The 124,534-nt window shown below is 36.7% G+C and overlaps 12 protein-coding genes, 2 long non-coding RNA genes and 13 other non-coding genes across 39 annotated transcripts; 2 read left to right on the forward strand and 25 right to left on the reverse strand.

Moving 5' to 3' along the window:
* Positions 1–15,121: 15,121 nt before the first annotated feature.
* LOC149988258 (U6 spliceosomal RNA) lies at positions 15,122–15,224 on the reverse strand. Its single transcript, XR_016505320.1, has one exon. It is a non-coding gene; the product is annotated as a U6 spliceosomal RNA (small nuclear RNA).
* LOC112287437 (uncharacterized) lies at positions 15,136–15,788 on the reverse strand. Of its 2 annotated transcripts, none has more exons than XM_024530403.3 (2): positions 15,608–15,788; positions 15,136–15,475 (listed from the first exon to the last, which is right to left on the reverse strand). In XM_024530403.3, the coding sequence occupies exons 1-2, from the start codon at positions 15,786–15,788 to the stop codon at positions 15,408–15,410; spliced, it is 249 nt and encodes an 82-aa protein (XP_024386171.1). In that variant the 3' UTR covers positions 15,136–15,407. The 2 variants fall into 2 exon arrangements, with proteins under 2 accessions (XP_024386171.1, XP_024386170.1); XM_024530402.3 differs by having other exon boundaries at positions 15,136–15,491.
* A 4,683-nt stretch (positions 15,789–20,471) lies between these two features.
* On the reverse strand, positions 20,472–20,574 carry LOC112278566 (U6 spliceosomal RNA). The gene has a single exon (XR_002968733.1). It is a non-coding gene; the product is annotated as a U6 spliceosomal RNA (small nuclear RNA).
* On the reverse strand, positions 20,477–21,709 carry LOC112278564 (uncharacterized). The gene is made up of 2 exons (XM_073532120.2): positions 21,529–21,709; positions 20,477–21,412 (listed from the first exon to the last, which is right to left on the reverse strand). Exons 1-2 carry the CDS (start codon positions 21,707–21,709, stop codon positions 21,249–21,251), a joined length of 345 nt encoding a protein of 114 aa, XP_073388221.2. The 3' UTR covers positions 20,477–21,248.
* Positions 21,043–21,145, reverse strand: LOC112278565 (U6 spliceosomal RNA). Its single transcript, XR_002968732.1, has one exon. It is a non-coding gene; the product is annotated as a U6 spliceosomal RNA (small nuclear RNA).
* A 4,684-nt stretch (positions 21,710–26,393) lies between the features above and the next one.
* Positions 26,394–26,496, reverse strand: LOC149988259 (U6 spliceosomal RNA). The gene has a single exon (XR_016505316.1). It is a non-coding gene; the product is annotated as a U6 spliceosomal RNA (small nuclear RNA).
* Positions 26,399–28,190, reverse strand: LOC149988260 (uncharacterized). Of its 2 annotated transcripts, none has more exons than XM_090253723.1 (2): positions 27,451–28,190; positions 26,399–27,318 (listed from the first exon to the last, which is right to left on the reverse strand). In XM_090253723.1, exons 1-2 carry the CDS (start codon positions 27,629–27,631, stop codon positions 27,251–27,253), a joined length of 249 nt encoding a protein of 82 aa, XP_090109849.1. In that variant the 5' UTR covers positions 27,632–28,190; the 3' UTR covers positions 26,399–27,250. The 2 variants fall into 2 exon arrangements, with proteins under 2 accessions (XP_090109849.1, XP_090109848.1); XM_090253722.1 differs by having other exon boundaries at positions 26,399–27,334; positions 27,451–27,631.
* Positions 26,965–27,067, reverse strand: LOC149988261 (U6 spliceosomal RNA). Its single transcript, XR_016505321.1, has one exon. It is a non-coding gene; the product is annotated as a U6 spliceosomal RNA (small nuclear RNA).
* Positions 28,191–32,314: 4,124 nt separating the features above from the next.
* Positions 32,315–32,417, reverse strand: LOC112278647 (U6 spliceosomal RNA). Its single transcript, XR_002968771.1, has one exon. It is a non-coding gene; the product is annotated as a U6 spliceosomal RNA (small nuclear RNA).
* On the reverse strand, positions 32,320–34,111 carry LOC112278645 (uncharacterized). 2 transcript variants are annotated; one of them, XM_024512254.3, is made up of 2 exons: positions 33,372–34,111; positions 32,320–33,239 (listed from the first exon to the last, which is right to left on the reverse strand). In XM_024512254.3, the coding sequence occupies exons 1-2, from the start codon at positions 33,550–33,552 to the stop codon at positions 33,172–33,174; spliced, it is 249 nt and encodes an 82-aa protein (XP_024368022.1). In that variant the 5' UTR covers positions 33,553–34,111; the 3' UTR covers positions 32,320–33,171. The 2 variants fall into 2 exon arrangements, with proteins under 2 accessions (XP_024368022.1, XP_024368021.1); XM_024512253.3 differs by having other exon boundaries at positions 32,320–33,255; positions 33,372–33,552.
* Positions 32,886–32,988, reverse strand: LOC112278646 (U6 spliceosomal RNA). Its single transcript, XR_002968770.1, has one exon. It is a non-coding gene; the product is annotated as a U6 spliceosomal RNA (small nuclear RNA).
* A 4,124-nt stretch (positions 34,112–38,235) lies between the features above and the next one.
* LOC149988262 (U6 spliceosomal RNA) lies at positions 38,236–38,338 on the reverse strand. Its single transcript, XR_016505317.1, has one exon. It is a non-coding gene; the product is annotated as a U6 spliceosomal RNA (small nuclear RNA).
* Positions 38,241–39,683, reverse strand: LOC149988263 (uncharacterized). Of its 2 annotated transcripts, none has more exons than XR_016505146.1 (2): positions 39,292–39,683; positions 38,241–39,159 (listed from the first exon to the last, which is right to left on the reverse strand). It is a non-coding gene; the product is annotated as an uncharacterized LOC149988263 (long non-coding RNA). The 2 variants fall into 2 exon arrangements; XR_016505145.1 differs by having other exon boundaries at positions 38,241–39,175.
* LOC149988264 (U6 spliceosomal RNA) lies at positions 38,806–38,908 on the reverse strand. The gene has a single exon (XR_016505314.1). It is a non-coding gene; the product is annotated as a U6 spliceosomal RNA (small nuclear RNA).
* A 4,469-nt stretch (positions 39,684–44,152) lies between the features above and the next one.
* Positions 44,153–44,255, reverse strand: LOC149988265 (U6 spliceosomal RNA). Its single transcript, XR_016505318.1, has one exon. It is a non-coding gene; the product is annotated as a U6 spliceosomal RNA (small nuclear RNA).
* LOC149988266 (uncharacterized) lies at positions 44,158–45,390 on the reverse strand. Of its 2 annotated transcripts, none has more exons than XM_090253727.1 (2): positions 45,210–45,390; positions 44,158–45,077 (listed from the first exon to the last, which is right to left on the reverse strand). In XM_090253727.1, the coding sequence occupies exons 1-2, from the start codon at positions 45,388–45,390 to the stop codon at positions 45,010–45,012; spliced, it is 249 nt and encodes an 82-aa protein (XP_090109853.1). In that variant the 3' UTR covers positions 44,158–45,009. The 2 variants fall into 2 exon arrangements, with proteins under 2 accessions (XP_090109853.1, XP_090109852.1); XM_090253726.1 differs by having other exon boundaries at positions 44,158–45,093.
* On the reverse strand, positions 44,724–44,826 carry LOC149988267 (U6 spliceosomal RNA). The gene has a single exon (XR_016505315.1). It is a non-coding gene; the product is annotated as a U6 spliceosomal RNA (small nuclear RNA).
* A 4,683-nt stretch (positions 45,391–50,073) lies between the features above and the next one.
* Positions 50,074–50,176, reverse strand: LOC149988268 (U6 spliceosomal RNA). The gene has a single exon (XR_016505319.1). It is a non-coding gene; the product is annotated as a U6 spliceosomal RNA (small nuclear RNA).
* On the reverse strand, positions 50,079–51,870 carry LOC149988269 (uncharacterized). Of its 2 annotated transcripts, none has more exons than XM_090253725.1 (2): positions 51,131–51,870; positions 50,079–50,998 (listed from the first exon to the last, which is right to left on the reverse strand). In XM_090253725.1, the coding sequence occupies exons 1-2, from the start codon at positions 51,309–51,311 to the stop codon at positions 50,931–50,933; spliced, it is 249 nt and encodes an 82-aa protein (XP_090109851.1). In that variant the 5' UTR covers positions 51,312–51,870; the 3' UTR covers positions 50,079–50,930. The 2 variants fall into 2 exon arrangements, with proteins under 2 accessions (XP_090109851.1, XP_090109850.1); XM_090253724.1 differs by having other exon boundaries at positions 50,079–51,014; positions 51,131–51,311.
* LOC112288106 (U6 spliceosomal RNA) lies at positions 50,645–50,747 on the reverse strand. The gene has a single exon (XR_002971472.1). It is a non-coding gene; the product is annotated as a U6 spliceosomal RNA (small nuclear RNA).
* A 3,676-nt stretch (positions 51,871–55,546) lies between the features above and the next one.
* Positions 55,547–58,429, forward strand: LOC112287600 (glycosyltransferase family 92 protein RCOM_0530710). The gene is made up of 2 exons (XM_024530753.3): positions 55,547–56,274; positions 56,465–58,429. The coding sequence occupies exons 1-2, from the start codon at positions 56,115–56,117 to the stop codon at positions 58,204–58,206; spliced, it is 1,902 nt and encodes a 633-aa protein (XP_024386521.1). The 5' UTR covers positions 55,547–56,114; the 3' UTR covers positions 58,207–58,429.
* Positions 58,430–58,693: 264 nt separating this feature from the next.
* Positions 58,694–61,734, reverse strand: LOC112287601 (protein DJ-1 homolog D). 2 transcript variants are annotated; one of them, XM_024530755.3, is made up of 6 exons: positions 61,465–61,734; positions 60,720–60,836; positions 60,273–60,549; positions 59,843–60,006; positions 59,149–59,511; positions 58,694–58,955 (listed from the first exon to the last, which is right to left on the reverse strand). In XM_024530755.3, the coding sequence occupies exons 1-6, from the start codon at positions 61,519–61,521 to the stop codon at positions 58,767–58,769; spliced, it is 1,167 nt and encodes a 388-aa protein (XP_024386523.1). In that variant the 5' UTR covers positions 61,522–61,734; the 3' UTR covers positions 58,694–58,766. The 2 variants fall into 2 exon arrangements, with proteins under 2 accessions (XP_024386523.1, XP_024386522.1); XM_024530754.3 differs by having other exon boundaries at positions 61,394–61,734.
* Positions 61,735–62,690: 956 nt separating this feature from the next.
* LOC112287604 (elongation factor 1-delta 2) lies at positions 62,691–64,331 on the reverse strand. The gene is made up of 6 exons (XM_024530760.3): positions 64,173–64,331; positions 63,899–64,012; positions 63,471–63,706; positions 63,247–63,360; positions 62,949–63,110; positions 62,691–62,827 (listed from the first exon to the last, which is right to left on the reverse strand). Coding segments are annotated over exons 1-6 (711 nt in total). The 5' UTR covers positions 64,256–64,331; the 3' UTR covers positions 62,691–62,825.
* A 669-nt stretch (positions 64,332–65,000) lies between these two features.
* On the reverse strand, positions 65,001–68,760 carry LOC112287602 (putative sugar phosphate/phosphate translocator At3g14410). 2 transcript variants are annotated; one of them, XM_024530756.3, is made up of 8 exons: positions 68,439–68,760; positions 67,609–67,716; positions 67,329–67,363; positions 66,818–66,930; positions 66,455–66,716; positions 66,016–66,284; positions 65,705–65,832; positions 65,001–65,495 (listed from the first exon to the last, which is right to left on the reverse strand). In XM_024530756.3, exons 1-8 carry the CDS (start codon positions 68,529–68,531, stop codon positions 65,421–65,423), a joined length of 1,083 nt encoding a protein of 360 aa, XP_024386524.1. In that variant the 5' UTR covers positions 68,532–68,760; the 3' UTR covers positions 65,001–65,420. The 2 variants fall into 2 exon arrangements, with proteins under 2 accessions (XP_024386524.1, XP_024386525.1); XM_024530757.3 differs by having other exon boundaries at positions 65,001–65,576; positions 68,439–68,733.
* A 3,043-nt stretch (positions 68,761–71,803) lies between these two features.
* On the reverse strand, positions 71,804–73,522 carry LOC112287605 (uncharacterized). The gene is made up of 3 exons (XM_024530763.3): positions 73,291–73,522; positions 72,374–72,616; positions 71,804–72,193 (listed from the first exon to the last, which is right to left on the reverse strand). The coding sequence occupies exons 1-3, from the start codon at positions 73,316–73,318 to the stop codon at positions 71,847–71,849; spliced, it is 618 nt and encodes a 205-aa protein (XP_024386531.1). The 5' UTR covers positions 73,319–73,522; the 3' UTR covers positions 71,804–71,846.
* Positions 73,523–76,905: 3,383 nt separating this feature from the next.
* On the forward strand, positions 76,906–79,002 carry LOC141045862 (uncharacterized). Its single transcript, XR_012218390.2, has 3 exons — positions 76,906–77,075; positions 78,464–78,579; positions 78,791–79,002. It is a non-coding gene; the product is annotated as an uncharacterized LOC141045862 (long non-coding RNA).
* A 586-nt stretch (positions 79,003–79,588) lies between these two features.
* LOC112287817 (uncharacterized) lies at positions 79,589–82,390 on the reverse strand. Of its 5 annotated transcripts, none has more exons than XM_024531277.3 (3): positions 81,888–82,390; positions 80,382–80,549; positions 79,589–80,009 (listed from the first exon to the last, which is right to left on the reverse strand). In XM_024531277.3, exons 1-3 carry the CDS (start codon positions 81,963–81,965, stop codon positions 79,815–79,817), a joined length of 441 nt encoding a protein of 146 aa, XP_024387045.1. In that variant the 5' UTR covers positions 81,966–82,390; the 3' UTR covers positions 79,589–79,814. The 5 variants fall into 5 exon arrangements, with proteins under 5 accessions (XP_024387045.1, XP_073392929.1, XP_024387047.1 ...); XM_073536828.2 differs by having other exon boundaries at positions 82,215–82,389; XM_024531279.3 differs by having other exon boundaries at positions 81,884–82,240.
* Between the last annotated feature and the right edge of the window lie 42,144 nt (positions 82,391–124,534).

Raw genomic sequence — 124,534 nt, forward strand, 5'->3', positions numbered from 1 at the left:
AAAATAAAATAATAAATTCTACTATGCAACAAATATCTCTTTTTACTAATTATGATTATCATCCATAATTTGATATTTTTGAATTTCTAATATTTAATAATCCTATGATAAAAGATTTGATAAATCATTTATTTGAATTACATACAATAATTAAGGTACAATGTTGTAGTAGAGAGAATTTGCTTAAAGAAAGCATTGGACTTCTAACTCTTATTCATTGCTCAACTAAGCCTTAAGAAAAAAAATATCATCTATATATAAAAAAATTCCTATATAGAAAATTACATCAATATATAAGCTTTAAATATCAAAGGTCACCAAAAATGTAATAAAAATATTATAAAACCTTGTATATCCTTAAGGTGAATTTTTTCCAAAATTCAACAGCTCATATCTCATGATTGGATCTTTTAAAAAAACCAAAATTTTACATGAAGTACTAATATACTTTTAAAAACTACTACAACAAATTTCAATTGTAAGTTCGTTATAAAACTTGAGATATCACCAAAATCCTAACAGTAACTTCAAACCCTTACTTACATACATGTATGCACATTTTTTCTTCATATCTCACAAATTAAGTATTTAAATATCATAAAAATTTTATATTTAACTTTTTAATCTAATAACACAAACTTTTGAAAATTTTGAGCCAAAAATTCATCTATAAACTCAAGATATGGCTCTAACCATAACTATCAATAAAACGAATCACTTATTACCTTTGAATTACATGTACTATTTTCAATGCTCTATAACTTCTTTATACAAACTTTAAATATATAAGTTCTTTCAAAAGAGATATAGATCTTGAAATAATCTTTATGGCCGTATCTTTTGATTTCCAAAATCTATCTTAAAACTCCTTGTATCTTTAAAATAGCAATAATATGTTTTAAAAAAATATCTTAACTTCAAAAAACTATAACTTCATCATCTTAATTCAAATCTTCTAAAATTTGTATATAAATTCTAGTCCAAATCCTAAACCTTATAATTCTTAATTTTGATTCTCAAATGTTCTTTTCAAAGTCACCAAAATCTTAGTTATGATTGTAGATAACTTATTGAATGCCTATTAGTGTCAAGGATATGAATTAAAAAAGATAAATAAGCTTAAAAAATCTATGTCAAAAAAAAATTGACAAAATAAAAATAAAGTAATATGCATATTGAAAGCAAATTGGAATGGCTATTGCTAAAAGACAAGAAAACTAGAGACTCTTGAATCTAGACTAGAAGAAAGAAAAGAATTGACAAGAATGAAGAAGGCTTCACTCGTCCCTTTATATATACTATCTAACGCAGAGCTACATGGTGATGTTCTATAGGACCTGTAATATATGTTGACTTTACAGAACACATGCCTTAGCTTAGAAGACAAGTTTTTTATACATAGACCACATAGTTAGCTTGTTCTTCAAGCTATCAACATGTGTGGCACATAGCTAACTTGTTGACCATATTTCTAATCTAAAAAGTCAATTATAGACTTCTATAAAATCAAAGTAGTATCTAAGAAGCTTCTAGAAAGTTTTTATAGAAGCTATTATGGAATTAATCTATTTTTATCTACTTTTATTTCATCATATAGGTAATTACTAGTTTATATGTATATGTCCGTGACATTATTCTTCCTTCCAGGGATAAATTCTATGAAGAGTCGTCATCATATATTGAAAAAATCCAAGTTATAACAAATTATATTTGCCACATACTTTGATCTTTGTTCTCTTTGAAGATGGTTGATAAGACCTCTCAACCATTGATAGTGTCTCATATCAGGGTCGAAAGATCACCCAGTTATTTGATCATTGTTGAGACCTTCATAACTTTTTTAAAATAAAATATTTGAAATACCATTAGAAGTTGTTTCTACTTCTAGTAAAATCACTAAACATTGAGAGTCTTTTCTAAATTTGTGATATCAATTATATTATATCTTACCATCTATTTAAAGAAGAATATATTATTTTTGAAGATCTTCATCTCAATTGCATCATCTTGAAGGTTATGACAATCATAATATCTTATCTCATAGATCAGCAAACAAAGGCTTTTGAATCAAATCCGCTAATTATTGATTTTCTATCTTCTTAATATCACAAATACAAAGTAGCTACAACAAAGATAGAAAGTAGAATGTTATCTTACTTAGATCTTGTTTCTTTTATAGAAAAGATCTTCATCTTAATTTTTATGGATGTTGTTGATGAAAAGCCTCTACTTTCTTCACTACATTTGTAAGATTCTTTGCTGGCTTCCATGTGCATTCACTAATATCATATCCGTATTAATGGACAAGATATTCCAATTTATTTTGGCACTGCCTTGAGTCTAGAATTTTTTCTACTTCTATAGGAAGATGTGGAGCTTGTCTTTTTCTTGATATGTTCACAATCTTGTACAGCTTAAAAAGAAATGCATAAAAGATGGAATGAATTTTCATTGACTCTGATACATGTAATTGCTAAGCAATAGGATTGATTTTTCTACAAATAAAAAAAAGTACAAGCCTGTGGTAGTCTAATTTATCACAAAGATGAGTAGTCTTAATAATATAATTAAATAATCATACATTATTACCTACATTGAACTATAGTTATTCCTTTTGATAGGCATCTATATTGATCTTTTTTTGTTCTTAAGCTTCTTTTAATTATTCTTTTATTGTTGTATGTAGTTCAGACAAATAATTTGAAAAATCCTTTATTTTTAGGATTATCAACTTTTAAAAAGTCAAAAATATCAAGTCGTAGATGATAATCATAATTGGCAAAGAAAATTATTTGTTACATAGAAGAATGCTTTGTATTATCATAAGCAAACTCTGCCAATGGCAAGAAGGTTCTCCAATTATTTTATTGATAATTGATGGTACACCTTAAGTATTGCTCCAAAACTTGATTTACACACTTAACTTATCTATCAGTTTGAGGATGAAATACCAAAGATAGTTTTATATCTATCTTTAGAATCTTAAAAAAGAATTTTTTTAAATTATGATATAAATTTAATTTTTCTATCTGATATAATATCCTTAGAAAATCCATGATATTTATAGATATTGTTAAAAAAAAAAGCTTAGAAATTTCTTTATCTATAATAGATTTTATATATGGTATAAAATAAGCCATCTTTAAGAAATTTTCTACTATCACAAATATAGAATCATACAAACTTGAGACTAAAAGATCCATAATAAAATTCATAGAAACAATTCATAGAAACAAAGACCATAGTTGTTTTAAAATAAATAATGGCTAAAAAAGTCTATAAGGTTGATGACAAGGAATTTTTGATCTTAAATAAATATTATGTTATCAGTGTAGAAAAAGTTTGCCTCAAGAAAGCACTAGGCACTTAGTTGCGACTAATTCCTCAATCAAGTCTTGAGATAAGAAAGACCAAGTTTATATATATATATATATATATATAATATTTTTAGGTGCTATTACACTGTGATTGCTCCCCGGCAATGGCGCCAAAATGTAGTTGCTCGTTTTACTTATTCCAAATTAATCTAATGGGAATAAACCCGTATAGAGAAATTTGAACACGAGGAATGACTAGTTGCTTAAGCGTTCACGTTAGGGTCACACAATCAATTACCTCCTGAATGTATCATCTCTATTTCCAATATCTGAACACACAAGGAAACTATAATCTCCTCCTTCATCTTATCGGTCTCTTCCTTACAGTAATTCAATCATACCAATAACTGCTATTTCCACCAATATATTCACCCTCATAATCTCCAACTATAATACTGCACCCTCACAACTTTCAACACACAATTATCCTCATTCCAATCACTGGAATTCTTCACACAGAACTGCCATTCACATTACGTTGTTTCATACAAACACAGACTCATTCTCTCTACTGAACTACAATCACATTTGAGCATTCAATCTTTCTTCTTCTCAAATATTACCAATCACATTTCCATTCCATAATTCACTTCACAATATTTAAAAACTCTCAATCTTCTTATTCAAAGAAAATAACAAACAAAAGAAAAGAGGTAGCACCAAGCTTATCCCTGTTCACAACTATCATAGCGATGGCACCTTAATTAACTTTTACAACTCATATATATTTTCTCTTGATTCTCCAGATTCTAATCGTAATTCTATAATTAACCACTTTTAAGAACTAAATCACTCATCTGTCCTCTTGAATTTTCTATTATATGAACTATTAATATATTTTATCAATATCTTTCAAAAATGAATTAATATCTATTCTACATACATCAAATATATAAGTCTTAAGTTTCCAAATACACCCAAAATATGATAAAAAAAAACTCTAAATTCTTATATATCCTTATCAGGTATTATTTTTGAATTTCAATACCTCATATCTTCTAATCTGACTATCCAAATTTACTCAAATTTTATATGTATAGTTTTTTAACACAATTATCTACCTTTTTTAAAAGATTTGAGCCAAAAATTCTTCTAGAAATTCAAGATATGGCTCCAACCATTACTATGAACAAAATCACTTACTTATTGCCTTTGATTTAGATGTGCTGACTTCAACCCTCTATAACTTTTTCATCCAAACTCTAAATTCATCAAACAGTATATAAAAAGTGTAGTCAAAAAATTGCTCTTTCCAAATCTAGTTGTCGATCTTTTGTTTCACTTTGTAAATATAAGTTATGCCTTAAAGAGTGACAATAGGTACAAAATTGATACTTTAACTTTGAGTGCCAATAATTCCATAAAAACTCCAAATCACACAAAATTTGTACCTAATTTATATCCAAAAATCTAAACTTAATGATTCTAGCTTTCAAAGCTCAAATGACTTCAAAAAAAAAACCTTAATTCCTATTAAGGCCTTGAACAACCTCCTTGAAGTCCATTACGTATGGCCTTTGACCAATAGTAATGAAGATTCCCATTCCTTGCCTTCATCCAACCATGCTTTGCTTTCATCCCTCTCAATAAGCCTCCTACTAGTTAAAGTTTTCTTTTCTAGGCTCTAATCTCCTCTCAAGGCTTTTTACTAAATATTTAGGTCCTATAATTTTTTTAAATGCTATAATCAAAAAAGATAAAATTTAAAATAAAGTTTCTTAAATCTACTCTCTTTAAATTAATCTATTAATCATTTTAACATACACTAAGATTTATGAACATATTATATGTTCTAATTAATTTTTACATATTATAAGCAATTACAGTATGACAATGTCATTGAACAAAATCTTTGACCACCTTCTATATTTGTAGCCACCAAAAATCTCAAAATACCAACTCTAAAGTCTTGTATCCAAAATGTCCACCTCCTAAAAAATCATAGCATGCTTAAAGAATACATAGACGTACTTTTTTTTTTGAAACATATAGACATCTTTTGAAATAGAATAGGTTGTTTTTGAATTTGAATTTAGAAGCATCATGAGACTTAGAAAAAATATTATTAGTATCATAAATAAGAGGATCAGAAGACATACTTGATTGAATTTTTTTGATAAAGATTGAATTAATAATTAAGGTTGATTTTATTATTCAAAGATAAAAATGCTTGGGCTTCAAGAGAATCATTCTTTATTGATTAAAAGATGTATCTCCTTCTTTTGGTGCAAGATAAGAATGTCTAGAGAGGATGTCTGACAAATCTTATTTTTTAAGACAATATATGATCTTGAAATCAAATCTTAATAAAGACATGCTCTAACAGGCTTGGTGATAATTCAATACATGTGCTAATATAAAATATTTGAGGTTCTTGTGAATTGTATATATGGCAACCGGACTAGAAGTACTTTCTAAATAATAATGCCATTCTTCAAAAGAATTAACAATTTCAAGAAATTTTTTGTTGTGGATTTCATATTTAATCTTGATTACATAAAATTTATTTCTGTTAATGATAATATGGCATCTAAAGCAAAGTTTGATACATTTATTTCCATAAAGAATATCTTAGAGAAGTCAATTTGATACAAGATTGATATAAAAACAAAGGTTGTATTTAAAGCTTCAAATGTTGCTTTTGCTTCTTAATTTTAGTGAAGTTTGTCTTTACAAGTTAAATGTGTAAGTAAAGCTGCAACTTGAGAGGAGTCCTTGATAGAAATCTGATAATAGTTAGCAAATTCCAAAAAACATAGAACATCTTATATCATTTTTGGGATCTTTTAATCCTTAATAGTTTGAATTTTCTTTAAATCAATCATAAATCCATCATTTGAAATGATGTAATCTAAGAAGTCAACTTGAGTAGTATAGAATATACACTTTTTTTTGTCTTGGCATAGAATCCTCTATCTCTTAATTTTTGTAATACATGACAAATATAAAGTTCATATTCTTCTGTGTTCTTAGAATAGATAACAGAAAATAAAATTGTCTAAAGACTCTCAAAAAATATTATTTATAAGACATTAAAAAACTATTGGTACATTTATAAGTCCAAAAGATATGATATTATATTCAAAATATCCATACCAAGTTTGAAATATGGTCTTCCATTCATCTCTTTCTTTAATGCATATCAAATTGTATGCTCTTTTTAGATCAATTTTTATAAAGATCTTAACTTGATTCAATTGATGAAGAAGTCCAAAAATTAAAGGTAATAAATACTTATTTTTGATAGTGATCTTGTTGAGTCCTTGATAATTAATACTCATCTACAATGATTCATTTTTTTCTTCATAAATAGAATTAAGATTCTTGTTGGAGATTTGAAATTACATACAAAGTTCTTAGCTAGATTCTCTTCAAATATATTTCTTAAGTTTATTCGACTCATTTTGTGATAAATTATAGATTGGTCCAAATGGTGGTTGTGCTCCTTCTTAAAGATCAATTAAATAGTCATAGGAACGATGTTCTACAAGATTAAATATATTTTTTTTCTTAAATATATCCTGAAGTTCTTAATATTGGCTTAAAATGCCACTTGAAGTCTTTACACCATTAAAAATGAGTATGGCATAAATGACATAAGATAATCATTTTTTTGTAGTATGAAAGAATTTTCTTATACCTATAAATATAGGTTTAATTGTACTAGACTTATAATTTTTTAATTCATTAACTATACTCTTAATTATACTTTTAGAAAAATCAAGAGTATAAGAAATCCAATCTACTGAAAGATTGTATTCTTTTAACTATGATAAGCCTAAAATGATTGGATTAAAAAAAGATCTAATGATATTAAATACTACAAAGCTATTATGACCATTGATTATTACTTCTATAGGAAGGATTTTGTGAGTAACATCTCCAAAGACAATAGACGACTATCTATGATTTCTACATAAACAGATTTAGTTTTCCTCACTAAAGATTTGTTAAGTCTTTTAGCTAATTCTTCATCTAAGAAATACGTTGAGGCTCTTGAATCTAATAAGGTAGAGGCTTTGTAAAATTTAGGTCCTAAAATACTATTTAATATAAAATAATGAGAGGATTCTGTGGAAAAAACTGGACCTTCATTAGGTATTGTACAAGGTTCTAGCCGCACTGTCTCTATTATAATTATATTGAAGAATAAGCACTTTGAAGTCACAACACTTAGCATCAGCAAGATTAATTACAAAAGAGAGTATGAAGTAAGATAACTCTTACTTCCAATACTTATTATTTATAGGTGGTGATTATGAATCAATGAGGAAACTTCCATAGACATTACATCTATTTCTACTTCATCCAACTAAATCTTAGGTTCTTTTTTTAATCTAGCTACCACCTATAAATCCTAGCCCCCACCTACAAATCCTACAAGCCACCATAATAACTTTTTTATATTCTTTTATTATCTTTTGAATACTACTAACTTACCTAAGGTAATATTTTTTACTAAATGACTTACTTCAATACTTCCACTTTGCTATTGGTCAAAGGGCTTTCAATTCTAAAGCCTTTGTCAATATGTCATGTCTATCTTTTACTAATGTCTTAGCCAACAAATCAACAAGCATGTCTTTCATTGCATAATACTTCATATCTATCACTTCCATTTAAATCATCTCTCTTATGAAGTAATATTGAATGTCAATGTTTTTGTCCTTAAATAATACTTGGAATTCTTTGCAAAAACAAGACATCTTTGATTGTCACATTTCATTGAAGTTGCTTCCATTTGCACATCTCCAATGTCCTCCAAAAGTTGTCTTAGCCATATTACCTCCATTGCACCATGGCTTGCTATTATATATTCTGCCTCCATTGTTAATCTTATAATTATTGGTTGTCTATTGTAATTCCATGATATAGCTCTTATTCCAACAAAGAATACATATTCCATTATTGATCTTCTATCATTTGCATCTCTAGTCCAATTTGTATTTTTAATAACCATACAAAGTAATGTTATCACCTCCAAGGCACAATTTGAAGTTCAAAGTGTCTTTTAAGTACCTTATGATCTTTTTGATGGTTTCCCAATGGATTGGTCCAGCCTTTGATATGTGTTGGCTCACAATGCTCACCGCATATGTAAGATCTACCCTTCTACCAACCATTGCATATATTAATGAGCTCATTGCTATTTTGTATGAAATTCCTTACATTTGACCTTCAACTTTAGCAAATTCTTCATCCGTGAACTTTATCAACTTCAAATTGGCCTCCAAAGGTATTCTAAAAGGCTTACACTCCTCCATATTGAATCATTTCAATACCTCTTCAATATACCTGCTTTTGTTTATTATAATGGTCTTTTTAGCACAATCTCTTACAAACTCTATTTCTAAATAATAGTGAAGCTCTTCCAAATCACTCATCTCATACTCTCTTTCTAACTTTGACTTCAATCAATCTATCATCTTTATAGTATTGGTTAAGATAATTAGATCATCAACATATAAGATGACAATCAATGTGAATTCATTTGATTGCATCACATACAATAAATGATCAGCCTCACTCCTTACAAATCCTTCATTCACAAAGAAAGTATCAATGTGTTGATACCATGCCCTTGGAGATTGCTTTAGTCCATACAAAGATTTCTTCAACTTACAAACAAGATGTTGATTGCCTTCTTCGACAAATCCTTAAGGTTGATCCATGGAGATGTCTTCTTTTAAGCTTCCATTTAAGAATGCCATCTTTACATCTATTTGATGCATCTCCAAGTCCATTGCTGCCCCAATTGACAAAATGATTTTAATGATAGTGAATTTTTCCACAAGAACAAATGTCTCATTAAAATCAACACCAGCAACTTATGAGTAGCCTTTGGCAACCAATCTAGACTTATATCTCACAATATTATCCATTGCATCCTTTTTTGTTCTAAACACCCAATTACAATCAATTGAAGATCAATTTAATGGAAGTTGAGTCAATTCCCATGTTTAATTATCCATGAGTGATTTGTATTCTTCTTCTATAGCATTCTCTCACTTCATAGCATCCGTGGACTTCATTGTATCACACAAATTTAATGGATCAGCAAGAAGAGCAACATTGGCATGTTCTTCACTTACTTGAGGAAAAATGTGGTCCTTCCACTATTCATCTCGTGATTTTCTTTCTTTCAAAGAATATCTTCTTTCATTTAGAGAGGCTTCATCTTCTTACACTTTATCCTCTCTTCCAAGCTTCTTCTTCCTTAAAGCTTATCTTTTCTCACTTAAAAATTGATACTCTTCATCATCATTATTATCATCAATAGCTTCATTATATTCATTGTTGGTTCTAATAATTGAAGGCATACTATGATCTACCTTCTTTGGCACTTTAACTTGATTTGTATTTCTTCCATCCTCATTGTCACCATCATCTTCTTTTTCTTTCTTTGCTGAAATTGATGAGGTGTCTACAAACACACCATTACTCCCACTTGGATACATCTCTAAGTGCTCAAAAGTACTCTTATACTCCAAAAATTCAACATCACGACTTTTGATGATTTTTTTGGTTTCTAAAAATATTAGCATGTATGCCTTTGTACCTTCACAATATCCAACAAATATACATTTTGTACTCTTTGCATGAAGTTTGGACCTCATACAATCTAGTACCTTTGCATAAGTAATGCATCAAAAGATCCTCATGTGTAAAACACAAGGTTTTTTGCCACTCCAAGCTTCTTGTAGAGTCATTGATGTGAGTATACTTATAGGGCACCTATTCCTTGTATATACTGAAGTAACCATGGCTTCAGCCTAATACTCATGCCCAAGGTGTTGTACATGAAGCATACTCCTTGCTATCTCTACAATGGTGTGATTTTCTCTTTCAACAATTCCATTTTGTTGTGGAGTGTAAGGAATAGAGGTTTGTCTTGCAATACCTTGAATCTTCAAGAATTCATCAGAATATTTTGATATATATTCACTTCCATCATTTTCATAAAATATTTTGATCTTGCACTCACATTGTTCTTCTACAAGAGCTTTAAACTCCTTAAACCTTGAAAAGCATTCACTCTTAGCTTTAATGATATTAATCCTTACTTTTCTTGAAAAATCATCAATAAATGTAACAAAGTACCTTGCTCCTCTAATTGATGGTGTCTTCATTGGTCCACAAATATTAAAATGCACAATCTCTAATAATTTGGTTGCATGTGTTGCAACTCTATTTGGAAATAAACTCCTTTATTGTTTGTCTTGTATGCAACATTCACAAGTAAGTATCATAGCATTGTGGCTGAAATGACCAAGATCCAAGCCACTTACCATAGATTGAAGCTCCTTCATGCATTTGGCATTTAAATGACCAAGTCATTGATGTTAGATTCCAAACTTTTCTTGGTCTTGTGGAAAATCAACAAATGTAGCCACTTCAATTCCATTCACCTTTTTACAAGTGATGAAGTAGAGATTTCTATCTCTAAGGCCTTTGGCAACATATTGTCCACCCATTGTCTTCACAAAGCATCCATTCATGTCAAATTGAACCTTACAACCATATGATACAATTTTGCTCACCGAAAGGAGGTTCTTTTAAATCTTTGGCACATATAAGACTTCTTTCAATCTGATCCTCTTGATTTGGCCTTTCACAATGATTTTCACAATAATTGAGTCAATTCCAATGGCTTGTACCATGCCATTGTCTCCCAATCAAACTTTGGTTGCTGAAATTTCTTCATAAGTATCAAATGAATACTTATATGGTATCATGTACTTAGTAGCACCTAAATTTATAATCCACTTAGACATTGCAGCCATTGAGGCTCTTTCACTTGCCATGAAAGCATAGTCATTTCACCAAAGTTATCACAAGCATTGTTTGCATTCTTTCTATCTCTTTTCTTGGCTTTGTAGCAATTTCTAGTAAAGTGACATGGTTTTCCACAATTATAGCAATTTCTCATGTTGATCTTTGAACTATCACGTTGGTGAGAATAGCTACCTTTGCCTTGTCTTGAGAATAGAGCCGAATTCTCACTTTGATGTTTTTTTTTTTTTTTTTTTTCTCTTTGTTATTTCATTGGCAAGTCTTGATATGACATAGTTCATAATAAGCTCCTTCATGTTGATGGACTCCAATGCCATAATGAGGTAGTTGTAGTACTCGAAAAGACTCATGAGTAATGTCAACGCAATTTCTCTATCATCAATTGGTGTGTCAACAACTGCTAGCTGGTTTTCAAGTGCTTTTATTTTGTTGAAATGAGCCATGAGGTCATCTCTTTCTTCCATATTTTTTTTAAGAACTTCTTTCTTGTCCATAGAATGTTGGCAAGGTTTCTACTCTCATAGATGTTGCAAAGAGTCTTCCATGCTTACACTGGTCTAATACAAGCAATTATATGTGAAAAGTTAGCATCATCAAGATTTGTTGTAATTATGCCAAAAGCCTTCCTTTTATGTCGTTTATACTCTTTTTTTACCTTCACATCAGCATCATTACTTGGAAGGTCTTCACTTTCAAAATCAACAAGAAGATGTTATTGCCTTAGAAATCCGAAATGCCTTCTTAATGAGTAAACTATTATTTACACTCTTCAATCACTCTCAACTTTACTTGTAAGACTTTTCACAAGTTTGATAACCTCTTGAATAAGCTTTACCTCTCTTCAATCACCTCTCTTCTTTCACAAAACACTTTTAACTTCACAAAGCACCTCTTATCACAATAAGTGGATTTCTTAAGGAGATTAATACATAAAAGTACAAAGTTAGAGCACCAATGATGAAACTCAGCAAAGAAATATAATATAAGTGTCGTTAAATATTAATCTAAGGTATCTAACAACCTCAAAGATTATGAATGCAGTTAACAACAAATAAGAGCATAACTACATCAACAACTAGATACAAAAGAAGATTTAGAAGATACCAAATTCTAACATCAACAACAATCATAAGATCTACTCTTAATACCAACAAAGACTTCAAAGCACTTCAAAACTCATAACTAAAGGTGTATGGGCCCATAACCTATTAAAAAAAAAGTACTTTGAAATCACAACTTTTAGCATCAGCAAGGTTCTACACAAAAGGGAGTATGGAGTAAGATGACTCTTACTTCATATACTTGTTACTTATAGGTAGTGGTTGCCAACCAATGAGGTAAATTCCATTGACGTTACATCCATTTCTACTTCATCCAACTAAACCCTAAGTTCTTCCTTAACCTAGCTACGACCTACAAATCTTAGCTGCCACCTACAAATCCTAAAAGCCACCATAGTAACTTCTTTATATTCTTTGCTGCCTTTTGACCACTAGCAACTTATCTAAGATAATACCTTTTATTAAGTGACTTATTTTAACAAGGACTTACAAGAAAAATCTAAATTGCTTAAATATGAAAATAATAAGGTAATTAGAATTTATGTATGATAAAAGCTACTAAAAAAAGTATTTTTTAGCACTTTTGAATTGAAATTTGGATTATTTTCTTCTCATATGGATGAAACCTATTAGGATTTTCTTAGATACCTGTGAAATACAATTTCACCTTTTACAACTAGATGCTTGGTGCATTCCCAAGCAAGTCAATATGTAATACAACAATACTCTTGTGAGTCATGTCAAAATAATAAAGTATACAATACAACATACCATAGACTATTGCAACCAATTCTGCTATCTACGGGTGGTTGGGAGCAAATTACTGTGGATCTCATTGTGTGTTTGTTGTAGATGCCTCATTATCATATTGTAGTTGCTATTTTTACTGTAGATGCCTCATAATACTTTGGATATAAATAATTATGATGAAAGATAGTATTATTGCCAATTTTAAGATTTCATATACATAATTGATTATTTTGATATTGTGCACAAAAGCTTTGATATGTAGACACAAGTATTAGCATGTCAAATTATTCTAAGATATTACACCTTCAAAATTCTACTCATAGAATTTTAAAAAGTAAGAGAGAGTGTATCGTACCTCTACACGATCGACTATTTCAATTAAAAAATCATTCTTAAGGTATAATATTTGTATGAATTACATACATCATTTATTTTTATATTTTTTCTTCAAATCATTGTAAAAATATAATAATTTAATATCATCTGTCTATCTTATATTCTATTTTTGACACCAAGTATTGTTGTATTATAATAAAATCATATGATAAAAATATAATCAAAAATAAATTTATAATTAATATCTAAACATCTTGATTTAATAGTAATTCAAGTTATTTAAACATAGATTTTATAAAAGCCTCTTTGTTTATTTTTTTGACTTAATAGCTAATATATTACATGTTGGTTAGTAATTTTACCTTTTAGGTTGTAGAAATTCTTTGACTATCTTAGAAAGTCCTTAAATTAGTAAAAATATGATAAAAGAAATAAGTAATTAGTATATTTGATACTTTGATTAAGTTAAGAATAGGATCAAATTAAAAAATTCCTAAAATAGATTGGATTGATACTCTAAGATTGATCATTTGTGGAACAAGGTCAAAATCAAATCTCTAGCCATTAAAATGTCCGCCTAAGGCAAAATATAGAGGCATTTATAAATTAGAGATAAAGATTAGAGAACTAGCTTTAAGCTTGATGTAAAGGCATAAGGCTTGTTTTTATAAGATTTAGAATGACTTTGCAACTATTGTTTAAAATCAAGTTTTATATTGGTGTCTTTGAATTTATGCAATACAATTAAGACTAGCACTCTTAGCTAACACGTGCAATTGGTGTGACATCTATAGTTCAAAATTTGTCAGTACTTGGTTCATTAGGTGTACTAAATGTACATAAAATTTTATATTAATCTAACAATGCAATTGAAAGATATTTGGTTTTTGTTACAAGAGTATATCAAAAGTTAACAATTTGAGTTTAGATAAGATTTTTATGATATCTGAAGATTTATAAGTATAAATTAAATTAAATTTAGTATAGAATTAAAAGAATTGAAGATCAAGCTATATACAAATTTAAAATTGAAGTTGATAGTTGGAGAAGGAGAAATTGCTTCTAGAATACCTATATCAACTTTTGAATTAGCAACCAAGTGACATCAGTGTAGTTTTTTTTCTAGCAACTTATAAGTAAAATTGGGCTGAGTTTTTTTTAGCATAAAAAAGACTTATACTAAAATCAATCACTTGACTCAAAAGTCACTCTAAACAACTCATCACTGCCATTGCAACCCCACCTTTGAAGCACATGCTCACAACCTCCACCTCAGAGTCTCGCAACTGCACATTCAAGGTGTAGTTATGGCGCCGCCACACACTCGGCTCACATGTTCTCGTCTTCATCTCACGCTTCACAATGCACTCGCACTGGCCGTCGCTTTGCGCAGGAAATGCTCCAGCAAAAGACAATAACGCCATGGTGTCTACAGCACAGAAATCTAGACTCCGTCATCACTACCATTCTGGACATGCACATCACGTTGCACACAAAGAGCGACAAGGGTCAACGACGCAACATGTCAAGCAGTGACACAACTCCAAACAAATGCCTGGCTCACCTCACCTTGCCTCACCTCACCTCACCTCAGTGCTCCCTTCTTTCCACGACACATTACCTTAACATTCCATACCACGTTTGCTTTCGTGGAAATAGCACCCTCGCCTGTTTGTTTGCGAGCACGGTACACATGGAGTAGGGGACCTGATCGACCACAATGTTTGTGAACAGCCGTGACGAAAAGAAGATCGACTTTGCAGACTGCGAAAGGAAGATTGAGTGACCCGGAAAGAGGGACGAAAAAATCTGGACCATTTCTCGATTTGTGCGTGTCATCCTTGCGCAGGGGCCATGCTAATCTTCTCTGTATCGTTCCAATTTTATCAGATGTCTCCGAAGAGACGAAAGAGCTCTCGGCGGCGCAACACAACATACTCGCCCAAACATCCACCTCCAATCCCTGTGGGTCAACTGCCTCTTTTCCGTCCCTCACGCCACCACTCACATCAACGCTTCCATCCGTGAAACGGGTTCATCCGCTGCACCGACTGGATACCTGCGTTGCCCTGCCTCTCCAACATTCCTGCTAGCCACCACGCCCAAATCGTGGAACGACACAAATTCCTCCTCCTTCCGCCCAACATGACATCATGTCTGCACACACGCTTGACTGCTTCACACAGGACAAAAACATACCACACCACACTCGCTTTCGTGAAAAATATCACCCTAGGCATGGACAAGCAAGTCACTACGAACAGCTCATCACTGCCATTGCAACCCCACCTTTGACACACATGCTCACAACCTCCACCTCAGAGTCTCGCAGCTGCACATTCAACGTGTGGTTACAGCGCCGCCACACACTCGGCTCACATGTTCTCGTCTTCACCTCACGCTTCACAATGCACTCGCGCTGGCCGTCGCTTCGCGCAGGAAATGCTCCAGCAAAAGACAACAACGCCATGGTGTCCACAGCACACGAATCTAGACTCCGTCACCACAACCATTCTGGACATGCACATCACGTTGCACACAAAGAGCGGCAAGGGTCAAGCACGCAACATGTCAAGCAGTGACACAACTCCAAACAAATGCCTGGCTCACCTCGCCTCGCCTCGCCTCAACTCAACTCAACTCACCTCACCTCACCTCACCTCAGTGCTGCCATTCGTCCCGCTCCACAGACCTGGTCAGTGCAGGAAACCGAGATGAAGAGTCCAGCACCCGAGCCATGTGTGCGCGGATGTGATGATCCCCACATCATGAAATTGGCAAATGTGATGGCCCCGAGTCCCTGCACTGAAGTGGAGTGCTGTGAAGTCCAGTTCAACCATCACTTGGCTGTGAGCAGCGACTGCAACCTCCACATCCTGTCGGAAGCTCCCACCCTCGGGCTTGCAACGCTCCTCAGCCCTCACCCGGGGCTCTGTTCATGGACCTGCCTGGCTTGCACAACCGCCGGAAGTACTTCACTGGTTGAGGCGTCCTGTGCGTTGACGGCGTCTTTGGTAATGCAGTAAAGTTGGAGCTCATTGGTATTGCAGTGAACACGCCGTTGGAGCTCATTGGTACGGGCTTCTGTCACCGACACGTTTACATTTGCTTCACCTGAAGTGGGCAGGAGCTTCCATTTCATTTTGTGGAATCAACGCTTGGCTTCCTTCACTTGCGAAGCCCCTGCCTAACCATGCAATCAGGGTCGTTAGACTTTTTGGCCCCGATTATGATCCCAACACTGCCTTGCATGGACCATGACCTCCGGAGCTGTGATTTATAGGTTCCCTTTACCACATATACTGAAATCGTCAGGGTTAAACCTGCCGCTCGAAGGGGCTGGTAGCAGAGCGAATTTGCATTTGGATAGTACTGCAATGCTTCTGTTACTGCAATAAAAAGCTTGCAAATGGCTTCATAAGCATACGGTCAGACAACCTCTGGATGTCAATAGCATGGTCGAGCCTTGCATATGCACTAAGTTAGTTAAATATCTTGGCCTTACGAGATTGTGTTAACATTCAATCTGTGCACACTCAGGCACTGTACACGTTCTAATAAATGTGAAATGAAGGGTACATGCACCTGAAATAGGTGCAAATTGGATGATATGGAAATTTGATATGGTTGTCCATTTGACAAGGATGAAGTCCTAACTAATGGATGGATGGCTGTGCCACCAACAAATCCTAATTCTACAAAAGTAGCACAGTTCAAGGCAAATTTATTTATTTGCAAACATTTAATGAACATAATCTTTGTATGTCACGAGCTTGTTGATAGAGATTGAATTTATTTTATCCTAATGATTTATTAAGCAAATCTGCAAGTTGATCATTAGTGTTGACATAATATAGTTTAATTTCACCTTCAAGCACCTATTCACAAATAAAATAATAATGAATTTTAATTTGTTTTATTCAAACATGAAATACTAGATTTTGTATTAGTGTAATCTCTCCTTGATTATCACAATACATTTTAATGTTGTTTGTAGTTTAGTCATCAAATTTAGAAATGATTTATCTATTTTTTGTTATAAATTGGCATAACACTTTTGTTACAACATTCAATTTTAGTGAGAAGTTGATGTTGCTAGACAACATCTTGTACATTGTTGCTAAGAGCTCAATATTTATATTCTATCAAATATCTTGATACTATTAGTTGGCGCTTACTTGGCTAGCTAATATATCCTCCTTCCATTGTAGAAACATATGCTTCTTCTAACCTTTGTATTTTTAAACATGAGCTCCAATTTGCCTATATATACTTTATTATGGTGTAAGATCCTTCTTTATGATAACAAATTCCATAATCCATAATATACTTAATATCATATAGAATATGTTTTGTTGCTTCTAAGTGGATGTCTTTTGGTTTGGACATGAAGTTGCTCCCTTTATTCAATGCATAAGCAATGTTTGATCTTATAATAGTTAAAAATATGAATTTTCTAACTAATTGGAAAAAGAGTGTTGCATCACACAAGGGAGTTTGTGTATTGTTGATAAAAACTAATCCTTTTGGTAGAAGTAAACATACAAATTTATACTCCAATATTTTTAATTTCTTTAAGATGCTCTTTGCATAATTTATTTACTGAATGAAAATTCCTTTTGATGTTCTATCAAAATCAACTCATAAATATTGTTAACTAATTTCAAGATCAATCATATCAAACATACTTTGAAGATAATCTTTTTACCACATAATAAGCTTGATGTTACTACCAGTAACAAATGGATCGTCAATATATAACATAAATAAAACAATATCACCACCCTTATGCATATTATACATGTTTGCATCAAAATTTCTTCTTATCATATGTATGACTCTTAATACACTATTTGTCCTTTCATGACAAGATTTCCTAAATGATTGTTTTTGTCTGTAGATAGATTTTTTGAGTTTGCATACTAGTCATGTTTTTTTAGATAAGATGAATCTATCTAATTGAGTCATGAAAACTTCGTCTTTAAGAACACCATTTAGAAATGTTGTTTTCACATCCATGTGATGTATAGTCCAATTATTAGTAGTTATTAGGCTTATAGCAATTCTAATTCTAGACCACTTAATAATAGGAAAAAAAAAACCTTAGTGAAATCTATACTTCTTCTTTGTTCAAATCCTCTTGCAATTAACTTTGCCTTCTTCTTACTAGGTTGGTTGTTGATTCCAGGTTTCGACTTAGATATTCACTTCAATGATATAGGACGTTGCCCTTAAGGTAATTCTTCCAATGTTCAAGTGTTATTATTTTTACAATAAAGTCTATTTCTTCTTTCATTGTTTTTTTCCTCCCTAGATCATTAAAAGCTTGTGTGAAGTTGATATTTTCACCTTGTGAGTTGGTCTCTTCAAACTTTGTAGAATGAGTATTAAAACTTTTTAAATTTAATTGACACAAGTCATAATCTTTAATTGAGACATAAATAAAATAATTATCTAATTTGATGTTTGTTTTCCTAGATCTTTTGGATTTGCAAATAAGAAGGGTGATTTAAAGAAAAGAATCAAGACCTTGTTCACCAATACCAATTTGATCTATTATTCTTAGTATTGAAATGCTTTTCATAGACTCATTCTTTTGTACATTTTCTATACATACTATTATTGTCTATCTAGTAGAAGGTGGGCTAGGAGGTTATTTAATTATATCATCAAATAGTATATTTTAGTTAATGAAAAAAATCAAAACTTCTTTTTAATAATGGAAGTAGGATAAAATAAATTTTGGATCAAATTTTTCTTTGTCCAAGATAATATCTCTAAAAATAATTATCTTTTATTTAAAAGAGTCATAATAATGATATGCTTCATTTGTTATTGTAGTAGCCTATGAATAAAGCACAATTTCTTTTTAAATCTAACTTATTTTTGTAAATTGAAGGTGTATGGTAATAAGTCACACAATCAAAAAATTGTAACTAAGATAGGTCATGCTTATGTCCAATAAATGTTTTATTTGGACTAAATATCCTAAAGCTTTTGTCAAAGATCTATTTTGTATATGATTCACAATTTTTAGAGCTTCCTCCTACATATAGTTAGGTACTTTTGTTTCAATATTAATGCTTTTTACTCTTCCTAAAATGCACCTATTTTTCTTTTTTGCTAGGCTATTTTATTAAAGACAATAGGGTGAAGTAAATTCTCTTCTAATCTCATCTTATTTGCAATAGCTTTGAAATTTTTTAGATATATATTCACCTCTACAATTTTCTATTAATCAATCTAATTTCTGCTCGAGTTTTCTACAAGTGTTTTGAATTCTTTGAAGATGTTCAACATTTTCAAATTCTTTTATAAAAAAATATAATCAAGTCTTTTGGACATAATTATAAATTAATATTAAATTAAATTTTTTATGATTTTCTAACAAAATAGGTAAAGGATCACATAAACTTCAAGGTTTTTATACAAATTTTCAAAAGTCCAAAAAGAATTCTTCAAACTTTAGTATGTTTTATTACTCTTAAATGTTCTTTTATAAACTTCCAAAGAACCTACTTTTTATAATATAAATAAATAAATAATAATAATAATAATAATATAAAAAAAACAATAACAACAAATATTTAAGTCTTGTCAATACAAGTGGTGAAACAATCCAAAAGCAACTTCTATTTCTACTCTAATTCTTTGTCTACTATATTTTTTTTCCTTTAAATCTTTTATCTCATGACTCTTGGTCCCTTCTCTTTGTGCTTGTATGAACTTCTACCACATAAAGTCATCAAATGTGACATAAATAGCTTGTGGATGCATTGACTCAAACATTTCCACACAACAAACATAAAAACAAAACAAACAAACAAACAAAAAAACAAAACAAAACAATATGGGCAAAGATGTGCACAAATGTGCAACAGTGTAGAAAATGCAAAGCAATGTTGATAAGCATGTGTTGACGAGGAGAAACTAACGCATGGGTTGCACAGCATTGTACAATCGTGTGATTGATGTACAGTTGGAAGAGGTCGGTGTTAGATCTGTTGGTGTTCGACAAACATTGAACTACCCTCACAAAAGTGATGGAGTAGAGAACAACGTTTGTGAACAGCAGCCGTTATCAGAAGAAAACCCAGGCGGCTGACGTGGCAAGCGATGAAAGCAAGAAACAGCGAAAGGTCAGCGAAAAGAAACAAATTTGGACCATTTCTCGATTTGTGCGTGTCATCCTTGCGCAGGGGCCATGCTAATCTTCTCTGTATCGTTCCAATTTTATCAGATGTCTCCGAAGAAACATGTACCACTGCTCTTCCACCATCCCATATTACCCTCCAAGCATCCACCTTCAATCCATGTGGGTCAATACTTCGCACAACCTCTTCACTCACTCTCAGCAACGCATCCATTGCTCAAACGCCTCCATGCGCTGCCTGCACCAACTCAATTGGATGCGTGTGCTGCATCTTCAACATCGTTATTCCCCACCACAATCACATCGTGGAAGGACACGGTTTACCCTTCTTCTCCACCACACCAGATCACATCTTCACCCATGCTTGCCTTCTTTCCACGACACATTACCTTAACATTCCATACCACGTTTGCTTTCGTGGAAATAGCACCCTCGCCTGTTTGTTTGCGAGCACGGTACACATGGAGTAGGGGACCTGATCGACCACAATGTTTGTGAACAGCCGTGACGAAAAGAAGATCGACTTTGCAGACTGCGAAAGGAAGATTGAGTGACCCGGAAAGAGGGACGAAAAAATCTGGACCATTTCTCGATTTGTGCGTGTCATCCTTGCGCAGGGGCCATGCTAATCTTCTCTGTATCGTTCCAATTTTATCAGATGTCTCCGAAGAGACGAAAGAGCTCTCGGCGGCGCAACACAACATACTCGCCCAAACATCCACCTCCAATCCCTGTGGGTCAACTGCCTCTTTTCCGTCCCTCACGCCACCACTCACATCAACGCTTCCATCCGTGAAACGGGTTCATCCGCTGCACCGACTGGATACCTGCGTTGCCCTGCCTCTCCAACATTCCTGCTAGCCACCACGCCCAAATCGTGGAACGACACAAATTCCTCCTCCTTCCGCCCAACATGACATCATATCTGCACACACGCTTGACTGCTTCACACAGGACAAAAACATACCACACCACACTCGCTTTCGTGAAAAATATCACCCTAGGCATGGACAAGCAAGTCACTACGAACAGCTCATCACTGCCATTGCAACCCCACCTTTGACACACATGCTCACAACCTCCACCTCAGAGTCTCGCAGCTGCACATTCAACGTGTGGTTACAGCGCCGCCACACACTCGGCTCACATGTTCTCGTCTTCACCTCACGCTTCACAATGCACTCGCGCTGGCCGTCGCTTCGCGCAGGAAATGCTCCAGCAAAAGACAACAACGCCATGGTGTCCACAGCACACGAATCTAGACTCCGTCACCACAACCATTCTGGACATGCACATCACGTTGCACACAAAGAGCGGCAAGGGTCAAGCACGCAACATGTCAAGCAGTGACACAACTCCAAACAAATGCCTGGCTCACCTCGCCTCGCCTCGCCTCAACTCAACTCAACTCACCTCACCTCACCTCACCTCAGTGCTGCCATTCGTCCCGCTCCACAGACCTGGTCAGTGCAGGAAACCGAGATGAAGAGTCCAGCACCCGAGCCATGTGTGCGCGGATGTGATGATCCCCACATCATGAAATTGGCAAATGTGATGGCCCCGAGTCCCTGCACTGAAGTGGAGTGCTGTGAAGTCCAGTTCAACCATCACTTGGCTGTGAGCAGCGACTGCAACCTCCACATCCTGTCGGAAGCTCCCACCCTCGGGCTTGCAACGCTCCTCAGCCCTCACCCGGGGCTCTGTTCATGGACCTGCCTGGCTTGCACAACCGCCGGAAGTACTTCACTGGTTGAGGCGTCCTGTGCGTTGACGGCGTCTTTGGTAATGCAGTAAAGTTGGAGCTCATTGGTATTGCAGTGAACACGCCGTTGGAGCTCATTGGTACGGGCTTCTGTCACCGACACGTTTACATTTGCTTCACCTGAAGTGGGCAGGAGCTTCCATTTCATTTTGTGGAATCAACGCTTGGCTTCCTTCACTTGCGAAGCCCCTGCCTAACCATGCAATCAGGGTCGTTAGACTTTTTGGCCCCGATTATGATCCCAACACTGCCTTGCATGGACCATGACCTCCGGAGCTGTGATTTATAGGTTCCCTTTACCACATATACTGAAATCGTCAGGGTTAAACCTGCCGCTCGAAGGGGCTGGTAGCAGAGCGAATTTGCATTTGGATAGTACTGCAATGCTTCTGTTACTGCAATAAAAAGCTTGCAAATGGCTTCATAAGCATACGGTCAGACAACCTCTGGATGTCAATAGCATGGTCGAGCCTTGCATATGCACTAAGTTAGTTAAATATCTTGGCCTTACGAGATTGTGTTAACATTCAATCTGTGCACACTCAGGCACTGTACACGTTCTAATAAATGTGAAATGAAGGGTACATGCACCTGAAATAGGTGCAAATTGGATGATATGGAAATTTGATATGGTTGTCCATTTGACAAGGATGAAGTCCTAACTAATGGATGGATGGCTGTGCCACCAACAAATCCTAATTCTACAAAAGTAGCACAGTTCAAGGCAAATTTATTTATTTGCAAACATTTAATGAACATAATCTTTGTATGTCACGAGCTTGTTGATAGAGATTGAATTTATTTTATCCTAATGATTTATTAAGCAAATCTGCAAGTTGATCATTAGTGTTGACATAATATAGTTTAATTTCACCTTCAAGCACCTATTCACAAATAAAATAATAATGAATTTTAATTTGTTTTATTCAAACATGAAATACTAGATTTTGTATTAGTGTAATCTCTCCTTGATTATCACAATACATTTTAATGTTGTTTGTAGTTTAGTCATCAAATTTAGAAATGATTTATCTATTTTTTGTTATAAATTGGCATAACACTTTTGTTACAACATTCAATTTTAGTGAGAAGTTGATGTTGCTAGACAACATCTTGTACATTGTTGCTAAGAGCTCAATATTTATATTCTATCAAATATCTTGATACTATTAGTTGGCGCTTACTTGGCTAGCTAATATATCCTCCTTCCATTGTAGAAACATATGCTTCTTCTAACCTTTGTATTTTTAAACATGAGCTCCAATTTGCCTATATATACTTTATTATGGTGTAAGATCCTTCTTTATGATAACAAATTCCATAATCCATAATATACTTAATATCATATAGAATATGTTTTGTTGCTTCTAAGTGGATGTCTTTTGGTTTGGACATGAAGTTGCTCCCTTTATTCAATGCATAAGCAATGTTTGATCTTATAATAGTTAAAAATATGAATTTTCTAACTAATTGGAAAAAGAGTGTTGCATCACACAAGGGAGTTTGTGTATTGTTGATAAAAACTAATCCTTTTGGTAGAAGTAAACATACAAATTTATACTCCAATATTTTTAATTTCTTTAAGATGCTCTTTGCATAATTTATTTACTGAATGAAAATTCCTTTTGATGTTCTATCAAAATCAACTCATAAATATTGTTAACTAATTTCAAGATCAATCATATCAAACATACTTTGAAGATAATCTTTTTACCACATAATAAGCTTGATGTTACTACCAGTAACAAATGGATCGTCAATATATAACATAAATAAAACAATATCACCACCCTTATGCATATTATACATGTTTGCATCAAAATTTCTTCTTATCATATGTATGACTCTTAATACACTATTTGTCCTTTCATGACAAGATTTCCTAAATGATTGTTTTTGTCTGTAGATAGATTTTTTGAGTTTGCATACTAGTCATGTTTTTTTAGATAAGATGAATCTATCTAATTGAGTCATGAAAACTTCGTCTTTAAGAACACCATTTAGAAATGTTGTTTTCACATCCATGTGATGTATAGTCCAATTATTAGTAGTTATTAGGCTTATAGCAATTCTAATTCTAGACCACTTAATAATAGGAAAAAAAAAAACCTTAGTGAAATCTATACTTCTTCTTTGTTCAAATCCTCTTGCAATTAACTTTGCCTTCTTCTTACTAGGTTGGTTGTTGATTCCAGGTTTCGACTTAGATATTCACTTCAATGATATAGGACGTTGCCCTTAAGGTAATTCTTCCAATGTTCAAGTGTTATTATTTTTACAATAAAGTCTATTTCTTCTTTCATTGTTTTTTTCCTCCCTAGATCATTAAAAGCTTGTGTGAAGTTGATATTTTCACCTTGTGAGTTGGTCTCTTCAAACTTTGTAGAATGAGTATTAAAACTTTTTAAATTTAATTGACACAAGTCATAATCTTTAATTGAGACATAAATAAAATAATTATCTAATTTGATGTTTGTTTTCCTAGATCTTTTGGATTTGCAAATAAGAAGGGTGATTTAAAGAAAAGAATCAAGACCTTGTTCACCAATACCAATTTGATCTATTATTCTTAGTATTGAAATGCTTTTCATAGACTCATTCTTTTGTACATTTTCTATACATACTATTATTGTCTATCTAGTAGAAGGTGGGCTAGGAGGTTATTTAATTATATCATCAAATAGTATATTTTAGTTAATGAAAAAAATCAAAACTTCTTTTTAATAATGGAAGTAGGATAAAATAAATTTTGGATCAAATTTTTCTTTGTCCAAGATAATATCTCTAAAAATAATTATCTTTTATTTAAAAGAGTCATAATAATGATATGCTTCATTTGTTATTGTAGTAGCCTATGAATAAAGCACAATTTCTTTTTAAATCTAACTTATTTTTGTAAATTGAAGGTGTATGGTAATAAGTCACACAATCAAAAAATTGTAACTAAGATAGGTCATGCTTATGTCCAATAAATGTTTTATTTGGACTAAATATCCTAAAGCTTTTGTCAAAGATCTATTTTGTATATGATTCACAATTTTTAGAGCTTCCTCCTACATATAGTTAGGTACTTTTGTTTCAATATTAATGCTTTTTACTCTTCCTAAAATGCACCTATTTTTCTTTTTTGCTAGGCTATTTTATTAAAGACAATAGGGTGAAGTAAATTCTCTTCTAATCTCATCTTATTTGCAATAGCTTTGAAATTTTTTAGATATATATTCACCTCTACAATTTTCTATTAATCAATCTAATTTCTGCTCGAGTTTTCTACAAGTGTTTTGAATTCTTTGAAGATGTTCAACATTTTCAAATTATTTTATAAAAAAATATAATCAAGTCTTTTGGACATAATTATAAATTAATATTAAATTAAATTTTTTATGATTTTCTAACAAAATAGGTAAAGGATCACATAAACTTCAAGGTTTTTATACAAATTTTCAAAAGTCCAAAAAGAATTCTTCAAACTTTAGTATGTTTTATTACTCTTAAATGTTCTTTTATAAACTTCCAAAGAACCTACTTTTTATAATATAAATAAATAAATAATAATAATAATAATAATATAAAAAAAACAATAACAACAAATATTTAAGTCTTGTCAATACAAGTGGTGAAACAATCCAAAAGCAACTTCTATTTCTACTCTAATTCTTTGTCTACTATATTTTTTTTCCTTTAAATCTTTTATCTCATGACTCTTGGTCCCTTCTCTTTGTGCTTGTATGAACTTCTACCACATAAAGTCATCAAATGTGACATAAATAGCTTGTGGATGCATTGACTCAAACATTTCCACACAACAAACATAAAAACAAAACAAACAAACAAACAAAAAAACAAAACAAAACAATATGGGCAAAGATGTGCACAAATGTGCAACAGTGTAGAAAATGCAAAGCAATGTTGATAAGCATGTGTTGACGAGGAGAAACTAACGCATGGGTTGCACAGCATTGTACAATCGTGTGATTGATGTACAGTTGGAAGAGGTCGGTGTTAGATCTGTTGGTGTTCGACAAACATTGAACTACCCTCACAAAAGTGATGGAGTAGAGAACAACGTTTGTGAACAGCAGCCGTTATCAGAAGAAAACCCAGGCGGCTGACGTGGCAAGCGATGAAAGCAAGAAACAGCGAAAGGTCAGCGAAAAGAAACAAATTTGGACCATTTCTCGATTTGTGCGTGTCATCCTTGCGCAGGGGCCATGCTAATCTTCTCTGTATCGTTCCAATTTTATCAGATGTCTCCGAAGAAACATGTACCACTGCTCTTCCACCATCCCATATTACCCTCCAAGCATCCACCTTCAATCCATGTGGGTCAATACTTCGCACAACCTCTTCACTCACTCTCAGCAACGCATCCATTGCTCAAACGCCTCCATGCGCTGCCTGCACCAACTCAATTGGATGCGTGTGCTGCATCTTCAACATCGTTATTCCCCACCACAATCACATCGTGGAAGGACACGGTTTACCCTTCTTCTCCACCACACCAGATCACATCTTCACCCATGCTTGCCTTCTTTCCACGACACATTACCTTAACATTCCATACCACGTTTGCTTTCGTGGAAATAGCACCCTCGCCTGTTTGTTTGCGAGCACGGTACACATGGAGTAGGGGACCTGATCGACCACAATGTTTGTGAACAGCCGTGACGAAAAGAAGATCGACTTTGCAGACTGCGAAAGGAAGATTGAGTGACCCGGAAAGAGGGACGAAAAAATCTGGACCATTTCTCGATTTGTGCGTGTCATCCTTGCGCAGGGGCCATGCTAATCTTCTCTGTATCGTTCCAATTTTATCAGATGTCTCCGAAGAGACGAAAGAGCTCTCGGCGGCGCAACACAACATACTCGCCCAAACATCCACCTCCAATCCCTGTGGGTCAACTGCCTCTTTTCCGTCCCTCACGCCACCACTCACATCAACGCTTCCATCCGTGAAACGGGTTCATCCGCTGCACCGACTGGATACCTGCGTTGCCCTGCCTCTCCAACATTCCTGCTAGCCACCACGCCCAAATCGTGGAACGACACAAATTCCTCCTCCTTCCGCCCAACATGACATCATGTCTGCACACACGCTTGACTGCTTCACACAGGACAAAAACATACCACACCACACTCGCTTTCGTGAAAAATATCACCCTAGGCATGGACAAGCAAGTCACTACGAACAGCTCATCACTGCCATTGCAACCCCACCTTTGACACACATGCTCACAACCTCCACCTCAGAGTCTCGCAGCTGCACATTCAACGTGTGGTTACAGCGCCGCCACACACTCGGCTCACATGTTCTCGTCTTCACCTCACGCTTCACAATGCACTCGCGCTGGCCGTCGCTTCGCGCAGGAAATGCTCCAGCAAAAGACAACAACGCCATGGTGTCCACAGCACACGAATCTAGACTCCGTCACCACAACCATTCTGGACATGCACATCACGTTGCACACAAAGAGCGGCAAGGGTCAAGCACGCAACATGTCAAGCAGTGACACAACTCCAAACAAATGCCTGGCTCACCTCGCCTCGCCTCGCCTCAACTCAACTCAACTCACCTCACCTCACCTCACCTCAGTGCTGCCATTCGTCCCGCTCCACAGACCTGGTCAGTGCAGGAAACCGAGATGAAGAGTCCAGCACCCGAGCCATGTGTGCGCGGATGTGATGATCCCCACATCATGAAATTGGCAAATGTGATGGCCCCGAGTCCCTGCACTGAAGTGGAGTGCTGTGAAGTCCAGTTCAACCATCACTTGGCTGTGAGCAGCGACTGCAACCTCCACATCCTGTCGGAAGCTCCCACCCTCGGGCTTGCAACGCTCCTCAGCCCTCACCCGGGGCTCTGTTCATGGACCTGCCTGGCTTGCACAACCGCCGGAAGTACTTCACTGGTTGAGGCGTCCTGTGCGTTGACGGCGTCTTTGGTAATGCAGTAAAGTTGGAGCTCATTGGTATTGCAGTGAACACGCCGTTGGAGCTCATTGGTACGGGCTTCTGTCACCGACACGTTTACATTTGCTTCACCTGAAGTGGGCAGGAGCTTCCATTTCATTTTGTGGAATCAACGCTTGGCTTCCTTCACTTGCGAAGCCCCTGCCTAACCATGCAATCAGGGTCGTTAGACTTTTTGGCCCCGATTATGATCCCAACACTGCCTTGCATGGACCATGACCTCCGGAGCTGTGATTTATAGGTTCCCTTTACCACATATACTGAAATCGTCAGGGTTAAACCTGCCGCTCGAAGGGGCTGGTAGCAGAGCGAATTTGCATTTGGATAGTACTGCAATGCTTCTGTTACTGCAATAAAAAGCTTGCAAATGGCTTCATAAGCATACGGTCAGACAACCTCTGGATGTCAATAGCATGGTCGAGCCTTGCATATGCACTAAGTTAGTTAAATATCTTGGCCTTACGAGATTGTGTTAACATTCAATCTGTGCACACTCAGGCACTGTACACGTTCTAATAAATGTGAAATGAAGGGTACATGCACCTGAAATAGGTGCAAATTGGATGATATGGAAATTTGATATGGTTGTCCATTTGACAAGGATGAAGTCCTAACTAATGGATGGATGGCTGTGCCACCAACAAATCCTAATTCTACAAAAGTAGCACAGTTCAAGGCAAATTTATTTATTTGCAAACATTTAATGAACATAATCTTTGTATGTCACGAGCTTGTTGATAGAGATTGAATTTATTTTATCCTAATGATTTATTAAGCAAATCTGCAAGTTGATCATTAGTGTTGACATAATATAGTTTAATTTCACCTTCAAGCACCTATTCACAAATAAAATAATAATGAATTTTAATTTGTTTTATTCAAACATGAAATACTAGATTTTGTATTAGTGTAATCTCTCCTTGATTATCACAATACATTTTAATGTTGTTTGTAGTTTAGTCATCAAATTTAGAAATGATTTATCTATTTTTTGTTATAAATTGGCATAACACTTTTGTTACAACATTCAATTTTAGTGAGAAGTTGATGTTGCTAGACAACATCTTGTACATTGTTGCTAAGAGCTCAATATTTATATTCTATCAAATATCTTGATACTATTAGTTGGCGCTTACTTGGCTAGCTAATATATCCTCCTTCCATTGTAGAAACATATGCTTCTTCTAACCTTTGTATTTTTAAACATGAGCTCCAATTTGCCTATATATACTTTATTATGGTGTAAGATCCTTCTTTATGATAACAAATTCCATAATCCATAATATACTTAATATCATATAGAATATGTTTTGTTGCTTCTAAGTGGATGTCTTTTGGTTTGGACATGAAGTTGCTCCCTTTATTCAATGCATAAGCAATGTTTGATCTTATAATAGTTAAAAATATGAATTTTCTAACTAATTGGAAAAAGAGTGTTGCATCACACAAGGGAGTTTGTGTATTGTTGATAAAAACTAATCCTTTTGGTAGAAGTAAACATACAAATTTATACTCCAATATTTTTAATTTCTTTAAGATGCTCTTTGCATAATTTATTTACTGAATGAAAATTCCTTTTGATGTTCTATCAAAATCAACTCATAAATATTGTTAACTAATTTCAAGATCAATCATATCAAACATACTTTGAAGATAATCTTTTTACCACATAATAAGCTTGATGTTACTACCAGTAACAAATGGATCGTCAATATATAACATAAATAAAACAATATCACCACCCTTATGCATATTATACATGTTTGCATCAAAATTTCTTCTTATCATATGTATGACTCTTAATACACTATTTGTCCTTTCATGACAAGATTTCCTAAATGATTGTTTTTGTCTGTAGATAGATTTTTTGAGTTTGCATACTAGTCATGTTTTTTTAGATAAGATGAATCTATCTAATTGAGTCATGAAAACTTCGTCTTTAAGAACACCATTTAGAAATGTTGTTTTCACATCCATGTGATGTATAGTCCAATTATTAGTAGTTATTAGGCTTATAGCAATTCTAATTCTAGACCACTTAATAATAGGAAAAAAAAAACCTTAGTGAAATCTATACTTCTTCTTTGTTCAAATCCTCTTGCAATTAACTTTGCCTTCTTCTTACTAGGTTGGTTGTTGATTCCAGGTTTCGACTTAGATATTCACTTCAATGATATAGGACGTTGCCCTTAAGGTAATTCTTCCAATGTTCAAGTGTTATTATTTTTACAATAAAGTCTATTTCTTCTTTCATTGTTTTTTTCCTCCCTAGATCATTAAAAGCTTGTGTGAAGTTGATATTTTCACCTTGTGAGTTGGTCTCTTCAAACTTTGTAGAATGAGTATTAAAACTTTTTAAATTTAATTGACACAAGTCATAATCTTTAATTGAGACATAAATAAAATAATTATCTAATTTGATGTTTGTTTTCCTAGATCTTTTGGATTTGCAAATAAGAAGGGTGATTTAAAGAAAAGAATCAAGACCTTGTTCACCAATACCAATTTGATCTATTATTCTTAGTATTGAAATGCTTTTCATAGACTCATTCTTTTGTACATTTTCTATACATACTATTATTGTCTATCTAGTAGAAGGTGGGCTAGGAGGTTATTTAATTATATCATCAAATAGTATATTTTAGTTAATGAAAAAAATCAAAACTTCTTTTTAATAATGGAAGTAGGATAAAATAAATTTTGGATCAAATTTTTCTTTGTCCAAGATAATATCTCTAAAAATAATTATCTTTTATTTAAAAGAGTCATAATAATGATATGCTTCATTTGTTATTGTAGTAGCCTATGAATAAAGCACAATTTCTTTTTAAATCTAACTTATTTTTGTAAATTGAAGGTGTATGGTAATAAGTCACACAATCAAAAAATTGTAACTAAGATAGGTCATGCTTATGTCCAATAAATGTTTTATTTGGACTAAATATCCTAAAGCTTTTGTCAAAGATCTATTTTGTATATGATTCACAATTTTTAGAGCTTCCTCCTACATATAGTTAGGTACTTTTGTTTCAATATTAATGCTTTTTACTCTTCCTAAAATGCACCTATTTTTCTTTTTTGCTAGGCTATTTTATTAAAGACAATAGGGTGAAGTAAATTCTCTTCTAATCTCATCTTATTTGCAATAGCTTTGAAAATTTTTAGATATATATTCACCTCTACAATTTTCTATTAATCAATCTAATTTCTGCTCGAGTTTTCTACAAGTGTTTTGAATTCTTTGAAGATGTTCAACATTTTCAAATTATTTTATAAAAAAATATAATCAAGTCTTTTGGACATAATTATAAATTAATATTAAATTAAATTTTTTATGATTTTCTAACAAAATAGGTAAAGGATCACATAAACTTCAAGGTTTTTATACAAATTTTCAAAAGTCCAAAAAGAATTCTTCAAACTTTAGTATGTTTTATTACTCTTAAATGTTCTTTTATAAACTTCCAAAGAACCTACTTTTTATAATATAAATAAATAAATAATAATAATAATAATAATATAAAAAAAACAATAACAACAAATATTTAAGTCTTGTCAATACAAGTGGTGAAACAATCCAAAAGCAACTTCTATTTCTACTCTAATTCTTTGTCTACTATATTTTTTTTCCTTTAAATCTTTTATCTCATGACTCTTGGTCCCTTCTCTTTGTGCTTGTATGAACTTCTACCACATAAAGTCATCAAATGTGACATAAATAGCTTGTGGATGCATTGACTCAAACATTTCCACACAACAAACATAAAAACAAAACAAACAAACAAACAAAAAAACAAAACAAAACAATATGGGCAAAGATGTGCACAAATGTGCAACAGTGTAGAAAATGCAAAGCAATGTTGATAAGCATGTGTTGACGAGGAGAAACTAACGCATGGGTTGCACAGCATTGTACAATCGTGTGATTGATGTACAGTTGGAAGAGGTCGGTGTTAGATCTGTTGGTGTTCGACAAACATTGAACTACCCTCACAAAAGTGATGGAGTAGAGAACAACGTTTGTGAACAGCAGCCGTTATCAGAAGAAAACCCAGGCGGCTGACGTGGCAAGCGATGAAAGCAAGAAACAGCGAAAGGTCAGCGAAAAGAAACAAATTTGGACCATTTCTCGATTTGTGCGTGTCATCCTTGCGCAGGGGCCATGCTAATCTTCTCTGTATCGTTCCAATTTTATCAGATGTCTCCGAAGAAACATGTACCACTGCTCTTCCACCATCCCATATTACCCTCCAAGCATCCACCTTCAATCCATGTGGGTCAATACTTCGCACAACCTCTTCACTCACTCTCAGCAACGCATCCATTGCTCAAACGCCTCCATGCGCTGCCTGCACCAACTCAATTGGATGCGTGTGCTGCATCTTCAACATCGTTATTCCCCACCACAATCACATCGTGGAAGGACACGGTTTACCCTTCTTCTCCACCACACCAGATCACATCTTCACCCATGCTTGCCTTCTTTCCACGACACATTACCTTAACATTCCATACCACGTTTGCTTTCGTGGAAATAGCACCCTCGCCTGTTTGTTTGCGAGCACGGTACACATGGAGTAGGGGACCTGATCGACCACAATGTTTGTGAACAGCCGTGACGAAAAGAAGATCGACTTTGCAGACTGCGAAAGGAAGATTGAGTGACCCGGAAAGAGGGACGAAAAAATCTGGACCATTTCTCGATTTGTGCGTGTCATCCTTGCGCAGGGGCCATGCTAATCTTCTCTGTATCGTTCCAATTTTATCAGATGTCTCCGAAGAGACGAAAGAGCTCTCGGCGGCGCAACACAACATACTCGCCCAAACATCCACCTCCAATCCCTGTGGGTCAACTGCCTCTTTTCCGTCCCTCACGCCACCACTCACATCAACGCTTCCATCCGTGAAACGGGTTCATCCGCTGCACCGACTGGATACCTGCGTTGCCCTGCCTCTCCAACATTCCTGCTAGCCACCACGCCCAAATCGTGGAACGACACAAATTCCTCCTCCTTCCGCCCAACATGACATCATGTCTGCACACACGCTTGACTGCTTCACACAGGACAAAAACATACCACACCACACTCGCTTTCGTGAAAAATATCACCCTAGGCATGGACAAGCAAGTCACTACGAACAGCTCATCACTGCCATTGCAACCCCACCTTTGACACACATGCTCACAACCTCCACCTCAGAGTCTCGCAGCTGCACATTCAACGTGTGGTTACAGCGCCGCCACACACTCGGCTCACATGTTCTCGTCTTCACCTCACGCTTCACAATGCACTCGCGCTGGCCGTCGCTTCGCGCAGGAAATGCTCCAGCAAAAGACAACAACGCCATGGTGTCCACAGCACACGAATCTAGACTCCGTCACCACAACCATTCTGGACATGCACATCACGTTGCACACAAAGAGCGGCAAGGGTCAAGCACGCAACATGTCAAGCAGTGACACAACTCCAAACAAATGCCTGGCTCACCTCGCCTCGCCTCGCCTCAACTCAACTCAACTCACCTCACCTCACCTCACCTCAGTGCTGCCATTCGTCCCGCTCCACAGACCTGGTCAGTGCAGGAAACCGAGATGAAGAGTCCAGCACCCGAGCCATGTGTGCGCGGATGTGATGATCCCCACATCATGAAATTGGCAAATGTGATGGCCCCGAGTCCCTGCACTGAAGTGGAGTGCTGTGAAGTCCAGTTCAACCATCACTTGGCTGTGAGCAGCGACTGCAACCTCCACATCCTGTCGGAAGCTCCCACCCTCGGGCTTGCAACGCTCCTCAGCCCTCACCCGGGGCTCTGTTCATGGACCTGCCTGGCTTGCACAACCGCCGGAAGTACTTCACTGGTTGAGGCGTCCTGTGCGTTGACGGCGTCTTTGGTAATGCAGTAAAGTTGGAGCTCATTGGTATTGCAGTGAACACGCCGTTGGAGCTCATTGGTACGGGCTTCTGTCACCGACACGTTTACATTTGCTTCACCTGAAGTGGGCAGGAGCTTCCATTTCATTTTGTGGAATCAACGCTTGGCTTCCTTCACTTGCGAAGCCCCTGCCTAACCATGCAATCAGGGTCGTTAGACTTTTTGGCCCCGATTATGATCCCAACACTGCCTTGCATGGACCATGACCTCCGGAGCTGTGATTTATAGGTTCCCTTTACCACATATACTGAAATCGTCAGGGTTAAACCTGCCGCTCGAAGGGGCTGGTAGCAGAGCGAATTTGCATTTGGATAGTACTGCAATGCTTCTGTTACTGCAATAAAAAGCTTGCAAATGGCTTCATAAGCATACGGTCAGACAACCTCTGGATGTCAATAGCATGGTCGAGCCTTGCATATGCACTAAGTTAGTTAAATATCTTGGCCTTACGAGATTGTGTTAACATTCAATCTGTGCACACTCAGGCACTGTACACGTTCTAATAAATGTGAAATGAAGGGTACATGCACCTGAAATAGGTGCAAATTGGATGATATGGAAATTTGATATGGTTGTCCATTTGACAAGGATGAAGTCCTAACTAATGGATGGATGGCTGTGCCACCAACAAATCCTAATTCTACAAAAGTAGCACAGTTCAAGGCAAATTTATTTATTTGCAAACATTTAATGAACATAATCTTTGTATGTCACGAGCTTGTTGATAGAGATTGAATTTATTTTATCCTAATGATTTATTAAGCAAATCTGCAAGTTGATCATTAGTGTTGACATAATATAGTTTAAATTTCACCTTCAAGCACCTATTCACAAATAAAATAATAATGAATTTTAATTTGTTTTATTCAAACATGAAATACTAGATTTTGTATTAGTGTAATCTCTCCTTGATTATCACAATACATTTTAATGTTGTTTGTAGTTTAGTCATCAAATTTAGAAATGATTTATCTATTTTTTGTTATAAATTGGCATAACACTTTTGTTACAACATTCAATTTTAGTGAGAAGTTGATGTTGCTAGACAACATCTTGTACATTGTTGCTAAGAGCTCAATATTTATATTCTATCAAATATCTTGATACTATTAGTTGGCGCTTACTTGGCTAGCTAATATATCCTCCTTCCATTGTAGAAACATATGCTTCTTCTAACCTTTGTATTTTTAAACATGAGCTCCAATTTGCCTATATATACTTTATTATGGTGTAAGATCCTTCTTTATGATAACAAATTCCATAATCCATAATATACTTAATATCATATAGAATATGTTTTGTTGCTTCTAAGTGGATGTCTTTTGGTTTGGACATGAAGTTGCTCCCTTTATTCAATGCATAAGCAATGTTTGATCTTATAATAGTTAAAAATATGAATTTTCTAACTAATTGGAAAAGAGAGTGTTGCATCACACAAGGGAGTTTGTGTATTGTTGATAAAAACTAATCCTTTTGGTAGAAGTAAACATACAAATTTATACTCCAATATTTTTAATTTCTTTAAGATGCTCTTTGCATAATTTATTTACTGAATGAAAATTCCTTTTGATGTTCTATCAAAATCAACTCATAAATATTGTTAACTAATTTCAAGATCAATCATATCAAACATACTTTGAAGATAATCTTTTTACCACATAATAAGCTTGATGTTACTACCAGTAACAAATGGATCGTCAATATATAACATAAATAAAACAATATCACCACCCTTATGCATATTATACATGTTTGCATCAAAATTTCTTCTTATCATATGTATGACTCTTAATACACTATTTGTCCTTTCATGACAAGATTTCCTAAATGATTGTTTTTGTCTGTAGATAGATTTTTTGAGTTTGCATACTAGTCATGTTTTTTTAGATAAGATGAATCTATCTAATTGAGTCATGAAAACTTCGTCTTTAAGAACACCATTTAGAAATGTTGTTTTCACATCCATGTGATGTATAGTCCAATTATTAGTAGTTATTAGGCTTATAGCAATTCTAATTCTAGACCACTTAATAATAGGAAAAAAAAAACCTTAGTGAAATCTATACTTCTTCTTTGTTCAAATCCTCTTGCAATTAACTTTGCCTTCTTCTTACTAGGTTGGTTGTTGATTCCAGGTTTCGACTTAGATATTCACTTCAATGATATAGGACGTTGCCCTTAAGGTAATTCTTCCAATGTTCAAGTGTTATTATTTTTACAATAAAGTCTATTTCTTCTTTCATTGTTTTTTTCCTCCCTAGATCATTAAAAGCTTGTGTGAAGTTGATATTTTCACCTTGTGAGTTGGTCTCTTCAAACTTTGTAGAATGAGTATTAAAACTTTTTAAATTTAATTGACACAAGTCATAATCTTTAATTGAGACATAAATAAAATAATTATCTAATTTGATGTTTGTTTTCCTAGATCTTTTGGATTTGCAAATAAGAAGGGTGATTTAAAGAAAAGAATCAAGACCTTGTTCACCAATACCAATTTGATCTATTATTCTTAGTATTGAAATGCTTTTCATAGACTCATTCTTTTGTACATTTTCTATACATACTATTATTGTCTATCTAGTAGAAGGTGGGCTAGGAGGTTATTTAATTATATCATCAAATAGTATATTTTAGTTAATGAAAAAAATCAAAACTTCTTTTTAATAATGGAAGTAGGATAAAATAAATTTGGATCAAATTTTTCTTTGTCCAAGATAATATCTCTAAAAATAATTATCTTTTATTTAAAAGAGTCATAATAATGATATGCTTCATTTGTTATTGTAGTAGCCTATGAATAAAGCACAATTTCTTTTTAAATCTAACTTATTTTTGTAAATTGAAGGTGTATGGTAATAAGTCACACAATCAAAAAATTGTAACTAAGATAGGTCATGCTTATGTCCAATAAATGTTTTATTTGGACTAAATATCCTAAAGCTTTTGTCAAAGATCTATTTTGTATATGATTCACAATTTTTAGAGCTTCCTCCTACATATAGTTAGGTACTTTTGTTTCAATATTAATGCTTTTTACTCTTCCTAAAATGCACCTATTTTTCTTTTTTGCTAGGCTATTTTATTAAAGACAATAGGGTGAAGTAAATTCTCTTCTAATCTCATCTTATTTGCAATAGCTTTGAAAATTTTTAGATATATATTCACCTCTACAATTTTCTATTAATCAATCTAATTTCTCGCTCGAGTTTTCTACAAGTGTTTTGAATTCTTTGAAGATGTTCAACATTTTCAAATTATTTTATAAAAAATATAATCAAGTCTTTTGGACATAATTATAAATTAATATTAAATTAAATTTTTATGATTTTCTAACAAAATAGGTAAAGGATCACATAAACTTCAAGGTTTTTATACAAATTTTCAAAAGTCCAAAAAGAATTCTTCAAACTTTAGTATGTTTTATTACTCTTAAATGTTCTTTTATAAACTTCCAAAGAACCTACTTTTTATAATATAAATAAATAAATAATAATAATAATAATAATATAAAAAAAACAATAACAACAAATATTTAAGTCTTGTCAATACAAGTGGTGAAACAATCCAAAAGCAACTTCTATTTCTACTCTAATTCTTTGTCTACTATATTTTTTTTCCTTTAAATCTTTTATCTCATGACTCTTGGTCCCTTCTCTTTGTGCTTGTATGAACTTCTACCACATAAAGTCATCAAATGTGACATAAATAGCTTGTGGATGCATTGACTCAAACATTTCCACACAACAAACATAAAAACAAAACAAACAAACAAACAAAAAAACAAAACAAAACAATATGGGCAAAGATGTGCACAAATGTGCAACAGTGTAGAAAATGCAAAGCAATGTTGATAAGCATGTGTTGACGAGGAGAAACTAACGCATGGGTTGCACAGCATTGTACAATCGTGTGATTGATGTACAGTTGGAAGAGGTCGGTGTTAGATCTGTTGGTGTTCGACAAACATTGAACTACCCTCACAAAAGTGATGGAGTAGAGAACAACGTTTGTGAACAGCAGCCGTTATCAGAAGAAAACCCAGGCGGCTGACGTGGCAAGCGATGAAAGCAAGAAACAGCGAAAGGTCAGCGAAAAGAAACAAATTTGGACCATTTCTCGATTTGTGCGTGTCATCCTTGCGCAGGGGCCATGCTAATCTTCTCTGTATCGTTCCAATTTTATCAGATGTCTCCGAAGAAACATGTACCACTGCTCTTCCACCATCCCATATTACCCTCCAAGCATCCACCTTCAATCCATGTGGGTCAATACTTCGCACAACCTCTTCACTCACTCTCAGCAACGCATCCATTGCTCAAACGCCTCCATGCGCTGCCTGCACCAACTCAATTGGATGCGTGTGCTGCATCTTCAACATCGTTATTCCCCACCACAATCACATCGTGGAAGGACACGGTTTACCCTTCTTCTCCACCACACCAGATCACATCTTCACCCATGCTTGCCTTCTTTCCACGACACATTACCTTAACATTCCATACCACGTTTGCTTTCGTGGAAATAGCACCCTCGCCTGTTTGTTTGCGAGCACGGTACACATGGAGTAGGGGACCTGATCGACCACAATGTTTGTGAACAGCCGTGACGAAAAGAAGATCGACTTTGCAGACTGCGAAAGGAAGATTGAGTGACCCGGAAAGAGGGACGAAAAATCTGGACCATTTCTCGATTTGTGCGTGTCATCCTTGCGCAGGGGCCATGCTAATCTTCTCTGTATCGTTCCAATTTTATCAGATGTCTCCGAAGAGACGAAAGAGCTCTCGGCGGCGCAACACAACATACTCGCCCAAACATCCACCTCCAATCCCTGTGGGTCAACTGCCTCTTTTCCGTCCCTCACGCCACCACTCACATCAACGCTTCCATCCGTGAAACGGGTTCATCCGCTGCACCGACTGGATACCTGCGTTGCCCTGCCTCTCCAACATTCCTGCTAGCCACCACGCCCAAATCGTGGAACGACACAAATTCCTCCTCCTTCCGCCCAACATGACATCATGTCTGCACACACGCTTGACTGCTTCACACAGGACAAAAACATACCACACCACACTCGCTTTCGTGAAAAATATCACCCTAGGCATGGACAAGCAAGTCACTACGAACAGCTCATCACTGCCATTGCAACCCCACCTTTGACACACATGCTCACAACCTCCACCTCAGAGTCTCGCAGCTGCACATTCAACGTGTGGTTACAGCGCCGCCACACACTCGGCTCACATGTTCTCGTCTTCACCTCACGCTTCACAATGCACTCGCGCTGGCCGTCGCTTCGCGCAGGAAATGCTCCAGCCAAAAGACAACAACGCCATGGTGTCCACAGCACACGAATCTAGACTCCGTCACCACAACCATTCTGGACATGCACATCACGTTGCACACAAAGAGCGGCAAGGGTCAAGCACGCAACATGTCAAGCAGTGACACAACTCCAAACAAATGCCTGGCTCACCTCGCCTCGCCTCGCCTCAACTCAACTCAACTCACCTCACCTCACCTCACCTCAGTGCTGCCATTCGTCCCGCCCCACAGACCTGGTCAGTGCAGGAAACCGAGATGAAGAGTCCAGCACCCGAGCCATGTGTGCGCGGATGTGATGATCCCCACATCATGAAATTGGCAAATGTGATGGCCCCGAGTCCCTGCACTGAAGTGGAGTGCTGTGAAGTCCAGTTCAACCATCACTTGGCTGTGAGCAGCGACTGCAACCTCCACATCCTGTCGGAAGCTCCCACCCTCGGGCTTGCAACGCTCTCAGCCCTCACCCGGGCTCTGTTCATGACTGCCTGGCTTGCACAACCGCCGGAAGTACTTCACTGGTTGAGGCGTCCTGTGCGTTGACGGCGTCTTTGGTAATGCAGTAAAGTTGGAGCTCATTGGTATTGCAGTGAACACGCCGTTGGAGCTCATTGGTACGGGCTTCTGTCACCGACACGTTTACATTTGCTTCACCTGAAGTGGGCAGGAGCTTCCATTTCATTTTGTGGAATCAACGCTTGGCTTCCTTCACTTGCGAAGCCCCTGCCTAACCATGCAATCAGGGTCGTTAGACTTTTTGGCCCCGATTATGATCCCAACACTGCCTTGCATGGACCATGACCTCCGGAGCTGTGATTTATAGGTTCCCTTTACCACATATACTGAAATCGTCAGGGTTAAACCTGCCGCTCGAAGGGGCTGGTAGCAGAGCGAATTTGCATTTGGATAGTACTGCAATGCTTCTGTTACTGCAATAAAAAGCTTGCAAATGGCTTCATAAGCATACGGTCAGACAACCTCTGGATGTCAATAGCATGGTCGAGCCTTGCATATGCACTAAGTTAGTTAAATATCTTGGCCTTACGAGATTGTGTTAACATTCAATCTGTGCACACTCAGGCACTGTACACGTTCTAATAAATGTGAAATGAAGGGTACATGCACCTGAAATAGGTGCAAATTGGATGATATGGAAATTTGATATGGTTGTCCATTTGACAAGGATGAAGTCCTAACTAATGGATGGATGGCTGTGCCACCAACAAATCCTAATTCTACAAAAGTAGCACAGTTCAAGGCAAATTTATTTATTTGCAAACATTTAATGAACATAATCTTTGTATGTCACGAGCTTGTTGATAGAGATTGAATTTATTTTATCCTAATGATTTATTAAGCAAATCTGCAAGTTGATCATTAGTGTTGACATAATATAGTTTAATTTCACCTTCAAGCACCTATTCACAAATAAAATAATAATGAATTTTAATTTGTTTTATTCAAACATGAAATACTAGATTTTGTATTAGTGTAATCTCTCCTTGATTATCACAATACATTTTAATGTTGTTTGTAGTTTAGTCATCAAATTTAGAAATGATTTATCTATTTTTTGTTATAAATTGGCATAACACTTTTGTTACAACATTCAATTTTAGTGAGAAGTTGATGTTGCTAGACAACATCTTGTACATTGTTGCTAAGAGCTCAATATTTATATTCTATCAAATATCTTGATACTATTAGTTGGCGCTTACTTGGCTAGCTAATATATCCTCCTTCCATTGTAGAAACATATGCTTCTTCTAACCTTTGTATTTTTAAACATGAGCTCCAATTTGCCTATATATACTTTATTATGGTGTAAGATCCTTCTTTATGATAACAAATTCCATAATCCATAATATACTTAATATCATATAGAATATGTTTTGTTGCTTCTAAGTGGATGTCTTTTGGTTTGGACATGAAGTTGCTCCCTTTATTCAATGCATAAGCAATGTTTGATCTTATAATAGTTAAAAATATGAATTTTCTAACTAATTGGAAAAAGAGTGTTGCATCACACAAGGGAGTTTGTGTATTGTTGATAAAAACTAATCCTTTTGGTAGAAGTAAACATACAAATTTATACTCCAATATTTTTAATTTCTTTAAGATGCTCTTTGCATAATTTATTTACTGAATGAAAATTCCTTTTGATGTTCTATCAAAATCAACTCATAAATATTGTTAACTAATTTCAAGATCAATCATATCAAACATACTTTGAAGATAATCTTTTTACCACATAATAAGCTTGATGTTACTACCAGTAACAAATGGATCGTCAATATATAACATAAATAAAACAATATCACCACCCTTATGCATATTATACATGTTTGCATCAAAATTTCTTCTTATCATATGTATGACTCTTAATACACTATTTGTCCTTTCATGACAAGATTTCCTAAATGATTGTTTTTGTCTGTAGATAGATTTTTTGAGTTTGCATACTAGTCATGTTTTTTTAGATAAGATGAATCTATCTAATTGAGTCATGAAAACTTCGTCTTTAAGAACACCATTTAGAAATGTTGTTTTCACATCCATGTGATGTATAGTCCAATTATTAGTAGTTATTAGGCTTATAGCAATTCTAATTCTAGACCACTTAATAATAGGAAAAAAAAAACCTTAGTGAAATCTATACTTCTTCTTTGTTCAAATCCTCTTGCAATTAACTTTGCCTTCTTCTTACTAGGTTGGTTGTTGATTCCAGGTTTCGACTTAGATATTCACTTCAATGATATAGGACGTTGCCCTTAAGGTAATTCTTCCAATGTTCAAGTGTTATTATTTTTACAATAAAGTCTATTTCTTCTTTCATTGTTTTTTTCCTCCCTAGATCATTAAAAGCTTGTGTGAAGTTGATATTTTCACCTTGTGAGTTGGTCTCTTCAAACTTTGTAGAATGAGTATTAAAACTTTTTAAATTTAATTGACACAAGTCATAATCTTTAATTGAGACATAAATAAAATAATTATCTAATTTGATGTTTGTTTTCCTAGATCTTTTGGATTTGCAAATAAGAAGGGTGATTTAAAGAAAAGAATCAAGACCTTGTTCACCAATACCAATTTGATCTATTATTCTTAGTATTGAAATGCTTTTCATAGACTCATTCTTTTGTACATTTTCTATACATACTATTATTGTCTATCTAGTAGAAGGTGGGCTAGGAGGTTATTTAATTATATCATCAAATAGTATATTTTAGTTAATGAAAAAAATCAAAACTTCTTTTTAATAATGGAAGTAGGATAAAATAAATTTTGGATCAAATTTTTCTTTGTCCAAGATAATATCTCTAAAAATAATTATCTTTTATTTAAAAGAGTCATAATAATGATATGCTTCATTTGTTATTGTAGTAGCCTATGAATAAAGCACAATTTCTTTTTAAATCTAACTTATTTTTGTAAATTGAAGGTGTATGGTAATAAGTCACACAATCAAAAAATTGTAACTAAGATAGGTCATGCTTATGTCCAATAAATGTTTTATTTGGACTAAATATCCTAAAGCTTTTGTCAAAGATCTATTTTGTATATGATTCACAATTTTTAGAGCTTCCTCCTACATATAGTTAGGTACTTTTGTTTTAATATTAATGCTTTTTACTCTTCCTAAAATGCACCTATTTTTCTTTTTTGCTAGGCTATTTTATTAAAGACAATAGGGTGAAGTAAATTCTCTTCTAATCTCATCTTATTTGCAATAGCTTTGAAATTTTTTAGATATATATTCACCTCTACAATTTTCTATTAATCAATCTAATTTCTGCTCGAGTTTTCTACAAGTGTTTTGAATTCTTTGAAGATGTTCAACATTTTCAAATTATTTTATAAAAAAATATAATCAAGTCTTTTGGACATAATTATAAATTAATATTAAATTAAATTTTTTATGATTTTCTAACAAAATAGGTAAAGGATCACATAAACTTCAAGGTTTTTATACAAATTTTCAAAAGTCCAAAAAGAATTCTTCAAACTTTAGTATGTTTTATTACTCTTAAATGTTCTTTTATAAACTTCCAAAGAACCTACTTTTTATAATATAAATAAATAAATAATAATAATAATAATAATATAAAAAAAACAATAACAACAAATATTTAAGTCTTGTCAATACAAGTGGTGAAACAATCCAAAAGCAACTTCTATTTCTACTCTAATTCTTTGTCTACTATATTTTTTTTCCTTTAAATCTTTTATCTCATGACTCTTGGTCCCTTCTCTTTGTGCTTGTATGAACTTCTACCACATAAAGTCATCAAATGTGACATAAATAGCTTGTGGATGCATTGACTCAAACATTTCCACACAACAAACATAAAAACAAAACAAACAAACAAACAAAAAAACAAAACAAAACAATATGGGCAAAGATGTGCACAAATGTGCAACAGTGTAGAAAATGCAAAGCAATGTTGATAAGCATGTGTTGACGAGGAGAAACTAACGCATGGGTTGCACAGCATTGTACAATCGTGTGATTGATGTACAGTTGGAAGAGGTCGGTGTTAGATCTGTTGGTGTTCGACAAACATTGAACTACCCTCACAAAAGTGATGGAGTAGAGAACAACGTTTGTGAACAGCAGCCGTTATCAGAAGAAAACCCAGGCGGCTGACGTGGCAAGCGATGAAAGCAAGAAACAGCGAAAGGTCAGCGAAAAGAAACAAATTTGGACCATTTCTCGATTTGTGCGTGTCATCCTTGCGCAGGGGCCATGCTAATCTTCTCTGTATCGTTCCAATTTTATCAGATGTCTCCGAAGAAACATGTACCACTGCTCTTCCACCATCCCATATTACCCTCCAAGCATCCACCTTCAATCCATGTGGGTCAATACTTCGCACAACCTCTTCACTCACTCTCAGCAACGCATCCATTGCTCAAACGCCTCCATGCGCTGCCTGCACCAACTCAATTGGATGCGTGTGCTGCATCTTCAACATCGTTATTCCCCACCACAATCACATCGTGGAAGGACACGGTTTACCCTTCTTCTCCACCACACCAGATCACATCTTCACCCATGCTTGCCTTCTTTCCACGACACATTACCTTAACATTCCATACCACGTTTGCTTTCGTGGAAATAGCACCCTCGCCTGTTTGTTTGCGAGCACGGTACACATGGAGTAGGGGACCTGATCGACCACAATGTTTGTGAACAGCCGTGACGAAAAGAAGATCGACTTTGCAGACTGCGAAAGGAAGATTGAGTGACCCGGAAAGAGGGACGAAAAAATCTGGACCATTTCTCGATTTGTGCGTGTCATCCTTGCGCAGGGGCCATGCTAATCTTCTCTGTATCGTTCCAATTTTATCAGATGTCTCCGAAGAGACGAAAGAGCTCTCGGCGGCGCAACACAACATACTCGCCCAAACATCCACCTCCAATCCCTGTGGGTCAACTGCCTCTTTTCCGTCCCTCACGCCACCACTCACATCAACGCTTCCATCCGTGAAACGGGTTCATCCGCTGCACCGACTGGATACCTGCGTTGCCCTGCCTCTCCAACATTCCTGCTAGCCACCACGCCCAAATCGTGGAACGACACAAATTCCTCCTCCTTCCGCCCAACATGACATCATGTCTGCACACACGCTTGACTGCTTCACACAGGACAAAAACATACCACACCACACTCGCTTTCGTGAAAAATATCACCCTAGGCATGGACAAGCAAGTCACTACGAACAGCTCATCACTGCCATTGCAACCCCACCTTTGACACACATGCTCACAACCTCCACCTCAGAGTCTCGCAGCTGCACATTCAACGTGTGGTTACAGCGCCGCCACACACTCGGCTCACATGTTCTCGTCTTCACCTCACGCTTCACAATGCACTCGCGCTGGCCGTCGCTTCGCGCAGGAAATGCTCCAGCAAAAGACAACAACGCCATGGTGTCCACAGCACACGAATCTAGACTCCGTCACCACAACCATTCTGGACATGCACATCACGTTGCACACAAAGAGCGGCAAGGGTCAAGCACGCAACATGTCAAGCAGTGACACAACTCCAAACAAATGCCTGGCTCACCTCGCCTCGCCTCGCCTCAACTCAACTCAACTCACCTCACCTCACCTCACCTCAGTGCTGCCATTCGTCCCGCTCCACAGACCTGGTCAGTGCAGGAAACCGAGATGAAGAGTCCAGCACCCGAGCCATGTGTGCGCGGATGTGATGATCCCCACATCATGAAATTGGCAAATGTGATGGCCCCGAGTCCCTGCACTGAAGTGGAGTGCTGTGAAGTCCAGTTCAACCATCACTTGGCTGTGAGCAGCGACTGCAACCTCCACATCCTGTCGGAAGCTCCCACCCTCGGGCTTGCAACGCTCCTCAGCCCTCACCCGGGGCTCTGTTCATGGACCTGCCTGGCTTGCACAACCGCCGGAAGTACTTCACTGGTTGAGGCGTCCTGTGCGTTGACGGCGTCTTTGGTAATGCAGTAAAGTTGGAGCTCATTGGTATTGCAGTGAACACGCCGTTGGAGCTCATTGGTACGGGCTTCTGTCACCGACACGTTTACATTTGCTTCACCTGAAGTGGGCAGGAGCTTCCATTTCATTTTGTGGAATCAACGCTTGGCTTCCTTCACTTGCGAAGCCCCTGCCTAACCATGCAATCAGGGTCGTTAGACTTTTTGGCCCCGATTATGATCCCAACACTGCCTTGCATGGACCATGACCTCCGGAGCTGTGATTTATAGGTTCCCTTTACCACATATACTGAAATCGTCAGGGTTAAACCTGCCGCTCGAAGGGGCTGGTAGCAGAGCGAATTTGCATTTGGATAGTACTGCAATGCTTCTGTTACTGCAATAAAAAGCTTGCAAATGGCTTCATAAGCATACGGTCAGACAACCTCTGGATGTCAATAGCATGGTCGAGCCTTGCATATGCACTAAGTTAGTTAAATATCTTGGCCTTACGAGATTGTGTTAACATTCAATCTGTGCACACTCAGGCACTGTACACGTTCTAATAAATGTGAAATGAAGGGTACATGCACCTGAAATAGGTGCAAATTGGATGATATGGAAATTTGATATGGTTGTCCATTTGACAAGGATGAAGTCCTAACTAATGGATGGATGGCTGTGCCACCAACAAATCCTAATTCTACAAAAGTAGCACAGTTCAAGGCAAATTTATTTATTTGCAAACATTTAATGAACATAATCTTTGTATGTCACGAGCTTGTTGATAGAGATTGAATTTATTTTATCCTAATGATTTATTAAGCAAATCTGCAAGTTGATCATTAGTGTTGACATAATATAGTTTAATTTCACCTTCAAGCACCTATTCACAAATAAAATAATAATGAATTTTAATTTGTTTTATTCAAACATGAAATACTAGATTTTGTATTAGTGTAATCTCTCCTTGATTATCACAATACATTTTAATGTTGTTTGTAGTTTAGTCATCAAATTTAGAAATGATTTATCTATTTTTTGTTATAAATTGGCATAACACTTTTGTTACAACATTCAATTTTAGTGAGAAGTTGATGTTGCTAGACAACATCTTGTACATTGTTGCTAAGAGCTCAATATTTATATTCTATCAAATATCTTGATACTATTAGTTGGCGCTTACTTGGCTAGCTAATATATCCTCCTTCCATTGTAGAAACATATGCTTCTTCTAACCTTTGTATTTTTAAACATGAGCTCCAATTTGCCTATATATACTTTATTATGGTGTAAGATCCTTCTTTATGATAACAAATTCCATAATCCATAATATACTTAATATCATATAGAATATGTTTTGTTGCTTCTAAGTGGATGTCTTTTGGTTTGGACATGAAGTTGCTCCCTTTATTCAATGCATAAGCAATGTTTGATCTTATAATAGTTAAAAATATGAATTTTCTAACTAATTGGAAAAAGAGTGTTGCATCACACAAGGGAGTTTGTGTATTGTTGATAAAAACTAATCCTTTTGGTAGAAGTAAACATACAAATTTATACTCCAATATTTTTAATTTCTTTAAGATGCTCTTTGCATAATTTATTTACTGAATGAAAATTCCTTTTGATGTTCTATCAAAATCAACTCATAAATATTGTTAACTAATTTCAAGATCAATCATATCAAACATACTTTGAAGATAATCTTTTTACCACATAATAAGCTTGATGTTACTACCAGTAACAAATGGATCGTCAATATATAACATAAATAAAACAATATCACCACCCTTATGCATATTATACATGTTTGCATCAAAATTTCTTCTTATCATATGTATGACTCTTAATACACTATTTGTCCTTTCATGACAAGATTTCCTAAATGATTGTTTTTGTCTGTAGATAGATTTTTTGAGTTTGCATACTAGTCATGTTTTTTTAGATAAGATGAATCTATCTAATTGAGTCATGAAAACTTCGTCTTTAAGAACACCATTTAGAAATGTTGTTTTCACATCCATGTGATGTATAGTCCAATTATTAGTAGTTATTAGGCTTATAGCAATTCTAATTCTAGACCACTTAATAATAGGAAAAAAAAAACCTTAGTGAAATCTATACTTCTTCTTTGTTCAAATCCTCTTGCAATTAACTTTGCCTTCTTCTTACTAGGTTGGTTGTTGATTCCAGGTTTCGACTTAGATATTCACTTCAATGATATAGGACGTTGCCCTTAAGGTAATTCTTCCAATGTTCAAGTGTTATTATTTTTACAATAAAGTCTATTTCTTCTTTCATTGTTTTTTTCCTCCCTAGATCATTAAAAGCTTGTGTGAAGTTGATATTTTCACCTTGTGAGTTGGTCTCTTCAAACTTTGTAGAATGAGTATTAAAACTTTTTAAATTTAATTGACACAAGTCATAATCTTTAATTGAGACATAAATAAAATAATTATCTAATTTGATGTTTGTTTTCCTAGATCTTTTGGATTTGCAAATAAGAAGGGTGATTTAAAGAAAAGAATCAAGACCTTGTTCACCAATACCAATTTGATCTATTATTCTTAGTATTGAAATGCTTTTCATAGACTCATTCTTTTGTACATTTTCTATACATACTATTATTGTCTATCTAGTAGAAGGTGGGCTAGGAGGTTATTTAATTATATCATCAAATAGTATATTTTAGTTAATGAAAAAAATCAAAACTTCTTTTTAATAATGGAAGTAGGATAAAATAAATTTTGGATCAAATTTTTCTTTGTCCAAGATAATATCTCTAAAAATAATTATCTTTTATTTAAAAGAGTCATAATAATGATATGCTTCATTTGTTATTGTAGTAGCCTATGAATAAAGCACAATTTCTTTTTAAATCTAACTTATTTTTGTAAATTGAAGGTGTATGGTAATAAGTCACACAATCAAAAAATTGTAACTAAGATAGGTCATGCTTATGTCCAATAAATGTTTTATTTGGACTAAATATCCTAAAGCTTTTGTCAAAGATCTATTTTGTATATGATTCACAATTTTTAGAGCTTCCTCCTACATATAGTTAGGTACTTTTGTTTCAATATTAATGCTTTTTACTCTTCCTAAAATGCACCTATTTTTCTTTTTTGCTAGGCTATTTTATTAAAGACAATAGGGTGAAGTAAATTCTCTTCTAATCTCATCTTATTTGCAATAGCTTTGAAATTTTTTAGATATATATTCACCTCTACAATTTTCTATTAATCAATCTAATTTCTGCTCGAGTTTTCTACAAGTGTTTTGAATTCTTTGAAGATGTTCAACATTTTCAAATTATTTTATAAAAAAATATAATCAAGTCTTTTGGACATAATTATAAATTAATATTAAATTAAATTTTTTATGATTTTCTAACAAAATAGGTAAAGGATCACATAAACTTCAAGGTTTTTATACAAATTTTCAAAAGTCCAAAAAGAATTCTTCAAACTTTAGTATGTTTTATTACTCTTAAATGTTCTTTTATAAACTTCCAAAGAACCTACTTTTTATAATATAAATAAATAAATAATAATAATAATAATAATATAAAAAAAACAATAACAACAAATATTTAAGTCTTGTCAATACAAGTGGTGAAACAATCCAAAAGCAACTTCTATTTCTACTCTAATTCTTTGTCTACTATATTTTTTTTCCTTTAAATCTTTTATCTCATGACTCTTGGTCCCTTCTCTTTGTGCTTGTATGAACTTCTACCACATAAAGTCATCAAATGTGACATAAATAGCTTGTGGATGCATTGACTCAAACATTTCCACACAACAAACATAAAAACAAAACAAACAAACAAACAAAAAAACAAAACAAAACAATATGGGCAAAGATGTGCACAAATGTGCAACAGTGTAGAAAATGCAAAGCAATGTTGATAAGCATGTGTTGACGAGGAGAAACTAACGCATGGGTTGCACAGCATTGTACAATCGTGTGATTGATGTACAGTTGGAAGAGGTCGGTGTTAGATCTGTTGGTGTTCGACAAACATTGAACTACCCTCACAAAAGTGATGGAGTAGAGAACAACGTTTGTGAACAGCAGCCGTTATCAGAAGAAAACCCAGGCGGCTGACGTGGCAAGCGATGAAAGCAAGAAACAGCGAAAGGTCAGCGAAAAGAAACAAATTTGGACCATTTCTCGATTTGTGCGTGTCATCCTTGCGCAGGGGCCATGCTAATCTTCTCTGTATCGTTCCAATTTTATCAGATGTCTCCGAAGAAACATGTACCACTGCTCTTCCACCATCCCATATTACCCTCCAAGCATCCACCTTCAATCCATGTGGGTCAATACTTCGCACAACCTCTTCACTCACTCTCAGCAACGCATCCATTGCTCAAACGCCTCCATGCGCTGCCTGCACCAACTCAATTGGATGCGTGTGCTGCATCTTCAACATCGTTATTCCCCACCACAATCACATCGTGGAAGGACACGGTTTACCCTTCTTCTCCACCACACCAGATCACATCTTCACCCATGCTTGCCTTCTTTCCACGACACATTACCTTAACATTCCATACCACGTTTGCTTTCGTGGAAATAGCACCCTCGCCTGTTTGTTTGCGAGCACGGTACACATGGAGTAGGGGACCTGATCGACCACAATGTTTGTGAACAGCCGTGACGAAAAGAAGATCGACTTTGCAGACTGCGAAAGGAAGATTGAGTGACCCGGAAAGAGGGACGAAAAAATCTGGACCATTTCTCGATTTGTGCGTGTCATCCTTGCGCAGGGGCCATGCTAATCTTCTCTGTATCGTTCCAATTTTATCAGATGTCTCCGAAGAGACGAAAGAGCTCTCGGCGGCGCAACACAACATACTCGCCCAAACATCCACCTCCAATCCCTGTGGGTCAACTGCCTCTTTTCCGTCCCTCACGCCACCACTCACATCAACGCTTCCATCCGTGAAACGGGTTCATCCGCTGCACCGACTGGATACCTGCGTTGCCCTGCCTCTCCAACATTCCTGCTAGCCACCACGCCCAAATCGTGGAACGACACAAATTCCTCCTCCTTCCGCCCAACATGACATCATGTCTGCACACACGCTTGACTGCTTCACACAGGACAAAAACATACCACACCACACTCGCTTTCGTGAAAAATATCACCCTAGGCATGGACAAGCAAGTCACTACGAACAGCTCATCACTGCCATTGCAACCCCACCTTTGACACACATGCTCACAACCTCCACCTCAGAGTCTCGCAGCTGCACATTCAACGTGTGGTTACAGCGCCGCCACACACTCGGCTCACATGTTCTCGTCTTCACCTCACGCTTCACAATGCACTCGCGCTGGCCGTCGCTTCGCGCAGGAAATGCTCCAGCAAAAGACAACAACGCCATGGTGTCCACAGCACACGAATCTAGACTCCGTCACCACAACCATTCTGGACATGCACATCACGTTGCACACAAAGAGCGGCAAGGGTCAAGCACGCAACATGTCAAGCAGTGACACAACTCCAAACAAATGCCTGGCTCACCTCGCCTCGCCTCGCCTCAACTCAACTCAACTCACCTCACCTCACCTCACCTCAGTGCTGCCATTCGTCCCGCTCCACAGACCTGGTCAGTGCAGGAAACCGAGATGAAGAGTCCAGCACCCGAGCCATGTGTGCGCGGATGTGATGATCCCCACATCATGAAATTGGCAAATGTGATGGCCCCGAGTCCCTGCACTGAAGTGGAGTGCTGTGAAGTCCAGTTCAACCATCACTTGGCTGTGAGCAGCGACTGCAACCTCCACATCCTGTCGGAAGCTCCCACCCTCGGGCTTGCAACGCTCCTCAGCCCTCACCCGGGGCTCTGTTCATGGACCTGCCTGGCTTGCACAACCGCCGGAAGTACTTCACTGGTTGAGGCGTCCTGTGCGTTGACGGCGTCTTTGGTAATGCAGTAAAGTTGGAGCTCATTGGTATTGCAGTGAACACGCCGTTGGAGCTCATTGGTACGGGCTTCTGTCACCGACACGTTTACATTTGCTTCACCTGAAGTGGGCAGGAGCTTCCATTTCATTTTGTGGAATCAACGCTTGGCTTCCTTCACTTGCGAAGCCCCTGCCTAACCATGCAATCAGGGTCGTTAGACTTTTTGGCCCCGATTATGATCCCAACACTGCCTTGCATGGACCATGACCTCCGGAGCTGTGATTTATAGGTTCCCTTTACCACATATACTGAAATCGTCAGGGTTAAACCTGCCGCTCGAAGGGGCTGGTAGCAGAGCGAATTTGCATTTGGATAGTACTGCAATGCTTCTGTTACTGCAATAAAAAGCTTGCAAATGGCTTCATAAGCATACGGTCAGACAACCTCTGGATGTCAATAGCATGGTCGAGCCTTGCATATGCACTAAGTTAGTTAAATATCTTGGCCTTACGAGATTGTGTTAACATTCAATCTGTGCACACTCAGGCACTGTACACGTTCTAATAAATGTGAAATGAAGGGTACATGCACCTGAAATAGGTGCAAATTGGATGATATGGAAATTTGATATGGTTGTCCATTTGACAAGGATGAAGTCCTAACTAATGGATGGATGGCTGTGCCACCAACAAATCCTAATTCTACAAAAGTAGCACAGTTCAAGGCAAATTTATTTATTTGCAAACATTTAATGAACATAATCTTTGTATGTCACGAGCTTGTTGATAGAGATTGAATTTATTTTATCCTAATGATTTATTAAGCAAATCTGCAAGTTGATCATTAGTGTTGACATAATATAGTTTAATTTCACCTTCAAGCACCTATTCACAAATAAAATAATAATGAATTTTAATTTGTTTTATTCAAACATGAAATACTAGATTTTGTATTAGTGTAATCTCTCCTTGATTATCACAATACATTTTAATGTTGTTTGTAGTTTAGTCATCAAATTTAGAAATGATTTATCTATTTTTTGTTATAAATTGGCATAACACTTTTGTTACAACATTCAATTTTAGTGAGAAGTTGATGTTGCTAGACAACATCTTGTACATTGTTGCTAAGAGCTCAATATTTATATTCTATCAAATATCTTGATACTATTAGTTGGCGCTTACTTGGCTAGCTAATATATCCTCCTTCCATTGTAGAAACATATGCTTCTTCTAACCTTTGTATTTTTAAACATGAGCTCCAATTTGCCTATATATACTTTATTATGGTGTAAGATCCTTCTTTATGATAACAAATTCCATAATCCATAATATACTTAATATCATATAGAATATGTTTTGTTGCTTCTAAGTGGATGTCTTTTGGTTTGGACATGAAGTTGCTCCCTTTATTCAATGCATAAGCAATGTTTGATCTTATAATAGTTAAAAATATGAATTTTCTAACTAATTGGAAAAAGAGTGTTGCATCACACAAGGGAGTTTGTGTATTGTTGATAAAAACTAATCCTTTTGGTAGAAGTAAACATACAAATTTATACTCCAATATTTTTAATTTCTTTAAGATGCTCTTTGCATAATTTATTTACTGAATGAAAATTCCTTTTGATGTTCTATCAAAATCAACTCATAAATATTGTTAACTAATTTCAAGATCAATCATATCAAACATACTTTGAAGATAATCTTTTTACCACATAATAAGCTTGATGTTACTACCAGTAACAAATGGATCGTCAATATATAACATAAATAAAACAATATCACCACCCTTATGCATATTATACATGTTTGCATCAAAATTTCTTCTTATCATATGTATGACTCTTAATACACTATTTGTCCTTTCATGACAAGATTTCCTAAATGATTGTTTTTGTCTGTAGATAGATTTTTTGAGTTTGCATACTAGTCATGTTTTTTTAGATAAGATGAATCTATCTAATTGAGTCATGAAAACTTCGTCTTTAAGAACACCATTTAGAAATGTTGTTTTCACATCCATGTGATGTATAGTCCAATTATTAGTAGTTATTAGGCTTATAGCAATTCTAATTCTAGACCACTTAATAATAGGAAAAAAAAAACCTTAGTGAAATCTATACTTCTTCTTTGTTCAAATCCTCTTGCAATTAACTTTGCCTTCTTCTTACTAGGTTGGTTGTTGATTCCAGGTTTCGACTTAGATATTCACTTCAATGATATAGGACGTTGCCCTTAAGGTAATTCTTCCAATGTTCAAGTGTTATTATTTTTACAATAAAGTCTATTTCTTCTTTCATTGTTTTTTTCCTCCCTAGATCATTAAAAGCTTGTGTGAAGTTGATATTTTCACCTTGTGAGTTGGTCTCTTCAAACTTTGTAGAATGAGTATTAAAACTTTTTAAATTTAATTGACACAAGTCATAATCTTTAATTGAGACATAAATAAAATAATTATCTAATTTGATGTTTGTTTTCCTAGATCTTTTGGATTTGCAAATAAGAAGGGTGATTTAAAGAAAAGAATCAAGACCTTGTTCACCAATACCAATTTGATCTATTATTCTTAGTATTGAAATGCTTTTCATAGACTCATTCTTTTGTACATTTTCTATACATACTATTATTGTCTATCTAGTAGAAGGTGGGCTAGGAGGTTATTTAATTATATCATCAAATAGTATATTTTAGTTAATGAAAAAAATCAAAACTTCTTTTTAATAATGGAAGTAGGATAAAATAAATTTTGGATCAAATTTTTCTTATTTATGATTGAACGAAAAGATTATAATGAAAAATAAAAAGTAACAAATACTCTCTCTCATTGTATCCAACCAAATCCGAGTAAATAGAAAATGCAGAAATAATTGTGAAAAAGATGTATAAGCACCACCTTGCCATTCAGCCTTTCAAACATTCCCATTCAAAACCAGAAAGATAAATCATTTATCCATGGCCCATCCATCTGTAAATCATCCTTCCACCCGCCCATCCACCCATCCATTCATTTTTCTTTTTCTTCATCCTGGACGCATCATTCACGAAACATTCATCTACACATTAATCCCTGAGTTTGTTTTAAAGTTCATTCATCCAACGAAGGGCACATCCGACTTGGATCAAGACTACGGACTATTGACTTCGACGCCAGCGTGGCGCCGCCTTTCGGGGGGGGGGATTCCACGTGGCACTGCCAGGAGGACAGAGCTGTGCCATGCAGTGCAAAGCAGGAAGGAACGAACGAACGAACGAACGAACGAACGAAAGGGAGGACTGATTCTTCTGTAGCGCGGATTTGACCACTCTTTCTTGCGTCGCCGCTCGCCTTCGCCAGCGACCTCGATGATGACGGTGATGCAGTACCGCCAGGTCGCATTTCTGTAGCATTGTTGATCAATCTGTGAGTCCAGGGATGACTGGAGCAATTGTCCAATTTCCTGAGCTGACTCTGTCCAAGTCTACAGATCTCCAATTGCTTGTTGCAGTCTCCGCAGAAAATCCCCTTTTGGATTGCTTTCAGGGACGGGGACTCGTTAGTTAGTGTGTTCCCTACGACGGCTCGCGTGTTCTGACTGGTAGTTACCGCGTTATCAGGTGGCTGAATCGTTTGTGGGGTTCCAGCGTTATTCCACTGAAGCGTGTGCTGTACTGTGGTAGTTGTTTTCTTGAAAGCTGTCGTGGCTTGGGTCACAGAGTCGCAGTGGGTAGCGCTACATCGAGGTTCTGAATACTTGTACTAAGAGAGAGAGAGAGAGAGAGGGAGAGAGATGCGAGACGAAGTTGTGGAAGGTAGATGCTATTTGGTCAGTTGTGGTGGTCGATTTTTGTCAGTGACTCATTAGGCTTTTGAGATGTTTTTGCGATCGTTTTTGACAAGTTCTGTGATAGTACCGCATTTGTGATGGTCCCAGCGAGGTGCTTGCGGTGCAGTCGGATTTTCCATTTTGAGGCTCGTTGTGTCTTGCGGCAAGGGGTTACAAGGTTTTACGTGAAGCTTAGAACGCTGTGAACGATGCTCCACTCTATAATGTAGTGAGTGTTTTTTAATTGTTTGGTTCCAATTTTTGTTACTAGAGTCTTTCGCTGTTCAAGGACAACCTGTGCACTTGTCGCAGGGACTCCCTTTACATTGTTTTACCACGCATACCTGACGTGGATACCACACAGCTGAGGATAAGGATTTAACTGGTATTTCGAATGAACTCGAGGGTACTTTGAAGTTTGCAACAAGATAGTGGAAATTTTTTGAGTTGCGGTTAACTCAGGAAATCGATAGGATGGCGCACAATTTGCAACCAGCAGAATTAGAAAGCAAGTCGTTTATCAAGCGCCATGTGGATAATTTCAGACGGCGTGTCTGGTTGCGGAAGGTGTGCTATGGCTTTCTGCTTTTCGCAATTGCAGCAGCTGTTGCCCTTGTGGGGTTACCTGACCAACGTGAGCTTTTCCCTCCCTTTCCTCTAGAATGCAACTGTAGTAGTTGAGTGCAACCGACGTATAAGCATTCTTTGTGTAATTTTGACAGCGTCGGGCCAAGCATTGAAGTTAAGCATGCATCGAAATTTGGATATGGCAGTGATTGAAGACGAGAGTGAAACTAATCTAGGTAATTTTCTACTTGACGCAGTTTCTCAATCTGGCCATTATGTGCTCAGCTTTCCCTCGAGCATAATCCCTACATACTGGCAGCGGGGGACGATTAATCACACCACGAGCTTTGACATGCAAATCGAAGATATCATCATCTTCGACTCCGACGTTTTGGTAATAGTACACGCACCTCCAAGTGAGGAATTTCCCACCAAAGACAGGCTTGAGTGTCGATACGGCAATCTTACGCACGCTGCCTACCGCCGGGCCACGGCCGTGCATCTCTACACCGATCGAGCTGCAGTGGTATGTGGTGCACCTCCGGAGAATATTCCCTGGGATATGAGCACGGTTCTTATCGAAATCGATTCTGAAATTGAAATCCGTCCTAAAGGAGAGGCCTCTCTTGACCACCAGCAGCCATTGCAGTGGCATTCAGGCATGGTGGTATATGAAGTCTTTCCAACGGAGGAGGACGTTGTGGTATTTGTGCACGGGATCAATCATACGTGGGGAGCTCATTCAAACGGTATCTCTGAGAAAGAGCGACTGCAGCAGTTTCAGTGCGTTTATGGAGACGGCTTCCGAAAACCTGTCACTGCCCAAGCCCAAGAGGTTTTCCGATGCGAACACCCTCCGGAGCATTTGATGCACGACTTGGCAGGGAAGAAAATGGGTATCAAGTTTAAAGGAACGATTCTTCCTTCAGTTGCATATTACAACCCTAAACGGAACTCGATGCCAGCAGATAGTCCAAAAACACTAGTCGGCTCAATAAACAGGAAGCTTCTGACGCCATTGACAGACTCGCAGACACCTGACCGGAAGCGACATAATATTTGTTCCTGCACGATGGTCTACAACGGAGCAAAGTTTTTGAAAGAGTGGGTGTACTATAACAGCCATCTCGGCGTGGAGAAATTCATTATTTACGATAATAACAGTGACGACAACTTGGACGAGGTGGTGGCAAGCTTGAGAAGCTTCAATGTCACCACGAAGTCATGGCCATGGGTGAAGACGCAGGAGGCTGGATTTTCCCACTGCAGTTTGCTAGCGCAGCCCGACTGCACGTGGATGCTATTCACGGACATCGATGAGTACTTTTTTCCAAAGAAACTTTTGTCGTCGACAGTGAACCAAACTTCGGAATCTGCTGCTGAACCTGCTGAAGAGCAGCCACCGACGACTGGCATGGACGAAACTCAAGCCCTAAACTCATCCATTCTTGCCAGGTTCGTTGAAGGCATTGTCTCGGGTCACCACTCAGAGATTAATGGCTCAGTAGGACAAATCTCCACATTGTGCCATAATTTTGGACCTTCGAATTTAACAGTCTCGCCTCCAAAAGGCGTGACTCAAGGATACACGTGCCGCATGAAGCAGACACAGCGGCACAAGTCTATTGTACTGTTGAGTGCAATCGATCACTCCTTGGCGAATGTGATCCATCACTTTACACTAAAGCCTGGATATGATCAGAAGCTGATCAGACCTGCGAAAGCAGTAATCAACCACTACAAGTTCCAAGTCTGGGGCGAATTCAAGGCCAAGTTCCGTCGCCGCGCTGCAACATATGTGGCGGATTGGACCGAGGACCGGAGCCTAACCTCAAAAGACAGGGTGCCGGATCTTGGGACAAAGGCTGTGAAGCCTGCGGATTGGGAGACACGCTACTGCGAAGTACAGGATTACGGTCTGCGGAAGTACATGCAGCAAGTATTTGGATCTGATGACGGCAATGGGAACTTGCATTTTCCGTGGGAGGGACCATCTTGAAGTCAAGAAATTGCAGCAAAAATTGTATATAACACCAGCAGCGCTACTGTAAGTTTCACCGCGTTACTTGTAGTACACGAAAAAACATCATGAACACTAGTTAAATTAGAAGAAGCCTTCACAAACAATAGTTGTGGGGCATAGACTTTTTCGGAAGAGCCTGAGTGGCAATTCCTGCCCAAATGTGCATACATTCCGCTAATGTTAAATGATTGACACCGGACTACTGCCTTGTCGGTTTCTCCCTGTTCGTTCCATAGTCTAATGAACGCATCTCAAGGATGATGGACAACAGATCAAAGCACCGATGTTCGCAAGCCCTAAAACCCAAACTTGTTACAATACGATGGTAGCCACACCCTAGGCTCCTGCATAAATTAGCCAACATATGTACACACATTACCGAAGTTCAGTAGCCGCAAAGCGTGACAATAATAGAGAATCTCCATGAATTGACCCAAGGATCCTCATGAACGAACCAGTATACTTAGGTGAAACACTTAGATACAGATTTTATAAATACGAATTTGAAACATCGGAAAGAAATACTACAGTATATTTCAGAAGGTGACGGCAGTTCCTAACAAAGCCATGAGCTGCGCCACAAACTCTGGGTGAGCCGGCCACGCAGCCCCAGTTACCAAGTGTCCATCAGTAAAACATTTGCTAATTGGCTCTGGCTCCAACCACTGTCCACCAGATAATACAACGTGGCTCTTCACGGCCGGATATGCTGTGCACTTCTTGCCCTGCACAGTTCCAGCGATTTACTCGACTTCAGCAGGCATATAATTTTGTGCTTAAGAGAAGCTCATCATAAGAGCTAGTCCGAGTCATAAGGTTGAGGACTACAATTTCTGCTGAATCAGAGACCACAGAATACTTTAAGTGAGCACTGCGATGTTCAATAATCGTGATCAGATTTAAGAACGTTGATAGTACCTTGAGCACGCCAGCAGCTGCCAAAATTTGCTGCCCATGGCATATGGACGCAATGGGTTTTTTCGCATCATCGAACTCACGAACCAAGTCCAACACCTTCTCGTTCAAAGACAAATACTCAGGTGCCCGACCACCTGGCACCACAAGTGCATCATAGTCTTGCACTTTCACTTCACTGAAAGTCGCAGTCAGAGCAAAGTTATGGCCAGGCTTCTCACTGTATGTTTGAGCTCCTTCAAAGTCGTGAACAGCAGTGGCGCAGGTATCTCCAGATTTCTTGTCAGGACAAACCGCATCAACCTGGTACCCCAAAGCTTGCATGGCTTGGAAGGGAACCATCGCCTCGTAGTCCTCCATGTAATCCTGTAATACAAGGCAGTAGAAAGCGACGTGATAACAATGGAGTACACATCACTGACATTGAACAGCGTATTTCAGCAATAGCAATAAAGATGAACACAAGCCAAGTATTTGCAACACCAAAAACTGCCATTCGAGACAAAGAATGTGTTAAACAAGACAATAATATTCCAGTTAAATCCAACTAGCGAGCCTCAACTGCGATTTATGTACAAGGATTTATTTCAGGACCTCAATAATAATAAGCCAGAATTATCAATTCGAGCCCTCTCAGGCAAAATCAATCTCTGTTCAAATCAAGGTTATGGATTTGCAAAGCGTTTAATAAACATACCCCGCACAACATCAGGACTTTCTTGTCACCACCTTGAACAGTAGCGCTGAGAGCCGCCAATGTCTGCTTTAAGAATTCAGGATGACCTGGCCAGGCTGCACCGGTTACAAGTTTGCCATCTGTGAAACAGGCTGAGATGGGACTTGGATCTTTCCATATACCACCTGTGCAAATTTACCAATCGAATGCCCTTCAGTATCAATGAGGGAAGTTAATGAACTGATTGTACACGTCGAATAGATACAACACACTTTTAGAGCAGGAAAACACAATGTCCAGTGCACAGGGTGATACCATTCAGCACATATGTGTAAATAACAGCTTCTGAATCAGGCGCCTGTAATATAACAGTATAATCCTCGACGATTTGGAACGAATCAAGTAAACTCGACCACAAACAGAATTGGGGCGAAGGGTCTCTTATTTCAACCTGCAGCAACCACGACCGGCTTCACGGCTGGATACGCCGTACACTGCTTGTCCTTCAAAACGCCAGCAGCTGCAAGAATAAGCTGGCCATGACAAATAGAAGCAATTGGTTTGTGTGCGCTTTCGAACTTCTTCACCAGGTTTAGGACATTTTCATCAAGAGAGAGGTACTCTGGCGCACGTCCTCCTGGCACCACCAACGCATCGTAGCTATCAGCATCGACATCTTCGAAGTTTGCTGTCAATGCAAAATTGTGGCCCTTGCTCTCAGAGTAGGTCTGCACAGAACCACACCATTTTCTGCTCAGGATAAAGGTTCTAGTTGAAGAAATGACGAGTTGGACATTGGAAGCCTCTCACTATAAGTTCCATTGCCATCAGGGCAGAAAATCAACAGAGCTATCTAACGTTCACGAAATTCAATAGGGATCGAGCGCAAACCACATACCTGGTGTCCAAGAAAATCATGGATGGCGGTGGCACACGTTTCACCAGCCTTCTTTCCTGGACAGACCGCATCGACCTTCAATCCATACGCCAGAAGGGCTTGGAATGGGACCATTACCTGCATTCACATCACGCGTGGCACATTCAGAACATCCAAACGTTTGACATCAAGAAGCGAATTGGACACTCTTCTGTAGGTGAGGAATTGCTCTGAAGATCGATCCATGACGAAAACATTGCAACAACTCCGCAACGAAGTCGCCGTTGAATCTCGCAATTGTAAAATATAAACCGGGCCTGCTTCAGCCAGCAAACTAAATCCAGAGCATGCGAATCATGAAAAAATTGATTCGACAGCGCACGGGCTCGTTGCGGAGCAGTTTCAGGACAGTGATAATCAAGATCGGGAACTGAAGATAACGACATAGGCCTCAATTTCGATTCGCGTGTTACAGAAAGCAGCTCGATAATTCCAATTCCGAGAATCGCTAAAAATGAATAACGCGGGCTTCAAAAATGAAGCAGATCTCCAAGTGAAAATTATCGTAAGACGACGTGAAGCCACAGCAAAAATCTCCGAAACCCACATTAAACGCTGTTACAACTCTTAAACATATCACGTCAAGCATTACAACACAAACCACTGTTGTTCGAAACATGAGTATCACCCCTTACGCTCATTCTGGTAAAACCCACAACCGCATGGAGCGAAAATGAGACAGAGTAGGCCATTGGCCGCGCCGCACCTCGTAATCCTCCACATAGTCGCCAATGATCATGAGCACTGCCTTGCATTTAGCCATGGCTGGAAGGCGCTCTACCGAATCTAGAACCCTGGGGTCACCGCAACGGCACTGAAACTAAATGTCACCCTATCCGCCCGTTCTCCGTGAACCAGATTACACTTCTGTCCGATTCGAGTTAGGCTTCCGATCCAACACATTGCAAGGATCGCCTCCTCAAATAACCCGTACCCAGTCTGAGCTTCCGGTGCTTAATTCGACAGTTCAGTGCACGACCGAGAAGGGGAGGGTCTATGATTTTCCTCAGATAGTTCTAGAACGAGTGGCCAAGTTCGGACGAAATTAGCTTCCTTGGCACATGCTAACAACGGATATACGATGGAATCACGTGAGGGACACCATGAAGCCGGAGTGTAGAACATTCTTATTTATAGATTTGTTTATTTGACAACGGCCTATCCTGATTCAATCGTCTGGGAGAAAGTCTTCACTACTTCAGGTGAGGTCAAATTTCTCTGCGGTAAGTGAGTATTACATTACTGCACCCTCTAAGAGTACTCTCTGTAGAATACCGAGAAACTGGTAGATGGAATTTTGATGACTGGTAATCATGTTTTGTCGAGCTTGGTAACAGTTCCCTGTCACTGCGACCTTCATTGAAGTGCATGTACACCTTAATTATAGTCAAATCAGTATGTTATCGGTGAATGGTGAAGTTGATGAAATATAGATCCTCAGACTTTACCAGTATGTGTATTGTGCTCAATCACATCATTGACATGATTCAATTCGATGTAAGGTATTAGAGTGTAATGGCGGAAGCTATTGACAGTTGCGAATTGGAACTGCACTTCATTGTTTATTTACTTATTTCAAACAGGGAATTATATCAGTACGTATTTCAAGAATTCACGTGTCCATTCGGAATGTGATTACAACAGTTGTAAACAGGAGAGTAAGTAGTCCAAATGTGGAGCAAAATCGCAGAAGCAGTTCGGTTTCTCTCCATCATGGACTATTATGATGGGTGCCCAGGCACTCATGGGCTGTCATGACTGGGTTCCCTACACATTCGCGACACTTCATTGGTGGTGTTGACTAGAAATGGTATGGGGCATTTGAAAAGGGCAGGTTCGTGGCATTAAAACAAATCAAGGGGACGCAGATTCGATTCGGGGACCACCCATAAATCTCACAACAAGCAAATATCGCCAGCACGTACACCACAGTTGATGATAAAAGTTTCAAAAATGTAGCCATAGCAGATTATACTGCAAAGCTTGGTACAACAGGCTCTCTTATATTCCACGCATCATATATAATATAGCAGCGACGCTCCCACTATCACCCGAAGTTATTCTCGTCTCTGCAAAATTGAAAATACAGTTAAGTGAAACAGCCAGATTTAATGCGCCAACAAAGGCCTAAATTGTTTATTTTTACGTGATAGAGAAAAGAGAAAAAAAACCCGAAATTGAAGTACTTACATATCTTGTTGAAGGCAACAATGTCACAAGACTGAATGTACTCGTTGTTGGGCTCGGAGGTCAGATGGTCCTCAATCAGGTTGTCGATACTGACGAGGTCATCGACAATGGTCATCATGATTTGAAGCTTCTTGATTCCAGCAACCACGGTCACAAGCTTGGCTGCATCGAGCAAAATCATGCATGAGTGCATGCTCATTGACATAAACTACAATTTTAGAGTCAAAAGCGTACGATACACTGTACTGGAAATATCTTCAGACAGCCCAGGTGACCCGTAACCGTAAAAATCACTTACAGGCACCCCAAAGCAGACCCTCCATTTGGACAGATCGAACACACTCCTCCAACTTCACCATGTCAGTCTCATCGTCCCATGGCTTGACGTCCATGACAATAGACGACTTTCCAACTGCGTGCAATCAGGCAATACGAGTTAGAGAGACACACAACAGCTCTCCAAACAAATGCCAACAGGAAAATTTGATGACACTGAATACTTTCATGACTTTTCTGACTCACCAACTTTGGGCTTCTCGGACTTGGCCTTCTTGGCGGCCTCCTCACGGGCGGCGTTGGCAGCGGCCTCCTCCTCGGTCTCATCACCGAACAAGTCAAGGTCATCATCATCCTCTCCCTCGGCGGCGGGGGTGGCAGCCTCGGCGGCAGGTGCAGATTCAGCTGGGGCAGCTTCCTTCTTAACGGCGGAAGGGGCAGCGCCGCTTGAAATTTGGATTCCAGCGCCGGGGGCGGAAAATCTAACAATTAACACATACACAGTTCAGGTAAGAGATACAAATTCGTACAATTCCGGTATCAGCCATCACATTAGCAGATCTCCATTGACGTAGAACGATAACCTAGATTTACGGACTCTAGATGTTGCTCCAAATTCCTCAAATCCAAGACTACACAAGAAATCACCTCGTCAAGGGGTTTAAGATACGTACGAGGGTCCGACCAACGCTGAGATGTGCTTGTACCATCTGGAGGCATTCACATACTCCGCGGGCACGCTCTCCAAGGCAACGTAGACGGCAAGGTCATCCCGAGAAGCTTGGTACCTGAGCGTTCACACAAATCAAACAAAAAATAAGAATCTTCTTCAGACCCCCTAAACCCTTACAAAGCGACCAGACAGCACCCATACAAAACACAAAAAGAGAAGTAAGAGTAAGAAAGATACAACAAAGGATTCAACTAGAATGGCGACGGAGTACTCACCCAGAGATGTAACTGCGGGTGGCGAGGTACTCATCAAGCTTCTTCAAGCCATCAGAGCCGGAGAAGTCGAACGACGCACCCATGTTGATTGCGGGGCTCCGGAGCGACAGCGACAACGGATAGGGAAGCGATGAGGAGAGGAAGACAGTGAAAGGGAGGCGGTAGAATGCGAAGGCTGCGAGCGAGGCGGCTCCTCTTGTTGAGTGAGAGGTGTGTGCCCGCTAGGGTTTCCCCCCTCGCAAGGCCAGATTCACACCGCCGCACTTTGGTGAGGTCCCTGAACTCAGAGCCCTCTTTGCATGAAAAGTATATGCCGGCTGTGGATGAATGCCGCTATTGTAAAATGAATTCATTCTTCTGGCTTTCAGTGGAGCTCTTGCGGTTGTGGGGACGACGCCCTGGCCAAATATATCTGTATTATAATTAGCATATCTTTGTTTTATCTTTGGGAAATCTACTAGTAATTCTAAAAGCACTATTTTTCCTGATGCGCGCTTTCTGAAAGTATTGGGTGTGCACAGAAGTGCACGGTTTGTTTTAGACATTGAGGAAATGCAATAAACCTTCATGTCATGTTTCCGTGCTAACCATGAGAAACTTTGCGAGGAACCCTTTACTGGATGTAATAGAGAGTGCTTCACTACGAATTATTTATTACTCCACAAATTGCAATGGACCTGATTCATTTCTAAGTTCTGCCTTCTGACTACTGCATATACAGCCAGACTTCTTTCAAAAAAGTAATTACGCAACCGTGGATTTTTGTTGTACAAGGTAATTTATAGAGAGAAATCCTCTTGAACAAACCAAGGGTAAGCTGAATATGAGTAACCTTGAACAATGCTCAACGAACTTGCTTATAGGTTTTAATGTTGAAAATCACAAAAAATATAATTTGCAAGTTTCATTTGTCATGTACAAATCCCGTTTCCGTGACATGTTCACACATCACAACCGCTTGCGATTACACGCTAATGCTGAACTTTGTGACATAATCCTGGACTCTACAAGAACGGAGGAAATAATGAAGAAAAGCAAGGTCTCCTGTCACAGGTTAGATGTGTACTACTTGATAACAAAAGATTCCATTTACTCTGGAAGTTGCAACCTCTTGAACGCCTGCCTCTATAATTTCTTGTTTCTGAAACAGTTTTCACAGATCTGATCCTTGCACTTGTAATCTTAGGATTGTAATGCCTTGCGAGGAGAGAGAACAAATTCACTTGTATGGTACATTTGCGCATATAGCTATTGTTGAATAATGTTCTCCTTGGAGTCTCTGACAACTATTGTTTCTAGCTCCATCTCTGGGATTCCACTTTGCTGCAAAGATTGAACATCCAGCTACGTTGAATAATATTACAGAGTCAAGAACCAGAAAACTTGCAAAAAGCATCAGGTGCTCTGCCATGAGAGAAATTTCTTGTCAATCAAGTAGAAAATAATGGTTTTTGCAGATGAAAGGTTTACAAATCTCAGAGGAACAACACCATGTACTCACAAATAACGATGGGGCATAGTATGCAACTTGCCTTGTATTTGTGTTGTGTAGTATTGCTGACACCCAAAAGGCCCTGACTTTCCTGTGTGGAATTACTGGCGGACGTAACCGCTGCCTCATTCAGCTTCTGTGCATTATACAGATAAACGCCAAATATCGCTGCTCATGTGCAGAAAAAAATTCCAACTTTTGTCAGCCGCAAATCCTCCTCTAAGTACCACAAACTGATGTAGATATGACAAATATATAATTCGAAAGTTCTCTGAATAGATATCACAACAAAGATGATATACTACAACATAGACATGAGCTGGTAATCGACAACAACCAAGAGTCACCTACCAATCACATATCCAAAGATATTGATGACTGTGAGTTTTGCATCTGCAAACAGGTATACCGAGACGAGCACTACCACCCAGTCCTTGATTACTCCGGCAACTCGTATGGTGAGGGCACTGGTGTGAGAAATCACTAAAAATACAGACACGTTTAAAGCAAACGTGCATAAGGCGTTAAGAGTCATAATGACTGGATCGAAGTGCCATTGCACTGCTGCATCCATCTTAGGCTTCTCCAAGATTAACCACGGCACAAAGAGGCAAAGGGCACTGCAATCAAATATCCATTAGGTGTCAAGTGTGAGCACAACAGACACATGAAAACTGAGACTGAGAAACCAAGCGTGGTATTGAATGGCTATTTAACTGAAAAATCGACTATGTACAGAGTATTTTGTTCTCTTACACTAAGAAATGCACAGGCAAGCATAATGACCAACCTGCAAGGGCTCACGTAATACATCATAATTATGGGGTCTAACTTCAGTCCTTTTCGTTTCAGAAGAAGCTCGATAAAAATCAAACGAAATGCCTCCCCAACCACTCCTCCCATCATATACACAACACCGATCCAGTTGAAATTAACTTCTCCGTAGGAAGCGATCGATACGCCAGCACTTATTATCGTCATGGTGCCCATCATTTTCATACTCAGTTCTTCTAACCCGAATGATGCCCCAAGAAGAAATACAGCAACAGGCACTGCACAGAATCAGGTTCTTTCATAAGTACATGAATCCTCAATAACGAAAACTACATGAATTGTTTTGTGCCAGCATGCACCTAATGAAGGATTGACTTACTGATTGCCTTCAGCATCTGAGCAAACGACACGGAGATATACAAATAGGAAGTGTTGCCAAGCCATAACGTCAGAGCAAATGTTGCTCCAATAGGAAGTACAGAAGATATGTAACTGTTGATCCAGCAAACCCCCCATCCCCCCCTCCCGGTACCAGTAACCACTGTTAAACCCAATACAAAAGCAAGACGTAAAACCTGTCAAGATAATTCCACTAGCCTAACTCTAATTCAACTTCTTGAATTTGTACACACCAAAGAGATGCAGATTAGAATACAAGAACTTGACATCAGGTATATTCCATGTGCTTCTCCTTGTTATGTAATACCGAGTTATTACATCGATAGAAACTTTGCTAAGTCATCAAGGCTAGCCATTCCAATATCCTAGAGTTCAGTATGGTGTATTTCCATGCTTTTATGTACAACTGTTGTTGAAAGATGAACCACAAGCACAGTAGGCAAGATACCTTCAAAACTTGGAAAACAATTGTAGGGATCAGCATGGCTCACATGTCATACGTCATGCCCTCCTTCAGCTTCACCCACTGGTGCCATGTCACACCACTCAATTCCGTCAGCTACTGATCCTATCCCTCTCACATCCACATGCTCACTGCAGTCAAAAAAACGCTACATTCAATCTAGCTGATGAATACCGTTAATGATCACATCAACGAAGCCAAGATAGTACTCATTTAGAAGCATCCAGAAGAAACCATCGTAACCCGCCACCTGATTAAGGAGACCTCGTATGTTGTATTAATGCCAGAAGTTGAGTAGTAGCCTATACCTCGAATACTCTGACCACCAGAAAGCATAGTACTGTTGAAAAGACCATGTGCAGGAGCGTAAGGCCAACGGGGTAAGGGAAATTGAATTTGCTGTCCGACAGCACCCACTACAATCCCACAAAATGTTATGAAAATAAAGTACATACAAGGTTCGCTCCCTATGGTCTAGCAAATGGCAATTAGTGATGAATTCAAGTAATTCACGCGCATCAGTGCAATCCCTCCACACTTAAAGTAAATACGCATTAATTCCGAATGGTAAGACAGAGCAATCCCCTTCATAATCTCTTGTTGACCATGCGTAACAAAATCCCTGCGGATTTAAAGTTCTCAGGTACACTCAGTGATCACTGGAAGCATCTTGGCACCACTAGTTAACCTTTCAGTGCAGAAGCGCAAGATGTGTGTGTCAAATTAGAGGTGTGACCCAATCCTACGCATGCCCCAATTCACAGACAACAGAGGAGATTACAACAGACCTAAAATCGCGTTATTCTGACGACATTCAGCTCACGAATTCAAGAAAGTCCATTTCTCTCAAGGTCCAGCACACTCAAAGCATACAAATCACTCGCATAAAAATTCAAAACAAAAATCGCCGCGAATTACCAAAAACACTTCTGAAGCAGACTATGTGATCAATAACAGCTCCGCTTCTACAACACACGACAACTCAACGCACGACTAACGTCCCCACTTACAAAACCACCCCAGAGTTGAGCACAATTGACCAAGTCACAGCGCTGGACTGCAAAACCCCACTCCCCCACTAACCCAAAAAAACCAAACCCTAAAGAAAAGAAATAAACACAACTAGAATTAGACCCACCTTGTTGAAGAAGATTTGGCCACTAGAGAGTAGAATGTAGACGATCAAATAAGCATACGTGAGCAGCAGTCGCTTCTTCGCTGAGGCAGCCATCGCTGCGGCGTTTTCTCCAGGCGCAATCTCGTCCTCGTGGTCCTCGCACTTCGCACTGATCCCTCCCAACACCAACAACACTGCAAAATCTCCGCAGCTAAGTGAATCAAAGGTGCCGATGATGATGATCCACAACAGCGTGGGATCCACGAGTTTGGCAATGCCCCGCAGTCTCTTCTCAGTCCTCCTCCGCGACTATTGTGCTGTTGTGCTCTGTGTGCATCATGTCCGCGTTCGACATGACCACGTCTGTGGCACGACCCCCATGTGAATAGAGTCTCCAGCCCCCATTGGACTCCCGTGTGAACATAGTCATCGACTCGATCAGGACTATAGTGTGAACAGGGTCTTCGGTGCTAGTGGGGCCACTCGCTCTTTGTTGGTTACTGAGATTCTTACTAGTTCCTGGAAATAGTGACTCGGGGGAATTATGGGGTCGTGTGATTGCTACAGTCTTTTTTTCTCATTGTGTTGTTTGTTTATTTATATAGAAAATACGATCTGGAGTGGTTACTACTTGTTGGCTTTTGAGTTGCATTTATTTTATTTTATTTTTAGATTTTGAGGGCTTAATTGTAGATCGTGTTTTAAATTAATGGATCACAGAACGTTGCTAATAAAATGTGTCTTCGAAGCCCCATTAACACATTGTTTGCAAACTGGAATAAAAAAAAAATTAAGTATGTGAAAAATGATTGCACGTTTAAAAATTACAAACTATACACATCCCTCTTAATAAATATATATATATATATATATATAGGGAAATTATAAAGCGACCCAACTTTTTACTAAAACAATCTACCCTAGATGAAGAATCATTACACTTTCATCCCTACTTCCATATTGTGCTCGTTACCACATTCTCGGCCTCCATCCATGTTCTCAACCCCTCTCCCTTGTCTTGATCAGTTATAAAAGCATAGGATCAAACACCTCAAGAGATACTTTTGTATTGCAATTGCTTGTTGTAGCACATAAAGCAACAATTTGCCTTCCTCAACCCAAGTCATTCAATTGTTCCTCTCCACATCCCTCTACAATGTCAAGATCTACAATGCTGAAAAAGCCATCACTGATTTAGATTATGTACTTGGAACCAAGTAACCACTGGTAGTGGCGATGATTGAAGTGATATGCGCAATTTTGTTATTACTCAAAGTCTTTGCAATGCCAAAATCAATTATCCTTTCTTCCATAATGGTATTGAACATGATGTTACTCGGCTTCAAATCTCCATAAAGAGTGGAGGTCAGACAATCATAGTGAAGATATTTCAATCCATTAGTGACATCGATAGCCGTATTGATTCGATGAGTCTAATTAAATTCTTTTATCACTTCAGCATCCTTCAATGGATACATCAAGTTGCTAAGTGTTCTATTGGCATATATTCCATTACTAGTCCCTTTATGTTGGAACTACAATAGTAATCCATTACTTTGACAAAAGATCAATGTCAAATATAGCATAGAATTTTGAATCTGTCTGCTAGGACTACACACATTCTCAGTCATTCCATTCCACCAAATTGTTAATCTCTTCATTGCCATTATAGTGCCATCCAAAAATTGTCCTTTGTACATAGTACTCATGCTACCAATATTGATGTAATTTTGCTCACTAAAATTTTGTGTAATTTATGTGACATCCTCTAAAGAGAGATTCAACTCAACCTTTGCAAAAACAACTACTAAGCATTTGCTGCTCTTTGTGTTTCATATGCATCTGGAACAACCCAGATCAATCATGTTCAATGATCAAGTCGAGGGCAAGGAAGATGTATGGCATGTGGGGAAGTGATGGGATGGAGCAAGGTAAGAAGCAAGGGGTATAGAAGAGAGGAGGTGTGAAGGAAATGATGGAGGAGACAATGTGGAAGGATTCACAATGGAGGGGATGTCATAGTGCATGCAAAAGTTAAATACGTTGGAATGGACATTGAGTTATGATGTTGGAGTAAGAGAAGTAAGACAAGCATTGTTCCATGAGTTTTCTCTTTGTAATGTTGGAGAGCCATTATAAGCTAAGGATCTTAGAAGTATATTGAATCATAGTTGGAAAAACAAGAGTTGAAAACGTGGACGGAGGTTGGGAATGTGGGAACAAGAGAAATAACAACAATGGTGGAATGATTCTTTATCCAAGGTGGATCAATTTAATAAAAATTAGGGTCACCTTAATATTTTTCCATATATATATATATATATATATATACACATATATCAAATTGTTAAAGTTATGTATGCATATTATAATTCATTTGAACTTGAAATTCAAATCACAACCATAAAGTATGTGTATATTTTTAAATTTGCATTATTTTATTTCTTTAAAAGTAGATTCTTTTAAAATAACAATCTACAAAAACAACTAAAAGATATCTTCAAAAATCTCATGAAGTACAACTTACAAAAAATTTAAACGCACTAAGCCATTCATAGTGAAGAATATATTTTGGATTGCAAAATATTTCCTGACATAGGTATATCTATAGGAAAGGATCTTAATCCACATTGAGATGGCTCTAAACAAGATTGAGGATATGTTCCCGATCCACTTGTCAATTGGGTTTGCCATCTGGGACTCCGAAAGGCTACTTTCGGAGTCCCAGATGTTAAGATTCAACATGATTCAATCTTGTCACACTGCAACTTTATAATAATAAGTGTCAAAAAAATGGCATGTTCACTTTGGTGAGACCCAGTGTGGACATGCATTCAAGAATATATAACCTACAAGAAAAAGTGTCATTCTGCAAGCATACACACACACACACACACATATATATATATATATAAATATATATATACATGTATGTATATATAGACCGTGTTCGCATATCTCAAAATATTAATCATTTAAAAAAAAGAAATCTGGAAACATGACTCCTGAACAATATATGCTGTCTACAATTAGCACACAGCTACAACTTGGTTCTGAGCATGTTCACAACGATGCACGTGTTGGCTCTTATTAAGTTCATGTATGACAACTACACTTGATGACATGAACGCTGTTCAAACTTATTGACAAGTCTGTGTGAGCAAGGGATTTCTGCTTGAAATGTCTGTAAGACGGCAAGGAGCACTGCCGAGCTCACGTCGGTTGAAAAAGAATCTTCGCATCACGAAACATATAAATGTCCAAATGCACAAATACTCATGGGAAGGAATCCATTCATAGACCTAAAATTTGCACATTGATAAACATCCTAGCCACGCAAAATACTCAAAAGCACATTACGTTTTTGACCAGCTTCTCACAAAAGCTTGAGAAAAAGAAATGCTATTTAGAAAGTGAGGAGTCAGGAGCTTACTTCCTGAGAAGCTTCTTCAGAAGTTCAGCATGAGGGAAAGTATCCTTATCAACATAATATAGATTGCCATTGGCTTCAAATGTGACTGCAGGGCGTTGTGTCTCAGGAGTTCTAACGTCTGATATGTTCACAGTACGCTGCAACGGGGTGGCCATCCAGGAAAGGACTTCTATCTGCATTTGATCCGTTCCTGGAGTCCACGTGAGCTTCCGCACATAAGGGCTGGCAAACCAGTGCAGGGCACCTGTCGTGGATGCACTAAGTAGGACCACAAGGGATGCTAATCCTCCCTTTGCTATCACTGATAACTCCGGGGATGTGAAAAAAGTCACGAATGGCCCACCTGTATACACGATAGAATGATTGGGTTAACATAAGCAACAACCAGCAGACAAAAATCAACCTTAATATTCCTGGAAGCACCACAAGCAAGAAACTCATGAAAGAAACACAACGAAGACCACACAAGGGTACCTTGAAAAATGACATGATGTTAATCCAATAACTAAGAGGAAGTATGTACCGACGACTGAACAACAGCACGTGGTCAGGGAGAGAAGTTTGACACGCCGAAGTGTATCAGCCATTACACCTTCGTAGACCACTGGCGCAGGTTTCTCGATGGGCTTCTCCTCCTCAGCATGAGCAGGTCGATTCAGTCCCTTGTAATTGGGTGATATTTGAGTAGCCCATCGTTGTTGCCCCAGAGCATTTGGAATATGACGTGAGGGATAGATCGTAGCTCTGCTGCATGCTTGCTTCCAGCCTACGACATGCAAAGTATCAGACTAACTTGTGATAAGATTCTAACTTAGAAAATCTGAGCGACTTCTACTAACCACTGATGACTGGCTATCGTTAAAGAAATGAGTAACTCCAGAAGAATTGCAAAATGGATACGACATTCCCAATTTAATGAGATGAGAGGACACTAGTAACTCCAACAGCCGTAGTGGCTCAAATACGAAGTGGAAGCAATAAAGCGTCTGAACAACCTAAAATCGTCAAATGTCGCGAAAGTCTGGTTCCTGAATAGAACAGTGGCGGTGCCTTTCAACGTAACGCTTTCGAACTAAGAAACTAGCATCACGATGTTCCCCAACAATCTAAACCTTGTGACTCGAACAATGACAAAGCACATCATGTCATAGAGTGTGACTCAACCTTCGCCTGTGGATCGAGAGAACACAAGCAGAACCCAGAGCTTCTATCAAACTCGTCAAACCCCTACACACTTGACAAGTTTCGACAACGTGGGCGCAAAATTGCTAACACTGAGCACAAGAGGAACAAATCTCTGTCGAAGTTCAGCACCACATTCTTTTAGTCCGATTCCATGCTGTAGAATTCAACAATCCAGCGACCCACTCAAACAAGGCAAGGCGATCCACAAATTCACTTGACATGCATACAACCAAGAAAGAGGTGAAGGCGATTTACCTGCTCTAAGCAGAGCAGCACCCACCATAGCCGATCTTAGGACGATGTCTCCTTCCTCCTTCTGCTTCTTCTTCTTGTGCTGTCTGTGAGCCAGGAAGTCAAGTTAGGGCTTTGCCCTTCGAAGGGTTTTAGGTTACCCAAGCACAAGCAGAGCCAACACCCAACTCTCCAAGACACAGCACAGCAAAGCAAGGTTTACAAAAACCAATCACAAACTCACTCTCTCTCTCACTCTCTTTAAGAATATAAATATACATGTATATGTATATATATATATTATTGTGTGTGGGTGTGTGTTTGGCTGGACTGCTCCTCATTGCTAAGCGGCAATTGCAAGAGGCGATTGCCACGGCGTTCAGAACCTCTCACCGAATAAAACCCAGTGTGAAAGGGGGAATAAATGAATACTGGTGGATGAATGCTTGGATGGAGTGTAAGGATTATAATTGATAAAATCAGAAGTTATGTGGCGTGCATGATTACCTATGTTCAAATTGGATTGCCCAAATTCTTTAAAATCACACCATTCATGTGATAAAGCAATAGATCAATACTCTTAGAATAAACCTGTATATACAAATATATATATATATATATATATATATATATGAGAAACATCAATTGATATGTTTCAAAAATACATAAAATCCCAGTTTAAACCAATTCAAAATATTTTAATTTTTTTGATAGTTTGAAATTTCATTAACAATAAAACGATTCACAATACATTGATTTATTTTTATTTTTATAAATTTTAAATTTAAGTAATGTAACAATATTGATATCAAAGAATTAAATTGGATGAATTCATTAAATTGTTTATATGTAATTATTTACTAAAAAATACATTTGTTAAAAGTATTTTTGTATTTGCATTGTTTAAGAATAAAATTTAGGACCAACATAACTCAATAAACATCAACAATTCTCATGACTAAGTTAATCCAATCTTATCTAGTATCAAGGGCATGAATCTAAACCAACTTGCAAAAAAGAAATATATTCATGTACAAGTAAGAAATAGAATTAAGAATTAAAAATATGTAATAGCTATGGCTAAGTAGAAAAGTACATAAAAATATGTATATCGAGTATTTTTGGCTAAGTACAAAAAAACTTGATAGACTTAAACCAAAATTAAAAGACAACAAATGCATTCACAAGATTGAAGCAATTGTACAAATTATCAATATTAATAAAAGTTAACTTTTATACTTTGCATTATAAATAAAACATATTAACAAGTATATAAAATATATATAAAATATGTTACAAATATATTTGCTAAATTTAATTATTTTGGTTGAATTCTTTAGAAAAATTTATAGATTTGAAATATTATAAAAAAGCATCTTACAAAACATCAATAAAATGGAGTTGAATTTGGATTGATGGTATCGTTTTTTTGTTTTTGCTTGCTTATTGTTCCTAAATTTATGGTAGGATGTGGACAAAAAGTTGAGGTAGAACCATTCTTCTACTGAGTAATTTTGAATTTTATCTTCTAAACACACTCTAAAAATGCTCTTTATATTATAGAAGTGGTTAAGGCATTGCCATTGTTGTCGCTAATAATGGTGTCAACTAATATGGTTTCAAAACAAGCCTCAAAATGACATATTCAACAACCTCTATGAAGTTGTCATTCACAAAATAGAAAGTTTTTTCGACAACCTCCCATAGAAATTCCTTCCTCATGTCATGGTCGGGGCTTGAAGTAGAATTCTAGAGAGCTACTTTGAGACAAGCAAGCGGCATCTAGCTTGGCTTTTGCCAACCATAAGACTAGATAGTCCTACAATTTGTCATACAAGAAGGAAAAAATTTAACAAGAAAGGGCTTCTTGGAAGGAGAGAAGGGGATTGGAAGTGGGATCCTTTGAAATCCCTTGTATGATAGATAAATGGTGCAAGGCGTGGTTTGTGCCATCAGCCTCGCCCTATGGCTAGAGACCGTCTTGTGCCCACATTGGTGTAGGTACTATAAGCCCCATAACATCCATTCCTTGGCCATCTCCATTGGCGCCAACAAGTGGAGATACTTTTACTCTTAGGATATTATTGCTTTAATTACTGTCATTCTTTGATTACATTTTCTTATGCTACGTTTGTTATTTTTGGAGTACTTTCATCACCTTTTGATTGTAGGCCACCAAATTCAATAGAAACGGTAAGAAATTTTCAATCTTATCTAAAATATTCATTTGAACAAACATGTATTTTAAATTTTCATCTTTTCTTATACTTGGCTTTGGTGTAGATCATTTATAGCCTTATCTATTTTATCCTTTTGTAATTCACAATAAAAATATTATCTTTGTATCATTTCACAAACAATAATTGGATTTAGAAGCAAATATTTGTTTAAAAAACCCACAACATTTTAGACTTTACAAAAAGACTTTAACAGTAAAATTTATAGTAGGCACATATATCTATTTTTCTTTTTGCTAGCTCATATATAAATATAAATATATATAAATAAATAAATATATATAGTATAAATAATAAACAAAAGAAAGCAATAGGATTGTTCTGTGCAAGTTATTGTGTGGTCAATTAAAAAAAATATCTCATTGATTTTTATCCATTATTCTTCTGGATACACAAAGATTAGATAAAACAAAAATGTTACATGGAGAATTAAATTTTTATTAAGCACCAATAATATCTGGATAGAAGAAAATAACTGCTGATGTAAAAAAAGACCTCTAAACTTGAATCTCATACAAAAATTCTACATATGGATTGTTTTTTCACATGATAATATTTGCATGTACATTTCAAAACTTTGAAGAAGAAAGAATGTAATAGAAATCATAGTATTTGTTGTACACATTACCTTTGCCATAAACAATATCCAAGATTTGAACCATGGTGTTGACAAAGTTTTATAAACAAACCCCCAAATTGGCTCTGTGATGAAATGCCACCTAATAAATTATTAGTTGTGCAGGGGCCTAATCCTGATATCACCAATTAAAATTAAGGTTAGAAGCAATGAGCACTCAATGGATAGGGGTCAAAAGTCTCAACATTGGGCTATGAAACACCAAATCATACAAACAAGTGGAATTGTTGTTTTTAGAACTTGTCCAAACTCTTCATGTGGATAAATATTAAATTTCACAATTTTTATCCTCCTCAATCTCTAGTGTGTGCAGAAATTGACAGTGAACAATGGAAGCGAGTGAGAAAACCATTCTCCATATCTTTGCTTTTATATTTTTCAGCAACATGTGTGCTATATTGTTTTGAACAAAAGTACTTCTTCTCACCTTTTCACTTTTTCACTTGCCTTTCTCAGCGTTACTTTATCCAAGAATTTCCCACTAGCCCGGATTCTTGACTTGGATGAATGTAAAAAGACGAAAACTAATTCATCCATATTGTCTTCAGGGACGCCGTGTGCGAGTGAAAAGGGGGGCAGCTTTCGGCGGCGGACAAAACGACGAACAACCATCGAAGCTGGACCACAGCGGTCCCGCTGTAGGTGGTGGGCCCACTGATCGCGACGAACGAGCACTGCTGACATGGATGACAAGCTTTGCAAGGGGAAGAATGCGAGTAGGCAAAGAAGTAGGGGAATGCGAGATCGGAGCTCTGTCAAGCAGGAACAATTCGCCGAACTGCTGAGTGGCCAGGAGAGACTGAGACTGGCCGAGAGATTGCGAGAGTGAGAGAAAATTCCTGTGACCATGGCATCCGCTGCGAAGGTCGCTAAGCGCATTCCCCTCATTAAATTTCCCTCTCGGAAAGCGGCACAAGCCTCAGCCTCACATCCGGGTATATGCTCTTTCTCCCTCGTTTTTGAAGTCGCTTGTTCATTTTAGGTCAAGGTTTGTGCAATGATGTCGCGCGATCAGTGACACCACTGATACTACTCTGTTTTGGAGGGTGTCGAAGGTTTGTTGAGGTTGTTGGGTTTGTTACGGTCTTGTCTTGTGGGCACGTTACTTTGGGAGCGTGAGGCTTCCTTTCAGTCACTATTCCGAATCGATACCATTTCTCCGGTCGGAATGAGAGTAGGATGTGTCCCTTGAGTGTGCTCGCGTCGAACAATAGGACGCAGAGATGCAGGATAGGGGTTCCTTTTGCTACTTCAAATGTTTCACTCACACGAATGAGTCTTGATTGAGGATGGCTACATGAATGAGGCGTTTTTTTTCCAGAATTCGAAAGAAAGCTTTTGCGGAGGAGATGTTGTGGAGGCTCAGGGTGCATTTAGGGTTTAAGTACTGGACTATAACAATCGTGTTGGTAGCAACGGTTCAGCTCTTGCGCGTTGCCGCTATGTTATATCCTGAATATAAAATGTCAATAATGGGGTTTCGATCAGTATGTAAGTTCAGAAAATCGGTGAAGCGTCTTCGGTGACATAGAAGCCTAGCTTTGAAGTTACTGGTGTCATTTAAACAGAACTATGTGTAGCTGAGGTATTGAGCTTTGATATAAATGCTTATCTATGGTGTGTGAATCATATTTTTCCTGCTGTGCGGCAGAGTGCCTTCATATGAGTGCTTATGATTTCATGTTCATATTGAGGAATATGGTTAGTTTAGGCTCACAAGGATAGAATGTACTGTGTAGTTGACAAGCGTGGTCGCTACTGATAAGAACAAGTACAGTCTAGCCTCATCTACAAGAGGAACACGAGAAATGTGGTTATGAATCTTCAATTTAACTCCGAAATGCCCTTATAGTCCTACATGGTTGTGATGCTTAACTCGTGCTGACCTTCGACACTTCATACACTCCTTCAAACCACAGACCACCTTAGGTCGCCAGTGAACGATTTAGTAATGGCAGAATTATCAGGCTCACAATAACTTGATCACAGAACTGGAGGTTTGGGGTACTCGATAAGTTAGGGTTTGTACTAGTGTTCTGTTCAATTTCGCAGATTCAGGGTTGCGTGATAACTATGTTTCTTCATGGACAACTCTCGTCCTGAATGTTCCATGCTGAGCAGACTGTGAGTTTCTGTTTGATGTAAAATTCCAGTGTCCATGGGAGACGTGTTTCGGGCATTGTTGGTCTGAATTGTATGTTGGCTACAGAAATTCTCCTAGAGAAATAGTTGCATCATTTGGCAGTATACACAAAAGTGTACTTAACACTTAGAGTTTGTAGTAAAGTATCCAAGTAACCTTATCAAATATGGAGGGTTGCAGTAAGCCGGGAATCGGGTGAAGGGAGCGTTCAGACTCCGCCTTCTATGACGTCTGGCACAGCTTCGAGTCAACCTCACCGGACAAAATTGACAGACAGAGAGATTGAGGCCATTTTGGTTTGTATTCATTACTCTAATTCTGTTTTCAAATACTACACTTTCTTTTGCAGATTTCACTCTCTTATTTGTCCGCCCCAGTAGCTTATTGTATTTACGGATTGTGTGAATTTTGATGGTCACTAATTGGTCACCATTTTAAATTCACCATTTATTTCACTCTTTGAAGTTTTCATTTGATTCACTTGTGATGTGTGGTAATTGTTTGTAGCTTGGAGGTGCTGTTCCATGACTTCATGTTAGATGAGTGGTTAGCGATGGAGGATCTTTGAGATACTCAACCATGCGGATGATCAAATGTTGGGGGATTTTATTTTACTAGTTGGCTCCTGGTGCATTCATGGCCCTGAACATGTGCGTAGACTCGTTCTGCAGCACTGCTTAGACCGAATGGAAATAAATGGGTTTTTTATATAAAAAAAATTGTTATTTTTTTTGTCTCAGTGTTTTGTGTTTTGAAAATATTTGGGAAGTGGAAATAGAGAATCTTAGGTACAGTTTACGTCAAAAAAGAGAAGCTGCTACCTTCTAGCAGCATTCTTGAGGTCCGCTACACAGTACAGAGTGTAGAAACAAAGGTCTTTTCTTCACTAAGGTAGGACATCTACACCTAACAGTCGACAGGTGTAAATCTTGACTTTTGTACGTGATACTGGTTATAACATGCTCGATCGTATACATTCGTCATTCTACTTTTGTCGGTTGAGTGTCACAAAACATTTTTTTTGACGTTATGTGTTTGCCTAGTCCTTTTTTCCAGTCACGTTAATGGCAGTTGTGAACTCCATTTGCTTCATTCTAGTGTTCTATGAACCCGGATGCAGTGATAGCGGTGTGTATAATGAAGCATCCGATTCTGTTCTGAAATTGGTAAGTTCTTTGAACAATAGTTTTACATCTTGCGATACGACATTTTGTATTTCTACCAATTGTTTCAGCTTTGAGTTTAGGAAAATTACCAGTGATGACTTGGGGCAGCTCGTCAAAATTGTATGGCAGCACCATCGTATGTAACAAGAAGCTAATTGTATTGTACAAGATTTGTTACATTATAGTGTGCAATTGAATACTTGCAAGCTTAGAAGGGCTTAATGTCTAAAGCCATATCTCAGTCCTCAGATTGAAGACAACCTAAGCGCCTCTTCTAGCCAAATTCTTCTATATTAACATTCCTATCAAAATCGTGATGACTTGTCTTACCCAACGATACTCCAGGGGAAGGGTTCGAGTAATGCCTAATCTACTATTTTAGTAGCTACAAGATCCGGCGCAATGAGAGCTGGCGATTGAAGCAACTCTTTGGAGCTTCTATTGCGACGCCGGTTAGGAGGAGTACTGTAATATTCTATATGGTCAGTTTCTCTCATAGAACCAAGTAGATCACTGCGACGCCGAGAGTTCGCAAGCCTGTCTTTGAATACTATTCCATCCTGTAAAGCTCGAGACAGAGTTCCAGATTAGTGAACTTCATAATCTTGAACACACAAACTAGTTAACTAGTAGAACACTCGTGACCACTAATCAGAGTTCATCCCTCCTTTTAGGGGAATGCCACCGTCAAGCACATGAAAAGTAGGTACTGCACCAAATGAAAGACTATCTAAAGTTACTCAAGGGACAACACCCAGCGTGACCTCGATGAGAACTGATTCACACCCAACGCAGAAACAATTCGATTTGGATGGTTATTCTGAAGTGAGGAAACAGATGGGAAATCGAGGTAAATACTTGGGGCTAAGTGTAAGGAACCCAATATAAAATGAAAGGATTATCAAAGAGACAATTGTGGTACAGGTTCTTACATGGACAATACAAGGTTCCGGAGGAGGACACCGCACAGGTTTGTCGAGATCAGTAGGCTCCATTGGCCGTGGCACAAAAGTGAATTCCGTTGGGTAATCAGCTCCATTCGAGGATGAAAAACTAGAGATGTGATTCACACCATTCACCTTGCTGTCTCCCCCATTTCCCTGACACCATCGTACCAAAGATATCTTGTGAAAAGTGTGATGGGCCGACAGAAAAGAAATCATTCTGACAACGGGATCTTAGCACTAATGCAATACGACTTCACGACAAGATTTGAATCATATAAAGGCTGAATATTCAGTTCGTGGTAGTCCGGTAACGGGATTAGATTAACTAATTAGAGATTATCTAACTCTCTAATTAGATTCATCCAGGACTGCAGCCAGATGATGACCTAGGCGTACGAGAATCTCCTAATGGAGCAAACACTGAAGGACTTTAACTCACATACTAACTTGCAAGACAGCTCCATAGATACTAAGATTCAGACAAATCCTTGTTCATCGTGCTTTACTGAACAAGGACGCCACCACCTATTAAATGTAGGTCCCCACGTTGAGGTAGCATCTCTACCACCGGATTTTCGAAACAACACAGATATACCAGCCACATCCCACCCTCGCCGTACCATCAAGATACCAGACCTCGTATTCACAGGGCCCACATTCAAACTTCACAGTAGCGAAGAGACAACTACCGACGCACCGATCATGCTATCCAAAAAAAACTTAAAGCCAGAATGTGCGTCCAAATCTATCTCTACAATCGTGGGGTTTACCAGGATTTCACCAGGCCGTCTGTACTTAGCGGCATGCTTCAAGATCTTCACAGATCCACTCGCTCGGAATCTGTGACCACGCACGGGCCGATTCAAAAAATCCTTCAACGAGAAACCTCTCATTCTTGTCTGCTATGCTCACGTCACCGCCAAGTGACAAATTCACCTAATCCCATCCCACCTCCCACAATCGCTCGCTCTCTCCTACAACATCTACTCAAAAACCGCCTAGCGCAGCAGATCCTATACTAAGGATCCCGCGGAACCCAAAACCTCCGGACCAAGAACCTCAAAAACAACAGCAGCAGCAACAGCGTCTCTCTCCCTCTCTCATGCACGTCTCAGAATCTGCCCTCGTCCAAACTCCCCACACAACCCGCCAACAGCTTCAACCCCAGAGAGAAGCGGCCCAATGCAGGACTAGGCGGCAAACGACACAACAGAACAGAACATACCATCCACGCACTCTCCATAGCTCACTAAATCGCCGTGACCCAGATCCAGCAACACCCGCGTCGCCCCTCAACCATAGTCCCGTTAACTTATTACCCGTCTTTTACATATAGCAATCAAATCCTGTGTCCCTAATGGCCAGCGGCATCCCAGTCGTGATGGACTCTACCCCACCCGGGTCAGCGCAAGCGAGCAACCAAACAAACGAGCGGGGGAGTGAGGGGAGCGAGCGAACAATTCGTGAGATGGGGGTGGGGGTATTACATACATCCAGATGATGCTCACCCTCCTCCTCAGATAATAGTAGTGCCTCCTCGGCCTGCTGCCTACATTCTAGAACCCGCATCGCACATACGAATCAACACCAGGATGTGCCCACGCATGCAGCCCATTGTCACATGGGGGATGTACCCAATCAGGGTCTCGGAGAGCCAATTATATCGCTGCCCCACAGTTATGAGTTTCTAATCCGGCGCCAGACAAGGTAGCCCCAGGCAGGGCTCTCTTCCCCAGCTCCCCCTCTCTCTTCGCTCCCAGTCCTCCTTTCCGAGTTTCCTGCTGCTCCCCGCAGCCCATGAAGATGCGGGGTACCTACCTTACCCTGCTGCTTCTTCTTCGCGTGGTTCACGATTCTGATGCCCCCGCGCGACCTTTGCATTTTTGCAGACTTTAACCAGTGCCCCGCGGCCTACGCCTCTGCGACGTCGCCCATTTTTAGTTCTCTCATCGGCTCCGAGCCCCCCTCTTCTTCCCTCTTCTTCTTCGTCTTCCCTGCTGCTGCACCCACTCATCCACCCACCCACCATTTTCCTTCCATAGCCGAGGAGCGCATTCTCGCCTTGTCCCCTCCCCTCTCTGCTCGTCGCGCCCGTGCGGCTTACGACTCCCCCCAGACTCGCGGCGTCGTGCGCATTTTGACCACCTGGGCATATATGGGAGTCCACCTCGGATTAATTCCACATGGCACTTCCTGGTTTGTGCGTACACCCTCCCTTTCCAGTTGTGTTTGCTATAACTCTCTCTTCTATTGTATGTCTCCCCTCATGCCATCTAATTCATGTTCTTCTTCAACGTTTAATGTTGGAAACTTTATTTTATTTTATTTTATTATTTTACTTTTTTTCTGGGGTTGGGTTTGAATTTGAAGCTTTTTGCATGGCAGAGAGGTGATATCGTCCTGGTGTGTGTGTTGGTCGTAGTTGATCATGGCACGGAGTTCAAATGGCTGACTTTATTGGTCCATTTTTGCGTTATGTATGCATATATATATATATATATATATGTATTTGGTGGTGGTGGTTGTTGTTGTTGTTGTAGTAGTTTGTTTGTTTTCTTCTTTGGGATGGAATTTTCGAGAGTGTACTCTTTCTGACCGGTTCTTGTCTGGAATGTGCTCTTGCCTCGGTTCCCATGACGCAGTTGCTGGTGTGGAATTGTCTTGAGAATATCATGTTCTGAATGAGTACATGGATGGTGGTTTTTTACAATTCGCTGAATGTAATGCTTCAAAGTGGAAAAAAAAATGACCAACGAAAGTAAGCTTGCACATTCATCCAATTGTGAGCTAACATTTTGAGGGCCCTATTTGTTTTTCTTTTTATTTTTAGGATGCCATGTGCACTTAGCCAACTATCCACCACCATTCTAATTGACATTCTATATATTTGTGGTTCATTTTAGGAAACATTTTTCAAATTCCTTTGTGCTAAGGATGGAGTGTGTTTTTCATCTTTTTATGGAATTCACATGCTCTATGGATATGGATATAAAAAGATATATATATATATATATATATATATATTCTCAATAATTGCACAACAAAAGGAAACGAGAGAAAAGGAAAGAGACTAGAAAGCTAGTCCAACCTTCTTTACAATGATGTGGTGTGTGTGTGTATGTTGTGAAAATCCAATTACTTGTAGAACAATTATGTTCATTAGACTTCAGTCTAATTTTTGCAAGAAAAAAATCAGGCTAAAAAAGCATCAAAAGTATTACTTTCTATGGTTCAATATACACATCTACCCACACCCTATATTTTAATTTATTATTACATCATCTTAGATATCCTAACATAGTTCCCCTTTTCTCATTCCCTACTAATTTCAATGTTATGCTTAGTTATTACAATTATTAATATTATTTTCAAGCTTTCAGCTCAATGTGCTAAACAACCATCCATCTAGAATAAGAACCACAAACTTGTTGACAAATGATTTTTTTACAAATTGATGAATGTAAAATTGTAAAGTTTTTATAAAACCAACATATTCTAAAAGAGGTTGCACAAATGCACACAAAAACTCTTATGGATTGTCTAGAATGAATCACAATTTGATCATATGTTTTTGGAATTTATGTTTCTTAATTTATTATATTTTTAAGTTTTTGGTTTCATGTATATATATATTTTTTCTATGGATAGTATTCTGAGTTTATATAAAATACTAGTGGCGAAATTTCTCTTTTGACATTTCATGAAGTATTTTGATTGAAAATTTTCACATTTCAAATTTGTATAGATGTATATTGTGTCATTAATTTAGTGTTGTGTCCTTAATTCATGCTTTGAATATTTATATAATTTAATTATTTTATAATGAGGTATGTTAATATTTTATACTCTTGTTTTGAAAAGAAAAGAAAAAACAAAACAAAACATATAGATATTTTGTTCTTATTAGTACAGAACAATTTAAATTTAAATTTGGTTCATTTACAATGATTAATAAATACCATTACATAAAGTGATTCATATGTAATCCGAGCTCATTTCCTTTAAAAATAAAAAAACATCCTTTCTTATTACACAACAACAACAACAATAATTTGGACAAGAATAACATTATTCTATGAATTTATTTTTTATCGTGTTACATTTACTGGGAATAAATTGGTTCCATTGCAATTTTTCTGCTGTCTAAATAAAAATTCGTGTATTTATCAAAATAATCATGGGCAAAAATAATGCTATTGAAATAATATTTTATTAACTTATTTATTTATGTATTCTATTTATATTTACAGAATTTAATTCTAAAGTCGTTGCTCTTAATACATTTATATGATAGCTTTTGATATAAATTAAAGTCTATATTATTAGTTTATATAAATTTTTTTAAATGTGAAATACTTTGTTGTATAAATAGATTAATACCTCCAAGTAGGCAACTAGGGTCCTATGCTGATTTTTAAGACTTGTACCATCTTAGTAAATAAAAATATCGAAAATGAAAACTCACAGCTAAAAAGCAAATGAAAAGAAACTGTAAGTGCAAAATAAAAACAATACCAATAAAGACACTGTTAATAAACTCTGGGCCACATTGTATAGTGCAAAGTTAGAAAAAATAAGGTGCAATATCACTTTTTGTTGTGTGATTCTTCTTAAATAATTAAAAAATATCATTAAATAAAATCCCTTCACATAATGCCTAATGTATGTTGTATTATGGTAAAGATAAGCATGTGAATACATGACATAATTTCTCTACAAGAGCCAAACATTTAGAGGAAGATAGTTTTATTACAATACACCAAAATAGGTTAATAAAATAAAATAAAATAAAATACTTCTGACATCTAAATAAACAAATAAATCATCCTTTACTATACTAAAATTTTAGAGAAAGTGCTTTTAAGAAACACACGGACTTTTGAAAATTTAAAAATTTCTAAAAATACAAATTGACAGTCTTTATATATGATTTTTTTTTAAATTTTTAAATTTTTTAAAATTATTATAAAGAACCTTCTTTCTTCATTGCTTTAAACCAATATAAAAATGCCTATGTATTCATAGGGTAGTACACTCAGTGTTGGTACTTTAGAGCCACATGCAAATGTTTATTTTAACTTTAATAAAGTGATGTTACAATGTTGTTATTTATTTTTTTATTTTTATTTTTTTTTAATTTCAAAAGCACCTATGAAATGACCGAAAAAAACAATATTATTATTAAAAATGATGAAGTGGTGGCATCATGAATATTTAAATATTAAGAAATAATATAATTATTTAAATACCTTTCACATGAGTAGATTTCTAAACTTAAATTTGAACAAACAAACTAGCGATATATTATGAAAATGTAACTAAAATGTGAGTCTTTTGTGAGGAATTTAAAAATAAATGTTTTAGAAAATAATTTAAGTATATGTTTTTTACAATATAATGTAAATAAGTTTATGCAAATTATTATAATGAGATAAGATATAAATCATATTATCTACTCCATTTAATATTATAAAATAAATATCTTGAGTAAGAAGATAAAAAATCAAATTGAAATATAAAAATAAATAATATGCAATGCTATATATGTAACAAATGAAATCATTTATCTTAGAAAAAAATTTAAATAAAAGATATAAAATACACCATGTTAATATTATTATATTTATATTTAAAAATATATACAAATAATTTATGAATTAGATATTTTTTATTCTTAAATCATATAAATAAAGTTGAAGTTATTAAATTACTATATTTATACTTTCCAACAATATAAATACACCTATCCAAAAATTAAATAAGGATATTATTATTTATTTTTTAATTACTAAAAATTATCTTTTACAAAAAAAACTTCATATTTTTAAAAATTAAATTTTAAAGATATGTAAGTGTGTGTGTGTATATAATAATAATAATAATAATAATGATAATAAATCACACTATAAGAATATATAATTATTTTTCACTCTAATATAAAATATTAAATTAGAGGTTTCATTGTTTGTAGGAATAAATCAAAGAATGACAATGACAATATGAATAATAACATCTTTTATTAGACACAACTCTAGTTACACTATTATTTCTTTACAGATATTTAATAGGATAAATAACATTATTTATCTCTTTAATATTATGGATTTTTCATAATAATTTAAAACTCTCTATCTCTCTTGCTATATATATCTATATATATAAGAATTGATATGCTTAAGAATAACACCTATAACTATTATTAATACTGCCTTTGTATTTTTGTGTTTCTAATGTATAGTAATATCAACATGGCCTACATAAAATAGTAATAATAAAAAAATAAAAATAAAAATAAAAATTTAAAATAATACTAATGCATACAATGATTCAATTCCAATTAGTATTGTTATGTCCATGCAATTTAATATTGATGAGGATCCTATGACTTTATTTGTAAGCTTCATTGTCACTTGTGGATGTAGATGTAAAATTATAGATACATCCCTATCAATAATGTCACTCATTGCAAATTGACATCAATTTAATACCAAAAAAATAACAACCATTTACATCAACTAGCAATTAAACAAATATTTTTGATGATGATGGAATATTAATACCAATTTTAGTACTATATGTCTATTTCTAAATGTATTTGAGGACTTATAAATATAAATAAGGAGATAATTGTATTTGTACTACCTTTCTGGATCATTAATAAGTCTTTTTTGTATGAGATAGTAAAGGTGTTTTGAAAACCATTCTCTTAATCATAATATCCACAACTTAATATTTTATTTTTATAGATATTCTACATAAATTAATTTTGGCTTTTAATTGTGATTTTTTTTTTTTTTTTTTTTTTTTTTTTTTTTTTTTGTAGATGTGTGAAATAGATGATATATACATATATAATTATGCTACTTTTATGATTGAAATTTTTATATACATTGAATTATATATAATTGTTAAAATTTTATTATGACATATATTGGATAAATTATTCTACTTTTATCTTTTATATATATATATATATATATATATATATCTACCTCTATCTTCAATAATTAAAAAATAAAAATAAAAAATCCTTATCTACTCTTTTCAAGTGCGGTGTAATTATTTATAATGGTTTGGTATTGCCATACACTATACCAACTTATATTATTCTTTACTAAAATATTACATATCTTATAGATCACTCTAAGGACTCATTTTTGCATTTACTATTACTCATGTTTTCAAAAAATATAAATCCACGACAATCTTTTTTTTGATAAAAAAAGAATTTATATTTTGATGGGTTGATGTCAATTATATATATATTTTTTGACATTCGTAAGAATATTGAATAACTTATAGAATCTGCAAAATACAAAATATCTGGAATTTTGGTCATGAATTTTGAAAATGCTTCAATAATATTTACAACTTCATTGTATAAATTTGTTAAAAAGATAAGTTTTATATGATTTTTTACATCAATGGTATTTTGATACAATTATAAACATAATTTGATAATCAAATATATTTTGTAAAAATCACTATTCATAAAATTAGATGTAAAAGATTTAAATTAGTATGTTAATATGAGACATGATACCATCATATCTATCCAAAAAAATTAACAAATTATAAATCGTAATGTAATCAATTGTCACAGACATACTCATGTAAGCCTGTAATTAAATAAATAAATAGGTAGAAGTAAGTAAATGTAGATAAAAGTAAGTTAATTCTATAGAATTTAGTGTCGAAGCTTCGTAGAAGCTTTATAGATGTTGCTTTGACTTTATAGGTGTCTTTAATTGACTTTTTGGATTAGAAACGTACTCAACAAGTTGGCCATGTACTACACATGTTTTTAGCTTGAAGACCAAGCTAACAATGTGGCCCACATTTAGAAAAACTTGCCTTGTGAATCAAGGCATGTGTCCTACAAAGTCAATACTTAATAGAGGTCCTATAGAATGTCACCACGTAGCCCCTAGTTAGATAGTATATATAGATACAAGAATAAAGCCGTCTATATTCTTGTCAATTCCTATCTTGCTTCCAATCTAGTTTCAAGGATCTCTAGTTTTCTTGTCTTTTGGCAATAGCCATTCTAGTTTCTCTTTCAATATACATACTTGTTTATTTATATTTTGTTACCTTTCTTTGAATGAAGGCTCACTTATTTGAATTGCTTTTTCATCGAGTTCTTGTCCTTGACAGATTGACAAGAGTACACCTACAATATCAGAGCTTTGTCTAATCTTGATTAAGAGTGGATTATCCATTTTTTTTGATAAGACACAAGCATATTAGAAGTTGCGGATTACCCTCTTCTGAACTAATATTGTCCTTACTATTTTCTTTGTTCTTAAGTCTTCTCTTCTATTTATCTTGAGCCATATTAGACATCTTCTCTTTTCTAAGTGTTATCATGGAAGAACTTGTTGAAATGAAGAGTGAAATGGCACAAATGCAAGAGCAATTGAGGGAGTTAATGCTTGCGATGCATCAATTCAATTTACCACCACAAGAAACAAGAAGATTGGCAGGAAGTGAAGATATAGAAATGGTTGGAGCTGCTTCAACATCTGTACCAAATCATGTCCTTTCTCTTATGGTGGAACGTCCTTCCAGTATTAAAGAACCAAGAATTGTCATACTTGAGAAGTTTGATGGCACAAGGTCCAAATTTCGAGGATTTATCAATCAAGTGCAACTTGTGATTGAACTTCAATCCCAAAGCTATCCAACTCCAGGATCGCAAGTTAGATTCATTGGTGTGCTTCTTTCAAGTTCAGTACTATCATGGTTTTCATCTTTTCTTGAACGACAAGATCCAATATTGAATAATCTAGAGGCTTTTCTGGTGGAGTTTCAATCCATGTATGGAGAACATGATGCAATTCGTGTTGCAACCAATAAGATTCATATTTTACAACAAGACAATCGATTAGTAACGTTGTATGCTTCACAATTTCGATAACTTGCAACTGATATCAAGTGGGATGATACTGCACTTATTAGCCAATTTCTCTACGGATTACAATATGAGGTAAAAAAATTAATACTCAACTTACCTGATCCTCAAACATTGAGTCAAGCAATTGACTTTGCTGTGAAGTGCGACAATTGTCTTTTTGAATTTTGATCTAAGAACCATACAAGTGGACCTTAACGTTACTATAATTCAATGGCAACACCAACACCTCTTCAACACATACATTCAGAAGTAAAGGATATGTAAATTGATGCAGTACATTTCAAACCTCTTACTAAACAAGAAAAGTCTCGTCATCATCAAGAAGGATTATGTTTATATTGTGGAGAACCAAAACACACTACTCAGCCTTGTCCAAAGAAACGATGCAACGACAAAATGAGCTATTATGGCGCTCAAAGAAGACAATATGTCAAAAAATTATTTTGTCAAAAATTATTTTAGGACAAAATGAGTTTGTCAAAAATTATTTTAGGACCTAAACATTACAAAGCCTGTGCCTTGTTAGATTCAGGAGCCTTAGCATGTTTTTTAGATGAAGAATTTACTTAAAGACATAGTATATCTTTAGTAAAGAAAACTAAATCTGTTCATGTAGAAGTCATAGATGATCGTCTATTGTCTTCTGGAGATATTACTCACGAAACCCTTCCTATAGAAGTAATAATCAATGGTCATAATAGCTTTGTAGTATTTAATATCATTAGATCTTCCTTTAATCCAATCATTTTAGGTTTATCATGGTTAGAAAAATATAACCCTCAAATAGATTGGATTTTCCGAACTCTTACTTTCTCTAAAAGTATAACTAACAGTGTAGTTAATCAAGTAGAAAGTCATAAGTCCAATTCAATTAAATCCGTGTTTATAGATGCAAAAGCTTTCTTGCATGTGTCAAGGACAAGAACTCGATGAAAGCTAAAGAGTAAGTGAGACTTTTCTCAAAAAAGAAATAGGACAAAATAGAAATATGTATATTAAGAAAGAAACTGGAATGGCTATTGCCAAAATACAAGAAAACTAGAGACCCTTGAAACTAGACTAGAAGCAAGAAAGGAGTTGACAAGAGTGAAGAAGCCTTCACTCTTGTCTCTATATATACTATCTAACTAGGGGCTACGTGGCGACGTTCTATAGGACCTCCAATATGTGTTGACTTTGTAGGACACATGCCTTGACTTACAAGGCAAGTTTTCCTACGTGTGGGCCACATAGTTAGCTTGATCTTCAAGCTAACAACATGTGTGGCACATGGCCAACTTGTTGACCACGTTTCTAATCCAAAAAGTCAATTAAAGACACCTATGAAGTCAAAGCAGCGTCTAGGAAGTTTCTAGGAAGCTTCTATATTAAATATTATACAATTAACTTACTTTTATCTACTTTTACTTACTTCTACCTATTTCTATATGTAATTATTAGCTTATATGATTATGGCCGTGACATTACCCCCCCTTCTAGAGACGAGTTCCACGAGGAGCGGTCATCATATGTTGAGGAAATCTATGATGCGACGAATTATATTCGCCACATACTCTGATCTCTGTTCTCTTCGAAGATGATTGATAGGGCCTCTCAACCATCGGTAGTGTCCCATACCAGGGCGGGAAGACCACCCAGTTATTTGATCATTATTGAGGCCTTCATAACTTCCTTCGAATAGAATATTCGGAACACCATCAGGAGTTGTTCCTACCTCTAGCAAAATCACCAAACATCGGGAGTCCCTTCCCAAATCGTGATACCAAACGCGTTGTATCTCACCATCTGTTCGAGGAAGAACATGTCGTTCTTGAAGATCATCATCTCGATTGCGTCGTCTTGAAGGTTGTGACAATCGTAATGTCTCGTCCGGCAGGTCAGCAAACGAAGGTTCTTGAGTTGAATCCGCTGGTTGTTGGCTCTCCATCTAATTAGCGTCACAAATGTAAAGAAGTTACAAACAAGGATAGGAAATTGAATGTTATCTTGCCTCAATCTTGTCTCTTTTATAAGAGAGGTTTTCATCTTGGTTTTGATGGATGTCGTTGATGAAAAACTTTGACTTTAGCTGATGCATTTGCTAGATTCTTGGATGGCTCCCATGTGCGCTCACTAATATCATATCCGCGCCAATGAACAAGATATTCCAGCTTATTTCGGCGCCGCCTTGAGTCTAATATCTCTTCCACCTCAAATTCTTCATTATTATCTACTTCTATAGGAGGCGGTGGCATTTGTCTTCTTCCTTGTATATCCACTGTCTTATATGGTTCAAGAAGAGACACGTGGAATACAGGATGGATCTTCATTGACTCCGGTAGATGTAACCGATATGCAACTGGGTTGATCTGTTCAGAAACAGAAAAGGGGCCAAGCCTACGATAGTCCAATTTGTCACAAGGTCGAGTGGTCTTGATATTGCGACGAAGTAGCCATACTTTATCACCCACGTTGAGTTGTGGTTGCTCTTTACGATATACATCTGCATTTATCTTTTGTCGTTCTTGAGCTTTCTTCAACTGCGCCTTCATTATTGCATGTAACTCTGACAACCGATTTGCCATATCTTCTGCTGCAGGATTATCAACTTTTGAAAAATCAAAAGTATCAAGTCGTGGATGATAGCCATAATTGGCAAAGAAAGGTGTTTGTTGCGTGGAAGAATGTACTGTATTATTATAAGCAAACTCTGCAAATGGCAGAAGGATTGTCCAATCATCTTGTTGGTAGTTGATGGTACACCTTAAATACTGTTCCAAGACTTGGTTTACGCGCTCTGTTTGTCCATCAGTTTGAGGATGGAAAGCTGAAGATAGCTTTATGTCCACTTTTAAAATCTTGAAAAGAGTCCTCCAGAATCTCGACACAAATTGAGTTCCCCTATCCGATATGATATCTTTAGGTAATCCATGATAGCGATAGATATTATCAATGAAAAGCTTAGCTGTTTCTTCACCTGTGATAGATTTTGTACATGGCATAAAATGTGCCATCTTGGTGAAACGATCTACTATCACAAATATAGAATCATAAGATCTTGAGTTTGGAAGATCTGTGATGAAATCCATAGAAACAGAAGACCATGGTTGTTCTGGTATAGGTAATGGCTGAAGAAGTCCGTAAGGTCGATGTCGAGGAATTTTTGATCTTGAACAAATATCACATGATTGTACAAAGTCTTTGACTGACTTCCACATTTGTGGCCACCAAAAATCTCTTGATATGAGTTCCAGAGTCTTATTATATCCAAAGTGACCTGCTGCTGGAAAGTCATGACGTGCTTGAAGAACACGCAAACGTGCTTTTCCTTCTGGAACATATAGGCGTCCTTCAAAATATAATAGATTATTCTTGAACTCGAACTTAGAAGAATCATGAGACTTGGAAGAATTATTCTCGATATCATGAACAAGAGGGTCTGAGGACATACTGGACTGGATTTGCTTGAGAAAAGTTGAATCAACAGTCAGTGTTGATTTCACTGCTCGGAGATGAAATTGCTCCGGTTTCAAGAGGACCGTTCTTTGTTGCTCAAAAGCTGCATCTCCTTCTTTTGGTGCAAAATAAGAACGTCTAGACAGGGCATCGGACAAACCTTGTTGTTTTCCTGGCCGATAAGTGATAATGAAGTCGAATCTTGACAAAGACATACTCCAACGAGCTTGACGACGATTCAACACGCGTGCTGACATGAAATACTCGAGGTTCTTGTGATCTGTATACACAGTGACTGGACTAGAAGCACCTTCTAGATAATGACGCCATTCTTGAAAAGAATCCACGATTGCAAGAAGTTCTTTATCGTGGATCTCATAATTGATCTCGGCTGCTGAGAATTTTCTTGAATGAAAAGCTATCGGATGAAGTTTGTCATCTGTTCCCATTTGTGATAAAACTGCACCCAAGGCAAAATCCGATGCGTCTGTTTCCATAAAAAATACCTTGGAAAAGTCAACACGATATAAGACTGGTGCAGAGACAAACGATGTCTTCAAGGCTTCAAATGCTGCTTTCGCTTCTTGATTCCATTGGAATTTATCTTTACTAGTCAAGCGTGTAAGTGGAGCTGCAACTCGTGAGAAGTCTTTGATGAAGATCCGATAGTAATTGGCAAATCCCAAGAAACATTGGACATCTCTTACAGTCTTTGGAATCTTCCAATCCATGATTGTTTGGACTTTCTTAGAATCCATCATAAGACCATCATTTGAAATGATGTATCCTTAAAAGTCAACTTGAGTAGTGTGAAATACACACTTTTCCATCTTGGCATACAATCCTGCATCTCTGAGTTTTTGTAATACTTGACGAACATGTATTTCATGTTCTTCGACATTCTTAGAATAGATCAGGATATCGTCTAGATAGCAGACGACAAAATTGTCTAAGAATTCACGAAATACATCATTCATGAGATGTTGAAAAGCAGCTGGTGCATTTGTGAGTCCAAAGGGCATGACATTATATTCGAAATGTCCATACCTGGTTCGAAACGCAGTCTTCCATTCATCTCCTTCTTTGATCCGTACTAGATTATATGCTCCTCTTAGATCTATTTTTGTATAGATCTTAGCTTGATTTAACTGGTCAAGGAGTCCTGATATCAAAGGTAATGGATACCTGTTCTTGATTGTGATTTTGTTGAGTCCTTGATAGTCAACACACATTCGTAAAGATCCATCTTTTTTCTTTACGAATAAAATTGGAGCTCCTGCTGGAGATTTTGAATGGCGTATGAAATTCTTCGCTAAATTCTCGTCAATATATGTCTTGAGTTCAGCCAACTCATCTTGCAATAAACTGTAAATTGGTCCAAATGGTGGCTGAGTTCCTTCCTTGAGATCGATTGAACAATCGTATGGGCGATGCTCAGGAAGAATATCTGCATTCTTTTTCTCAAAAACGTCTTGATAATCTTGATATTGACTTGGAATGCCACTTGAAGTCTTTACGCTTTCAGAAATAGGTGCAGCATAAATAGCAAAAGTTGATCCTTCTTTTGCTGCGTGTATAAATGCTTTTGCACCTATAAGTGCGGGTTTTACTATACTAGACTCATGGTTTTTTACTTGATTAATAGAACTGTTACTAATGCTCCGAGGAAAATCAAGTTTACGAGAAATCCAATCTATTCGAGGATTATACTTTTCTAACCATGATAAGCCTAAAATTATTGGATTAGAGGGAGATCTAATTATATTAAAAATTATGCAACTACTATGACCATTTATTACTACATCTACAGGAAGTGTTTCGTGAGTTACATCTCCAAAAGACAACGGACGACCATCTATGACTTCTACGTGTACAGGTTTAGTTTTTTGTATTAATGATATTCTATGACATCTAGCAAATTCTTCATCTAAAAAACAAGCTGAGGCTCCTGAATCTATCAAGGCAGAGGCTTTGTAATTATTAGGTCCTAAACGCACATCTATTATAAAACAAGGAGATGGTTCTGAGGAGAGGATAGGACCTTCATTAGAAGTTGTACAAGATTCCAGCCGCACGGTCCCTATTGTAGCTGGACGTACTCGTTTTCTGACATACTGTCTTCTTTGACAGCCGTACTCCTCATTTTGTAGTTACGTCGCTTCTTTGGACAATGTTGAGCAGTGTGCTTAGGTTCTCCACAATATAAGCACAATCCTTCTTGTCGATGACGAGACTTTTCTTGCTCAGTAAGAGGTTTGAAACATACCGCATCAATTTGCATATCCTCTACTTCTGAAGGTATGTGTTGAGGAGACGTCGGTGTTGCCATTGAATTGTAGTAACGTTGAGGCCCACTTGTGCGACTCTCGGATCGAAATTCAAAAAGTCGATTGTCGCACTTCACAGCAAAGTCAATTGCTTGACTCAATGTTTGAGGATCAGGTAAATTAAGCATCAATTTCTTTACCTCATATTGTAATCCGTAGAGAAATTGACTCACAAGTGCGGCATCATCCCACTTGATATCAGTTGCAAGTTGTCGAAATTGCGAAGCATATAATGTTACTGATCGATTGCCTTGTCGCAAAATACGGATCTTGTTGGTTGCAACACGAATTGCATCATGTTCTCCAAACATGGATCGAAACTCCGCCAAAAAAGCCTCCAGATTGTCCAATATTGGATCTCGTCGTTCAAGAAAAGATGAAAACCATGACAATGCTGAACCTGAAAGAAGTGTACCAATGAATCTAACTTGTGACCCTGGAGTTGGATAGCTCTGGGGTTGAAGTTCAATCACTAGTTGGACCTGATTGATGAATCCTCGAAACTTGGATCTGGTACCATCAAACTTCTCGGGCAAGGCAACTCTCGGTTCTCTAACACTCGAAGGGTGTTCCATTCTGGGAGAAGGGACATGGTTTGGTGCAGATGTTGAAGCAGCCCCAATCATCTCTATATCTTCACTTCCTACCATTCTTGTTGCTCCTTGTGGTGGTAAATTGAGTTGATGCATCGCAAGCATTAACTCCCTCAATTGTTCTTGCATCTGTGCCATTGTACTCTTCATTTCAACAAGCTCTGCCATAGTAGCACTTAGAAAAGAGAAGATGTCTAATAACGCTCAAAACAAATAGAAGAGAGGAATTGATAACAAAGAAAATACTAAGAACAATATCAGTTTAAAGGAGGGTAATCCGCAACTTCTAATACGCTTATGTTTTATCAAGAAAAAGGGGTAATCCACTCTTAATCAAGAAAAGACAAAGCTCTGATATTGTAAGTGTACTCTTGTCAATCTATCAAGGACAAGAACTCGATGAAAGCTAAAGAGTAAGTGAGACTTTTCTCAAAAAAGAAATATGACAAAATAGAAATATGTATATTAAGAAAGAAACTGGAATGGCTATTGCCAAAATACAAGAAAACTAGAGACCCTTGAAACTAGACTAGAAGCAAGAAAGGAGTTGACAAGAGTGAAGAAGCCTTCACTCTTGTCTCTATATATACTATCTAACTAGGGGCTACGTGGCAACGTTCTATAGGACCTCCAATATGTGGTAACTTTGTAGGACACATGCCTTGACTTACAAGGCAAGTTTTCCTACGTGTGGGCCACATAGTTAGCTTGATCTTCAAGCTAACAACATGTGTGGCACATGGCCAACTTGTTGACCACGTTTCTAATCCAAAAAGTCAATTAAAGACACCTATGAAGTCAAAGTAGCGTCTAGGAAGTTTCTAGGAAGCTTCTATATTAAATATTATACAATTAACTTACTTTTATCTACTTTTACTTACTTCTACCTATTTCTATATGTAATTATTAGCTTATATGATTATGGCCGTGACAGCATGCTGCTATGAAAGAATCACCATATATTATTTATGCCACACCTATTTCTACTGGTGCAAAGACTTCAAGTGGCATTCCAAGCCAATATCAAGAATTTTAAGATGTATTTGAAAAAAAGAATGCGGATACATTCTCAGAACATCATCCCTATGATTGCTCAATTGACCTTCAAGAAGGAGCACAACCATCATTCGGACCAATCTACAGTTTATTACAAAATGAGTTGATTGAACTCAAGGAGTATATTGAAGAAAATCTAGCCAAGAATTTTATATGCCATTCTAAATCTCTAGCAAGAGCTCCAATTCTATTTGTGAAGAAAAAAGATTGGATTATTGTGGATGGGTGTTGATTATCAAGGACTCAACAAGATTACTATCAAGAACATGTATCGACTACCTTTAATATCTGGACTTCTTGATCAGTTGAATCAAGCTAAGAACTATACAAAAATAGATCTCCGGAGAGCATACAATCTAGTACGCATCAAAGAAAGAGATGAATGGAAGACTATGTTTTGAACTAGGTATGGATATTTTGAATACAACATCATGCCTTTTGGACTTACGAATGCACCAGCAGCTTTTCAACATCTAATGAATGATGTTTTTCAAGAATTTTTGGATAATTTTGTGATTTGTTATCTAGACAACATCATGATCTATTCTAAGAATCCAGAAGAAGATGAACTTCATGTTCGTCGTGTGTTACAAAAATTAAGAGATATAGGATTCTATGCCAAGATAGAAAAGTGTGTATTCCACACTACTCAAGTCAATTTCTTAGGTTACATTATTCCAAATGATGGACTTATGATGGATCCTAAGAAAGTTTAAACTATTATAAATTGGAAGATTTCAAAAATGGTAAGAGATGTCCAATGCTTTTTGGGATTTGCTAACTACTATTGGATCTTCATCAAAGACTTCTTTCGAATTGCAGCTCCACTTACACGTTTGACTTGTAAAGACAAACTCCAATGGAATCAAGAAGCGAAAGTTGCTTTTGAATCTCTGAAGACAACGTTTGTTTCTATACCAATCTTGTATCGAGTTGATTTTTCCAAAGCATTCTTTATGGAAATAGATGCATCAGACTTTGCTCTGCGTGCGGTTTTGTCATAAATAGGAATAGATAACAAACTTCATCTAATAGCCTTTCATTCAAGAAAATTCTCAGTAGCAAAAATCAATTATGAGATCCATGACAAAGAACTTCTTGCAATTGTGGATTCTTTTTAAGAATGGTGTCATTATCTAAAAGGCACTTCCAGTCCAGTTGTCGTGTATACGGATCACAAGAACCTCAATTATTTCATATTAGTATGCATATTAAATCATCGTCAAGCTTGTTGGAGCATATTTTTATCAAGATTCGAGTTCATCATCATTTAATGGCCAGAAAAACAACAAGGTTTGTCTGATGCCTTGTTTAGACATTCTTATCTTACACCAAAAGAAGGAGATGCAACTTTTGAGCAACAAAGAACGGTTCTCTTGAAGCCGAAGCAATTTCATATTCGAGCAATAAAATCAACATTGACTGTTGATTTAACTTTTCTCAAGCAAGTCCAGTTAAGTATGTGTTCAGACCCTCTTGTTCATAATATCAAGAATAATTCTTCTATATCTCATGATCCCTCTAAATTCGAGTTCAAGAACAACCTACTCTATTTTGAAGGATGCCTATACGTTCTAGAAGGAGAAGCACATATACGTATTCTTCAAGTTTGTCATGACTTTCTAGCAGCAGGATATTTTGGATACAATAAGACTTTGGAGCTGATATCTAGGGATTTTTGGTGGCCTCAAATGTGGAAGGTAGTCAAAGATTTTTGTACAGTCATGTGATATTTGCTCAAGATCAAAAATTCCTCGTCATCGAGCTTTTGGACTTCTTCAGCCATAACCCATTCTAAAACAACGATGGTCTTTTATTTCTATAGATTTCATCACGAATCTTCCAATCTCTGGTTCTTATGACTCTATATTCATGATAGTAGATCGTTTTACTAAGATGGCACATTTTGTACCATATACAAAATCTATCACAGGTGAAAAAATAGCTAAGCTCTTTCTTGACAATATCTATCGCTATCATGGATTATCCAAGGATATTATATTAGATAGAAGAACTCAATTTGTATCAAGATTTTGGTGGATTTCTTTTAAGATTCTAAAAGTGGATATAAAACTATCTTCGACATTCCATCCTCAAATTGATGGATAAACACAGCGTGTTAATCAAATTTTGGAGCAATATTTAAGATATACCATTAACTACCAATAAGATGATTGGACAATTCTTTTATCATTGACATAGTTTGCTTACAATAACACGATATATTCTTCTACAAAACAAATACCTTTCTTTGCTAATTATGATTATCATCCACGACTTGATACTTTTGACTTTTCAAAAGTTGATAATCTTGCTACAAAAGATTTGATGATTCATTTGTAAGAGCTACATGCAATGATAAAGGCATAGTTAAAAAGAAGCTCAAGAACAACAAAAGGTCAATGCAGATTTCTATCGAAAGGAACAACCACCATTCTACTTGGATGATAAGGTATAGCTACTTTGTCACAATATCAAGACCACTCGTCCTTGTGACAAGTTGGACTATCGAAGGCTTGGACCATTTTCTATTTCTGCACAAATCAATCCACTTGTTGTCACGGACACAAAATACAAACTTGAAATCTAAGAAGAAGTTCAAGAAGAAGTGGCAGAACTAGATTAAACAGATGAGTACAAGAACAACACCAGAAAGGTGAGCTAGAACTCCAAGAGATGTGTTGTCGAGACTGAAGAACTCTTCAGCCTCGATCCCTATATATACTCTTACTTAGGAAGCTTCTCGAGCTACTTCTATTAACTAGGAAGCTTCTAGAAGGTTCTAGAGGCTTCCTTTCTAGAAGGTTCTAGAAACTTCTCGAGCTACTTCTATTAACTAGGAAGCTTCTAGAAAGTTCCAGGGGATTCTTTTCTAGAAGCTTCTAGAAACTTCTCTCTAAAAGGTTCTAGAGGCTTCTCTTCTAGAAGGTTCCAGAGGCATGTTTTCTAGAAGGTTCTAGAAACTTCTCTCTAGAAAGTTCTAAGGAATATGTTCCTAACATCACCCCCTCCTTTAGCTTCGAGGTCTCTGAGAAGCAATATTGTTGATCAGTACCAATGCAAGAAAATGAAGATCTGTCGCATAACTTCTGCTATGAACTCCAACTGTTGTTCACAAGGCAAGTGGTTCATCGACCCTTGAAGCCAACGGTAGTGGCCCATGCCTTCGACTTCTGACCAAGCATAAACTTCCATGTCCTCATTGTGAAATTGTCCTGCAAACATGCCTTTTGGTTGACCATCGTAAGCAGGCTCGATCTCAAATACGATCACTAGTGATCGATTACTCGGTATCCTCCGTTGTCGTCGTGGTACATGTAGTTCTTCATCTCGGAGTCGCCTTCGTGAGCTACTCGGTTGCAATACTCTGACTGGCATAGTATCTATCTCTTGGCTATCCATATTAAAAGACCAAACTACGATCTATCTTGGAGAAAATAACTACATCAACTATGAATTTTGCTGGTGCTCTCCCCTTTTCTTATATTGTTGGGAGAACAAGCTTCAGAAAGAAGCTATCATTGAATTGATTTAGGTTTATTGGAATGTGGTTGATGAAACTCCTAAACCTTTTGTGGCGCATTCACAAGATTTTCAGCTGGCTTCTATGTTCGCTCATTAATGTCATAGCCGCACCAATGAACAAGATATTCTAACTTTCCCCACCTTCGCCGTGAATCCAATACCTTTTCAACCTCGTATTCTTCGTGGTTCTTGATTTCAATACTAGGTGGCGGACATTGCACTCTTCCAGGAAAAGATGACTCTCGATAAGATTCCAATAGAGAAACATGAAAGACTGGATGTACCTTCATAGAAGCCGGTAACTTCAGCCGGTATGCCACTGGATTAATTTGCTTCTAGATGATAAATGGCCCCAATCTTCGATAGTCCAACTTATCACATGGTCGCTTGGTCTTGATATTTCGTCGAAGAAGCCAGGCTTTGTCTCCAACTTTGAAAGTAGGTGCTGGATTCCGAAATCTATCTGCAGATGTCTTATAGGATTCTTGAGCGGATTGTAATTGAAGCTTCAACATAGTTTGAAGCTCTGATAGTTGCTTCGTAAATCCTTGAGCTGCTGGATTGTTATTTGTTGACGGACTCAACAAATCAAGCTTCGGATGATATCCATAGTTGGAAAAGAATGGTGTTTGTTGAGTCGACGCATGGAGGGTGTTGTTATATGCAAACTCGGCTAGCGGTAGATATGCAGTCCAATCGTCTTGCTGATAGTTGATGCTGCATCGTAGGTACTGCTCCAAGACTTAGTTCACCCGTTCCGTTTGGCCATCAGTTTGAGGATGAAAAGCTAAAGAAAGCTTGATATCCACCTTCAATATCCCAAAGAGAGATCTCCAAAACTTTGACACGAACTGTGTACCTCGATCTGATATGATATCATCTGGTAGTCCATGATATCGATACACATTATCGAGAAAGAGCCTTACTGTGACTTCACTGGATGATGTCTTCTTACAATGAACAAAGTGTGTCATCTTCGTAAGCCGATCTACCACGACAAAGATGCTATCAAATGAGTTTGATGATGGCAAGTCCGTGATGAAGTCCATAGAAATTGAAGACCATGGTCGACGTGGAATTGGCAATGGCTGTAGAAGTCCATAAGGGCGATGCCGAGGATTCTTAGATCTTGAACAGATGTCACAAGAGAGGACAAAATCTTTCACATCCTTCCACATTTGGGGCCACCAAAAATCTCGGGAAATAAGCTCCAAGGTCTTGTTGAATCCAAAATGTCCCGCAACTAGAAAATCATGGCGAGATTGAAGAACTCGGAGTCGTGCTAGTCCTTTCGAAATGTACAATCGCTCTTCAAAGTATAAAAGATCTCCCTCCACCTTGAACTTGTCGTCATTGGTACGTTGCTTGATATCAATGGCTACTGAATCTTTAATGGTCATAGCACGTACCTGGTTTAGGAAGTCAGCATCAAATGATACAATAGTAGCACAAAGTTGAAATCTCTCTGGCTTCAATAACGTTGTACATTGTTGATCAAACGCTGCTTCTCCAGCCTTTGGTGCAAGATACGATGTCTTTGATAAAGCATCGGATAGTCCTTGCTGCCTTCCAGGTCGATAAGTGATAACAAAATCGAATCTAGATAGCGACATATTCCACCGAGCTTGACGCCGATTTAAAACTCGAGCCGTCATGAAATACTCCAAATTCTTGTGATCCGTATATACGGTTACTGGATGTGCAGCTCCTTCAAGAAAGTGACGCCATTCTTCGAAAGAATCCACTATAGCAAGAAGTTCCTTATCGTGGATCTCATAATTGATTTCAGCAGCAGAGAACTTCCGAGAATAGAATGCAACTGGATGGAGCTTCTTATCTTCACTCATTTGTGAAAGCACAGCTCCCAAAGCAAAATCTGAAGCATCAGTTTCTAAATAGAAGGACTTTGTAAAGTCTGGATGTACCAAAATTGGAGCTATAGTAAATGCTGTCTTCAAATCTTGAAACGCCTTCTCCGCCAAAGGTCCCCATTCCAACTTATCCTTGCATGTTAATCGAGTGAGAGGAGCAGCAACTTGAGAATAATTCTTGATGAAGATCCGATAGAAGTTAGCAAAACCAAGAAAGCATTGTATGTCTCTAACCGTCTTCGAAACCTCCCAAGACATGATTGCTTCTACTTTCTTGGGGTCCATCTTCAAACTTTCTGTAGTCGCAATGAACTCCAAAAATTCCATCTCCGTCTGGTGAAATAAACACTTTTCTAATTTGGCATATAATCCTCGCTTGCATAGTTTCTCTAAGACCAAACGAACATGCTCTTCCTCATTTTTAGAGAATATTAGAATATCGTCTAAGTAGATGACAACAAAATCGTCGAGGTGTTCTCGAAAGATGTCATTCATCATATGTTGGAAAACCGCTGGAGCATTGGTAAGACCAAAAGGCATGACATTATATTCGAAATGACCATACCTTGTACGAAATGCTATCTTCCACTCATCTCCTTCCTTGATTCGTACGAGATTATAAGCTCCCCTCAGATCAATTTTTGTAAAGATCTTCGCACGTCTAAGTTGTTCTAAGAGACTAAAAATCAAGGGTAATGGGTAACGATTTTTCTTTGTTACCTTGTTGAGGCCTTGATAGTCCACACACATCCGTAATGATCCATCTTTCTTCTTCACAAATAAGATGGGTGCTCCAGCTGATGATTTTGAATGACGAATGAAGTTCTTGGCTAGATTCTTATCGATGTACTTTCGTAACTCTGCCAACTCCGTTTGCGATAGATTGTAGATTGGGCCAAAAGGTGGTTGTGCTCCTTCTTGCAAGTCTATGGCACAATCATATGGTCGGTGTTCCGGTAGTATGTCGGCATTCTTCTTTTGAAACACGTCTTCAAAATCTTTATATTGCTCCGATATACTTGCTGTTGAAATCTTCTCCTCGGTGGTTGGAGCCGCATAAATGACAAATGGAGTACCTTCCTTAGATGATCTTATAAACGCTCTTGCTCCAATGAATAAGGATTTCTTTTTTCGAGGTTTTTTACTAGGTTTTTTCTTGGGTGATTTTGTAGGAAAAGTCATCTTCCGCAACCTCCAATCTATCAATGGATTATGTTTTTCCAACCAAGAAAGACCAAGAATAATAGGATTTAATGGGGTTCTAATAATATTAAAAATAATATGACTACTATGGTCTTTAAACGTTACTTCTATAGGTTTTGATTCATGGGTGATGCTACCAGACAATAAAGGTCGCCCATCTATGACCTCAACATGAACAGGTTTTGATTTTTGTACTAAAGGGATCTTATGACGCTTTGCAAATTCTTCATCTAAAAAACAAGCAGATGCTCCTGAGTCTAGTAGTGCTAAGGTTCTCAGTTTTTGAGGGCCGATAAACAGAGGGATTGTAAAACAAAGTGCAGGTTGGGCAGAAAGAAAGGAACCTGATTATTGTTGGGATATTTCATTGTCCAGTCGCACGGTTCCTACTGTGGCTGGGCATCCTCGTTTTCCTGAACAAATACTTCCCTAGTCTTGACTATGCCTCGATTTTGCTTTTTGGGGCAGTTTCCGACTTTGTGGCCTTCTCCACCGCAATACAAGCATAAATTTTCCTCCATACGTTGCTTTTTTTCTTCTATAGTAAGAGATTTGATACGTGCCGCATCAATTTGCATGTCTTCCACCTCTGAATGCGAATTCACACCGCTTGCTGACATAGTTGGAGCATGGCGAATTATATGTTGTCTTGAGCGTTGGTCTTGGCGACGTTGGAATAGGCGATTATCGCACTTCACAGCTTGGCTAATGGCTTCATTGAGCGTTCGTGGATCAGGAAGAGTTAACAGCAAATCCTTCACATCATCTCTTAAACCCCAATAGAATTGACTCATCAACGCTTCTTCATCCCAATTAATGTTGCATACTAATTGCCTGAAATCCGAAGCATAGACTGATGTAGAACGCATCCCTTATCGTAGCGACCGGATCTTTGTTATAGCCCATCGAACCTTATCGTGTTCACCAAATGCTTCCGCAAATGCTTCCAAAAAGGTTTCAAAGTTGTTTAATATGGATGATCGTTTCTCAAACAAAGGAACAAACCATGATAGAGCTTGTCCCGTAAGTAAGGTTCCAACAAGCCCAACACGTGACTCCTCCGTTGGATATCGTTCGGGCTGTAAAACTGTTATCAATCTGATTTGATTGACGAATCCTCGAAACTTGGAATGTGTTCCATCAAACTTATCTAGAAGGCTAACTCGAGGCTCCTTATGTTGTAGAACTAGTAGTTCTTGTCGAACTTGAGGTAAAGTTATTTCTCCAAGTGCCGAAATTTGAGGCTGGTGTAGTTTAGATTGTGCTATCCTAGATACTCCATCATTATGAAGCCTTGCCACCACTCCTTCAATCTCTGCAGTTCTTTGTGATAACGTAGCGAGGGCATTCATAATAGCATCTAACTTAGACTCCGAACTTTCTGTCATACTAATGACTTGACCTCCGGCCATTCTAAAAGAAGGATAAAAATGACCCTATAAGAGGCAATATTGGTTTATAGGAGGGTAATCCACAACCTATAAAATGCCTTAAGAATTTCAAGAAGAGGGGTAATCCACTCTCTCTAAGAAGAATAAGACTCCAATATTGTAACAGAAGAAGTATCAGTTTAGAGGAGGGTAATCCACAACCTCTAAAAAATGCTAGTATACCTTCAAGTAGAGGGATAATCCACACTCTACTAAGAAAGAACTAGCTCTGATATCTCAAGTTAGTGCAGTCTCGACAAACTATCACGGACACAAAATACAGACTTGAAATCTAACAAGAAATTCAAGAAGAAGTGGCAAAACTAGATTAAACAGATGAGTACAAGAACAATACCAAAAAGGTGAGCTAGAACTCCAAGAGATGTGTTGCCGAGACTGAAGAACTCTTCAGCCTCGATCCCTATATATACTCCTATTTAGGAAGCTTCTCGAGCTACTTCTATTAACTAGGAAGCTTCTAGAAGGTTCCAGAGGCTTCTTTTCTAAAAGGTTCTAAAAACTTCTCGAGCTACTTCTATTAACTAGGAAGCTTCTAAAAAGTTCCAGGGGATTCTTTTCTAGAAGCTTCTAGAAACTTTTCTTCTAGAAGGTTCCAGAGACTTCCTTTCTAGAAACTTCTAGAAACTTCTCTCTAAAAGGTTCCAGAGGCTTCTCTTCTAGAAGGTTCCAGAGGCTTGTTTTCTAGAAGGTTCTAGAAACTTCTCTCTAGAAAGTTCTAAGGAATATGTCCCTAACACTTGTATATCGTTTACATCTATCGGAGTTAATGAAAATCCATCCAGTATTTCACGTGTCTCTTCTTGAACCATACAAGACAGTGAACATACCAAGAAGATGACGAGCTCCACCGCTTATTATAGAAGTGGACAATAATGAAGAATTTGAAGTAGAAGAAGTCTTAGATTCAAGGTGGCACCAAAATAAATTAGAATATCTTGTCCATTGGCGCGGATATGATATACTCTTCATTTCAAGAAGTTCTGCCATGATAACACTTAGAAAAAAAAAGATGTCTAATATTGCTCAAGACAAATAGAAGAGAGGATTTGAAAACAAAAAAAATACTGAGGACAATATTAGTTTAAAAGAGGATAATCCGCAACTTCTAATATGCTTATGTCTTATCAAGAGAAAGAAGTAATCTACTCTTAATCAAGATTAGATAAAGCTCTGATATTGTAAGTACATTCTTATCAATGTGTCAAGGACAAGAACTTGATAAAGACAAATAAATAAGTGAGACTTCTCTTAAGAAAGATAACAAAATAGAAATTATTTAATTTGTATATTAAGAAAGAAACTAGAATGGCTATTGCCAAAAGACAAGAAAATTAGAGACCCTTGAAACTAGACCTGAAGCAAGAAAAGAATTGACAAGAATGAAGAGGGCTTTACTTTTGTCTCTATATATACTATCTAACTAGGGACTACATGGCAATGTTCTATAGGACCTCCAATATGTGTTGACTTTGTAGGACACATGCCTTGACTTACAAGGTAAGTTTTTCTACGTGTGGACCATATAGTTAGTTTGGTCTTCAAGCTAACAACATGTGTGGCACATGGTGAACTTTTTGATTATATTTTTAATCCAAAAAGTCAATTAAAGAAACCTATAAAGTCAAAGCAATATCTATGAAGCTCCTAGAAAGCTTGTATAGAAAATATTATAGAATTAACTTACTTTTACTTACTTTTACTTACTTCTATCTATTTATACATGTAATTATTGGCTTACATGGATATGTCCGTGACACTATTTGTTCAAAGTTTATTGATGCTTAAATATATTAAAGTCACTTCTTTTTTTAATAAAAATAGATTTTATAGTTTGTTTAGATATAAGTTTGAGGACAATGCTAATACAAATCTTTGGCATAAACACCATCGCTTCAAAAAAATACTAGAGTATCAGACTTAGTGGAAGCAAACCATGAATAGAAGGCAATGATTGCAGAAGTAGTGAATTGTTATATGTTGGAGCTTTACTCATTTTTGATGGAATTACTATTAGAAGGTCTTGTAATTATTATTCTTCTTGTGATTGGTTGCTTTTAATAATTACTTCTATATAATTGAAAGAAAAGCGATTCAATAAGTCGTAATTTAGCTTATACTTGAGAGAAGGTTTTAATGCCATGAATTTATGTCTTTTGATTCTATTTTCAACTTCAATGCCTTCATATTGCTCGAAGTATTTTATATAGAAATATAATAATTGTATAAATTTCTCAATCTAAATTGTTCTATATTTTTAAGTTATTCATATTGGTCCATTCATGAATGTCTTTGTTGAAAAAGAAGGAGTTATCTTATGGCTGAACTTCCATAAATGCAAGGATGTGATATATAGCTCGGCTCTCTTTTCAAACTTATCATTTATCAATCCATTGAATTACTTTCCATTTCCAAGAAGTGAGTGTTTTGATAGCTTATTTGACATTTTGAAGAAGGTCCATATAGAATTGTTCCTAGTATATTTCATAGACTCTTTTGAAAGAGAAGCCAATGTTAGTTGGCAAAAAAATGCAAGTATCTTATAATTCACTGTCTCTAATATTAAAGAATCTATGTTCCTTAGATTTATTGGCTTTGAAAATGACCAGCCAAATTCACATTTTTTTTCCTCCACTACTTAGTATTGTGGAGAATTTCATCACATCCTAAATATTTTCTTTGAGCAAACTCAATTAAATAGGGCATTTTTACATGGATGGATGATTTGCCCCATACAAGGGATTTATTGAACGACAACCAGATGATTAACTTTTCTTGATAATCTACCATCTTCTATACACCTCTTTTTTCATGTATTAGTGAGGTGATTGGAAGAAGTTCATATTTCTTATTTATTGTCATAGATTTTTGGTTTATTTTATTTACAATAAAATGAGATTTGAAGTTTGTGCACTTTAAAACTTTATGCTAGACAATTCTAATAAGCTTGAATGTCATATTTTAGATTTTTTAGAATACTTAATTTTTAAATTTTTTTAGTGCAATTTTCTTTATCATGGTTAACCTCCAAGCAATTGCTCCACTACCATCAAATTCCTTCATATTCCACATTGATTTCTACTTTTTAATTGATGAATGGAATTAAAAAAATGACTAAAGAGGATATTTTTTAGATATCCAATTCTAGAATATAGAATTTTAGTGTCAAAGATTTTTGTAGGTAGTCTTATTGTTTTCTACTCCATTTAACCTTGATAATTTTACTACAAATCACTTGTAGGACTCTATAGAAAATATTATTGAGCATAGAAAATATATATCCACAAAGAGATTTAAATACCTTTAGAGGTTAGAAGATTAAACTATGATCATTAGATGTAAAGATATATGAAATGAGATCCAAAGGTTAGTGGACTATATTACAAAGTTGGATGAACATCTTTCTTACATCCAAATATGAGCACAAAGTACCCCTTTTTAAGTACTTATATTATAATAACCACTAATAATAAATCAACTAAGTTCACATTGAGCAACTATTGTAGCTCTTTTCGTGAAGGATGTTTGGTAGGTACAAATCCTATTAAACCAGGCTTTGAGAGTAAGGAAGAGTTATTATCAATAAAGGCTAGGATATTTGGAGAGAGATTTGGCTATAATTTTGGGTTGGATAAGAATTGCATAGCACCGATGTTCTTATTTTTTTGAGACCAAGCTAGCAGTCACATGTTAGTAATGGTATCTTCTTTGAAGGTATACTTTCAGTTTCTATACTTGATCAAATATATTATATACTAATATTCTTATAGCAATGCACAATGATCAAAAAAAAAATCTACTATGACAAAAAAAAATTAAGAGATTTTTAATTAACTTATTTATTGAATGTTAGGTTAACTTGATTTATACTTCTCCAAAAAGTCCTAAGCAAGCCAATTTTGTTGCACAATACTCTAGCCACTCTGCAATAAGTAAAAGTGTAAATAAGATATGTCAGATAGGTTGTTAGAGGCATGGCTAATCTCCACAAATTGTGGAGTGCTATCCCCCTTCTCTTCTCTTCTTCTCTTGGCATCCAATATTTTGAATTTATGATTATGTATGCTTATAATTAAAAAATAACTTTTACATTACTCTTATAAGAATATAAACTATAACATTATTTTTTCTCTTCAAATATTTTATATTGAAACTATAATCTATGAAACCAAAATACTTCATTGATTAGTTATTCATTTATTTTTTTTTTATAGAATTTAGGCTATCGAACTTCTTTTATTGAAGATTATATATTGAAATGTTACTTTTTAAAGTATTATAATTCTAAATATAATCATCTAAGGATGAATAGTTAATTTCTATTTAATATAATTATAGAGTAATAATAATAATATTGGATGATGTTTATTTTTGATGAAAATTTATTAAGATATTTTTTAAATATCATATATTTATAATGTAGTATTAAAATTTAACATACTATAATTTTTTTAAAATGTAGCAAAAAGAAATTGAAGTTTGTATTTAACAACGACATCTAATATTAGTCTCAACAATCATTTGTCCTACAGTTCATTCTTTTAAAAATGAAGATTATGGTATATAGGTGTAGATTTCTAACCTTCATAGTGGTGCATTTTCTTTCTTTCTCCCTAATAAGAAAATTTCAAAATATAAACGATGATTGTATGTGTATATATGTATATAATGAAAATCTTTTATTGAATTGAAGACCTTTTTTAAATCACACAGGTCAGTGTTTTGATGTTTGGTATTACATTGAATGTTTATTTTAAGATTATTACCTTTCCTTCAAAAAAAATCCGCTTTTGTTGTAATAATATTTAAGTATTTTAAAATGATTGAGAATTTTTTGCTCTAGATAAACTTTCAGATTCTACAGAAAGAAGATTCTCCAAAAAAATTAAAGCTTATAAATTGGAGGATATTTATCAATTTAAATATTTCACTTGTATTATTGTTTTTGTTTTGTTTTGTTTTTGTTTTTTTTTTTTTTTTTTTTTCTTTTTGTATTATCATTAAAGATTTCTTACTCTAAACTTGATATAATGTTTGCATGAAAGAAAAAGATATATATATATATATATATATATATATATATACACATATACATATACATATCATAAGAACAAGACTTCTTTTTAGAAGCTACATTCTTAAATGAAAGGAATATCTCAAGTAGCAAAGATGGATTTTTTGAATTTATTCTTAAACTAGGAAGTGACAATGGATGATAACTTCAAAAACATGTCCCTTTACTTAATATAATTGCAACTAAAAATCTTGTTACATTTCCAACTGTGATTCTAATTTCCTTTTGGTTTTTATACACAACTATCCATGTTTATTTATAGATGACTAAAATGAGATGATTGTACCACTTTTATTTAGTATCAATGGACAAGTCTTAGCCACACAGAACGACACATAGTCCCTCCTCCAATCACCTGATTCTTCTCAATGTATTATTTCAAAAAGGATTCATAAATTATTATTAATGTGTAATGAAAAACAAATAAGTTTGTCTACATGTCCCAAGCTAAGGGAATCCTAAAAATTTAATCAACATATTTAGTTCAACACGTATTAGAATTGAAAATGTCTCGAATATTATGCAGTTCACGTTAAAATTGAAAAAAGTTTTGTTTTGGATAAATTGATTGTTTATGTTACAACAGTTTCTTATCATACCAAAATTCATTGTGTTAATTTTGAAAATGTGGTTCCATACCTGGTTTTCATTTTACTGGAACCTAGGATTTATCAGCATGGCTTTGGATATTCATATGGATAAATATAGTTTTTGTTTGTTTTTATTTTATTTTATTTTATTTATTTATTTTCGTCTCATCCATTGTAATCTTATGTGAGATCACTGATATCAAGAGTATTGAGAATGTTTAGAAAGACACAAGAGTAGTAGTAAGTAATACACACACATTCATAAGAATAATAGTAAGTAATATACATAAGAGGGTTTCTAAGCAAAGAGAGCTTCATACATAAAAATCTATTGATTTGGTTGTGTTTCATATACAAGAGGAGAAGGAGAGAGAATAAATAGTTCCTCTCTACTACATTCCAAATATTGTAGCTATAGTATTTACTGTGGACTATAGTAAATATCATGGAAAGCGTCGGCTACATTTAATGCTCTCAACACTCCTCCTTGCTCATCATAATATTTACATAATATAAAATTTTTATAGAATTATAATCTATATTTTTTTGTAATCTTGCAAGATCAACAATTGTTGCCTCATTAAAACCTTATCTACGAAAACCTTATTGTATTTAAGAGCAAAATCATAGATGAAGGAAAAAGAATACAACAACATTTTCTTTAATTATTTAAAGAATTCATTAACTTTCTTATTCAAGAAAAGTAAATTGCTGCATATCAATGCCATAAGTAATTCGACTATGGTTGCACAATGAGAGAGCTTTGGTGAAGAGATCAGTAAGGTTATTTGAAGATTCAATTTTTTTAATTATAAGTGCTTGATCAGTAATGAAGTCATGGGTATAACTAAAATACTTTGGATCAATATGCTTTGTCATGTCATCTTTAATGAAACCAACTTGCATCTGTGTAATACAAGCACTATTGTGTTCATGCAATATAGTTGGAGAATCATCATATGAAAATCCACAAGTAATTTGGATGAATTTATCAATTGATAGCAACCAAATATATTCTCGAGATGCTTCATGTAAGGCAATAATTTCTGCATGGTTGGATGAAGTTACAATTATTGTTTGTTTTACTGATTTCCATGATATTATAGCTCCATGTCTTAAAAATACATATCTTGTTTGAGATTTAGCTGTTGCAATATCAGATTTATATCTTGCATCACAATATCCAACCAATTTTGGATCTGCAGATTGTATGTAGTATAATTCCAATTCTTCAGTACTTTTTAAATAACGTAATAAATATTTGATGCCATTCCAATGTTGTAGTGTTGGATGTGCACTATGTCTTGTAAGAACATTAACTGCAAATGTAATATTTGGTCTTGTAGATGTAGCCAAATATAAAAGTGCTCCAACTGTTGCGAGGTATGGATATTGATCTCTCAATATTTCCTCCTCCTCCTTGCATGGACAGTATGGATTATGTCCATCACGACCATGTTCAACCATTGGTGTAGACAATGGATAAGCATCAATCATATTGAATCTTTGCAAGATTTGTCTAATATACGTTAATTGGTAGAAAAAAATGCTACCATTTGTGAGATGCATAATTTGAAGACCAATACAGAAAGTTGTTTTTTTTAGCATTTTCATCTCAAATTCACGTATAAGTAGGTTAATAGCTGCAACACATACAGATGTAGTACCCACTAGGTTAAGATCATCAACATATATAGCAATGATAAAAAAAACTAGTTTTATCTTGTTTGAAAAAGAAACAAGGGTTAGTGGATCACTTACAAACTTGTGTGTAATTAAATAATCTCAAAGACGTTGATACTACATGTGTCCAAATTGTTTTTAACTATGCAAGGCCTTACATAATTTAATTCCACGATATTATCTTGGAGCAAGTCCATTTGGAGTTCTTGTTTCTAAACTAGGTGGAACTTTTATATAAATATTTGCATCAAGAGAAGCATATAGATATGCAGATATCACATCCATTAGATGCATCTTGAGGGTAGCATGAACTGTATTCCTTCCAATTCCAAGATTATTTTTTACAGGATTTGAAGGTACATTATGCATAGATATATCATCATGACTTAGTGGTCATATATGATGAGTGGCAATTTCTTGAGAAATAATACTATGATTAGTGAATATTATAGCTTTCTTCTTACGTGGTTGCTTATTTGATCCATGAGTTCTTTTAATTGTTGTTGTTATAACTTAAGGTATTATAGTCAATGGCTCTACAATCTGAGCACGTGCATTCTCAGCCTCATTAATAGGAACTCTTGTAATTCTACGTGTATCATTGAAGCCATCAGGTATTTCATCTATGATCCGTTTTAGATGCAAAATCTTAGCAACTTTAATTTCTGCCAAAGATGTCTTAGGATGGGGATTCATTGTAAACGTTTTTGATGCTTCAAATACAAGTACTTAATTTCTTTCTTGATTAGATACTCCTCTTTAAAGAGATGAGAATACATTTTCTTCAAAATGAAAATTTTGTAACTGTGCATGTAATAATGTGCTAGTTAATAGATCAATAATATGAATAATGCTTGGTGAATCAAAACCAACATATATGCCTTCTTGTCGATGAGCTCCAATGGTACGCCATTGAGGTTCTAGTATTGGAATCCAAGCACGACAACCAAATACTTGTAAGTGAGATACATTTGGAACACGATCCAAAATAAGTTCATGTAGTGAAACAATTTCAAGAGAAGAAGGATGGAGGCATATTAATACTGCAACATGTAAGAATGCATGACCCCACATAGTTATAGGTAAATTTACGTGAAGGAGGAGTGGCTAGGTAATAAGTTGTATATGCTTTATAAATGACTCTACAAGTCCATGTTTTAAGTTGATAATAATGAAATATGTGATTGTTTACCTGATGCATCAACAAGGATCAAAAAATAATGAAATAGTCTCGATATTGGATTAATAGGACCACAAATATCACTATACAATCTTTCAAGCATTGGTGGTAATTTTTGTTGGAGTTTTCAAATTGAAGGCCGAGTAATCATCTTACCTTGTACGTATGCATGACATAATTCCATAGAGTCTACATCTATAGACTTTAAATTGTGCTTAGTTATATATGGAATGATTTTTTTAAATAATATAAATCTTGGATGCTTCAATCGTCCATGCCAAAGAGAAGTACGACTCTTTGTAATAGATGATGAAAAATTAAATATAATAGGAGGCCAAATCATAATTTGATATAAACCATTTTTTGTAGCAAAAGCTTTTTTAAAAACTTTATGGTTCTTCGCAAGAACCCAAATCTCTTTTCTATTTAAAATAGCATTCGAGAAGTGATAACCATTAATATACACATCTCGGTAGCTGATCAAACTCCGAGGTGCTGAGGATGCAAACATTGCATGTTTACATTTTATGATGGAATCCCCAGGTAATTTTACCATCACTGTGCCCTCTTGAAAACAAAACACATTTGCTCTAGCCATGGTCATCATATTTTTAGTTTGCTAAGTTGAAGATTTTTCAATAAAAAATCATCTATCCTACTAGATAGTATGTGTTGTTGCAAAATCAATGAGCGCATCATTTGATTCATTATTAGAGGTTTGGTCATTCATATAAGCCTCTAAGTCATCAACACCAATTGAATCCATGGATGCATTCATAGTATGAACTTCACAAGCCTCAGCTTATAGTTTCTTATTTTCTTAGAACATTTTAATAAAATATTCTAAAGTACGGCATACATGTGTTAAATGTCTAATCATTCCACACTTATGGCAAGAACACATCTTTGATTTTTGTTTTTTACTACAATTAATAGTAGAATGTTCATTCTTTCCATATGGGTAGAAATGGTCATGATTCTGAATGCCCTGATACTTATGAGCACATTTCCTATGTTTATATAATTTTTTCTTAGACTTTGAAATATTAAGTGCATGAGATTCTAGAACTGTGGTTTGAATAGAACCAACTTCCGCATTGTGCAAGAGTAGCTCATTTTGCTTCTCCGCAAGAAATAGATAGGATATAAGATCGAAATGACTCTGAAATTTCATGTTCATGTATTGTTGTACAAGCACAGCAGATACATGAGGAAATGTAGAGAGAGTTTTCTCAATCATTTCTTCTTCAAAAATGTTTGGTCCACACAATCGTAATTGTGAGACAATACTATACATTTCACTATTGAAAGAATTTAAATTTGGAAAATCCAAGACACTTAAATGTGTCCAATTATGATGTGTACGTGAAAGGAAAATGGTCTTTTGATGATCAAACCTAGATTTAAGATTCTTCCAAAGTTTTGCAAGATCTTCCATTTCCAAATATTGATGTTGTAATATAGATACAAGATGACGACAAAGGAACAAAAGTGTTTTCCAATGGATAGCAGGAAGAATAGAAATACTTATTGTAGGAGATTCTTCAAACATAATGGCATCTCTGAGTTTCTCTCCAAATAAATTTGCTTTTGCCATTTTTACTTATAATAGATAATTATTTCCATCCACATTCAATGGTGGAAATAAAAGAGCTTGAAAATAATGGGATGCATTGATAATAGTTGGAACCATAGTAGAAGTAGTTGAAGATGTTGAAGCACTCACTATAAATAAATTTGTAAAGAAAATATAAGATTAAGTAGAAAAGTTGAGTAACATATACCTTAAAATATAAAGTCAAATAAAATGATAAAATTCAACATAAAAATAAAAAAAATATATATATATATATATATATATATATATTTTAAGAAGGTTGTAGATTGTGGCAATAGAGTAGCAGTAGGACGGTGTCGTGTTGTAACACGAGTATACAGTGAAAATAAAAAGAAAGGAGAATTTTATTAATATTCAGTTACCTCGAATATTGGGAGCATCAACCAACTCCAGTACAAATACTGAGTGGTCAGGTTCAGTCACTCCGTTACAATCAGCCGAGGCATACTGAAATGCTCCATTCGATTCCTATAACGGGAGTCAGCAAGAAGAGAAGGACCAATTCACACGACGGGTTCGAGGAGCCAATTGGATCCAATTTCGATAATCCAATCCGGGTCCTCTTATCCAATATGAGACCTGAATTGGCCGGTCAACCCAATTTGGTCTAATTATGGGAAATCCAGGTCTTACTACAGGTCTTAGCCAATCTGACGCGAGGACCAATTCGACCCAGTTACGGGAACATCCAGGTTACTACGGGCATCTTTCCCAATATAGGACCTGAATTGGTCGGGCGACTCAATGTGGTCCCGATTACGGGGTTCGATTCTGTTTCAGGCTGTCCTGTTCTCTGTGCCGTTTCAGGGAACGTTGTTTTCGGTAAATGGATTTCTTAAAGGTAAAAATGGAAGAGAAAGCTTGACGGCGAGAGCCAATTTCGGATCCGAGCTTGAGGTGGGAGCCAATTCCGGATCTAAGACGGAAGATTGAAGAGATTCAGAGGATAAGGTTAGGGGGGATATAGTTTTGAAGGGGGGGGGTTTTTTTTTCAGGAGAATCGGGGGGGGGGAGCGAATTTTCAAGCTTTTGCAAGGTTACCAGTTCGGTTTTTCATTTGGGGGTTTTTTTGAAGATCAAGGGAATTAGAGAGAGGAGCTTCATGCTTCGGGTCGGAGAAGGAAAGACATAGAATTTGGATTTTTCTTCTTCATAGAGTTTTGGAAAGACTGAGGCAATCGCTGCTGAAGTCAGTGTTGTAATGGTGAATCGGGATTTTTAAATGAAGTGGGTTTGAATACTCTTGACTGTTTTGTAAAATCGAGTTACGTCTGTGATTGAAGGATTAAAGGGGTGTCTATAGGATTGAGTATGCGGAGTGAATGAAATTTATTGGGTTAATCTAACAGGACAGTCAGTGGATACAAGATCGTAAGTACAAAGGGGTATTGAAGATTAACAGTTTGGGTTGTTCGGGGTTCTCTGTAACGTCTAGAGACCTATCGGCTGGGGCAAAAAAAAAGACTTCGACAAGCAGTCGAAGAGTATCCGTATAGATTTACGGTACATTGTTGCAGTAGTTTATATTCCAGTAGTCAAAAACTGATAGACTGCTTGACTATCGGCGAATCTCCATACTACCTTCTACAGCCAGACGCCCGGCGCGTTCTCGAGCAGGAAAGCACGTAATACGACATAAGTGGTGAACCCGACGTGAAAGCTTGAGGTAGAAGGTTTTAGATTTCGGTTGATTTTATCTTTATTTTTATGGAAAACGAAAATAAAAATTTTGAAGGATTTTTGGGAGAAGTTTCTGGTGGGGAGTCTTCTAAAGGACAAGGTATGCACATGGATCCGTCTATTGCTAGTTTGTTTCAAGCCTTCTCATTGTCAATACAGCAACAGCAAAGCAATGATCGAAAGGAAGCTTTGGCAACCAAAGCATTGCAAGCAGTGGTCATTAAAATTGATCAATTTGATGGGAGGAATATCTCAAGGTATTTAAGATGTTATGTTCGTGAAATGGAATTAAATCGGGTTTCTGAGAAGAAAATGGTTGCACTATTTGGACTTGCCACGATACCGGAGATAAGGGACAACATTACATCGATTACGGATCGTTGTGGGAATTCATGGGAGGATTTTTCACATGCATTGAAAGACGAATATTTCTTGGAAGATGCTGATCGCGTTACTAAGAAGCTGTTTCTGGGATGGATTGAACGGCCCAATAAGAATTTGCAAGCAACAGAGCTACTAAGGGAATTTGAGAGGCAGTACTTTCAATTATCAAAGGTAGAAAAATTGACATTGGAGCCGAACAAAGTTGATCTATTTCTTCAAGCTGCTGATGGAGAATTGCAAGAGAAATTAGAACCCCTTCTTGAAGACAATGAAGAAGATGAAGGATTGACAACGAAGTGGAAGAACGTTGAAGATGCGGTGGGGTTGCTTACAAAAAGAGAAAGGAGGAAGGATAGGAGTAATATTCTGAAAACAGTACAAGCACCCAAAGCTCTAGTACGTACAACACCACCAACAATGCCTACAATTCAACCTTCGACATCCTTATCAAAAAAAGCAGATATAGGAATGGAAGAAATTATACGAGGAATGCGAGATCTTCAAATCAAATTGGCAAGACTTGAAGAGAATACTTCTACAAACAATTCGAAGAATGTTTCAAAACAAGGATATGTACAAAGATGCATTTGGTGTGATGATGCTTCATACACTAGAAAAGATTGCAATGAATTTAATAATATGATACGGTAGAGAATTATTTGCTGGAAAGATGGGAAGATAGCATTGAAAAATAGAGAGGATCTTCTTCAAACCAATTTTGGCAAGGGAGGAATGAGAGTATTGGTTCAAGATTACTTAAAAGAGCATGAAACAGTAGCACGAGAAAGTGCAAGTTATGGTGCTAGAGTAGATGATGAAATTGGTGGAAGTACGGAAACTAGTGAGTTTTGGGCTTCTGCCGTTTCTACAATGCAAGAAGGGAAATTACCTCGAGAAGCGTTATTGAGAACTGCAGCTACAATACGAGGAAGAACAGGTTGGGAGGATCCTGTTGAGTCTCTTTCAGTTCATGCATATATTGCTAAGAGCCAACATGAAGCTTTGATGGAAAAAAAAAGACGAGGAAATTTTGATGATACTAGAGAAGGAAATTCTTTTAAGAGGCAAACTCGAGGAGACAAGGCTCGGGAGGCAGCTTCATAAGAATTGCCTGTAAAGGATACCTCAGCATCATTGGGAGAAAAAACAACAGAGACAAAAGATAAGGGCAAATCAATTGCTTATAAGCTACTTTCTGACATTGAAGCGGCAACAAATTTGAAAGGGGTGTTGGAAGAACGTATATTAAACGCTAAGGTGGAATTCACATTGAAAGAAGTCTTGGGAATTGCAAAGAAGGAGTTTCATGATGTTATCATTGACAGCATTAAGCGAAAGAGGCAATTAATGAGCGAAACTGGAATGAGTCATGCTATTGATGCAAGAATATGTAGAGATGAAGAAGAGGTTGATATTGGTTACAAGCAACCAACAAATGAAAAGAATGGGTATAATCAGCGAGTACATTTCGAAGATTCTAGTGACAAGGAAATGGAAATTTTGAGCCATTATACTCGAAAGCATTGGGCAAGGGCAACTACTGAGGTATTGGTGAAAGTAGGAGATATAGAAGAACCAATAGTTGCATTGGTGGACCATGGTTCTGAAATAAATCTCATGTCTAAAGATCTTTATAAGAAGCAAAAATGGCCAATTGATATGGAACATGGATGGGCAATACGAGCAGCTAATAACACACGAGGCGAATTATATGGAGCTTGTCCAGATGTCAAAATTCGGATTGGGGATGTTGCGACGGAGCAACATTTCTTCGTTCAAGATACAACGTCTTATCCGTTGATTTTAGGACAACCTTATATCACGGCAACACAGATGGAAACAAAGGCACTTGACGATGGTTCTGCTTATGCAAGGGTACGGAGCGAAGATGGGAGGAAAGCTGTATAATTTCTAACAGTACCTCCTAACCATGAAGGGAATCGAGATAGGTTGAGGGAGAAACCATTGCCAAAGATTGTTGAAGGATTTAAGGATTTTGGGAAGATACCACTATAAAGCGAGATTAGGGAGGTACAAAAGAGGAGTTACTCTCGCGAGATGAAGGTGCCTTTGATGCGAGTTTTATTGGTATATTGGAGAATGGAAATATTATGTATAAGAAAGTTGATGATTTTAAAAGAAAAGAAAGAAAAAGATTATATGATATTGAAGGACAATTACGCAAGATAGGTACATTGCAAGATGATGAGAGGATTTTGGGTGTTTATGAAGAAAATAGACTGGAAGATTCATTGGAATTGATTACATCTATTGGGTTAGGGGATAATGATAAGATTGTTGAGATTCATTCAAGAGAGGTTTATACCATGCTTGAATCTTTTCAAGCACCAGAAGTCACAGTAGAGACGAGATATAAAACGGCAGATAAGAAGGTAAAGCTTGTTGCCGGACCATTACCAGAGGATTCTAAAGAACAAATGGGAGAAGCATCAAAAGAAGCAAGTTTAAGAGATCCAATGAGTATTGGACATCAGTTTACTGAAGAGACTTTTGAAGAATTGAAGATTGGTTCTGATGGTTCTTTATTGCCGGAGGAAATTACTTGCTTCAAAAAGATGTTGGCTAAACAAGGTAGATCGTTTGCCTTCGAATCTCATGAAATTGGGTGTGTGGATCCAAATATTATAACACCTATGGTTATCTTCACTGTACCGCATGTACCTTGGAATCTAAGACCGATTCCAGTACCGAGGGCACATTTACCTAAATTGGTGGAACTATTGAAAGAAAAGATAAAGATGAAAATATTAGAACCTTCATTTGCGCCGTATTCTAGTCGATGGTTTACGGTACCTAAGAAGAATGGGTCACTACGGTTTATTCAAGATATGCAGCCGGTGAATGCTGTAACTGTCAGGAATGCAGGAATTGGACCTATTGTGGATGAATTTGCAGAGGCGTTTGCTGGAAGGGCGATCTATTCAATGGGTGATTTGTATTCAGGTTATGATCAATTTCAACTTGCCGAAGGAAGTAGAGATATGACAACGATGAGGACACTGCTTGGATTGGTTAGAATGTGCACTCTTCCTCAAGACGCGACCAATTCAGTTGCGCATATGATGAATGGGATGAATAAGGTATTGAGAGATTTTATTCCGGAAAAGACTATGCCGTTTCTGGATGATGTTCCTATAAAAGGGTGCAGAGAAGGAGACAAGGATGAAACTTTAGATACGAGGGGGTGTCGCAGATATGTTGTTGATCATATACAAGATCGTGAAAAGATTTTAACTCGGCTTGGAGAAGTTCATCTTACATTATCGGGTATGAAGTCCGTATTTGGAGTGCGAGAGGTTGTAATTGTTGGACATTTATGCGGATCTTACGGAAGAAAACCAGATCCGACTAAAGTTGATGCAATTGGAAGGATGAAAGAGGATTGTGGTTCTTTAACAGAGGTTCGCAAGTTTTTGGGTGCATGTGTATTTTTTCGAATCTGGATCCCTCATTTTGCTCACATAGCGGATCCATTATATGAACTGTTACGCAAGGGTTACCGATTTGAATGGGAAGAAAGGCATATTCAGGCAATGCAAAGATTGAAGAAATTATTGATGTCACCTCCAATATTGAGGAAGGTTGATTATAAGTGCAATAGACCAGTGATTCTTACTGTAGACGCTAGTCCAATTGCCGTTGGATGGGCTGTGGGTCAAGATGATTCGAATGGGAGTAGATTTGCAGTTCGATTTGGGGCTAAAGTTTTAAGTATTCGTTAGCGTGCATATATGCAAGTCAAAAGAGAACTTTGGGGAGTCGTTTTGGCTATGAAAGCTGAAAAGGATTATTTGATTGGGGCAGTAGTAGTAATTGAAACAAATTGCTTGCCATTGCTTGGAATGATTATTAACTGTTCAACGCGAGATATTGCAATGTTGAGATGGATTGCTTATATTAAGTTACTAAATTTAGAATTTAAGCATATCACTGGAAAGGACAATTTAGTAGCAGACATGCTATCTCGAGCAAGATACGAGAGGGAGGACGAAATGGTTGAAGACATTGATGATGTCGGATTGAAATTCTATTCAATATCAAATCTCAACAGAGAAGACAAGCTATTTCTTGAAGAATCTTATGAAGGAGAATTATTGGATATTGGTCATTATTTGAATACCTTGTCTAAGCAGGGAAATTGGTCTACAGAAAAATTCAAACAAATAAGAAAAAAAGCATATGGATTTTTACTTCGAGATGGATTCTTATGGAAGAGACCGAAGAAAGGAATTGGGATGCCACAACGAGTGATAGGCAAAAGGGAAGAGAAACTAAAATTATTAAAGGAGTTTCATGATAGTTTATGGACAGGGCATAGAGGAATCTGGGCTACTTTTGCTAAACTCAAGGAACGATATTGGTGGAAAAATATGTATCGAGATGTGCTCTCATTTGTAGAGTCATGTAAAATCTGTCAATCGTATTCTAATATCCGACATCGAGATGGTCTTCATCCTACGTATCCTCTGGCTATTCATTTTAAATGGGTTGTTGATTTGGTTATTATGCCGGTTGGGTTATGGCAGATGAGATATTTGATTTTAGCTCGTGAAGATTTATCAAATCAAGTAGAAGGAAGAGCATTGAGGACAAAATCTACAGAGGGGATTTGTAGGTTTTTGCTTGAAGATGTCATTTCCGTTACGGGTGCATAGGAAAAATCACTGCAGATCGTGGAGAATTAAATGCACAAGAAGCTTGTAAGTTCTTTGAAAAATGTGGAGTTAAACTATCACTGACTACTACTTATAATCCGGAAGGGAATGCAAAAAGCGAACGTGGTCACCCGCCGATTGTGAAAGCATTGGTTAAAGCTTGTAATGGGAAGGTTAAAGAGTGGCCACGGCTTTTGTCATTTGCATTATGGGCTGATCGAATAACACATAGTTTGGTGACAGGATATATGCCAGTAGAACTTATGACAGGTCAAAAACCAATTATGCCGATTGAAGAAAAGGTACTTACTTGGAGTATGCTACCATGGGAAGATGGATTGACAAGAGAAGAACTTCTGGCTATTAGGATTCGACAATTGGAGCAAAGAACGGAAGATGTCCAGATAGCATTGGAAAGGTTAAAAAGAGCAAGGTTACAAAACAAGGCGCGATTTGATAAGCAACATCGATTGAGACCAAAAGCAATCGAGGAAGGTGACTGGGTACTTGTTTATGACAATAGTCTGGATAATCAACATAGTACCTTGCGGAAATTTTCAAAACGTTGGTTTGGACCATATGTTGTAACAACTGTTCATGATAATGCGACTTACTTATTACGGGAGTTAGATGGTACAAAATTGAAAATACCAATTGCAGGGAAGCGAGTAAAAATATTTAAACGAAGACACGCAAAGATGAATATGGAAGACCTTAATGAAGGTACAGAGATTCCGCAGCAAGAAGATGAAAGTGATATGGATAATGAAGGTGACGAAGACGAACTGGACAAAGACGTAGGGGATATATTCTGAATCAAACAGCAATTGGGTAAATTGGTGCATACCGGAGGATGCACAGGTTCAGAGGGGGTGGATGTCGTGTTGTAACACGAGTATACAGTGAAAATAAAAAGAAAGGGGAATTTTATTAATATTCAGTTACCTCGAATATTGGGAGCATCGACCAACTCCAGTACAAATACTGAGTGGTCAGGTTCAGTGACTCCGTTACAGTCAGCCGGGGCATACTGAAATGCTCCATTCGATTCCAATAACGGGAGTCAGCAGGAAGAGAAGGACCAATTCACACGACGGGTTCGAGGAGCCAATTGGATCCAATTTCGATAATCCAATCCGGGTCCTCTTATCCAATATGAGACCTGAATTGGCCGGTCAACCCAATTTGGTCTAATTACGAGAAATCCAGGTCTTACTACAGGTCTTAGCCAATCTGATGCGAGGACCAATTCGACCCAGTTACGGGAACATCCAGGTTACTACGGGCATCTTTCCCAATATAGGACCTGAATTGGTCGGGCGACTCAATGTGGTCCCGATTACGGGGTTCGATTCTGTTTCAGGCTGTCCTGTTCTCTGTGCCGTTTCAGGGAACGTTGTTTTCGGTAAATGGATTTCTTAAAGGTAAAAATGGAGGAGAAAGCTTGACGGCGAGAGCCAATTTCGGATCCGAGCTTGAGGTGGGAGCCAATTCCGGATCTAAGACGGAAGATTGAAGAGATTCAGAGGATAAGGTTAGGGGGGATATAGTTTTGAGGGGGGGGGGGTTTTTTTTCAGGAGAATCGGGGGGGGGGAGCGAATTTTCAAGCTTTTGCAAGGTTACCAGTTCGGTTTTTCATTTGGGGGTTTTTTTGAAGATCAAGGGAATTAGAGAGAGGAGCTTCATGCTTCGGGTCGGAGAAGGAAAGACATAGAATTTGGATTTTTCTTCTTCATAGAGTTTTGGAAAGACTGAGGCAATCGCTGCTGAAGTCAGTGTTGTAATGGTGAATCGGGATTTTTAAATGAAGTGGGTTTGAATACTCTTGACTGTTTTGTAAAATCGAGTTACGTCTGTGATTGAAGGATTAAAGGGGTGTCTATAGGATTGAGTATGCGGAGTGAATGAAATTTATTGGGTTAATCTAACAGGACAGTCAGTGGATACAAGATCGTAAGTACAAAGGGGTATTGAAGATTAACAGTTTGGGTTGTTCGGGGTTCTCTGTAACGTCTAGAGACCTATCGGCTGGGGCAAAAAAAAAGACTTCGACAAGCAGTCGAAGAGCATCCGTATAGATTTACGGTACATTGTTGCAGTAGTTTATATTCCAGTAGTCAAAAACTGATAGACTGCTTGACTATCGGCGAATCTCCATACTACCTTCTACAGCCAGACACCCGGCGCGTTCTCGAGCAGGAAAGCACGTAATACGACAACGGCGGCAACAACAAGGTTGGCAGTTGTTTGGTAGCTATTTGGTGGCATGCGTGGAGCACAGCATGGAGGCTAGGCAGGAGCAAGTATTCTAAGGAAGTAGGGCAAAGAGTGGAGCAAATGTTCTAAGCAAGTAGCTAATGTGTGAGGGGCCAACAAGAAGTGCAGTAAGATCATGAATCAGACAGGGAGCGAGAGTAGCAACAAGTTTGAAGAGTCAAGACTAGAGTAAAAAAAATTGAGATAGTATGTAGAAGAGAGTCGTGCTAATAACATGTTGAGAATGTTTAGAAAGACACAAGAGTAGTAGTAAGTAATACACACACACACAAGAGTAATAGTAAGTAATACACACACACATACAAGAATAATAGTAAGTAATACACACACATACACAAGAGTAATAGTAAGTAATATACATACACACAAGAGTAATAGTAAGTAATACACACAAGATGGTTTCTAAGGAGAGTGAGCTTCATACATAAAAATCTATTGATTTGGTTGTATCTCATATACAAGAGGAGAAGGGGAGAGGATAAACAATTCCTCTCCACTACATTCCAAATGTTGTAGCTATAGTATTTACTGTGGACTATAATAAATATTATGGAAAGCGTCGGCTACATTTAATGCTCTCAACAAAGAGAAATCTTTCTG

Source organism: Physcomitrium patens, chromosome 10 (genome assembly GCF_059467195.1).
Source record: "Physcomitrium patens ecotype Gransden chromosome 10, ASM5946719v1, whole genome shotgun sequence".
NCBI classification, from domain to species: domain Eukaryota; kingdom Viridiplantae; phylum Streptophyta; class Bryopsida; order Funariales; family Funariaceae; genus Physcomitrium; species Physcomitrium patens.

What these genes read in the sequence shown, in the direction of transcription:
- LOC112287600 (XM_024530753.3), top strand. Translation starts at nt 56,115, where the DNA reads ATGGCGCACAATTTGCAACCAGCAGAATTAGAAAGCAAGTCGTTTATC. An exon ending in TGTGGGGTTACCTGACCAAC is followed by an intron (nt 56,275 to 56,464) that starts GTGAGCTTTTCC and finishes TACTTGACGCAG; the next exon opens with TTTCTCAATCTGGCCATTAT.
- LOC112287605 (XM_024530763.3), bottom strand. Translation starts at nt 73,318, where the DNA reads ATGGTGGGTGCTGCTCTGCTTAGAGCAG. An exon ending in TGCTGCTCTGCTTAGAGCAG is followed by an intron (nt 72,617 to 73,290) that starts GTAAATCGCCTT and finishes TGCATGTCGTAG; the next exon opens with GCTGGAAGCAAGCATGCAGC. An exon ending in GTGCTGTTGTTCAGTCGTCG is followed by an intron (nt 72,194 to 72,373) that starts GTACATACTTCC and finishes TCGTGTATACAG; the next exon opens with GTGGGCCATTCGTGACTTTT.
- LOC112287604 (XM_024530760.3), bottom strand. Translation starts at nt 64,255, where the DNA reads ATGGGTGCGTCGTTCGACTTCTCCGGCTCTGATGGCTTGAAGAAGCTT. An exon ending in ACCCGCAGTTACATCTCTGG is followed by an intron (nt 64,013 to 64,172) that starts GTGAGTACTCCG and finishes GTGAACGCTCAG; the next exon opens with GTACCAAGCTTCTCGGGATG. An exon ending in GTCCGAGAAGCCCAAAGTTG is followed by an intron (nt 63,361 to 63,470) that starts GTGAGTCAGAAA and finishes GATTGCACGCAG; the next exon opens with TTGGAAAGTCGTCTATTGTC.
- LOC112287817 (XM_024531276.3), bottom strand. Translation starts at nt 81,289, where the DNA reads ATGAGAGGTTTCTCGTTGAAGGATTTTTTGAATCGGCCCGTGCGTGGT. An exon ending in GACGGCCTGGTGAAATCCTG is followed by an intron (nt 80,550 to 81,166) that starts GTAAACCCCACG and finishes CGATGGTGTCAG; the next exon opens with GGAAATGGGGGAGACAGCAA. An exon ending in CGGAACCTTGTATTGTCCAT is followed by an intron (nt 80,010 to 80,381) that starts GTAAGAACCTGT and finishes CGAGCTTTACAG; the next exon opens with GATGGAATAGTATTCAAAGA.
- LOC112287437 (XM_024530402.3), bottom strand. Translation starts at nt 15,788, where the DNA reads ATGGCGTTGTTGTCTTTTGCTGGAGCATTTCCTGCGCGAAGCGACGGC. An exon ending in TGTGAGCATGTGTGTCAAAG is followed by an intron (nt 15,492 to 15,607) that starts GTGGGGTTGCAA and finishes TGTGTGAAGCAG; the next exon opens with TCAAGCGTGTGTGCAGACAT.
- LOC112278645 (XM_024512253.3), bottom strand. Translation starts at nt 33,552, where the DNA reads ATGGCGTTGTTGTCTTTTGCTGGAGCATTTCCTGCGCGAAGCGACGGC. An exon ending in TGTGAGCATGTGTGTCAAAG is followed by an intron (nt 33,256 to 33,371) that starts GTGGGGTTGCAA and finishes TGTGTGAAGCAG; the next exon opens with TCAAGCGTGTGTGCAGACAT.
- LOC112278564 (XM_073532120.2), bottom strand. Translation starts at nt 21,709, where the DNA reads ATGGCGTTGTTGTCTTTTGCTGGAGCATTTCCTGCGCGAAGCGACGGC. An exon ending in TGTGAGCATGTGTGTCAAAG is followed by an intron (nt 21,413 to 21,528) that starts GTGGGGTTGCAA and finishes TGTGTGAAGCAG; the next exon opens with TCAAGCGTGTGTGCAGATAT.
- LOC112287602 (XM_024530756.3), bottom strand. Translation starts at nt 68,531, where the DNA reads ATGGCTGCCTCAGCGAAGAAGCGACTGCTGCTCACGTATGCTTATTTG. An exon ending in TGGTGGTCAGAGTATTCGAG is followed by an intron (nt 67,364 to 67,608) that starts GTATAGGCTACT and finishes ACATGGCACCAG; the next exon opens with TGGGTGAAGCTGAAGGAGGG. An exon ending in TATTACGTGAGCCCTTGCAG is followed by an intron (nt 66,285 to 66,454) that starts GTTGGTCATTAT and finishes ATTTGATTGCAG; the next exon opens with TGCCCTTTGCCTCTTTGTGC.
- LOC149988260 (XM_090253722.1), bottom strand. Translation starts at nt 27,631, where the DNA reads ATGGCGTTGTTGTCTTTTGCTGGAGCATTTCCTGCGCGAAGCGACGGC. An exon ending in TGTGAGCATGTGTGTCAAAG is followed by an intron (nt 27,335 to 27,450) that starts GTGGGGTTGCAA and finishes TGTGTGAAGCAG; the next exon opens with TCAAGCGTGTGTGCAGACAT.
- LOC112287601 (XM_024530754.3), bottom strand. Translation starts at nt 61,513, where the DNA reads ATGCAAGGCAGTGCTCATGATCATTGGCGACTATGTGGAGGATTACGA. An exon ending in TGGGTTTTACCAGAATGAGC is followed by an intron (nt 60,837 to 61,393) that starts GTAAGGGGTGAT and finishes ATGTGAATGCAG; the next exon opens with GTAATGGTCCCATTCCAAGC. An exon ending in CAGCTGCTGGCGTGCTCAAG is followed by an intron (nt 58,956 to 59,148) that starts GTACTATCAACG and finishes GGAACTGTGCAG; the next exon opens with GGCAAGAAGTGCACAGCATA.
- LOC149988266 (XM_090253726.1), bottom strand. Translation starts at nt 45,390, where the DNA reads ATGGCGTTGTTGTCTTTTGCTGGAGCATTTCCTGCGCGAAGCGACGGC. An exon ending in TGTGAGCATGTGTGTCAAAG is followed by an intron (nt 45,094 to 45,209) that starts GTGGGGTTGCAA and finishes TGTGTGAAGCAG; the next exon opens with TCAAGCGTGTGTGCAGACAT.
- LOC149988269 (XM_090253724.1), bottom strand. Translation starts at nt 51,311, where the DNA reads ATGGCGTTGTTGTCTTTTGCTGGAGCATTTCCTGCGCGAAGCGACGGC. An exon ending in TGTGAGCATGTGTGTCAAAG is followed by an intron (nt 51,015 to 51,130) that starts GTGGGGTTGCAA and finishes TGTGTGAAGCAG; the next exon opens with TCAAGCGTGTGTGCAGACAT.